Source organism: Astyanax mexicanus, chromosome 3 (assembly GCF_023375975.1).
Source record: "Astyanax mexicanus isolate ESR-SI-001 chromosome 3, AstMex3_surface, whole genome shotgun sequence".
Classification (NCBI taxonomy): Eukaryota; Metazoa; Chordata; class Actinopteri; order Characiformes; family Acestrorhamphidae; genus Astyanax; species Astyanax mexicanus.
The window spans coordinates 2,164,912-2,309,090 of NC_064410.1; the positions used below are offsets into that span (position 1 = coordinate 2,164,912).

At 38.7% G+C, this 144,179-nt stretch overlaps 3 protein-coding genes across 5 annotated transcripts; 2 read left to right on the forward strand and 1 right to left on the reverse strand.

Annotated features, from left to right (window-relative positions):
- The first annotated feature begins 8,008 nt into the window (after nt 1-8,008).
- On the forward strand, nt 8,009-10,045 carry LOC103024905 (G-protein coupled receptor 20). The gene has a single exon (XM_007236606.3). It carries the CDS (start codon nt 8,009-8,011, stop codon nt 9,110-9,112), a length of 1,104 nt encoding a protein of 367 aa, XP_007236668.3. The 3' UTR covers nt 9,113-10,045.
- A 10,237-nt stretch (nt 10,046-20,282) lies between these two features.
- LOC111192073 (uncharacterized) lies at nt 20,283-24,216 on the reverse strand. The gene is made up of 7 exons (XM_022668552.2): nt 24,063-24,216; nt 23,034-23,147; nt 22,723-22,884; nt 22,392-22,457; nt 21,280-21,649; nt 20,643-20,820; nt 20,283-20,461 (listed from the first exon to the last, which is right to left on the reverse strand). The coding sequence occupies exons 1-7, from the start codon at nt 24,066-24,068 to the stop codon at nt 20,416-20,418; spliced, it is 942 nt and encodes a 313-aa protein (XP_022524273.2). The 5' UTR covers nt 24,069-24,216; the 3' UTR covers nt 20,283-20,415.
- Nucleotides 24,217-25,029: 813 nt separating this feature from the next.
- LOC103041321 (solute carrier family 45 member 4) lies at nt 25,030-99,785 on the forward strand. Of its 3 annotated transcripts, none has more exons than XM_022668554.2 (10): nt 25,030-25,202; nt 28,756-28,880; nt 54,188-55,227; nt 81,348-81,536; nt 88,017-88,196; nt 89,304-89,758; nt 90,438-91,100; nt 91,207-91,306; nt 91,896-92,107; nt 93,155-99,785. In XM_022668554.2, exons 3-10 carry the CDS (start codon nt 54,924-54,926, stop codon nt 93,524-93,526), a joined length of 2,475 nt encoding a protein of 824 aa, XP_022524275.2. In that variant the 5' UTR covers nt 25,030-25,202; nt 28,756-28,880; nt 54,188-54,923; the 3' UTR covers nt 93,527-99,785. The 3 variants fall into 3 exon arrangements, with proteins under 3 accessions (XP_022524275.2, XP_022524277.2, XP_049331677.1); XM_022668556.2 differs by lacking the exon at nt 25,030-25,202 and adding an exon at nt 28,070-28,597; XM_049475720.1 differs by lacking the exons at nt 25,030-25,202; nt 28,756-28,880 and adding exons at nt 32,637-33,818; nt 33,977-34,675.
- Nucleotides 99,786-144,179: the final 44,394 nt, after the last annotated feature.

Consider the following 144,179-nt stretch of genomic DNA (forward strand, 5'->3'; position numbering starts at 1 on the left):
AGCTTAAATTTGAAAAAGGTAAAAAACTGGGAGGGGCACTGAGTGATGTATGGGTTTAGGGGTGTGGCAGGTGACAGAGTTGATTGGACTAAGCAGTGTGCCTCTGATAGCAGTGAGATGCATATGGTTGGGGAGCTAATAATGAAAAAATATTGTTTAGAGTTTAGTGCCTCTTTAAGAGTATTTTGCAATGTTGCCATTCCTTCTCCCTTAAAAGACAATTTGGCAAGTGATTGATAGTTTCAGGTCTCTTTTTTTTATTATTCATCCAGGAAACACATCTTTCCATTGTCTTGTTGAAAAATGGATGGACGTCCCTGGAAAAGATTTTGAAGGCACCTCTTGAAGGTCTTATGATGCTTATTGGCCAAAACAACATGATGAGAGTGTATTTTTGACTTTTGTGAGTTTGTACTCTACGCTTTCACGCAGTCTGAATTAATAATAACACCATTTTTCAGCTTTAATTACACAAATTACACTTGCAGAGTTCCATAGATGCTTGAGAGCCATATTTTATTTCTAGACATATTAAATTATGCTTGTTTAAATAGAATGACTACATCTGAAATTCTCAATTTTTTCCAAAATGTAGAAAAATGGTTTTTCATTATTCTCCTAGTGGTGGCGTAAGACGTTCCTATATCCGGTTCCTACTCAGGATCTGGTGGATCTTTTATAGAACTAATTCTATAAAATTGAAAACGGTAAAGATGTTTTGTAATATTGCCATTCCTTCTCACAACGCTTACAAGAAAATTTGGCAAGTGTTCGCTAGTTTTAAGGTGTTATTTTGGTGCATTCGCTCTGGTAAAGGACCTGTTCCTCAGCCTTGAAGTTAGTCCTGTATCCCCGTCTTGAAGTTATAGCAACAGATCCTCTGCTCTATTCTCATAACCCGGGTCAGGTCCTTCAATAATGGACCACTGATGACCAGTGGTTCTGCAGAGAAGAGGAGCTATCTTGAGGACGGTCTTCATCCAGACACACCTGCCCTGTCCTGCTGTTAGTTTCTCTGTATATGCAGGAGAGTGGATGTTATAATACAGCTATTTTATAGGGGGTTTAAAAGGCCAGAGCTGAAGTATAGTGGTCCTCTGGTCTCCGTCTCGGTGACACATGTTTAAAACAGGAAGCCAGTGGGGTCCAGCTTAACACCAACCTATGCTACACACACAGCAACAGGGCTGGAAGTGAGAGAATTACAGTGTTTGAGAAACCCTGGCGGCGTTCTGGTAGCATTGGGTTTATTTTAAAACCTGTGAACAGAACGTTTGAATGTAGAAAAGCTACAGCTGCTATATGTTGTTATATAACATTGGTGAAGTGGGTGAGTGCTGGTGTTTCAGGGAGCCTCCGTGTCTATGTTACCCCTCTGTCTCTCTCCCTTTAGTTAGGCTGTTTTATTCAGATCTGCCGGAGTCATTAGATCAGGGGTGTCCAAACTACGATGGGGTATTTTAGAAATAGAATGAAAGTTGGCCCGCTGTTAAGCAGGTTTTTATAATGTGAGATTCAAAGTTTGAACGCTAGGTGTCAGAAACGGGCCAAAGAGTCTAAAAGCGGAGAGAGTGCGCATTTCTAGCGCAGTAAAACGGGCCAAAGAGTCTAAAAGCGGAGAGGGTGCGCATTTCTAGCGCAGTAAAACGGGCCAAAGAGTCTAAAAGCGGAGAGGATGTGCATTTCTAGCGCAGAAAAACGGGCCAAAGAGTCTAAAAGCGGCGAGAGTGCGCATTTCTAGTGCAGAAAAACGGGCCAAAGAGTCTAAAAGTTGCCGTAATTAAGGAGTTTAATATTAAGAGACATCATTAAATGAAACATCAACTTAGTTTACACAACACTGTCAAAGATAAAGATAGTAAGTCAAGTAAAATGGTGTGTAAATGAAATAATCAGGAAAATGTATTATTTAAAGTGGTATATTTCATTATTTGTTTTATTGTAGAGTCTTCTTCAAATATGACTTCAAATATATTTCTCCTTCTGGCCCCCAACAAAAAAGTTTGGACACCCCTGCATTAGATAGATAATCACACTCTGATAATGTTTTATACTCTCTGTTTTACATAAATCCAAAATTAAAAATTAATTCCATCTCTCTGCCTTACTGTTCAACAACTTATGTTGTAAAAAAGTGCTATATAAATAAAATTCAATTGAATTGAATTCAATTCAATTTAAATGGGGGTAGTAATTGTTGTTTGGGTCAGTATTGTGTGGCCTACACATCCTTAAAATCCTTTAATTTTTTTTTTCAATTTCTCTAATTCTGGTTGTGCTTACTGACCTAGAGCTGATTTTATTCCTGCTAGAACTAGTGTGGAAGCTTATAGTGAAAAATTGTGTAATTGGTGACCATGTGTCGCCAATCATTTACCAGTCGTGTGGTGTGAACCTGGCATTAGAGAAGTATATGAGCTTTACATAGTGTCTTTATTTTACACAAATCATAAAAAAATCATAGATACTTGCCTTGAAATGTATTACAACATAATAATTTAGCATTAGAACAGTGCTTATATTGAACCTAAGGACTAACACCACATATTATCACAAAAGTCCTTCCATTCCTCCAATCACCAACACAGATTCTAATACTGTATAGTATTTTTGATGTGAAAACTCCAGCTCACCTCGTATAACTATACCAACACCCAGGAACATCTGAAATCAGACAGTGACAAACTAGGTGGTACAGAAAAGAGTCCTTTAAATATTTACTGATGTTAAACCAGAGTACGCTGGCAGACCACCCTGATCCTGCCCCCACGGGTCCATCTATCCCTCCCCTTTCCCCCCAAGCGAGAAGCATCAGAGCCGTGAAACACGACCTTTCAAAACATCGGCCGGTGCTTAAGCCCCCTAACAGAAACACAGGAGAGCTGGAGTTACGCTGCAGAATGATGGCTGTATTAGTTCTTATAGTGCACAATAAGCAGTTATGTTACATCAGAGAATAAAACTGCTCGGATTCAGTAGAGAATAAATGTGCTAAAAAACAAATTGCATTTATAGTATTCAACTTCTTTACATGGTAATCAAACACACAGTTCTTTTTAGTCTCTAATTAGTGATGAACAGAACCTAACTTGGGAATATGGTACAGTTCTTGGTGTATTAGTGAATTATTAAGCTCTTATTAGCCAAATTTTGATGGAGAATGACTTAATACATGTTTATTTTGTGCTTTTTAGTCTCTAATTAGTGTTTAACAGACGCTCACTTTAGGTTATGGTGCACATCTTGGTCTATTAGTGACTTATTAACCCCTTATTAACTCAATAAGCAATCAGCAAAGTCCAGCAAAGTCCACATCTATCCACCCTCTTTCCCCCCAAGCGAGAAGCATCAGAGCCGTGAAACACGACCTTTCAAAACATCGGCCGGCGCTAAAGCCCCCTAACAGAAACACAGGAGAGCTGGAGTTACGCTGGAGAACCTTCCCTCCTCGCTCTCTTCAGAGCTTCGTCTGAGAGGTGGTGGAATGTAGGAAACCCACTCTGTTGACAAGCCCACCATTAATTACACCTCTGCAGTTATTCTCAAACGTTATTTGTTATTTGCAAAGTCCACGTGAATCAATCATCCCCAATAGAGGCGTATTTCGGGGGATTAAGCCATCAGGAGTTCAGACTTTGCGAGTTCTGAAGAGTAAACTGTGTAGAATAACGGCAAAGGTGGAAAGATTGGGCCTGCATGCTCCATCTTAAAAAAAAGAAGCTGAAAGTTCTGCAGTTCTGCATTTATCATGCATTATGGATTCCTCGATGAAAGCCTCTGTGTTCTGTTCTCTGTACGCTGGAAGATCGCAGCAGTTCACTGTGTTTTAAAAGTCACTCTTTAGACATTTGTCATATTAAACTTGTTGGAGATGCTTTTTAGAAAAGCATCCTCTTTAAATTTCCACTCGGTTGTACTTTATCTGTCAAATCGAGTAAAGTAATTTATAATCCCAAAGTCATCCCAACCTCTAAATTTACTTTTAAGTCAACACTGTTTATCACCCATGAATGCAAAAAAAATCAGCCTCGAAAAACGTATTGTATATTAATCACAGGGTAAATCTGCGTTAATGTAACATTAAATTAGATTTAACACTGGCAAATAAACTGTTGAGAGAAACACTGTTGAGTGTAATTTACAGTGTTTCTTGGTTTCCAATGAAATGCTCAATTTACTGATGATCAGTGATGGTTTGTTTGGAGAGACATGTCTGTCATCTGCTGCTGTTGATCCACTGTGTTTTATTATCAAGTCTAAACTCATTGCAGTTTTGTTTTCCTGCAAAATCTTACTGCACTTCATGCTTCCTTCTGCTGATAATAACTTTTATGAAGATGCAGATTTTATTTTCCAGCAGGACTTCTTGGCACACTGCCCACACTGCCAAAAGTACCGTTTGGTCTTATACTGTTTAATATTCAAATTTTTTGAGAGGAGAGGATTTTTTGGAGGGGTTTCATTGGCTGTAAGCCATAATCATTAACAAAAAAAAAAATAAGATCACTCTGTGTGTAATACATCTATATAATATCTGAGTTTTATGAGTTTTACATTTTTTAATTACTAAAATAAAGTAACTTTTCAATGATATTTTAATTTTTCTTTTTTTTAGATGCAACTGTTGCATAAGTTGTTATATCTTGTCCGATTTTGCAGTTGTGTAGTAAACACTGTTTGGCCTCTGTCTATTATAAATCCTGTTTCTGAGATTCTCAGTAGGATAAAATACTAACCAGAGTATTAACCAGAAACAATAATCAACAGTAGCGAATAAATCATTTACAAATGTCTAATTAAGGCTTTATTAAGCAAGTAATAACACATTAATAAGCGCCTAATTTGTGTTTCTTAAAATAAAGTGTTACAGAAACCTTATATAGTTAATTCCTTAATATTTTAGTACAGTATCAGTGGAGCCTGTACTACAGTTTAAGAACCACTGAGCTAAAAAATCCAAAAATTCTCTCACTAACTGATCTGTTCTTCTTCATCAGCTCTGTATATGGGTTTTATCTGGAGATGATGTGATCTTTCTCCACCTCTCCCGATCTGAATGAAGAACATAAAGCTTTGATTTACATTAGTCACTTTGGAGATGGACTCCTGCCAGGTGACTTACTGAGGATGTTCCCTCAGCGGAGCGGGATGAATTAAAAAGGTCTGTTTACAGAGAGGACGGGGGGAGTTAAGCACACTGCCTGCTGTCCTATCTATCTGTCCTATCTCTTACTGGAACTACAGCACTGCAGTGCAGGGTATTCATGTGAGATACAGGAAAGTGATGTCTCATATATTCAGTTTATACGTTCATACATTTCTGTGAGTGAGTCACCATGTGCATTTTTTCTGTATGTCTTTCTAAATGTCTGTTTGGATTAGTGGTTAGCACGTTCTCCATGAACATTGGGTTCAAGTCCTTATCTGGGTGGAGTTTCCATGTTCTAGTTCTAGTTTCTTCCCACAATTGGATACTCTAAGAGTAAATAGATATGGTGTGTATGTGTGTGTATGGTATTTATTTAAGTTTGTGTGTGTTGTGTGTAAATGGTTAAAATGCTGTAGTGCCTGATGCAGTATACCAGGTGGACGGTTGTTTCTGGTTGAGAGTATGCTGTGCGCTATTGGCTGCCGTTTTTCACTAGTGTGTTTATGAGTGGTGAGTAAAAATAAAGCATTCTTGGGTTCCTATTCCTAGAAAGGTGTTATATAAGTATAACTTCATTGATTTATTCCTAGATATCATGTGTGCCACCAAATGCAGGTATTCAGGTCTGACTGGTAGAATATATGGACAAAGTATTGGGACACCTTCTCAATTATAGTTTTTTTTTCAGATATCAGGAATGTTAAAAAGTGTTTATCATGCTTTGGTTGGAGTAAAAGCAGTAAGTTGTGACAGAGGAAGGCTTTCTACGAAATGACTGAATAATTACTGTGAGGATTTGATTGTATTCAGTGATGAGAGCATTAGTGAAGTCTTGTGGTGGAGGCATTGGGTGTTGAGGAGTCTGACTGCCTGGTGGAAGAAGCTGTTGCAGAGTTTGTTGTTGGAGGCGTTGGGTGTTGAGGAGTCTGATTGCCTGGTGGAAGAAGCTGTTGCAGAGTCTGGTAGTAGAGGCTCTGTGTGTTGAGGAGTCTGACTGCCTGGTGGAAGAAGCTGGTGCATTGCTACTCTACTACACCTCAATGCTGTTGGTGTAGATGTCGATGATGGAGGAAGATAAGCTCTGATGATCTTCTCGACTGTCCTCAGGAGCCATTTAATGTGCATGTTTGACTTGATCAAATTGGGTCAAATCATTTTTATTTTCGTTAAATATCACCGTCTTTGCCGTATAAGGCTTTATCACACTCTTAATCGGGGGATGAGGTTTGAGCCCTTGATTCACAGCCAGTGACGTCAGAGCAGGAGCGAACTTGGGCAGGTTTCTCCTCCCTGTCCGAGCTTCAGGGAAAGAGGGATTTGGAAAGTAAGAAAGAGCGAGAGAGGCCTCAGAGTGCACACACTCACACTCCAGCTCACACACTCACACTCCAGCACACACTCAGACATGCTAAAGGACCCAAAAGCTAAAATAAGGACTTGCAGACCGGAGAACGTCAAGAGACCCAGGCATCCAGAACTGAGAGGCCAAAACAAACCAAAAAATTGGAATATTTTTGTACTTTTACATTTAATTTTATGTGAGTAAATTATCCGGATGGTCCGGATATATAACACTTCCAGACCTGGACACTTTTACCACTTTTGAAAGATGGGATGTTTTAATTTGCCTGGATGAATGAAGTGTGCTGTCTGTTCAACGTTAGAGTTCAGAATTTTAAGAAAAATCTTCTCCAGAAACTCTTCAGAGATCCTCCAGACTATTTAATCTTAAAGGTAAGGTTCTGTTTTAAGTAAGATATTTTTGTATTTGTATTTTGTAGTTTCTAAATATAATCTTTCATTTGATGATATTTCAGCATGCTTCAGAAAAATGTATACGCTAATGTGAATGCTATATATTAACTGGTTTGTATTAATTGGTTTAGCCATACTCATGAAATATTCAATTATCAATTTGCATCTCACAGTTTAGAGTTAAAAATGGGAAAATATTAGATAGAAAAATTACATTGAACCAACATCAACCATTTTTCCATTTTTTGCTAATTTATTAAACCAAAGTTGATTTCCAACATCAGATTTGATTTATTTGCACACATCAATTTTGCGTTGATTCAACATAATGATTTTATATGTTTATATGGTTTATATGTTTATGTGGTTTAGCAGTTTTGAAAAGGACATTTAAATAATAATTATTAATAATAATATTATTATTTGTGGGAAGTATCTTTCACCTAAAACAATTGTGATTAATAGTTAGCATCACAAATGCTAATGTCAGTGGGTCACATGCTTGATACAGTTATTGCTACCATTAGATTTGCAACTTATTCACTTTAATCTACTTTAAGTTTATCCGTTCCGATACTTTTACTCACAAGAAAAATGGGTGGGTTCAGACCCAAGGTGCTATCTTCTGAATGTAAAGATGTAAATACCTGGAAATAAAAGCTGGAACTTTGGTCTTTTGTCTCATATTCATCTCTGAATGTCAGTCACAAATATAGCATATAGCATAGACCTATTCTCTGAAAAATTAAAACACAAACAATGTGAATAATGATCCACAGGCCTAAACATTGGTAAATTAGGCTACAAGAATGATGGTCTAAGAATATAAAATATTCCAAACAAACCAACTTTTTTATATTGAGCTTATAGCTTAAGTGCAAAAACACAAAAACAGTACATCACAGATCATTTTCTTGAGCCCGCCGGGATCGGGCTTGGGCAGAAAATCTCTAAAAAACTCTAAAATCTAAATTGCTGCTCCTTTCACACCTGCTATTTTGCTATTCGGCCCAAACATAAGCAAAGCACTAGTGCAACCAAGATTAAAGCGTCAGTAAATGGTCGATCCCAAGCCTTATTTCTTTGTTTCTTCTCTTGACAGTCATGGAGACGCTCCTCCGAGAGTTCTTCAACATCACCGCTGACCCTCTGGTCAACTCTTCTCACCGCCTCTGGGGAGTGCCCTACCTGAAGCGACTGGCTCACCTGGACGAGGCCCTGTACCAGGATTTCCACAGCCTGTGGGTGGCTCTTATGGTGGTCAACACCCTCATGTTTGTCGTGGGGCTGTCGCTCAACAGTCTGGCCCTGTATGTCTTCTGCACCGGCACCAGGACTCGCACAGCGCCTGTCATCTACACCATCAACCTGGCTGTTGCTGACCTGCTGGTGGCGCTGTCGCTGCCGGCTCGAGTGGCGCTTTACTACAGTGGCGGCAACTGCCTGGCCTGCTCCTATGTGCACACCTTTAGCTACTTCGTCAACATGTACTGCAGCATCCTCTTCCTCACTAGTATCTGCGTGGACCGGTACTTAGCGGTGGTGTGGGTGGCTGCTAGTCGCTGGAGGAGCCCGGGCATGGCTCGAGGGGTCAGTGCTGCTGTTTGGCTCTTCGCTGTGGTGGTCACCTACTCTTTCCAGACCACGGCTCTGGAGTTCAATGGATCTTCTTGCTGTCAGCTGACCGCACTCTTCGCCCTCACCGTTCTGGAGTTCGTGCTGCCCTTGCTGGTCATCATTGCCTTCACTGCGCGAGCGGCCTGTGCTTTAACCGCCGGCCGAAGCCTCATGCCACAGAGCTGGGGGCGGCGGGCGAGGGCCGTGCGCCTCCTGGTGGCCGTGCTGTTGGTCTTCGCAATCTGCTTCACACCTTTCCACGTACGCGAGGCCGTGGTGTACTTCCGCCTAGGGGGCAGCAGAGAGCAGCACGTGGTGGCCTACCACACGACGGTCACCCTCAGCAGCCTCAACAGCTGCTTGGATCCGGTGGTCTACTGCTTTGTGCCGGATAACTTCCGCTCGGCACTAAGGAGGGCGTTCCACCAGAGGGATCCTCAAAGAGGTGAAGCTGGGGAAGGAGCCGGAGCTGGAGTCGGCCCCAGAAGAAGCTCCAAAGGCTCGGGGGCCACTGTGGCTCTCATGTATAGTGTAGCAGCTCTCACGCTTACCCCCTGCCCTCAGATATCAAGTTCAGAACTGCCTGCATAAAAGTGTTTTAAGGAGAAGAATAAAAAAAACTCGCCTTTCTCGGTCACATGACATCATGGCGTTCAGTAGCTCCTCCATTTTCACTCACTTGTTTTTGTGTGTTTATACATGGATTTCCGTGGAAAATGTGGAGCATCCAAAGTGTACAGTAATTACGGGGCGCAGCAGTGGACAAATAGCTATTTTAATAAACGTTATTAAAAAGTTTTATCAAACAAAACTCAGAGATGTGCATCCGGACGGGACTAAAATTAATGGAGGACCACGAATTTAGCCTGTAATTTTTTCCTCAGAGGACGTCTGAGAAAAACATGTACAAGGTTGTTCCGTACAGGAATAAAATCGCAGAGGAAATATCCCTATAAAATAGAGAATTAATCCAGAACACCCTGAGAAACTAATCCCACCTGAATAGGGCTAAAGACGTTCTGAGGAAGAACAGGATGAGAATGTTTTGACATGCAGTTACAGAAGCCATATTCCACATTTTTCCCATTCTCTCGTTTTTCTATCTGCCTGTAGTCTCTTTTATACACCAGAAACCAGTCGTTATTCATTTTTACATAATTTTTCACCCTCTCTTAATCCTTCAGAATTCAGATTTAAAGAGGCTTTTCTTTTCGACTGTTATGTGCTGTATAAATTAACTCTGTACTGTTCTTCATTGGTTGTCCTCTATGGTGCTTCATTCATAAAACAGTCCAGGCTAAAATATACAGAATACTGGTTATACAGCTCTGGATATCTTAAAAAAATGAAGAGAGCACTTCAGTTTCTGAATCAGTTTCTCTGATTTAGCTATTTATAGGTTTATGTTTGAGTAAAATTAACATTGTTGTTTTATTCTATAAACTACAGACAACATTTCTCCCAAATTACAAATAAAAATAATTTAATTTCGAGCATTTATTTGCAGAACATGATAAATGTCTGAAAAAGCAATAAAAAAAAAAGATGCAGAGCCTTTAAGAGTTTTAAGAGTTCAGAAATCAATATTTGCTGGAATAACCCTGGTTTTTAATCACAGTTTTTTTTATGCATCTTGGCATCATGTTCTCCTCCACCAGTCTTACACACTGCTTTTGGATAACTTTATGCTACTCACTCCTGGTGCAAAAATTCAAGCAGTTCAACTTGGTGGCTTGATGGCTTGTGATCATCCATCTTTCTTATGATTGTATTCCAATGGTCTCTTATTATTTTTTCCAGAGCTGTATAGAGTATGTAGATATCCTGTATAGGAATCCTCAGGGACCTTGGAACAGTTGTCTTTCTCTTCTTTAACCAATTCATGCAGTGAACACACACTTGTGAACATACACACACACACACAGTGGATGCATGTGCCCAGCGTGGTGGGCACCTTTCCCTGTGGTACCCATCTATCTATCCACCAACCCAACCAACCCACACACCCACCCATCCATCAAACATCCACCCATCCACCCATCCATCCACCCATCCATCCACCCACCCACCCACCCACCCACCCATCCATCCATCCATCCATCCATCCATCCATCTATCTATCTATCTATCTATCCACCCACCAACCCAACCAACCCACCCACCCACCCACCCACCCATCCATCCATCATCCATCCATCATCCATCCACCCACCAATCTATCTATCTATCTATCTATCTATCTATCTATCTATCTATCTATCTATCTATCTATCTATCTATCTATCTATCTATCTATCTATCTATCTATCTATCTATCTATCTATCATCTGCTCCAACATCTGCATGAACATCATTCTGCATCAGTAAAATGTGAACATGCATGAACTGCTGTAAACTAAGCTAAATCAGTGATCAAATGTCTGTAAAATAATTGCAAAAAATGACAAACGAGAGTTATTTAATGCATTACATATTTTGAAATTGTATGTTTATTTTTTTTTTACACAATATGTTTTTTTTTTATAAAGCAATGAAAGTCTCTTTTATATGATATGGGTAATGGACAGGGACCTATCAAAGAGAAAACTCTGTTTTCATAGCACATCCCCATAACACGGCCCATTACCAATGTGTATGTGATGACATGACAGTAACAATACAGTATGTTTACTGATAAACAGTGATGAGTGATGTCTGAATGATGAAGTGATGAAACATTCATCTACATTCACAGAGGAGGAGGGATTCTGTATTATAATGTTCCCACTAATTGATGCAAAAAATAAATTAAAATAAAAATGAAGCATTTCAGGCATAAATAACTTCTTTTTGTACACCTACTTAAAAGGAGAAGTTCACTTAAAGTACAATGTATCATATCATGCTACCAGAAGTAAAAAGCAGTGTGTAAGACTGGTGGAGGAGAACATGACACCAAGATGCATTAAAAAAAAACTGTGATTAAAAACCAACAGGGTTATTCCACCAAATATTGATTGTTTCTGAACACTTAAAACGTTTTCTTTGCATTATTTGAGGTCTTTATTTGTTATTTCAATTTCTGCAAATGCTCTAAATGACAATATTTTTATTTGGAATTTGGGAGAAATGTTGTCTGTAGTTTATAGAATAAAACAACAATGTTCATTTTACTCAAACATAAACCTATAAATAGCAAAATCAGAGAAACTGAACTGAACTGAACACAGTCAATAGCAAACAAATTCAAAATATACCTAGCCACAATGTGTTAGACTCATCTTGACCTCTGCTTTCTATTATCTCGACAAATCTCTCCACAATTTCTCTACAAATGTAAGAAAAGTGTTGAATTTTCCTTTAGGTTTTATATAGAACTCATTACTGCCCACCTGTGGTGAACAAATATAACACCTACAGTATTACCCACAACAGCTTCTCATTTTTTTCTTGTTTAAACGCAGATGGTTCACATCCATCACAGGAAAAAGCTTCATGGTAAATGTGTACTGACTGAATCCCTAAACTGAATTTTGCCGCTAATCGCTTATTTTCTTCCACACTTGATTTAATGGATGAATTAGCTCATGTGTTTATGTCTGGAAGAGCTGCAGAGTTAAGCCCCTCCACTCAGAAACCGGGTCTGGCATTAGTGAGATAAAACCACTGCGTATGATTTGTTTTAGCGCGTTGTTTCAGTGTGGAGAGTGAAACGCAGGAGTCTGCCACCCACCCAGATGTTTAGACTGTCTATTACATTATTCTGCAGCACCAAGCACTACTATTTCAGTATTTCAGTTTAAAATGTGAAACTTATATATTATATAGACGTCTTAAACACACAGAGTGATCTATATTAAGCGTTTATTTATTTTATTGTTGATGATTATTATGGCTTACAGCCAATAAAAAAAAAAACAGAAATCAGTGTCTCAGAAAAGTTTAATATTATATACAGTAAGATCAATTGGTACTTTTGGCAGTGTGTGCAGTGTGGGCCAAGTACTGCTGGAAAATGAAACCCGCATCTCCATAAACGTTGCAAGCCTCAAGTCACGTGCAGTCAATATTCAGGTGATTGGCATCCGGATTGTGCCGTGTGCAGTGTCATGTGGTCAGGAACGGGAGTGATGTGTTTGTGTGGTGCATTCTTGGCATTGTATTCTGGAGACTAGAGATCGCAGGTAGACCTTGTTGCAGGAATGACAGCAGTGCTTTCAGCCCCAGGCGTGACACATGATGTTTTAGGAATTACCTCCTAAACCATGACTCGATTAACTAGTATGATTACCCCAAAAAGTGCTCAGGCACGGCACGCTAAACCGTGAATGGTTTACTTCAGGGGTGTCCAAACTTTTTTAGTTGGGGGCCAGAAGGAGAAATATATTTGAAGTCACGGGCCACAGACTCTGTAATAAAGCAAATAATTAAATATACTACTTTAAATAATACATTTTCTTGATTATTTCATTTACACACCATTTTACTTGACTTACTATCTTTATCTATCTTTGACAGTGTTGTGTAAACTAAGATTTTTCAAACTGATGTTTCATTTCATGATGTCTCTTAATATTAAACTCCTTAATTACGGCAACTTTTAGACTCTTTGGCCCGTTTTTCTGTGCTAGAAATACACACTCTCTCCGCTTTTAGACTCTTTGGCCCGTTTTTCTGTGCTAGAACTGCGCACTCTCTCCGCTTTTAGACTCTTTGGCCCGTTTTTCTGCGCTAGAAATGCGCACCCTCTCCACTTTTAGACTCTTTGGCCCGTTTTTCTGAGCTAGAAATGCGCACTCTCTCCGCTTTTAGACTCTTTGGCCCGTTTTTCTGTGCTAGAAATGCGCACTCTCTACGCTTTTAGACTCTTTGGCCCGTTTTTCTGAGCTAGAAATAAGTGATCAATGAAGTGACCTAAGCATGCTCAGGCACGGATTGTTTAAACTGCTAAACTGTCTAAACTGTGCCTTAAAGTGCCTTTTTTCAATTCCCATGAATTGAAAATGTATAAAATTTGATTGGTGGATGTAAAGTTTAAAGGGAATCTGAGGATCACGCAGAAATTCAGAGGATCGTCCAGAAATAACATAAAATATACAGTGTATTGTGAACGAAAAACGCGGCACTCCACATTGATGTTCTTCCTCCTCATTCAGTCCTCAGTCTTCACAGGAATTTTAATCAGCTGTTTCCTCTTTCTGATGCACCTGCTGTTGTTTTATTTCCTGAGCCGGATGGATCAGGTTGGACTGTGTGTGAGAGGGCAGATGTGTGTGAGTCACTGAACACACCTTAGCTGAAGTTCAGTGAGAACATGCCTTCAGGCTGACTCGGCTCTGTCTGGAGTTCAGTTGTGAATAAATCATTGCTGATTAAATTTGTGTCTGAAAGACTAAACTGAAAAACTTAATTGGAAAAGTGAATTTACTTAATTACTTTGGTTTAGTGACTTTCCTTTCCAGTTGTAGATCCTCCGATAAGAGACACTAAAGCTAACCTTAGCGACAAGCTAAATTACACATTAATGTTACCAGGAAGAGAACTAAAGCTAGCAACGAGTGAGCTAGCTAACCTTAGCGACAAGCTAAATTACACACGAATGTTACCAGGAAGAGAACTAAAGCTAGCAACAAGCTAGCTAACCTTAGCAATGAGCTAGCTAACCTTATAGCGACAAGCAAAATTACACACTAATGTTACCAGGGAGAGAACTAAAGCTAGCAATGAGCTAGCTAACCTTACTGATAAGCAAGCTAACCTTATAGCGACAAGCTAAATTACACACTAATGTTACCAGGGAGAGAAATGACTAGAGGTGGTGAAGCCCCCCTTTTTTTTTTACTTTTTTTCCTCTGGGTCAGGCTGTTCTGCTGTATTTTCAGCCCGTTTAATGAGCTTCCAGTAATACCAGAGACTTAGCATACAATTTGAAAATACACTTAGTGACTTTAAAGGCGATAACGCGGACAGGAACGCCTTTCTTGTGATTTTTTTGGCCTAGAAACAAAACCTGTTATTATCGCTTATTAAACTGAGTATGTGGCCGGGATAAGCTAATGCACTGGCCCTAATTAAAGAGGCAAAATAAGTTGGGCCCAACTGCAATAAAGCCAGAATATCCATAGAGGATTACGACTCACAGATTGGTCAGTTCTACAGTTACTATGGGCTTGATCTTCACTCATTCAGAATGTAAACTACATGTCCAAATACTGTATTTGTGGACACGCCTTCTAACACATGGTCACCCACTCTTTTGTGTCACCTCTTCTGCACAGTTAAATACTGTAATCGTGCATCTCCACAAGTGGCACCAGAAGTTATGGTGTTGTAGGCTTTGTATGTAGTAATACATATATATAAAAAAAAAGATAAAAAAGGTATTTTAGAAAGTTGGCCCGCTGTTAAGCAGGTTTTTGTAATGTGAGATTCAAAGTTTGAAAGCCAGGTGTCAGAAACGGGCCAAAGAGTCTAAAAGCGGAGAGAGTGCGCATTTCTAGCTCAGAAAAAGGGGGCAAAGAGTCTAAAAGCGGAGAGAGTGCGCATTTCTAGCGCAGAAAAACGGACCAAAGAGTCTAAAAGCGGAGAGGGTGCGCATTTCTAGCGCAGCAAAAACGGGCCAAAGAGTCTAAAAGTTGCCGTAATTAAGGAGTTTAATATTAAGAGACATCATGAAATGAAACATCAGTTTGAAAAATCTTAGTTTACACAACACTGTCAAAGATAAAGATACGTAGTAAGTCAAGTAAAATGGTGTGTAAATGAAATAATCAGGAAAATGTATTATTTAAAGTGGTATATTTCATTATTTGTTTTATTACAGAGTCTGTGGCCCGTGACTTCAAATATATTTCTCCTTCTGTCCCCCAACAAAAAAAGTTTGGACATCTGGTTTAAGGTATTTTTTTACATCTAAAAAAGGTAGAGACAAGACAACAGCAGTTTTGGAAACGCAGATCATAATTCACATATCATAGTGTTATTTCCTACCGCTTTACTTTTCCTGCACACGCCTGGGACTCTTGGTCACCCCCTAGTGGCTGGACCCCTAACAGCATTCCACTATTCCACTCTCTCATTCCACTCTCCTCCTGGGCCGGTTCTGCCGGAGGTGAAAGTAAATGGGGGTGAAACCGGTGAATCGGACCCTCCAGATAATGGGGCACTTCACACGCAGGAACAATAGTGCTCGGGCGCAGTGCCAGGGCAGAGGCCACCCGCAGCGCTCTGCGTCTCACACTCTACACTTTATCAACACAATGGCTTCCTGACCGGCCTCTCTGTAGCCTGTAGCCGGGATAAGATCCCAGCACCCCTCAGCTCAGCCGGCCGTAACCCAGCTTCCTCTGCAGCCCCTCATCACTCTTTACTCTGAAAGATTCCTGGATGCAAACGACTCTCCCTCGAGTCTTTATTAGAAAGCAGACATCTGTGACTAGCCAACAAATACATGAAATAAAATTAAAACATTTACTTATAGGATTTTCACATTACAAAATTTCCCCACAGTATTAACACTGATAATGATATTGCAAAAAAAAACAAACAAAACAGAAAATACAGCTCTGGAAAAAATGAAGAGATCACTTCAGTTTCTGAATCAGTTTCTCTATTTTTGCTATTTATAGGTTTATGCTTGAGTTAAATGAACATTGTTGTTTCATTCTTTAAACTGCGAACAACATTTCTCCCAAATTACAAATAAAAACATTTTTACACTTTCAGACCTAAAATAATGCAGAAAAAACAAGTTCATATTAATCTCAGTCATGTTTTTGATCACAGTGTTCTCCTCCACCAGTCTTACACACTGCTTTTGGATAACTTTATACTACTCACTCCTGGTGCATAAATTCAAGCAGTTCAGGGGTCATGTATATAGTCAGGTATTCCAAAAAGTGGCTCCATGTTTAAAAAAAAAAAAAAACTTAATCAAATTACCAGAAAATATATACCAGAGCCTCTTAATATGCAGCATATTTGCAACTCGTGTAACCCACATTTTAAATGTTGGTGGGGTATCCAATTTCCATAGTCTTAAAATGATCTTTTTGGCAATTATCACCCCATCCCAGTAGAAAAATTTAATGATAAAAATAATAAGAGGAGAAATAGTGAGGAGAATATAAATTTTTGCAATGTGCAAACATTTATATAAATGTAATTCAATAAATAAATGTATGAGAATAAAATTAAGATTTCTGCATAGTTCTAGCTAAATATAATAAATATCAATAACATTTAAATCAATTCAAGCAAAACAAATAAACTTTCAATTCAATTTTGCAGCTCAGCAGCCCAATATGAAAATACTGTAGATAATGTTGTTATGCAAAATCCTTGAATCTCACCTCACGTTTTGACTGAATGATGAATAGATCAAAAGAAGTGCTCTAAAATTATTTGAAATATAGAAACTCTTTACACTTAAAATATTATTTTTGTCATCTTGTAGTGTTTTAGAGTTAGTGTTTTGTAGAGTTCTTTACATGACAGCAACATTATACACAGTCAATAGTGTGTTTGGGTCATTTTGACCGAGGTCCGGCCTTCTTCAGGGGTCGTAGGTCAGCACGCACTCAGGAGTGTAGCAGCGTATTCTGACGCAGTCCTCTTGACACACCGACGCCCCTGAGAAGCCGGAGATTGCGTGATAGCGTCCAGCTCAGTGATACCACGCAGCAGGAAGCCCACTGTGAGATTTCCCACTGTTTGTTATTCTTACGTGTGTATTATACCAGGAAACCCGTACCCGGCGCCTTTGACTCATTTTGTGTGTTAGTTTCCCCCCCGGCCACGGCTGCATTACACCAATCACCCCGTTCCCAGAGCCCGTACACACAGGTCAGCGCTGTGGCAAACACACATATCCAATAATCCCACCGACTGTGTATTGTCTTTACATTGTTTCTGTGGTGTTGACAATTCATTTTACAAAAAGAGAAAAAAACAGCAACCCACATCCTTCCCCCCACCATCAGCCTCCAATCACGTTTCTCCCGTAACTAAAGCCATATCTATCCTGCTCCATTTCCTCCAATACTTCTTATACTTCTTCTTTTTTCTTTAGCTCTTTTTAGCTCTTTTTCTCTTCATGGTTTATTGTTGTATGTACCTGAATATTCTCCTATGGGTACAGTATTTATTTTACCATTTAAAAATCCAGAAAGTTTGGTCCCAATTGGGTCCTTCTGAACCCAAATGGCAAAGATAATGTTTAAATTATCTAACAAACTTATTTTCTAACAAACTAACCTAATACTACTTCTAACCTCATTTCCTTCTTCCCCTCCTTTCCTTCTCTATCCCACTATTTCCCTTTGACCTTCTTTTTGGGCCTGTCTAAAAAAAAATCACCTTTAACTTCTACATCACTATTGTGAGAAGCTTTGGACAAATGTAATGTAATTTGAGTTCAGAAGGACCCAATAAATCCAAAAACTAAATTTGAGCTCTCTACAGAAAGTAAACTAGTCTTAAAAACTAACTTTTAAAATTGGAGGAGAAGTTTTTTTTACCTGTTCCATGTTCCTTTCTGGACTGGCTGTAGAAACCCTTGTCTGGGATTCCCCTGGCTGGGATTTAAATTACATCAATTGAGTGTAATATTATCATGTGACCACTAGATGGTTCTGACAGTGTCTTTTAGCTCTTTTTCTTGCCATGATTTATTACATTTGTTGTCTGTGGTTTCTGGCCTGTAGTTTCCGAGAAGTTGTCTAAAGGAACTCTACTGATCCTACTGCTGATTGATTTCCACTTGTTTGATCCAGAATGGAAGGTCATTCCGAGATTTGAACTATTACTCTTGATTTTGAGAATCTTCTTCTCTTAGATCTCTTACAACTCTGGAAAAATTAGAGACCACCAACAAAGTATGAGTTTCCTTGATTTTACCTAATTGTAAATCTCTGGAATATAATCAAGAGGAAGATGGATGACCAAAAGCAGTGTGTAAGACTGGTGGAGGAGAACATGATGCCAAGATGCATGAAAAAAAAATGTGATTAAAAGCCAGTCAATCCACTGAATATTGATTTCTGAGCTCTACAATTTTCCAAATGGAAATAAATCAGCTATTTACTCTGTTGAATGTGTAGCATAAGAGAATTCGAAAAATTGTATAACTTAGAACTTATCTGCTGCAGAGTTGGTATTATTGTGTGTGTGTGTGTGGTTTAGTATCTGGGTGTGAGACATGCTCTCTGGGGATGTGAACTCAGTCTGGGTTTGTCTTGTTCTTGGGTGCGTGCTCTTATTTGCCTGCATGCAGTCGCGAGTCCTCCTAACTTCCCCTATTTTTTGCAGTGTTAGACGCTGATGTGAGCAGACGCTGAGTGGGGTCATTCACAATGCTGGTTGCTTTGCGGATGCTGCGGGTGGTGTAGATGTCTGTGATGGAGGGGAGAGAGACGCCGATGATCCTCTCAGCTGTCCTCGCAATACGCTGGAGCTCTGTGTTCACATGCTGCCTCTAAAAATCCCTGCCTGAGCACTTTCTGCTTCTCTCTCTTTTAGTTTAGTTTCAGTTCAGTTTGCTTTTTTAACATAACAAAATTACACTTTTATTATCAAAGATTTTGAACAAACAGTACAGAAATGAAAAGTAAAAGAGCACTTCAGTTTCTGAATCAGTTTCTCTGATTTAGCTATTTATAGGTTTATGTTTGAGTAAAATGAACATTGTTGTTTTATTCTATAAACTACAGACAACATTTCTCCCAAATTACAAATAAAAAAATATTATCATTTAGAGCATTAATTTGCAGAAAATGAGAAATAGCTGAAATAACAAAAAAGATGCAGATGCAATATAAGACAAAAATATGTCTTATATCTACAATTGCTTAAAAAAATGTATTATATGATGTCATATATATATAACAGTGTAAACAGTGTAAAAATAATCACAGAATTGACATTTTCTTATTTACAATATTTATTGGGAGATTATATGACTGATTAGGAAACTTTAGATAATGAAATGATTTGGTCAAGGTTTAGCTCGCTGTTACGTGGTTTCTTTAAAGTCGCGTCACATCACGTTTATTAGTCTAGTGATTTTTTACAAGAACCATAACCCCGAGTGAGCGAGCAACAAGAGGCGACGGCGGCGAGGAAAAACTCCCTTAAACCTGTGGGAAGAAACCTCGAGAGGAACCAGGCTGCACACGGGGGACCCATCCTCCTCTGGTCTAAACCACATGTGACTAATATGTGATATGACGCCACTTTAAGACCACATATACAGTGTTTTATATATATTTAGAGGCCCCCTGAGGCCTGCAAACCATATATAATCCCTATACAATATATAATGGATAAAGCCGTGCACAAATATCCCCTTTAATCTTACTTTAATATTAGTTTTAAATATCTGCTGCCTCCCCCCAACTATCTGCTGCCTCCCCCCAACTATCTGCTGCCTCCCCCCAACTATCTGCTGCCTCCCCCCTCCACTATCTGCTGCCTCCCCCAACTATCTGCTGCCTCCCCCCAACTATCTGCTGCCTCCCTCCCTCCACTATCTGCTGCCTCCCCCCTCCACTATCTGCTGCCTCCCCCCTCTATCTGCTGCCTCCCCCCTCCACTATCTGCTGCCTCCCCCAACTATATGCTGCCTCCCCCCCAACTATCTGCTGCCTCCCCCCTCCACTATCTGCTGCCTCCCCCCCTCCACTATCTGCTGCCTCCCCCCCTCCACTATCTGCTGCCTCCCCCCAACTATCTGCTGCCTCCCCCCCTCCACTATCTGCTGCCTCCCCCCCTCCACTATCTGCTGCCTCCCCCCCTCTATCTGCTGCCTTTTTCAAGCCAATTTAATAATACGGATTATATTGACGAAATCATATCATTAAGAAGATAGAAAGAAAATAAGTAAAAGAAATGGAAAAAAAGGGTGACGGGTAGGAGTTTTAGTCCACGGAAGAAGTCCTGCGGTCATATATGTTGGTTAAGAGCCTGTAGAGAAAAGAAGACAATATTTAATTATAAATGTATTAAATCAAAAATAAACATGCAGCACATTAACCCATTAGAGTGCAGACACAGTTATAAATATTTATTCAAAATAACAAAATCAATTCAATGAATGGAGCAGCTCATTCGCTCAGTACTGATTACGCTTTTTTAAGCTACTTACTCCCGAAAAAAGTCATGTTCTGAAGATTCCTCACTGGAGCTGGATAACTTATAGGAACTTGACCCACTCAAGCTGGACTCCTCCTCCTTCTCCTGCTTATCGTCCTGCTCCTCATCATCATCGCCCTCCAGCTCCTCCTCAGTTATTGGTGAAGGGCGTGGCCGTGATGTTAGGATATCTGTCAGGGTAGTTCATCACATTAAATAGTTAAATACAGAAGACTTGTTTTTAGAAAAATGCAGTCCTGTGGGTTCAGGACTTCCCTAATGGCAGGAGGAAATGTGTGTCTCTCTGTAACCATAATTTAGACCTGACTGACTGACTGGCTAATTGACTGACTGACTAACTGACTGACTGACTGACTGACTGACTGACTGACTGACTGACTGACTGACTGACTGACTAATTGACTAATTGACTAATTGACTGATTGACTAACGGATTGACTGACTAACTGACTGACTGATTGACTAACTGAGTGACTGACTGATTGACTGATTAACTGATTGACTGAAGGATTGATTGATTGATTCATTGATTCATTGATCAGATTACAGAATCAAATCTCAGATCAGATTGATTATTATTATGTATTATTATTATTAATGTGTATTTTTGAGCCTTTTCTGTTTCTTACCATATAGGATGTCCTCTTCTGAAGATGTGTTCCAGGAGCTGGTGCTGGATGAATCTAGGAAACTTGACCCACTCAAGCTGGACCACTCCTCTTCAGATGATGAGAGAGGCAGTGATGTTGTTTGGGTGTCCGGCTCACTGGATGCCAGAGAGCGCTGCAATTCAATGATGCTTAAAAGAATATCAACATCATCAGGCTGTACTGTACGTGTGCAGTAGTCTGAAGTCTTTGCTTTCTTATCCTGATCAGTTAAGCCTTTTCTAACGAGCTGCTCCTTCTTCTTCTTCTTGTTCTTCTCCTGAGCACCGAAGCGCTTCCTCGGGTCGGGCAGGTATGCACTGGTGGTTCTCTGGTCCAGTCTTGGTGTTTGCTGAATAAGATATCAGAAGAATTCTCATGTTAATTAAACTTTGCAGAAATATGCACTAGTCCAGACCATAGTCCAGACAGACCCTCTTCCTGTATTTTCTTTTTTCACTTCTACGCCAGTTTAGGTCAAATTTCTGACACGAATCCTGTGTTATATATATATATATACACTTGTAAAAATGTAGTTAGTACACTTAAGAGAAATAAAAGTCTGTTCAATTAGGTAAATAGTACTATTTTTTTCTATACTTTCTCTGTATTTCCATAAAATGTATAATATGATAATACACACCTCTGGTAAAAAAAAAAATAAGAGACCACTTAAAAATGAGGAGTTACTTTGATTTTACCAAATTAAAAACCAGCTTGAACTACTGAACTGCTTGAATTTTTGCACCAGGAGTGAAGCAGCATAAAGTTATCCAAAAGCAGTGTGTAAGACTGGTGGAGGAGAACATGATGCCAAGATGCATGAAAAAAACTGTGATTAAAAACCAACCAGAAAACCAGGGAAACTGATTAAAAAACTGAAGTGGTCTCTTACTTTTTTTGCCAGAGCTGTATGTAGTGGCATTACTGAAGTTATTATTTTAAAATAGTACATTTAGTGTTTAAGTACATATTAATTTTAATGCTAAAAGTATGTACTTGTTAAGTATACTTTTAAAAAATATACACGTAAAATTCACTTTATTATAAAAGCACTGATTTGCAAATATACAGAACACAAAAAAAGCTGACACCTTTTTCGGAGGAAAAGCCCTCTGGTAATCCATGTACATGTTAAACTCCTTTAGGGAGCACGGCACCTAAAATAAAAGGAGAGTTATATTATGGGGTGTGTTATATTATATTATATAAAACTGATCCGTCCTCACACTATGCATTAAACACTGTTTAATTAATTTAAAAACAGATATTTTTATTTTTTGTTCTAAACATATTTACATAAATCACATAAATGCTAGAAGTAGGCCTAAGGACCCTATTAAAGTATACTAAGCATTATTATGGTGCTATAGTGCACTAACTTTGCACTAACTGTGTGTAAATAGAATATAAAGGTACACATACTTTCTCATCCCAGGTTATTAAGCCCAGTTTGATGAGCTGCTTCTTCTTTCTGGGCTGGTTGAAGAAAGATTTTAGATGTTCATCGTGGAGGTTGTTGTATTCCAGTGGACTATGGATAAATTTAGGGTCTCTCAGGTCGAAGTCCTGTCTTTTCAGAAAGAGCTGTGAGAAGAAATTAAATGGTACATTTATGATCTGGTTGAGTTTCTAACAGTGTTTTCACACCTGCACTTTTTTAGTCAGATTTTACACACTCCTTATAAAATAAAATAAAAGAACAGAATACTTTAAATATATTCGGGAATACTTACACCATGTCCCAGTTTGCCTCGGGAGCACTGCGGGGTGACTCCGCTAGGAACGAACACTTTTGTGCCAATGGGTTTCTGCAGTAGAGCAGAAACGTCCATTTTCTTCTTCAAATTCTGGAAAAAGGAGAAGAAAACACAATCCGGTTAAAAACAGTACACTGATAATTAAACGATCCCTCTCTTATTTAACCTGCCTGAAATATTGCATTATTATGTTCAGTACTGATCGAGTTTAAATCACAGTCCTTTGCTCTGTTTTTTTTGTGCAGGAGCCACAACTTTAAGACCCTTTTAGCTATTTTTTAAGCTGCATGGTTAGCTTGATGATAAAACCTATAATTAAAGTTTTATAGAAGCACTAATGGCAACTCGATTGCAGTTGTTGCAGAAACAGTGAGTTTGAGTGCGGTGCCAAACTTTTAGGTGGTTGCTAAGGTGTTGCTATGGTGTCCGTGGTGGTTTCTATGGTGTTGCTAGGGTATATGGTCTATGGCAGTTCCAGCAACCAGAGAGCATTTCTTACCAATGTTCTCTGAATGCAGAGATATGCAGAGAATTGAAATATAATAATATTGTAATTTTGTGGCCTTATTTATGTTGTGCTACATTTACTGTATATAATATTTACTTTTATTGTAGTAACTTTTATACATGTAGCTGTCATGTTCCTTATCAGTTTCTTAAAAAATGCTCTTAAATCCACTTTGAAGAATTTGCATTTAAATGAGTTTTTGAAGGCTATTTCTCATAAATAGATATATTTCTCCATAGATATACAGTACTGGAGAGCTGGCTGCTGTGTGGGGTGGAGCAGCCACTACTTTATGACCAGCTTTTAATAGTTCATAGAGGTGGAATTAGCATTTTTAGCAGTATAGTGATCATTTGGTGAAGGTTTTTCCATAAGCTGAATGTCTCTATTTACAATCTACTCACTACTTGTGCACACTGTCCACACTGAGCTCTAACTCTAATCTATCATTCAGTTCTTCACACAGTTTCTGTCCAAATCAACTTCTCTCAACTTACATTCATCCGCCTCTTATTTACTCTGCTACTGTGATCTTCTGCTCAGGTAAGTCTTCTGCGCGTCGCTCGAAGAATCTCCAGTAGAATGATCAGCTGTGGGGAGGAGCGTCATATATGCATACATGCAACGACGTCATCATCGACGTCATCAACGCTTAGCGTTCCAAACGTTCCAAGCAGCAGCATTATCAGTTCTAATAATAAACGTAACAAATGCAATGTAATATAATGCAATGTAGTATATGATATAATGTAGTATAATGCAGTATAGCGCAATATAGTGTATAATGTAATATAATATAATATATAATGCAGTATAGTGTAATGTAATATAATGTAATTCTAAATAATGTGATATAACATGATAAAATCGAACAAATAACACTATGTAATTTCATGTAATATAATATAATGTAATATCATGTAATATATAATATAATATTATGTAATGGAATGTAACATAATATAATATATAATGTAACATAATATAATAAAATAAAATATAATGTAACGTTAATATAATATATAGTGTAATACAATATTATTACATTTAATATAATATAATATAATAAAAAGCAATATAATGTATATACTACAATGTAATTTAATGTAATATAATATTTAAAAAAGAAAACGATAGATAAGAGCACCTCCATGCTTTATATTTAGGAGTATTTTGTTTTGTTTAACACTTTACTACAAGGTACTACATAATTCCTTGACATATGTTCCTTTATATTCTGATAGATAACTTCACTATTAATTTACAATATGTATGAAATAAATAAATTCAGAAAAACGTTAAGTGAGGACGCGTGTCTAAATGTAAATGTAAATATAAAAAAATATATATAATACATATATATACAGTGGGTTATTTATGCAGCCTCGAGACCCCGCCCCTTATGCAAATCTCCACCCCTTATGCAAAATCTCCGCGCTTCGTCGGCGGAAGCGGCTCCGTTTGTTTCCGACAGCTCTTCCCTTTAAAGGCGTATTAGAGCGGCTGAAGCGCAGGACGCTGGAGGATCCGGCAGAGCAGCGAGACGAGCGCGGCGCACTGCGGGACAGGGGCACACTGCAGGCGGACACACTCCCACCGAGTCCCGGGGATAACACGCACACGCAGCGCGGAGCAGGGTGAGCGAGTGTCCGGGCGGAGCGCGGTGTTTGTGGGGCGGGCGGAGCTGCAGGTTACCGCGGAGCAGCATCTCCGGCTCGCGGTGCTCTTCGCCTCGGTCCTCGCTGCTGTCAACACTGCAGTAGATACAGCAGCGGAGCCGCAGCGCCTGCCTGTTTTTTAATGCTTTTAATGACCTCTGGACTGTTATTCTGCATTATTATACATTTTTCTGCGTTTTTCTGCATCTTCTGTCGGCTGTCACTGCATCTGTATCGCTGCATATGTTCCTGGAGAGGCGGTTTTGCTGAAAATATCGGAGATATCGACGCACCGCGGTCTAACGTTACCTAGCGTTAGTTAGCTACGGTGCACTTGTTGTTGTTGGTGGGGGTGATGATATGGGATTTGTAGTTTAGCTTAGCTTAGCTTAGCTTCGCTTAGATTAGCTTAACTAGTTATCAATTTGAACTAGAAGCTTCAAATGTGATTGCAATGCTGATTTGTAGCTGGTTGCTATGGTGTTTGTGATGGTTGCTAAGGTGTTTTGCTATGATATCTGTGGAGGTTGTGTTGTGGTGGTCTATGTTGTTTCTAATTTGTTGCTAGGTGGTTGCTTAAGTGTTGCTATGCCGTACATGGTGGTTGCTTAGGTGTTCAGGAGTATCAAAATCGTAATCTTTATTCGCCAGGTATGAACATTTAAATAGAACATATTAATAAATGGATTTAAAAAATCTGAAATATATAAGCTCAAAATAAACTTAAAAACATAGAATAAAAAAATTAAGTGATGCGATCCAAGTCAATGAGACAAAAAAAGTGTGGAATAATAGAAATAATAAGAAGAATAAGACTTAAGCCTACTGCAATCATACTAACTGATGTAGTATAATTGATGCATTATTGCTGGATTATTATTTATGTTAAAACCCTGACCCTGACTTAACTCATTTCATTGCGTTAAGCTTTAAAATGAACTTAAGCTAACTTACTTTCCTTAGATAGCTAGCTAATTAAGCTAAATAAATTAAGATATCTAGGATTTTCTTTAGCTAAGAGTCTATTGCTTTTCATTATAGTTAAAAGGCACTAAACCTCCTGATTTTTGCTGACTCCACCCTCAGCTCATATTTGAAAAAGGCTTAAAAATATGAAAAGAGTACTTTGGTTGGGTCATTGTGTGATGTATGGGTTTAAGGGGGAGCTGATGTAAATGGAAACCACAATACCACACCAAGAAAATTTTAATAACATTTTTTAAGCAGGGCTGATATGTTTTATTACTTTAAAAGCAACACGTTTCAGTTATTAATAAACAAATATATGATAATGTGGTTAGTCTAGCTACGTTAACCTATCCACCTGTACACTGGAGGCGGTGAGGAGGAAATCCTCTGCAGTGGAGGAAAAATAAAACATTATGTATACTGCAGCAAACACTGAGTACACTGAATATACTGAGTTAATTAGGTAGCTAGGGACACTTGTGACCCGTCCTGCTCAGCCTGTTCAATGACTAGTCTGTCAAAAACCCTCGCTAACCTAACAATTATGAATCACAGCTGTGCTCCTTTCACATTTAAGCCGCTATGAGTCAGTCAGTTTGTGTCTAATAGTTGGTATTTTTGGTGGCTATGTTGGGTATATTGTTTTTATATTGTGTTTATATTATTTTAGCACTATTATTTTATCCCCTCCCCAAAAATACAGTTCATTACCAGCATTTAAAAAAATATAATCATGATTTTATCCATAATTTAGTCACAGAATATTGTTTTTTAAGTGCTTGCCATTAATAATTCCAATCTAAGTGTGACATCACTCAGTTTCTCTGATTTCGCTATTTAGGAAAATGAACATTGTTCATTGTTCAAAAAATATTCATTTAGTCATTTAGAGCATTTATTTGCAGAAATCGAGAAATGGCTGAAATCACAAAAAAGATGCAGAGATTTCAGACCTCAAATAATAATAAAAAATACAACTTCATATTCATATTTAAGATTTAAGAGTTCAGAAATCAATATTTGGTGGATTAATCCTGGTTTTTAATCACATTTTTTTAATGCATCTTGGCATCATGTTCTCCTCCACCAGTCTTACACACTGCTTTTGGATAACTTTATGCTGCTTTACTCCTGGTGCAAAAATTCAAGCAATACAGTTTGGTGGTTTGATGGCTTGTGATCATCCATCTTCCTCTTGATTATATTCCAGAGGTTTTCAATTTGGTAAAATCAAAGAAACTCATCATTTTTAAGTGCTCTCTTATTTTATATATAAAGGAAACTGTTATAGAAGTCACATTATTGCTAAAACCTTAACCTGCATAGCATTTGAATTGATTTTAATACAGTAGGAGCCAGTGGGTAGATGCTAAATCAGTGTACACGAGGTTATTATCTGTGGTAATCGACAGTGTGCTACAGATACAGCCTGGTTTAGAAAACACTGCAATATTCCTTTAAGTCTAGCGCAGGCCCATGCCCCAGAAAATAATCTGGATTTAGGTTGGGAACAGTGCAACCTGTCTGCCACTAGAATGTGGGGTATAAATGGGAGTTTTGGAGTCAGTTCAAAATCATTGAGTCTGATAAACAGGGCTGTTGATTGGTCAGAACCTGGCGATTCAATACGCATAATGATACAGGAGTTATAAGTTAATATATGGTCATCTGCAGCTCTAAAAATTATAAGTTTCTTTGATTTTACCACATTTTAAACCTCTGGAATATAATAATAATAATAATAATAATAATAATCAAGAGAAAGATGGATGATCACAAGCCATCAAACCACCAAACTGAACTACTTGTTGAATTTATTTGCACCAGGAGTAAAGCAGCATAAAGTTATCCAAAAGCAGTGTGTAAGACTGGTGGAGGAAGAGAACATGATGCCAAGATGCATGAAGAAAACTGTGATTAAAAACCAGACCAGGGTTATTCCACCAAATATTGATGATTATTTCTGAACTCTTAAAACTCTTAAAACAATCTAGTTTTCTGCAAATAAATGCTCTAAATGACAGTATTTCTATTTGGAATTTGAGATAGATTTTGTCTATAGTTTATAGAATAAAACAACAATGTTCATCAGAGAAATTGAGCTGTATGGTCATTCATATTTTTTTTGTTTGTTTGTTTTAATCAAATGTTATGGTAATGATACAGTATCACTAAACATAATATTGCAATACTTCAATATATCAACCTTTTCTCACCCGTCTCTCTGCTAAAAACCACTGAACACATCGAGAACTGAGGTCATAAGGTAGTTGGTAATGCTTTTTGTTCCTCAAAAGCAGATGTTTGCTGCAGCTGACTGCTCCCCACCACCACCAGTGCATCATGTGAGCAGGAAATATGCTGAGATGGACTTTCGCTGGCTTTGCCGCTCATTGAAATCAGATGTAAATAAGCTCTTGTCTGTGTGGGATGTAAAGCGGAGGAGGGAGGGGTTGTGTTTTTGCAGGCGAGAGCTCGGAGTGCCCGAGGTGGTGTGTATTGGCTGTTGGTTTTGCTGTTCAGTTCTGTGTGTTGACCGCCGTCATTCGTTTGACCTTCCCAGGTGCCAAGAGAGCTGCTGAGCTGGCGCGGGGCCGACGGCGCGGGGCCACGTCTGTAGGAGAGAGCTGCTGCTGCTGCCGCATGCACGCACGCACAGGAGATTTATGAAGCTTTCAAGGCCTTTTGGTGAGTCACACCTACCAGCTCTGCTCTGCACTTCAGATGTTGCGCTGAATCTGGCTCGGCTGCACTGCAGGTCAGGCGGTGAGATGCTGGAGTCAGAATGTCTGATTCAGTTCTGAATTCTCTGATTTTGATTTTTATATGTACATGTTTGAGTAAAATGAACATTATTCTTTTATTCTATATAAACTACGGACAACATTTCTCCCAAATTCCAAAATAAAAAAAAAAAAATGTTTTTAGCTAATTTATTTGCAGAAAATGAGAAATGGCTGAAATAACAAAAAAAAGATGCAGAGCTTCCAGACCTCAAATAATGCAAAGAAAACAAGTTCATATTCATTAAGTTTTAAGAGTTCAGAAATCTGGTTGGTTTTTAATCACAGTTTTTTTTTCATGCATCTTAGCATCATGTTCTCCTCCACCAGTCTTACACACTGCTTTTGGATAACTTTATGCTACTGACTTGTGATCTTACATCAAGGCATTCCTGCCTTGAATAGCCTCTTTGAGGAACTAATATGGTGTAACTCACTCCTGCTAAATTACCTGTTAGAGGTTAGATAATTTGAAAAACACTGTAGTGTTTCAAAAACAAGATCTCACAACCGATATAATCGGATGTACCACTGTCCCAATTATAATTTACAATAATATAAATTACAATAATAATTGTTAGCGATTATATTGACTAATCGTTGCATCCTTAATACTTAAACACGCAATATACAAACCATATAGAATATACAATACATATACATATTCCACGTCCCAACAAGATGACATAAACGTGTGCGTGTGTGTGTGTGTGCTTGTGCTGATAAGAAACCATTAGCTCATGTTTCTCATCTCCTCTTTATTGATTGCTCAAGTCTTAAGTCGCTGAATCAGCAGAGCAGAGCTGTGCACATGACTGCTGAGAGAGACAAAGCAACAGGGAACCAAAACCTCTTCAGTCGACCCCGTTTTTCTCCTTTATTTACTTGAAATGAATCAAAATAAATTATTTAATATTAAAATATTTCCTGTCTGGACCTTAGAACAAGCTTTTATTTCACTCGAGATACTGAATTACTCTTTAATAATTCAATAATGATCAATTTATAAAGAAAGAGGACTTTTTTCTAGAGTATTCAAGCGTATTTTTTATCTTTTTATCTATTTAGTTTGCTATTTGTGCTGCTCAAACTTTAGAAATGACTAATCACTGCAGCACAATGGCCCTGTACAGATTTGCCCTAGTGAATAACCTGAACGGGATATATTCCTGATTAATTCCATCACAGGGTCACTCGTGCAGTGGATTAAGATGTGCATTAACCTCATAAACTGCTTATCTTTCAGCTGTTATGAGAAATTCCACTTTTTTTTTGCTCTCATAAACTTTCAGAATTATTCAGCTATATTAACATAAGATTATAAGGTAGATAAATTATACATGTGATCAGGTGGCCCAAGAGTTTTTGTATGAATACAGTCATTATTCCACTATGAATCCAAACTAGGGCTTTACAATATTTCAAAATATATACAAAATTCGCTATAAAAAATAGTGATGTTGCAGGATGTCCAAAGACAAGTAATGCAAATTATTAGAAATATTAAAATGATATGTCATGCTACACCTTGCTTAATACAAAATGCTCTGTTTTTGCTTTCATTTTCCTCAATATCTTCATTTTACCTCAATTAACATTGAGTGCATGTATAATATATTCTTACTAATTAATAATATTTAATATAATAATTAAAGTGCAACGCTCTTTTATGCTATGGCAATTTTCTAAGTGACATTAAATGGTCACAAATTGACACTGAAGTTTTTTACAATAATTTCTGTTTAGATGTATTGTCCAAAATTTGTTATAGTGACAGGCTTATAGGACCATACATGTCTGGTAAAATCTTTTCTATTTTTTTTTTTTTTAAGATTACAATATCATAATCCTTCAGTATGAATAAAATAGCAGTATGAATAAAATAGAAGAAGTCTGATAGAAAATAGCCAGATTGAACTGTTAAAACAAGCTACCTGTCACACAGCTAGTGGTGAGCCACTAATGCTAATGCTGCTGCACCCAGCCTTAGTTGTAATCTGGAAATCTAAGCGTACTGTAAATAAACTGAAGCGCTTTACTCACACAAATAATTAGTTTGTTAGTTTTGTTTACTTATCTTAGCTATCTCAGCGAGACCTGCTGAATTAGAAGTAAAACATGGCGACACCCCTGTTCCTTACTAGTGATGCATAATGTGCCTTATAATCTTGTGTGCCTTATGTATAAAAATAAGCCAGAAAATAGTTTATTGAAAAATACAGTACCTTTATTGTCTGCATTAACCCATTAAAGAAAACGGACAGAAAAACAAGTGTATCAGGTGCTGTATCATCTTATAATTACTATAACTGTGCATCTCCATCATCCGTCTGTAATTATTCTGTGCAGAAATGTTCCTCCAGTATGAATAAAATAATAGTTTTCTGATAAAAAAAACAGAAAAAAAGCCAAATTAAATTGAAGTGTAATGTAAGACTGTACAGCTCTGTATTCATTCGTGCTGGGCAGATGTGGCTGTTTTCTTGTGGTCATGTAATAGATACTGATGTGGCTCTGGGTTCATTTTTTGGGTTCATTAAACAGGCCTGTGGTGATGAAGCAAAAACACTAGTATTTGATTTGATTCTGATCTGTTTGATCCAGTAGAAGAACTAGACAGATCATCATCTGCAGGCTGTTAGACAATAAAAGAGCAAAAGGACAGACTGTCAGACAGACTGGTTTCCTAAATATATATTCGCCCAATATTTTGTTTTACAAGGTTTTTGTTTGTTATACCAACGTCTGGCAGACAAATCATAATGAATACAATAAAAACAATAAGACAGACAGACAAACAAACTGTTTGGGGGCTCTGCAGCAACAAGGAAAACAAAAACTAAAAGGACAAAATTGAAAAAACAAATAAAATGAATACAAAAAAATTAACTTAGATGATATGAAATACATAATAAATAAAGTAAAAGGTAAAAAGCTTGATTTTGCACCGCAGATTTTGCAGTGGGGTGGAATGTAGATAGCACGTCCAAAAGCAAACCAATCAAGATTCCCAGAAAATACAGCACTTCATGCTTCCCTCTGCTACTGACAACTTTTATGGAGATGCAGATTTCATTTTCCAGCAGGACTTGGCACACTGCCCACACTGCAGAAAGTACCAATTGGTCTTATAAAATATTCTTATTTTCTGAGATGCTCAGATAACTCTGTGTTTAATACATCTATATATAAAGTAACTTTTTTTTATGTTATTCTAATTTTTTGATATGCACTAGTATATTTTAGAACAACCAAACTTTGCAATGTCAGTTTCTTTGCAGTATTGTTTCAGTAGGCATTGGGCCTAGTGAATAGTGTTCTTATAACAACTGTTTTAAGACTGTTTTCGTTGGCTGATACTTCCAGGAACAATGCCTTTCGCTGGTCTCGTGTAAAAAAAAAAAAAAAAAAAAAAGGAAGTTAAGTTAATAGGCTTTTGTTTTACCCAAGATCTTCTATCCTTCTATCCTTCTATCCTTCTCTCATCCCTTCTTCTTTCCTATGCAGCGTCTGAGATCTGAAGTGGTAAAGCCTTTCTCAGTAATGCACAACGGGCCGCTAATAATAGTTCTCTGCAAAGAGCAAGTTCTTTCAGCAGGCTTACCACTCTCTCTCTCTTTCTGTCTCTCTCTCTCTCTCTCTCTCTCTCTCTCTCTCTCTCTCTCTCTGTCTCTCTCTCTCTCTCTCTCTCTCTCTCTCCATGTGGTCATAAGGTGCACAGAGGAAGACATAGAGATATTATGGAATCACAAGCTCAGGCCTCGCAGGTCTCAGAAAGCTTCCCGGGGCGATAACCTACTTCATCTGTACAGATTTACTGTGTGGTGGAACACCTCCGTCCCCTCTGTTCTCACCACCCGCGTTTCATCTTATTCGGGTCAGGATGTTCATGAGACTCTGACCCGCCTCGCTGTTAAACCTGTGCTATGTTTTAATCATCCTGTCAGATGTTTGGCTCAATGTAGAGCAATTGGATGTTATTTCATAATCTCTTCTGGCCTACCTGCTACCCTTTATACAGAGAGACAGAGGTGTGAGGAAGAGCCTGAATGGACGAGGCCTGATTGCATTGGTAGTGGTATATACAGGGGGCTGGACAATGAAACTGAAACACCTGGTTTTAGACCACAGTAAGTTTTATAATTAATAATTTTTTATAATTTCAATTAATTTGTCCTCTTTTGTACTCTGGTATGTCACCCATAATGTTACTACAATGATGACAGGTGTTTCAGTTTCATTGTCCAACCCCTGTATGTAGAAATCAATATTTGGTGGAATAACCCTGATGGTTTTTAAACACGTTTTTTTTTATTGCATCTTGGCATATTATCTCCTCCCCCAGTCTTACACACTGCTTTTGGATAACTTTATGCTTAACACTCCTAGTGCAAAGTTTCGAGCAGTTCAGTTTGTTGGTTTGATGGTTTGTGATCATCCATCTTCCTCTTGATTATACTCCAGAGGTTTTCAATTTGGTAAAAAAAAAAAAAAACAGAGCTGTATATCAGAAAATCAGCCATGCTATTCTAGTGACACTTGAAGCTAGCTAGCTACCTCAGCAGTGCAACTTCAGTCATACAATTTACTTAAGCAGTGCTGCTCAAGACTCATGTAGCAAGATGCCTTGCAATGTACACACATTTAACCATACATTAACCTTACCTTAGTAGTGCTATTCTAACCATACGTTTACCTCAGTAATGCTATTTGAATGGTAAATTTACTTAAGCAGTGCTACTCAAAACACATGTAGCTAGATAACTTGAAATGAAACAGATCAATTTTTAGATTTTCAGTTGGTGAGCAGTTGGTTCTGTAATTTTATGGGTAGTTTAGTGAGGTGCATTGATATTATGTTAAGGGAAACCATGCTATTCTAGTGCCATTCTTGCCATACATTTACCTCAGTAGTGCAATTTGAATGGTAAATTTACTTAAGCAGTGCTACTCAAAACACGTGAGCAGTTGGTTCTGTAATATTATGGGTAGTTTAGTGAGGTGCATTGATATATGTAAAGGGAAACCGTGCTATTTTAATCATAAATGCACCTCAGTAGTGCCATTCTAACCACACATTTACCTCAGTAATGCTATTCGAGTTGTAAATTTACCATTATGGAGATATGATTGAGTTGTTGTGTAGAAATTGCCAGCACTCTGAAGGAAAGTGTGGTGGCTGAAGCTTATCTTTTTCTCCCGTTCTCCGTCAACAGGAGGTTATTGTTTTACTCCACAATTTCATTTCAAGGCTCAGAAACAAAGCAGGTCATGAATGTTTCCTCAAATTGCTGCTTTATCCCCGTAGTGCTGTGTGGGATTTCGTTTGTTTTTGTCTTGGGGAGATTTTCTCCTCCCCCCTCGTGTTTTTGTGTTTTTGCAAAACTCTGGAGGACGAAGTGTTGTTCTTTTTACGCTCAGACCGGGGCACCAGGTAAGCGTCTCGTACTTAACCGGCGTGCACTCTTGAGGAAAGCTGGCAGAAGTTCAAAAATAACATTAGTGCAAGGGACACTCCCCAAACACACACACACACACACTTACTCACACACACACACAGTCACACACACACACGGGTAGCTATGGTCTCAGCGCTTCTCGCTCTGCGTCTGCGGGGGTATTTACTTTAGAAAGGTCTGGGCCGCTTCCATCTGTCTACCTGCCTTAACATGCTGATGTCATCGCCAGCTTTGTACAGAGGTGGGTTACGCTTGCTTGTTTGTCTATGTCGTTTTTTATTTTATTTTTTATTTATAATGCTGCTGGTGTTGGTTATTAAAGAGTGTTTTTTATATTCTAGAATAAATCGCAGCGCTAACATGGATAATGCATAGAAGCTACTGGCCACCAATTGGCATGATTTTATTGGTGTTATTTAGTATTCACAACTTTGGTAGTTAGTTTTGAATGAATCGTTAAATGACGTCATTTTATTCATAAATTTACCTCAGCAGTGCCATTCTTGCCATACATTTACTTCATATGTGCTATTCAAATCAATCAATTCAAAATTTTGTAATTCTGTAATTTTTTGGGGTAGTTTAGTGAGGTGCGTTGATATTATGTGATATTAATGGAAACCGTGCTATTTTAATCATGAATGTACCTCAGCAGTGCTACCTCAGCAGCATGGCTAATGAATAGAAGCTACTGGGCACCAATTGGCATGGTATTATTGGTGTTATTAGTAATGTTAGTATTCCCAACTTTGGTAGTTAGTTTTGTTGGTACTCATTCTGTAAATGAATAAATAGTTCAGTGAGGTCATTTTATTCATGAATTTATCTCAGCAGTGCCATTATTGCCATGCATTTACATGCATTTACAAACGTGCTGTTCAAATCATAAATTTACTTAAGCAGTGCTACTCAAGACACATGTAGCTTGTCAACTTGAAACATTTTTTTTAGATGGTGAGCAGTTGGTTCTGTAATTTTTTTTGGGTAGTTTATTGAGGTGCGTTAATATTATGTGATATTAAGGGAAACCGTGCTATTTTAATCATGAATGTACCTCAGCAGTGCTACCTCAGCAGCATGGCTAATGAATAGAAGCTACTTGGCACCAATTGGCATGCTATTATTGGTGTTATTCAGTATTCACAACTTTTGGTTGTTGGTATTGTTGGTACTCGTTTTTGCATTATCTTATAATCAGCTGTAGAGTTAATTGAGCTCTGATTGAGGGAACGTGAAAGAAATCAGGTGATTCTCTGGTGAAAGATCCGAGAGATCATAGTAGAGCATCCCACCAGTTTTGACATTGATTGTATGCACACATGAGGCGATCAAGCCTCGTTAAAAGGCGATTAACAAATTAAATATGGATGGCTTCGCGTCGCTAATCTTGCTTACTCTCCACATGTTGCCTGGGCTTAGCCAGATGTCTTCTTCTGCCTGATGATGATGATGATGATGATGATGATGATGATGATGATGATGATGATGATGATGATCTCATATCAAACTGGTTGGCACAAATCTGTGACACTTATACCTAATATTCAGAGAGAAAAATGAACGCGAATTGTCAAGGAATGTATTTCTGAGTAGAAATTTTCCAAAGTTGTCCAATATTTAGTCCAATTATGAGCAATCCTTCTTGCTTCCTGGTGTTTTGAGCCTTAGTATTCTATGGAATTCAATTTATTTGTTTTATTAAGGTCTGAATGGACTACCAAATTAATTTTCAATAGGGTAAAATTCAGAGGTGGAAAGTAACCAATTACATTTACTCAAATTACTGTAATTGAGTAGATTTTATAAGTAATTTGTCATTTTTAAAGTAGCTTTTAAAATAGGTAATTTTACTTTTACTAAAGTACATTTTGACACAAGTAATTTACTTTGCTACACTGGAAAACTGTGTGTAAAAATAAAATGCTGGGAAAAAAAATTGTCTGCATAAAAAAAAAAAAAATAAGAAAGTTTTGTTCTCCATGGCAGCGAAGCTGAACATTTCCCAGTAATGTTTATTACGGTTAGCGGGAGAGACGCAGTACTTTTTCCACCTTTGGTAAAATTATCAGAGGATGTAGAAGTATCTTATATTTGTCTAATCTTTGCTCCAATGCTGCTTGTTCTGCATGTTTCTGATTCACAATTCCCACAAAAATGCAATTTCTTTCATTTTAATCAAGATCTAATGTGTAGTCAATCATAAAATGAAGTTAAATTGGCTCAAAATGGATTAAAATGGAAGTAGAATGTTCTAATTTAGTTAAATTTGAGAAGTATCTCATGGGGCAGCAATTTCTCAGACTCAGGATTAAAGCCTAGTCTTGTGCTACAAAGCATTTGGGGTTTTGAATGGAGATTTCTCAATTTTTTAATCGCCATTAAAAAAAATGTAGTCTAGATCTAGACCTAAAATAAGCTTTTTTTTTTGTCCACTATTTGCTCCAGTTAAGCTCAATCTTCTTGAATCTCTTTATTTCGAATGTCATTGCTCTCTGAAATTCACTTTCATTTTTTTCAATACTTTTATCATGGATTGAATATCATGGACTACTGACTGAGTGCATGCTTTTTAATAGGAAATTTAGGCAGATTGTCAGGAAATTGTCAAGGTTTTTAAATCGACGTCTCTCATATTTCTCTCTCTTTCTATTTGGTCCAGTTAGGAGCTTTCTTCCTCAGTTCCTGGTAGTCTGAATCTCAGTAACCTTAGAAATGTACTTTTCTTAACTCTAATGATGATCAAAATGTATCCACTGACTATTTCTCTTCACTTTTCTATTGAGCATTCATTTAAAGGCCCATTTTTAAGTAGAATTATTTAATATCACATGTATTTATCCAACGTTTGATCCTTTGAAAAGCTCTTGATCTCGCTTTGTGGCATTCTGAACCTCAGCACCTGCAGAAAGTCACTATATTATTATATTATATGCTTTCCTTATCATTTTAAATGGATTATCAAATGTACTACCAAATCCACTTTGAAAAATGAAGGTTCTGAGTATGTGAGTGTGTGTTGTGTTTGGCATGCTGAAGCAGATGTGAATAGTTAACCAGCTAAGCAGAGAAAACCTAAGCCTGCTACCCTGCCTGCGCTGTACTCGCACAGGGCTGAGACTCATAAAGGATGCATTGTGTGCCTGCAGTGCAGTGTACAGGGTGAGATGTTTTTTTTTTTTTTTTTTTCCCTGGACAAAACTCACTTGAGTCTGAAACTCCCACGACTATATGCACATGTGTGTGTTTGTGTGTGTGTGTTTGTAGAAGGAAAAGCTTTGCATATAAGAGAATGAGACGTTCGGAGATAAAGAAAGGCCTCTTTTGTGTCTTTTATTTTGTGCATTAGATAAAAGGTAAAAAAAAAACAGCTCAAACTTTTTAAACTCCAGTTTGTTAAAAATGTCCTGTGAAAAAACCACTTTTTCTTGTTCTTTGTGAAATACAGTAGGTCACTCTGAGATGTTTATGATGCTGCACATGAACATGCTTCACTCTCCCTCATCTTTCATTGTCTGCAGTAGCTAGTAAAAGAAAATATTCAGGAAAACAAAAGTCGATCAGGAAAAGCACCGTGTCTACATCAACCCGTGAATTAGTATTCATGGCCCCGCCCTCCTCGGCTCGGGATCGCTCCCACAGGCGGAGCTAAAGCCGGGCATTGACGCAGTCTCGTCAGATAGGAGATAACTAACAGCGCTAGGAACAGCATGGCAGTTAATTCCTGTGTTATTTGTGCGAATAACACATTAGTGTTTATATATATATATATGCTTTACCCAGTAATTCAGAGCTAAGAAACAAATGGTTAGAATTAGTCTATGGAGGAAAAACACCACCAGCCAAGTACAATTGAGATAGGTAGGTGTATGTTGAAAACAGTTCTGTTTACACTAGTTAAAAGTCATTTTTTACTTTCTGGACCTGGACTCTACCCACCTCTGTGTGTAAGTAACTAAATGTTTAACTAGGATCTCCGGTGGATTTTGTGTTTTACAGAGACTCTAAAACTAGGTCAGTGGCTGAGTGACATGTACTTAGCAGGGCTTTATTACACATGTTGTAAAGTAACATATAAGACATTGCAAAGACTGTTATTAGTGTAAAAATGTCTTTATTTTAAAACGTTTCTAACTGTTGTTCGTCTCGCTGCCTCTCAGAAATGTACAGTACGTCATACAGTTTAATTCAGTGTAGTTGTGCTGGTTCTCTTTTAGGTATACTACGAGTTCTGTTGGGAAAGCATTTAAGCTTTGGTCCTACAGACGAGTGTTCCCTCAGTCTGCTTAGGTGGGCAGCAGTATTTTGCTGGCTGGTCTTTGGTTGTTTTGCTTGCAGGTGAAGCTGCAGGTCATGCTGTGCTGCGTCAGCCCCAGTCTCTCAGCAGGAGCTGGAGGTCAGCATGGTCAGCGGCAGCTTCTGGCTGAGTAATCCTGGTCAGTGTGATTGAGCTTTGTGCTTTTTAACACCTGAAATGAGCTTAGGCTGCTTATTGTTTGTTGATGTTGTGTGCTACAGTTTCATTGGAGATGTGCAAAAAGTGTTTCCACCATGCTGTGCATAGTTCTCTCTCTCTGGCTGTGTTCACATTGCAAGCCGTAATATATGGAAAAGTCACCTAAATACGATTTAAAAAGGTTGCATTTGACTCTTTAACATAACCCTGAAGTCACAGCATTCAGCATTGTAACGTGAACCTAGCCTCAGTGTTAGGGACAGTTCAAGTTCAAAGTTTATTTGTCACATACCTACTTATACACTGTGCCACAAGCACAAAAATGTGAAATGCTTCTATGTCTGCCTCACAAAATAAACAAATAAGTAAATAAAATATATAAAACAAAATGAATGTGGATATACAAATGGTAAACAAAAAAATTAGGCCTATTCAGAAGTAATCGCTCAAAAAAAATCAAACTATCATCTACGATGTGCCTTATAATCTGGTGCGCCTTATGTATTAATTTTACCAGTCAGGTATTAAGGAGCACTAAAGCCACTCAGCTAAAGTACAGTGTAATAAGGGTAAGGTTTTTTTTTAGTGAAGTTTCTCCAGCACTAAGGCTGGGTGCAGCAGCATTAGCATTAGCTGCTAACTGTCCTGGCTTACAAGAACACTCAGGGTTCCTCAGTCTAGCTCTATCGTGTGGCATTTACGTCCCCCTAGCGCTGCAGTTAGCGGCTAATGCTAATGCTGCTGCACCCAGCCATAGTGCTGGAGAAACTTCACTGAAAAATCACTCTTAGACATATAATATTGTAAATCTAAGCTTACTGTAAATAAACGGAAGTGCTTTACTCACCCAAATAAACAGTTTTCAAGAGGAAAATCTGTGTGGATTAACATCCAGCACTCAATTGACTTTGAAAGCTTCTCCATTAGAAGGGAAACATGGCGACACCCTTGCTCACTTCGATGTAGCATCTTTACTAGTCTCGCTTAATGTGCCTTATAATCTGGTGCGTGTTATAGTCTGAAAAAGGCCAACAGCTATAGAATCCATAAAGTGAATCATCCAATGCATGGTACATTCATTTCTACTCTAAACTAGAAAAATAACCGTATTTATTTTAGAATTTAAACACATTTTTTCCAGTTAATTATTATTATTATTATTATTATTATTTTTTACATAACTGTAGTGGCTTCTAGTACTAAAAAACAAAAAACAGGGGCACATGATCCGCACCCTCCCACCCTCCCAGCCTCCGCCAGAATGGAGCTAGATGTAACCCAACACCCCCGCCACCACACAAGGCTTGGGCCACCATCAACACCCCCTCTACGCCTCAGCCAGCCTTCACCTGCCTTCTCATGTGACCAGAGAACCGCAGCTCCTCGGCCATCGATTGACGCTGGCTGGCAGGGTTACTGCTGTCAGCTTCACCTCTGATGATCCAGTGTAAAATTCCACCCCCAGTATTATATGACCAATCGGCATTGAGAGCACGTGTGTTCCTGTATGAGAACAAGTAGTAGAAGGGAGAGAAGAATGAGGATGGTTTGTCTGGCTGTGCCAGTCTACAGTCTACAAAAATCCACTCCAGGGTTTTGTTCCAACTGCCTGGGAGGCTCTGCTGCGGCTCAGCCTAAAGAAAAAAAAAAAAACCCGGGGTGGATTTTTACTGTCTGGACCTGGACTTAACCCACCTCTGTGTGTGAGTAACTATAGGTTTAAATAGGATCTCCGGTGGATTTTGTCTTTTACAGAGACTCTAAGACTAGGTCAGTGGCTAAACTGCACTAAGCAGGGCATTACATATAAAATATGACATTGCAAAGACTGTTATTAATGTAAAAACTCTTTATTTTAAAATGTTTCTAAATGTTGGCCGTCTCACTGTATGAATATTCATGAGCAAGCGCTTAAATCCTATCGTTTCTCCCTATCGTCACTCCTCCACCGGACTAAAGCAGTGTTATACCGGATCACCGGAGCACTTTTTTTTTTTTCTTTACTAAAAACAGCTTACATATCATTCATTCATACTAGAGACACAACTAGAGATTTTAAAATAAATTAAAAAAAAAAACAATGGAATGAGACATTTTTAATGTAAAAATAAAATTTTATCCCACTTGTATAATAAATAGATGTGTAAATAGATCTGAAATGGCAGCATTTCTTTGACTTTGGGATGCATGATGCATGCAAATGCAGACTAAGCATTGCCTGAAATTTGCTTTTCATCAATATTTTAGGCTTTTTGACCTTTTGGCTCAAGCATTTTTAATGCTTTTACTCTTTGTGGAAAAGTACTGCATCACTCCAGGTACAGGAGACGTGAGGACTGTTTTTAAACGCTGCTAGTCTGGAATTAGGACGGTCATACTCATGCAGTCCAGGGATGACGGACCTATTTTAGCTCAGTAAGCTGGCTTTCACCTTCCCAGGGAGATAAACAGAGAAGCACAGGTCACTGTCACCCACTACCAACGTCCTACAGTTCTGCAGTTCTGCAGTGAGCTGTTCGGATAAGCCAGAATGGCGTGGCCTTCACTGACCTTTTTATTTTCTCTTTAACATCAATACAGGCAACAGACTGCCCTATTTTGTCCTCTGTTATTTGGATGTTCTCAGTTGACCTGCTTCAAATTTTCTGACACATTTGTGCTTTTTATTTATTTTTTGCTCTTTTGCATTTCCCTGCAGTGGCCAACCACGATTTTAATGATACAGGAAATGCAGCACAGGGTGGCTTTACTGTGCTGTACCTTATTCACTTTAGTAAACAAGCCACCTGTATCCATTCAAAAAATCAATTCAGTCCTATCTCCTATTTTTCTATTAAATATTTTATATGAATAAAAGTAATAAGTATCAAAACTCCCAACAATATTTGTGTAAATGTTAAAATATTCTCTGATTGGGGACATCAGGGAAGCCGATGTTCTGGAATGAATGGCATATAAATTTAGATTAAAAAATGTGCCAAAATACTTTTTATACCTTTAAACGAAACATAATCTGAATTTGGTTTTTACTAAAAAAGAGTCGTTACCACTTTAAAATAAGGCTCCCTTATAAGGGGTTTATAAATAGTTTATAGAGAAGTTAAATAATGTTTTATTAATTATTTAATAGATTGTAAACAGTTTAAAAACCTTAATAAGCACTTTATAAACACGTAAATAGAAAGAACGGTGGCTTTTTTAACACATATAAAAAAAAAGTCAGTTTAGTCCTTTAATATGTGTTTATACAGAATTAACAGTATAAATTAATGTGGAATCACTATTTGGTACAGGACAGGCCAGGCCACTGTAAACCCTTTTTTATTTATGTGTTGTAACTGTTTATTTAGGGTTTATAACCTAATAAGTAACATTAATCAATTACTTTATAAATTAACTATAACCCCTTTATAAAGGAGCCTTATTTTAAAGTGGTGCCAAAGAGTTTTTTGCCGCAAAAAGTCTGAGCTTCTGTCCAGCAGAAGATCCATCCCAATTCTAACACACCCCATTCAACTGACCTAACAATCCTATAGAAGTATTGATTATGTGGATCAGGTGGTATTGATTAGTGGGTGGAGCTAAACCCTGTGTCTGACTTGATGTATTGCTGCAGTGTAGTAATGAAGCTCTTGAGAGAAGTTTCTAACAATCTGTCTATTAATTGTTTTTTTTAAAACACCTAAATGTTTGTAACCATGCACTTATAATGATATATAATACAGATCTGGAAAAAAAATACTAGAGCACTTTAAATTGATTGGTTTCTTTCATATTCTTGTAATTGCTCAAATATATATATATTTTTTTCAGTTTTCTGAATCATAGCTCTGCTGTCTTTAATAGTACGTCCTGTCACCTAGAAAAGCCGACAGCTGCAGTTGGCAGGGACAGACTAGTCACGTTGCTGTGACACAATCGGGCTTGAATACAGCTTTGGAAGGATGCGGACCTAATTTGGGACTGTATATATATATACACATATATACAAATATATATATATATATATATATACACATATATATATATATATATATATATATATATATATATATATATATATATATATAGATATATATATATGTGTATATGTATGTATATATATGTATGTATATATGTGTGTATATGTGTATATATATATATATATATATATATATATATATATATATATATATATACACATATACACACATATATACATATATATATACGTATATATATTTGTATATATGTGTATATACATATATATATATATATATATATATATATATATATATATACATACATACATACATACATACATACATACACACACAATAGATAGAGTGTATGCTCTGTAATCATACTGTTTTGACTCTTCTGGACTTTTCTGCCTCCAGGTTGTCCAGCAGCTCTCTGGGAGTTTGTTCTAAAGGTCACTAAATGGTTTTGCCACATATTTTAGGAGCAGGGCTTTAATAAAAGTGCATTCATGGTCTGTGGAAAATGACATTTTTCAGTGGTCAGGAAAAAAAAAGCCGTTTCAAGAGCTGTAGTTTCTAAAATTGTGGGAGAGACAGATGCTTTGTGAGAAGCTGTCTGTCTCTAGAGAAAAAATAGTCTGTGTGTGTGTCTTTCTCTTTTTCTCTCTTGCTGTCTGTCTGTCTTTGTGTGTGTGTGTGTATGTCTCCCAGCTTGCTGTACACCACTCAATCAGAGCATCTATTATTAGATCATGGCTGCCCTTTGAATGATATAAGAGCGGGGGCCGAGCCAGTAGCGTGCCTGGGTCAGACTTTATTTTCTGACATAACTGCCAAGAACCTTCCCTGAACCTTGTGAAGAACAGCAGTGAAGAACTGAGGAGTAAAATGAGGGGGGGGGGGGGGGGGGATGATAACCTGTAATTAATGTGATAAGAGGTATTGCAGCATATAATCTTTAGCTCTATCCGAACAGAATTAGTTTCTAAGGGGGTTCTGGGGTAATTTATCTCTTTTTTTCATGGGGTGCTTTTATCCTAAGTGATTTTATTCCTGTCCAGAATGATCATCTACGTGTTTTTCTCAGACGTCCTCTGAAGGGAAAATTACAGACTGAATTATCTACTGTTTTCCTCTGAACTCTGAACTCTTTTCGTGGTCCTCCGGTAATTTTAGTCCCGTCTGGACGCACATCTCTGAGTTTCGTCTCCTCGCTTTAAATAAAATAGCTATTTGTTCACTGCCGCGCACCGTAATTACACTTTGGGCGCGCACAACAGCGAGTGGAAATGGAGGAGCTACTGAACGTCGCGATGTCATGTGACCGAGAAAGCCTCACAAAAAAAAAAAGAAAAAAAACTCTCTGGTCCTCCTGTTTTTTTCAATTGCAATTGAGAAATGGCTGACATAACACAAAAAGGTGCAGAACTTTCAGACCTCAAAAAATGCAAAGAAAACAAGTTCATATTCATAAAGTTAAGAGTTCAGAAATCAATATTTGGTGGAATAAACCTGGATTTTAATCACAGTTTTTTTTTTCATGCATCTTGGCATCATGTTCTCCTCCACCAGTCTTACACACTGCTTTTGGATAACTTTACGCTGCTTTACTCCTGGTGCAAAAAAAATTCAAGCAGTTCAGTTTGGTGGTTTGATGGTTTGTGATCATCCATCTTCCTCTTGATTATATTCCAGAGGTTTTCAATTTAGTAAAATTAAAGAAACTCATCATTTTTAGGTGGTCTCTTATTTTTTTTGTTCCAGAGCTGTATATATCTCTTTTATTGTGCACTTCTTTCTTTCAACAGGTTTTTTTTGTTCCTATTAATAGTCCTTTGGTTATGTTGGCTCACAACTGCATAACTGCTGGTGAACCGGTATTACCAGAAGTAGATGAGTAGTTGCCAAGAAGATTCAAAAGGTTAATTACATTCAAAACTAAATAACTAAACCAGAAATATTGATGCTAATAGTATAGAACTCTCTGGATCAGATAAACGTGTACCTATTTTCATAAGTTTCTTTACACAGAATTTAAAGAGATCGGAACCAACCAATGAATTGTCATGCTTAGGTTTAAATTTAAATCCTATTTTTCTTTCACACAGTTAGCTAAAACAAAGGAATTTCCATATTTAACTATGTGATTTACAGCATTTATTCAGTTTTGACACGAGAACAAAGACAACATCGTGCAGACAAACAATTTAATAGGCTAGAAGCTAACTTTTTTGTTTATGTCCAGAGGCAAAAACAAACAAAATATAAAAACATAAATTTCTTATCGCACTCTAGACATCACAGTCCACTGCAAAACTTTCTTCTATGGGACATTTCTAGAGTATTGGGACATGATACTAGTCCACTATCCCATGGCATGTGGCATTTTATTGTAAATCACAATATATTTACAATAAATATATTTGCACAGTTTTTTTGTTGTTTTTTTCCCCAATGCAAAGTTTTATTTTTTAAAGATGATCAGTGACAAATTTTGAAGAAAAAAGAAAAAGAAAAACATAACCAGGATTCCCCCCTTTTTTTTTTTTAAGCTATTACATTCCTTAAGCAAAAATACATATACATATACATACATATATACAAATACAATTACTATACAAAATCTCCTGTGTGTGCAGTGCCACAGAAGAGTCATTTTAGGTTGTTTTAGTTAAATAGAACAATTTTTGAAAAGGAGATATACATTATATGTGAAGTTTTAAACACCATTGTTTAGAAAGTTATTTAAATGTTCTTTTTATCCCTCTTCGGTTCCCCACAGAACCAGAAACAGGGTTCTGTGGCACCGGAGTGTACTGTAATACAGAGTACTGGGAGAACTGCCAGCTAATCGTTGAGAAGGTCAGTTTTAATCAGGGATTTCTTTTGCGCGGCACGAAAAACACACAGATTGGAGGGGTGACAGAATCCGGGGTGGGCTTGTTTTTCAGTTGGTTATCACACAGAGGGAGAGTGTGTGTGTGTGTGTGTTTTTCTGCTGTGTTTTCTCTAGACGTGAAACACAAGCGTGTTATTTTATTCCAGGGCAGCACTTTAACCTGCAATGCCCTTTCTTTCCATGCCATATAAGATCACTTCTCTTCGCTAACATCCCTCTCTCTCTCTCTCTCTCTCTCTCTCTCTCTCTCTCCTCCATCTCTCTCAACGCTCTTAAAGAACAATTGAGCTTGGTACCTGTTTTAGTAAAGAGCTCGCTATCTTTACTGTCAAAGCAAGGCTGAACCCAGGCGCCATGCTCTCTCTGGTGAGGTGCCACTACACGCCATAGCAGGAGACAGAAACTCCTGGTTAGGGGTGGGCAATATTATATCGTATACAATATATCGTGATGCAGAAATATCGTGATATTAAAAATCCATATTGTGATAATAGGGCTGTTCTGTTCCCCCCCAAGTTCCATGTTTTTAACCTGTTTAGCATGAGCGACATCATCTCTCACGTGTGTGTGTGTGTGTGTGTGTGTGTGTTAGACAGTGTCCTGCATGTTGACTTTGTAACACAAGTCAGCTGTAGTAATCGCAACCACTTTGTGGCGTCCAGTAGTTCAGGTTACTTTTTCTGTAGATAGATTGTAGGTCAGATCAGTTGAAAGGGGCTCAGGTCATGTGGAACACAGCGCGGTGAGTCCCCTACACTAATCCAGCCAAAGAGAGAAAGTTTTTTCTATTGTTAGAAAGAAAATATGGGCAGAAACGTATTCAAAATCCTTTTTTCCCAAAAATTGCAGTGCACTTGATAATCCGATGCACCTTTATGATGTATGAATTCTACCAGTCAGGTATTAAGGAGCAGTAAAGCCACTCTAAATACTGAAATACAGCATTATACAGAAGTTTCAGTTTAGTTCTCCAGCTAAATTAGCTTTAGCCGCTAAGCGCTAGCTAAGCTCTAGCTATTTCGCTAGTTCGGGGGGGTGAGTACAATATATCCGACTGTATTCTGCTTGTATACCATGTTAAAACAAGCTATGTTGGACGAAATGCTAGCTAATGCTAATGCTAGCTAATATCGCCCTGGCTTACCGGAACACTCAGTGTAGGGCTCTCAGGCAGCATTAGCTACTAGTGCTAATGCTGCTGCACCCAGCCTTAGTGGAATTCTGGAAATCTAGGCTTACTGTAAATAAACGTAAGTGCTTTGCTCACGCAAATAAAGTTTTCAGGAGAAAAAATTGTGTTTAACTTTTAGAGAAAAGGGGCGACACCCCTGTTCCTTACTAGTGTCGCATAATGTGCCTCAAAATCCATTGCACCTTATATATGAAAATAGGCCAGAAAATAGACGTGTGCTGATAGTGTCCCCTATAATTCGGTGTGCCTTATAGTGTGAAAAATCTTATAATCAAAAAATTATTCTGATAGTTGCTGCACCATTTTAAAGCATATAAACAAACCAGACTGTGCTTCTCTCAGCTGAGAACAGAAAGCTGAGGCTGCAGTCGCCACAGGCTCACTATAGATTGTAAAATCTGGACAGTTAGTTGAAGGCTGGAGAGGCGTAGACTGGTCTGACGGATCTCCACACAGATGGAAGGGTCAGAATTTGGCACCAACAGCATGAGCCCATGACCCCAACCTGCCTTGTGTCAACAGTTCAGACTAATGGAGGTGATGAAATGGTGTGAAGGATGTTTGTTTGTTTGTTTTTGGCTTTGTTTGGGCACATTTTGGGACTGTTATAGCCACCCATGTATGAATGAGAAAGGGCCCTATGAAATGTGTTTAATTTTTTTTTAGGCCCTTTGTTTTTGGGATTTATTAAAAAAAATAATGTCTTATTCTATTGGTTCCTGTAAAATAGATTAAAAAAAATTTAAACCTAAAAAATTAGTTTTTTCAAACAAAAATGTACATCTAAAAATCGATAGTTTCATTTAGCATTTTTTGACAAAAGAACAGGGCTGAAGGTGCGCGCCATTTTTAAAATTAAATGAAATACATCTGTAAAGAAACATGCTCGTGTTTACAAAATGTACGAATGTAAACCCAAATGTATATGTGCATGTTTGATAAATCTGTCATTACAGCGTATCATCCTAAAAGACACATATACAGCTTTGAAAAAAAAATGAATAGACCACTTCAGTTTCTGAATCAGTTTCTCCGATTTTGCTATTTATAGGTTTATGTTTGAGTAAAATGAACATTGTTGTTTTATTCTATAAACTACAGACAACATTTCTCCCAAATTCCAAATAAAAATATTCTCATTTAGAGCATTTATTTACAGAAAATGAGAAATGGCTGAAATAACAGTTTAGAAATCAATATCATGCTTCTTGGCATCATGTTCTCCTCCACGAGTCTTACACACTGCTTTTGGATAACTTTTGGAATAAATTCAAGCAGTTCAGTTTGGTGGTTTGATGGTTTGTGATCATCCATCTTCCTCTTGATTATATTCCAGAGGTTTTCAATTTGGTTAAATCAAAGAAACTCATCATTTTTAAGTTTCAGTCTCAACTGTAAAAGATTTATTACCATGTAGCAACAACAAGCAGCATAAAATTTCCTGTAAGGAAATTTGGGTTTGGTAGATTATTAGACTATTTTGAAGTTGTTCAGTGTTGTAAAAGTTCTGACAAAACCACAATGTATAGCGGAAATTGTGTTATGACATCAGTCATCAAAATAATAATGATATCACACCATCATATCATGAGCCCCTGATGTTATAATGTCATGCATTAGTGATAGCCCTGTGCATCTGCCTGAACTCCCAGCTAATGGAGGCTGTTGTTGCTGGTTTGATGGGTGTATTGTTGTCTGAAGGGCTTTTTCTACACAGAGAGCTCTCTCAACCCGCAGCGCTTCAGAGAACCTGGGGACGAGCTGTTCTTATCGCTGATGGATTAAGATCCCTTCAGCCCATTCACGTACTGAATGATTAAAAGGGCCAAGTGTGTGTGTGTGGTGTGTTTGTGTACATGTTTGTGTACGTGTGTGTGTGTGTACATGTGTGTGTGTGTGTGTGAGAACGGCTGACGCAGAAAGACAGCGTTGCACTCCTGACCCGTATCAGGTGCGGAGTACTATTTCAGATTGCAGGGGGGCATCAAAATCGGATCTCATTGTTCCAGAGAATAGACTGTTCCAGATAATAGAGGCGTTAATGAGACGCTATGATTGTGTGTGTGTGTGTGTGGTAGGGGTAGTGCTAGGCGATATGGGAAAAATCATGTATCACGATATGGATTTTTTTAATATCTCGATAATGATATACATCAGCTACTGGTAAAGGTTAAGAGACCTCTTCAGTTTCTGAATCAGTTTCTCTGATTTTGCTATTTAGGTTTATGTTTGAGTAAAATGAACATTGTTGTTTTATTCTATAAACTACAAACAACATTTCTCCCAAATTACAAATAAAAATATTGTCATTTAGAGCATTTATTTACAGAAAATGAGAAATGGCTGAAATAACAAAAAAAAAAAAAGATGCAGGGCATATAAATGTAGTTTGATTTTTATTGTAGGGGGTATATTTTATATTATTATATTAAGATTATAATCAAAAATCTGAAATTTTTTTTTCTTGTGAAAAAATCGAGTGCATCTTGGCATGTTCTCCTCCTCCACCAGTCTTACACACTGATTTTGGATGCCACAACTGTATGTCACATCTTCTACAAAATTTCAAGCAGTTCAGTTTGGTGGTTTGATGGCTTGTGATCATCCATCTTCCTCTTGATTATATTCTATATATTATTATTACTTGATTATATTATATATTATATTAGAGGTTTTTAATTTGGTAAAATTAAAGAAATTAAAAAAACTCATAATTTTAAAGTGCTCTCTTTTATTTTTATAAGATTTATAGTCAAGAAATAACAACGCAACAACAACAAAATAATCTAAAAATCAGACCAATTACCAAACACACATTTCCTTACTTATTGTTTTGTGTTTTAGCTCTAGATCTATAACTTTCATTAAACATTTTGTAATTTATTTTTTAGTCCATAATTGTCCAGGATTGAAATTTTACTGTGCCAAACTGATGCACCAATTCGTTTCACGCCAGTACTTCATATTGATACCTCGGCAGGGTAACCTTTCTGCCCTTGTCCAACCCCCACCAACCACCCTCCTGTGAGAATACCGGTATGCTTCTCCTCCTCTCCCATTGGTTCCAGGAAGACCTGTTAATGGCTTGTCGTTCTGTATTAAATCTGACCTGTACCAAGCATTTAACCCTGATGCACTCCCTGCAGTCAGTAAACAGTCAAGTACTGTTCAGAAAGACTATATTTAAGGTGCATGTGAACAGAGTACAACATTATTCCTCATGCTTTAACCTCTTGTGTGCATTAAAATTAAAAAGCCTGGTGGAAATCTCTGTTCTAGTCTGGATTATTAATCTGGATTCCTCCTGATGGCATAAATTTAGGGGTGTCAACAATGAAAGATTCACCAAAATTTGTAGATGAAGTACACTCATTCTTAGAGAAATAGTTGCAGGTGGAAGCATTGCAGAAGATGCAGATTGCTAGAAACAATTGTGTCATTATCAGACATCTGGATGTGGAGTTGTCAGTGTTGCTAATGGTGTCCTGCTATATTCCTTAATTTAATCCATTTTCATGCAGCTTTTCGCAGATTTTTGTGGAAGGTGTAGAGTGTTGATAGCATGTCCAATAGCATCCCACACAATTTCAGCTGAGGATATTGTTTTGCAGATTACTGTAAATAAACAGAAGTGCTTTAGCGCTTGTTTGACTTTAAAAGAAAATGTTTTTTCAGAATTACAGTTTTGTTTGCTTTACTTAGTAAATGCCTATTTCTTACTAGTGTTACATGATGCACCTTATAATTGGAAAAGGTAGGGCCTCAGGTTGCACTGATTATTTCGTTGTCTCCACCAAAACAAAAGTGGGACTCTTTGATAAAGATAACCCATGACTGTCTGACATGTATGTCCACCAAGCTTCATTCCTGACTGATGATTCTTTACAATGAGGGTATGTAGAAAGCTTGACCTGAGAAGACCCTTCTGAGAAGTAGAATATGTTCTTAATCAATCAGAGTCTCAAATCATCTGTAGAAAACTCAAAAATCTGCTTTAGCCATGCTCCCCTCATCAGCATGGAGGAGAATCCAGCTCATGCTCATGTCCATGCCCCCCGGAGAGTGGTGAAGCATTCATGTGAAAAGACATCACATCACATCACATCACAGCTGCAGAGAGGAAGCTCAGTGCTCAGTCCCGTGTTCCTCTGCTAGCTGATCTCTTCTAGACGCTGACTGAAAAGTGTGATCATCACCACGGAGCTACAGGATGGAAAAAGAAGCTTGTGGTCGCCAAAGTGAGAATTTAAGAGACTCGTGTTACAGGCAGGTAACAGGATGGTGCTGTTGTAGAGGAGTTGTTCGTCATCTGATACTTGTTGCTTGTTGCAACAGGTTGAACCATTGTGTTCTCCAGGAGCTTGCTTTAACCCTGACGCTGAAGGGGTCAGGTCATCTTATTCTACTGCTTTCAGGTTGTGAGAAGGTTGATTGAACGACTGGTTCTGCCATCGGCTGCCAGATTAGTCTGGTGTCTCATTGAGCTGAGTGTGAAAGCTTTCTGAAATCCTTCAATCCACAGAAGGTGCTATTCTGTCTTGGGTTGCAATCAAACTAACTGTTTCCTGCTGCAGACTGTAAAGTAAAGAGCACACGTTTAATGATATTGTGCTTTGTGGAGGGAGAAATATGCAAATTTCCAATAGTATTTCTTGTGTAAATCATATCTAGAAGTGATGTCAACTTCTTTTAAAAGTCTGATGTGTGTGGAATAGACCATCATACACTGTCTAAAAGCCAAAAAATGATTTGTTGGTTGGTTGATGCTGCAGTTGGTCTGCAGGTTTAGGTTCAGCAACAGTATGTGCTAAAAAAGAATGAGGTCAGCTGACTACCTGAATATACTGAATATAGACCAGGTTTTTTTTTTTCATATTCCAAGATGATGATGATAATGTCAGGATTCATGGAGCTGGAATTGTGAAAGAGTTCAGGATTCAGGAAGCATGAGATCATCAACATTTTCACACATGGATTGAGAGAAAGTTCACCACAGAATCCAGACCTTAACCTCATTGAGAATCTCCATAATATCACTGGATTGTATTTGTATTTTATATTGTTCACATTTGCAGATGGCTGTTGAGAATATGAGGCTTTAAGAATATAAGATGATGACCAAAACTGATCAACAGCAACTTCTTTTCCATGAAATAATAAAAACATAAGTTGTATTGATAATTATTTACTAATATTTTGTGTAAAGTAAAGTCATGTCGCATGTCCAGATACGTGGATCAGATACGTATCTAATTTAGAACCACATACGAAAGGCTATGTTCACATTACCAGGCTAAAGTGACTCTAATCTGATTTTTTGCTTAATGTGGCTCATTTATTTATTTATTTATTTTTTAATCAGATTTGAGTCACTTTCATAAGTGGTTCTCGAATCTAATGCATATCTGATACATGGACATGCGACATGAATATAAATGGTCAAATCTGAATTCATGCGCCTTTTTGCTTTGATGCGTTAGCATTAGCATTAGTGCTACGTGCTTCTCTCTCATACCCACACTGTATCTCTTGGTGCAGCTATTGCTGCAAAAAAAACAGCAAAAGCAAACCACCTGTTCTTTTTTTTTTTCACCTCCTCGACCTGAGCATGACCCTTTTTTTTTTTTTTTTTTGGTCGATTCAGATTTGTTCACATTACACACATTCAGATCTCTTATATTCGAGAATTTGGGAACCGTCAAGATGGCTAAATCCAGTCTGAGCCAAAAAAATCTGATTTAAGCAACGTAGCTTGTAATGTGAACGTAGCCAAAGTGACTACATGTGCATGCTCACACTGCCAGATCTAAACCGCATTAAGCAAAAAATCTGGTGAACGGTAATGTGAACGCAGATTTTAGATTATGTTTATGGATCAATAAAGAAAAACCATAAACCACAAAACTCATAAAATTTTAAAGTGTTATTATATGACTTTTATCAGTCTTCTGCACAAGAAGCACAATTCCAGCATCCAGAAAGCAGCTCATTAAATGATAATAGATCACTTCTCTGTAATGCGGTTTCTTAGTGCTTGCTTTTCCAGTGGAGGTTAATCCGTGCACTCAGCGCCGCCCGGCATAATCAGCACGTCTCTCCGTGCCACTCGATGACAATGCTAGCTCTGTGTTAGCCATTAGGAAAGAGGGAGCAGGAGAAACCTGAGCAAAGTCCTTTTTTCCGCGTGTGAGAGAGCAGTGTTCAGGTTTCAGCAGAATACTCGTGCACGCTCTGCTTTTTTCCTCTCGTTTTTTTAATCACGTTTAGAAGCTTAATAAGCTGCACCGCAGGGTGGGCTGGGTCTGCTTGTGTTCACGTGTCAGATCTTGGTTTGCTGGACTTCTAATTCTTCTGAGAAACGTGTTGTGGTGTTTCTTTTGGCAAAGAGCTTTAGTTAGTGGTGCTTAAATCTTTAAAAACACTCTAATTCCTCTGTTCGATTTGAGCTGGACTATATTAGCTTATTAACCCTTTCACTTCTAAGATGGAAAAATATAAAAATGCTTTTTTTTTTACTACATGTAATGCACGCAAAATTAGAAACTAATACCAAAATAATAAAATCCAAGTTAAATTGAATTAGCCAAAAATTTATTTTTAATTGTCCATTGTATTGGAAGCATGTTTTTATTTAAGCATTTTTATTTTATATTTAATATTGACCTTTTTTTAAGTCACAAACCATTCCTACACAGTAACCGTAGTAAAACATGATTAAAGTGTCAAAAATTAAGAGACCACTTAATTTAAAATGCTTTTTTAAAGTATATGTGTTGAGTAAAATGAACATTGTTTTTATTCTATAAACTTCGGACATTTCTCCCAAAATTTCCAAATATTTAGAGCATTTATCTGCAGAAAATTAGAAATGGCTAAAATAACACAAAAAAGATGCAGAACTTTCAGACCTCAAATAATGCAAATAAATAAAAAAGTTCATATTCATAAAGAGTTTCATAAATCAATATTTGGTGGAATAACCCTGGTTGGTTTTTAATCACAGTTTTTTTCATCCATCTCGGCATCATACATGTTCTCCTCCACCAGTCTTACACACTGCTTTTGGATAACTTTATGCTGCTTTACTCCTGGTGCAAAAATTCAAGCAGTTCAGTTTGGTGGTTTGATGGTTTTCAATTTGGTAAAATCGAAGAAACTGTGAATGTGAATGCTAATTAATGAAGTTTAGTTAGCTTTTTAACATTTTATCTCTCTTTTTTCTTTCTTTCTTTTTTGTTTTCTGACAGATTGATAAGCCACTCGATGGGGATTCACCGGCGAGCTCCGACCTGTGTCACCTGCCCACCGGCCTGCCACCTGCCCTCCCTCTACAACACCTCCTCCACAGAAATCATGAAACTTGTATTAACTGAATGGCAATTGATATGGATTTTTACTGTTTCTAGTAGACAGTAAACATACACATATACACACACATATACACATACACATACATTTACACACACACACTCACATATTTACATACATACATTCACCCACACATGCACTCATACAACACACAATCTCACTTTCACACTTTCACATACACACACATCCATTTGCACACACCAAAGGGAGTGACCTCACGACAAAGCCATATATCTCCCTCACGGTTGCATACCAAAAAAAAAAAGCAGCAAAAGCAACAACACAACAAGGCTCTTCTGAGAGCTCCACTACGCTACGCGTCCTTGAGAAGAAGAAACCCTACACGGAATGTATTATTTTATGCATTGAGTGATTGATTGATTTTTTCTTTTATTTATTTTTGGCTTTGTTCGTTCGTGGAGATTCGCCGGACGACAGGAGATCACTGACCCAAAGGAGCTGCTTGGATTTAACTAAACCTTCTCTGTTGCTTTGCGTGGTTTTGTTTAGTTTTGTTTCGTTTCAGTTCGTTTCCTGTTTCACGTTTTCACGTAAGTTCCACGTCGCGTGTCGTACGTGTGCGAAAGCCTGAAGTGTTCTTTGCTTGCTGGTTGAATGCCGACAGCGATGGCGCCCCAGAACACTGACGCGGATACTGTGCAAGTGCAGGAGGTGGTGGTGGTCCCTGCCAAGGCAACCACTCGAGGAGGAGGAGGAGGTGGAGGGGGCGGGGGCAAGACTAATGGAGTGGGCGGAGCCAGTGGGCGGGACCTGGAGAGTCAGGACGAATCAGCGAGCGAGGGTTCTATAGACCGCATCCCCCTGCATCAGTGGGTGATGCACGGAGCCGTCATGTTCGGACGGGAGTTCTGCTACGCAATGGAGACGGCCCTGGTGACGCCTGTGCTGCTGCAAATCGGTAAGACATTCTCTTCAAGCACAGGTTAAAAAATGAGAACGATGATTTGCAATATCCATATAATATCCATAAGTACACATTTCCATGATAAAACCATGTTGCTTTACTTATCTTTAGTAGTTACTGTATAATACATATTATAGGTACAGTAGTTAGTGTATAATAAGGAATACAGACGGTTAAATCTCCTAGCTAGGAATGCGAGAGACTGAGAGAATAAGAGACTGAGAGAATAAGAGACTGAGAGAATAAGAGACTGAGAGAATAAGAGACTGAGAGACTCTGAGACTGAGAGACTCTGAGACTGAGAGACTCTGAGACTGAGAGACTCTGAGACTGAGAGACTCTGAGACTGAGACTGAGAGACTCTGAGACTGAGAGACTCTGAGACTGAGAGACTCTGAGACTGAGAGACTCTGAGAGACTCTGAGACTGAGAGACTCTGAGAGACTCTGAGACTGAGAGACTCTGAGACTGAGAGACTCTGAGAGACTCTGAGACTGAGAGACTCTGAGACTGAGAGACTCTGAGACTGAGAGACTCTGAGAGACTCTGAGACTGAGACTGAGAGACTCTGAGACTGAGAGACTCTGAGACTGAGAGACTCTGAGACTGAGAGACTCTGAGAGACTCTGAGACTGAGAGACTCTGAGAGACTCTGAGACTGAGAGACTCTGAGAGACTCTGAGACTGAGAGACTCTGAGACTGAGAGACTCTGAGACTGAGAGACTGAGATAATAAGAGACTGAGATAAGGAGAGAGACTGAGACTGAGAGAGACAGATGAGAGAGAAAGACACTGAGAGAGGACACTCTGAGACCTAGAGAGAGAGAGACAGACAGACAGAAAAGACAGAGACACCCACAGTGCAAGTTTGTAGGCAAAGTCCACAGGCAGTAAATAAACGCTGGTAAAAAAATATAAAATAAAAATCCCAAGTTGCTTCAAATTACTGCTCACTCAGCCCCTTCCAAGCTCTGATATTACTTCTTGTATTTCCCTGAAAGTCTCATCTGATTGGCTGATGTGGTCCTGATGTCACATGATTACGCTGGGGAAATTAACATACAAGGGTTACATATAAGGGTTGATAAAACAAAACCTTGCATTTTTTGCATTTTTTTTAAACCTGTAACATGATCATATGATACTGATGCTGAAATAACATTTAAACACTAAACAATAAGCCTAAAGATTTAGGATTTGAACAGTCGGCCAAAAAATGAACTTGGGAACCACTGAACAGAGCTGTGTGCACTCTGGGCTGAAAATGCTTAGCCCACCTAATGACTCCAGTGCAGTCAGAGCTAGAGTCCAAGAAAAACAAGGACTAGCTGGAAGCTCTACAGAGGCAACCTTGAGAAGTTGCACTGTGGAAGTCAATAACCACATGAAAATCTGTCTTTCTTAGACCCACACATCAAGCTCACGTCCCCCCACATCAATAACTATATATATATATAGTCCCATACTGTCTGTCGGAGATGTGCTGATTGGTAGGAACCTCACGTAGCTGTAATTCTCAGACGAAGCGTTTCTTTTGCGAGTGATTTAACGCTTCCCCTGCAATCTCTCTAAAGCATTCTGAATAGCTGTGTGTCTGTATTTGTGAGGAGGATCAATCTTGCATTTTTGACAAAGCAGAAGATTAAAATAACCACAGGGGAATTATCGTCTGCGTCAGACCTGCCGGCTAATAACAGATTATGTACCTGGAAAATGGGAAACAACCGGAGATATTTTAGTTAGTATTTTGAGACTTGGAAACATCTTACGGTTTACCTGAATTCACAAGGTCACCCAGCGTTTATTTCTTACAGGTGTGTTTGAGGCTATTTGCATTGTTTTGAGTGTGGTTGTGTATCTGTGTAGCCAGTTAGCATGCTAGCAAGCTAACTATAGCTAGCTATCCACTACTTTAATCTAAGCTTAAGGGAAATGTTTTCAATTAATAATCAGTGCTTTGAAAATGAGTTTATTTAGGCCTTAAATATTGAATAACGCAAAGATTTAGATCTATCTGTCTTTTGCCTGTGTAAAACTAAAGCAATCAGAGGGAGAAACGCTCCAAATAAACTTATCAACTGATCCGTATCTGTCTATCTATCTATCTATCTATCTATCTATCTATCTATCTATCTATCTGGCTAGCTAGCTAGCTATCTGGCTAGCTAGCTAGCTAGCTATCTAGCTATGTATCAATATAGCTATCTAGCTAGCTATCTGGCTTGCTAGCTAGCTAGCTATCTAGCTATGTATCAATATAGCTATCTAGCTAGCTATGTATCTATATAACTATCTAGCTAGCTATGTATCTATCTGTCTATCCAGCTCTGTATCTATGTAGCTATCTATTTAGCTATGTATCTATATAGCTATCTAGCTATGTATCCATATAGCTATCTAGCTATGTATCAATATAGCTATCTAGCTAGCTAGCTAGCTAGCTATGTATCTATATAACTATCTAGCTAGCTATGTATCTATCTGTCTATCCAGCTCTGTATCTATGTAGCTATCTAGCTATCTATTTAGCTATGTATCTATATAGCTATCTAGCTATGTATCCATATAGCTATCTAGCTATGTATCAATATAGCTATCTAGCTAGCTATGTATCTATATAACTATCTATCTAGCTATGTATCAATATAGCTATCTAGTTAGCTAGCTAGCTAGCTATGTATCTATATAACTATCTAGCTAGCTATGTATCTATCTGTCTATCCAGCTCTGTATCTATGTAGCTATCTAGCTATCTATCTAGCTATGTATCCATATAGCTATCTAGCTATGTATCCATATAGCTGTCTAGCTATGTATCCATATGGCTATCTAGCTAGCTATGTATCCAAATAGCTTTCTATCTAGCTATGTATCCATATGGCTATCTAGCTAGCTATGTATCTATATGGCTATCTAGCTAGCTATGTATCTGTATATCTGTCTATCTGTGTATTTTGTATCTGTTTAAATGCAGAAAACAAGACTTTAACACACAGGAACCGCAGTTATGGTTCTTTTTCATGTTGTTAAAACACGTGGGCTGGAGACCTAATGTTCCTGTGGTTGAACTGGTCTTCTCATTGCTGTGTGTGTTTTTGCGTGGGTGCCAGCAGGCTGAACAGATTCGCTCGGCCACATACACACACACACACACACACACACACACACACACGGCTGCCATCACACACCGAGCGATTAGCACATAACACTTAGAGCCTGCAGAGAGGCCAGCAAGCACAACATGAGGTGTAATTTATTTATTTTTTTATTTTTTTATTTTTTTCCCTTTTGCATAAAAAAGTGCTTTTTATCTGAATACGAATTAGAGTTTGTGACTGAAGCTAAAGATATTTTCTGCTTGTTTTATGGTGATTTGATCGATTTGATCTGGAGAATTGATTGATTATTGAGGTGGCATGTTGATTTGTATCTGTGGGCCAGAGTCAGCAGATAATTTATGATGAGAAATCACAGGGACGTCCCTGAGGCTTAACCCTGGCTGTGTGTGGGGTTTTGAGATGGATTGGCACCATGTTCAGGGTGTGTTTTTACCTTGTACCAGCAGGCTTCAGAACCTCGTAGGACACAGATGTGCCAAAAGTCATGGGAAAGCTGTATGTACTGTATTTTTCGCACTGTAATTCGCACTTAATTTACTTTAATTTTCCCAGAAAAGGTCAGTGCGCCTTATAATAATCCGGAGCAATTTATGTTGTACAAGAGTTTCAGTTTAGTTCTCCAGCGCTGGAGCAGTATTTGCATTAGCATCAGCCGCTAACTTGTGCTAAGCATTCTCTCTTTTGCCGTCCAGAGGTGAGTATATCAGACTGCAACCTGCTTGTGTTAAAATAAAATAAGCTACCTGGGACAAACCGCTAACTAATATCACCCTGGTTTTCCAGAACATTGGAACACTCATTGTTCTTTAGTGTAGCGCTGTCGAACAGCATTTGCTAGCACTATTGATTAGCCGCTAATGCTAATGCTGCTGCACCCAGCCTTAGTGGAAATCTGGAAATTTATGCTTACGGTAATTAAACAGAAGCGCTTTACTCTCTCAAAAAATAAACAGTTTTCAGGAGAGAAATCTGTGTAGATTAACTGTCAGTGCTTGTTTGACTTTAAAATAATTTTACTTAAGAATTACAGTTTTGTTTACTCAGCTTAGTTTTATTTTTACTTAGCTTTCCAGTGTATAGTCAGTGTGAGTTTTTAGCCGCAGTATTTCCTATGATAATAGCAGTGAATCTTTGAATCTAAAAACATAGCTCACAGGCAGCACATTTATAACAATTTTGAGTAATGTTTTAATAACAAGTAGCATTTAGAGGCATTAAACACTTCTGTAGAAACAATTCTGACTCGAAATGTCTCTAGAACTAAATATATTTTCAACCAGCAATCAGTAATGCTGAGAAAAGAGTTTATTTAGGGCTTAGATATTGAATTATGCAAAAATAAAATAAGATATCTGAAATGGTTTTGTCAGAAATGTAGTTTTATGAGAAGCGACTAATTTTGCAGATCACAAACCAACATATTGACTTGTTTGCAGCTGTAATTGAATGTCTGAATGTCTGACATACTGTAGGTGTGATCAGTACAGAGGGCAGATGGTAAGCTAAGCTCCTGTAAATATAGCAGTCGCAGACTGGCACCCTCCGATGCTGTCCGCAGCAGCATGCATGGATACGGTTACACTGATGCAAAATGAGGCCTTTGCCAACCAGACATTCAGATTGCAGTGTGTGAGCTGGGACTTTCTCAGTTATAGTCTGTAGTGTGTGTATAGCGTGTGCTGAACAGTGGCAGTGTTTATGGCATTTTGCGAGGGCATTAAAATGAAACTGAAACACCTGTCATTTTAGTGTGTGAGGTTCATGTCTAAATTGGAGCAGCCTGGTGGCCAATCTATATTAATTGCACATTGCACCAGTAAGAGCAGAGTGTGAAGGTTCAATTACATGGTGACATACCAGAGTTCAAAAGAGGACAAATTGCCGGTGCACGTCTTGCTGGAGCATCTGTGACCAAGACAGCAAGTCTTTGTGATGCATCAAGAGCCACGGTATCCAGGGTAATGTCAGCATACCACCAAGAAGAACCAACCACATCCAACAGGATTAACTGTGGACGCTGTAAGAGGAAGCTGTCTGAAAGGGATGTAAAATAAAACCACAGAATTCAATGTGCACCTCAACTCTCCTGTTTCCACCAGAACTGTCCGTCACCACAATTAATTATTGTGCTCTAAAACCAGGTGTTTCAGTTTCATTGTCCAACCCCTGTACATGAGAAATTATTTGAATTTTTTTCATTAATAGTATTTACTGTCCCCTGAGAACTTTTAATTGCTGTATTAACAGAATGTAGCCTTCTTTTTCCTCACCCCCTTCCTCCTCTTCAGTGTTCAGGAACTGTGTCCGAGTCATGAACGTGGGAACGGCTTCAGGAGGCCATTGCCTGATGCCCTCTTTCCCTCTTTCCCTCTTTCCCTACTTTGTTTGACGTTTTTGTTTGTCTTGTTTGACTTTTTTCGCCAGGGGCAACTGCCAAGTACCACGCTTTATTCAAGACGAATGGCCTGTGGCATTGTCTGAAAGCATAATTGAGGGAATATGTAGTAATCTTTAGAGTGGGAGTTAGACCTTTTTTTGTTTGAGGGACATTGTGGTAGAATGGATCATTCTTCTGAGCCACACTGTCTTTTTTTTCTATTTAATATTGTTTAAAGTGTTATAATTATTGATAATTCTTTAAAAAATATTTTCTTTCAAACGAATTTTCTTTTTTCCAGATTTCCCATAAGGCTGGGTGCAGCAGCATTAGCATTAGCGGCGAACTAGTGCTACACTAAGGAACGAAGCTTATTTTAACATGGTAAAAACGAAGGCTACAGTCCAATATACTTGCCTCTGAACGTTGAAAGAGCTAATGCTTAGTGCAATTAGCAGCTAATGCTAATACCTTTTATAATGCTGTACTTTAGCAGAGTGGCTTTACTGTCAATTTTTTTGGGGAAAAAAAAAAAGTAAAAGTATTTGACGTGTTCTTTATTGGCCGAAAATAATCCTGTTACGTTACAGGTCACATTGGCCCGTTTTAAAATTGGAATTTTTCAGTATGAATCTCCTTCTGCTTGCCTTAATGAGTGTAATCAACATATAATATGAAAATGGTACATATGTACAAATCTTACATATTTGTAACCACCCCCTGCAAAATTTGAGTGGTATACTTGAAAGGTATACCAAATACTTGAAAGAGTAAGTTTTTTTTATATTTGGGGCATTTTTTGTTTGAGGTACACTTTGGTGTAAAAGTTTTTCTTTTGAGCCATTGTGTCATTTATTATTGCTAGTGGCCTTTCTAGTAATGATAGTATATGTATTTCTCTCTTTAATCATATATTAGTCCCTTTGAAATACATATATTTAGTGAATAATTAGAAATAGTTGTGTTTATTTGAACTATTTTAACCAGGTCCTCAGTAGGAGACACTCATTAGCTTGTTGTTGCTAATGTGCTCGCTAACAGTGATGAAAACCTTTTTCTTTTTAATCTTGGTTTAGTCTCTAACAAATTCTCCACTCTGAGTAAGATGAATTATCAGTGATATTTCAGAATGAATAATTGAGGCAGTTTTTATTTTGAGCTATTTTTATGAGTTACATTATGAAACTGCTCTCTGCTCTTTTCTGTAGTTGTGTGTTTGTGTAGGTGGATTGTCTGGAGTCAGTTGTAGCTCCGCTGGCGTCTTCCTCTTTCTTTAATCCTCATTCTCTCCCCTGTGTTCCGGTGCTGTTATATAAACTAATGGTGAAGGTGTGGGATTTTGTATCCTCTAATCTCGCTAAAGCCAGACTTGAGTGACGCTATATGTTGTTTTCGCAGAACGTGGGCACTGATCTCTGAGCGTAGTGACGTAGAGTCTTCATGTGAGGATTATGTAAAGAAGAGTTTTTATTTCTATTAGAAATATTGGGCTGCTATTAATAAGGGCTTTCTCTAAAGTACACAGTCCATATATTGTTTTTTTTTATTGGGTGTAGATAAATGTTTAAAAGTAGACTCAGACTTTAGAGCACTTTGGCATGTTTATACAGCTCTGGATACAATTAAGAAACCTGATTTTGCTATTTATAGGTTTATGTTTGAGTAAAATGAACATTTTTGTTTTATTCTATAAACTACAGACAACATTTCTCCCAAATTACAAATAAAAATATCGTCATTTAGAGCATTTATTTATTTGCAGAAAATGAGAAATGTCTGAAATAACAACAAAAAATTCAGAGCTTTCAGACCTCAGAAAATGCAAAGAAAACAAGTTCATATTCATAAAGTTTTAAGAGTTCAGAAATAATCAATATTTGGTGAAATAACCCTGGTGGTTTTTAATCACAGTTTTTTTTCATGCATCTTGGCATCATGTTTTCCTCCACCAGTCTTACACACTGCTTTTGGATAACTTTAAGCTGCTTTACTCCTGGTGCAAAAATTCAAGCAGTTCAGCTTGGTTTGATGGCTTGTAATCATTCGTCTCTAGACTCTTTGTTTGGTGAGTTTATCACAATTTACCTGATTTGCAGACACCAAATTACTGAAGTGTTCTTACCTGTGTCTTGTGTGCACACCTGTGTGTGAACAGGAAGTGTGATTTGTCTGTGGCTCTGATAGCAATGTCAAACAGAAGGCACTTTGGAGTGATCAGAGTGACGTGTGGCGGGGCTAATCGGCTGGCACGGAGCTTTAGGGAATTGCATAAAGCCTCTGACCGGATTAGTGCTGATGACTAGATGTCAACATCTGATATCTATCACAGTATTAGTTTGTTCATGATAAGCAGAAAGTAGGCGCAGCCAATCAGACGGAGTGATGCGGGCAGTTTGCTCTGACCTTGTTGACCTTAGTTTGGGAAAAGCACAGCCAAGATCATTCCTACTTTTCCTTATTTTCTCTCATACACTGTCTAAATGATCTCATAATGCAATGGGATTATACACAGATCAGATACGTTTCTAATATGTGCTCTATTACTACAAAAATATTAATCGAAACAAGCATTGAGAGATGGTGGATTTGACCTCCTGGCAAGTTAATAAGTTATTGACTATAGCCCTATCTGGACGCATTAGTTTCTCAGGGGGTTCTGGGGTAATTTTCTCTTTTATGGGGGTTTTTATCCTCTGTGATTTTATTCCCGTCCAGAACGACCATGTACGTGTTTTTCTCAGTTGTCCTCTGAGGGGAAAATTACTCTTTTTCGTGGTCTTCCGGTAATTTTAGTCTCGCCCGGACGCACGGCTCTGAGTTTCGTCTCCTCGTGTTTAATAAAATAGCTATTTGTCCACTGCCGCGCACCGTAAATTAAACACTTTGGGCGTGCCACAGTTTCCATGGAGATCCACGTACTGTAAACACAACAGCGAGTGGAAATGGAGGAGCTACTGAACACGATGATGTCATGTGACCGAGAAAACTTGCCCAAATAAAGACTCACTGGTCCTCCTCTTTTTTCAGTTGCAGTCCGGATGCAGGAGTTTTATCACTGAGTAGTTCAGTAGCTCCTCCATTTCCACTCCCTGTTGTGTTTTTTTATTTATTTTTTTTACGTGGATCTCCGTGAAAATAGTGGCGCACCCAAAGTGTAATTACGGTGAGCGGCAGTGGAAAAATAGCTATTTTATTAAACGTGAGGAGACAAAACTCAGATGTGCGTCCCGACAGGACTAAAATTACCAGAGGAGCACGGAAAACAGAGTTCAGTCAAAAACAGTAGATAATTCAGCCTGTAATTTTTTTCCTCAAAGGGCATCTGAGAAAAACACGTACATGATCGTTCTGGACGGGAATAAAATCACAGAGGATAAAACCCCCTGAGAAACTAGTCCAGTCCAGATAGGACTTTAGTAGTGTTTGATATCTCATTGGCAGAATAACTGATTCATGATCGAGGAGAGCAGAAGGGATGCTCTTGCTTTTCCCATGTGAACTTCCAGAAAACAGTGGCAGCTGTTTTCAGCTGTAGAGAGAAGTTTTCTGTGACCCTGAGGTGTTTATCAGTGATAAACACAATAAAAGGGAGGAATCTTACACAGCCAGAGATAACGTCTGCTCTGTGAGCCGTGGTGGGAATAGAAGCAGAGAGCAGCGAATTCTGCTTCATTCTTAACTGAAGGGAGGCAGTGCCGCCTCCCACAGCCGTGCTGATGAGGACACAAGGGAATGGTGTGTTTTTCCGACGAGTCACGTTTGTTCTGAGCGAGGAATGTGTGGCGTTCACTGTATTTTTTGTAGTCTGCTGATTTCAGGCGTAGCGCAATAGGAAAAACTCTCCAAAATGCATTATTATTCCAGATTTCTAGGGAATTTCTCCGTTCAAAACTGTTTATTGCAGGGGTCGGCAATTAAGTTTGGCCGTGGGTCAGATATTTTCCAAGCCAGTATGTGGCAGGCTACAAAAAAAATGGACGGAGTGCTACAGACTAGTAGCTCTCCAGCCCAGAGGGTTGTTGAACCCAATTGCAGAACAGTTTAATTCAAAGCAGGTAAACACAAGAAGAAAGAAAAGAAAAAATAAATAAAAACGCCGCTCCTCACATGGGATCGAACCCGTGTCGTCAGGGTTGCGGTCCAATACACTACCACTGCCTTGGCTAGTAAATTGGGACACGACTGTGAAAAAAACGCCCTTATAAGAACAAGCGAAAAAAAACGAAAACTGGCAGAAACTAAAATCACGCCGAGCACAACAAAGGGGCGGGGGAGGTGTGTAAACAAAAGCTCACCAGAGAAGCATTTGATTATTTTTTATTTTTTTTTTCATTAATAATCAGTTAAAATGCATTTGTAGAAAAGGCAACAATGTAGATGGCTGTGGGTTCACTATTTGGCAAACAACAGGTTAGTGTTGCCCTTTTTTATGTATGTGTTATAACTGCTTATTAATGATTTTTAAGGCATTTACAACCTAATTAGTAACCATTAATAAACTAATTGTAAAGCACTTATAAACCCTTTATAAATGTAGTCTTATTTTAAAGTAGTAAAATAAATTTTTTATGGCATCCCTCAATAAACCATTGGAAAGCATTTTGTTTTTAATAGCGCAAGAGACAGAAAGGTCTGAGCTTCACCACTTCTTAGTGTTTTTTTTGCAGCGAGGCACACGCCTACATGCACATGTGGTTCACCACCAGTGATGAACGGATAAGGGTTCAGTCTCCTGCAGACGCCGTTCACAGCCCTGTGCAATCCCCCACCTATCACTCACTGCTGCAATGCCTCATGGGTACGTCACATCTCGCATACAGATCGCGAGAATGCGGTGGTGGCTTTGACCTGGCTGGTGGTGATTTGTTGCCTCAGGCTGACTGAGATGCACAGGATTAACAAAAGCTCTGCTTCTTCTGTCCTGATTTTGTCTCGGTTTCTGCACAGTATTACAACATGCGTCCCGTACATTTAACCCCTGACCCTGAAATACATGCTGGATAATCTGATCATAAGCACACAGCAGTAGTAAGTACACAATCTGGTCACTTCAAACACTTGAGTATGTGGTCGGAGCCTGTGACCACGTAAAAAAATAGATTTTAGTGTTTTTAATGTGTTTTTAATGAAAAATGTCTTAAAAAATGAGTTGTTTTAAATGCATCTATATCACAAAAAAATTTATTCTCATTGAAAAGTTGCTTTATGTCAGTAATTCAGTCAAAAAAAAACTTGTGTGAAACTCGTATATTGTATAGATGTATTACACACAGAGTGATCTATTTTAAGAGTTTATGGAAAAAAATCAACAATCAGTTCTAATTTGGCAGTGTGGGCAGTGTCGCAAGTCCTGCTGGAAAATGAAATCTGCATCTCCCATGAAAGTTGTCAGCAGAGGGAAGCATGAAGTGCTGTAAGATTTTTTTTTTTATTATTATAGACTTGACATGGCTTCCCTCTGCTGACAACTTTATATGAGATGCTGGATTTCATTGTCCAGCAGGACTTGGCACACTGCCCACACTGTGTACCAAAAGTACCAATTGGTCTTTAATATAATATTCTAAATTTCTAAGACATTAATTTTCAGGTATTCCTTCAGCATTAGCTTTTTTTTTTAAATCATTATGTTCACTCTTATGGTATTCTAAATGGTAAATCCTCTTATAGTCTCAGTTTATATTGAACAAACCCCACCAGCTTAAAAAAAACTGCAATGTTAAATCACTATACTAAATCAAATGAAAGCTGTATATATTTAGCCAGAAAAACAATGTTTGCATCATTTTAATTTATAACCTTTCTAGTAATAGATTGTTGTATATTTAGAGCAAAAAACAGCACTAACATAATTTAGATTTTTTTAGTTAGTTTTTTTGCTATAAAAAAATATATATATTTTCCTCTGAATAAAATAGCAGTGGATTGTATTAGCGAAACAGCTAATATTGGAATGCTTAGGAACACAACTCTGCTAAGTCTCTAAGTATGTATTACAAAACATTTCCCCATATTTCCAAGTTTTAGATTGTTTGTATTGTAAATTAGCATCAAACTATGTGTGTTAGCTTGGAGCTAAAATAATATTGAATAAGACACTAATGCTAAAGTTTGGTTGTGATGCTCCTTGTTTAGTTGTCTTTTTGAGTTGACCATATCGTTTTTGTAATTATATTTATGTATTTATTTATTTTTTTGCAATTATTTAGATTTTAGAGGCATTTTAGCACAATGCTAATTTCTCTCAGTACTAGCGTCCTTAGCCTCGTAGCTCCAGTCTCGTACTAAAGAGGCAGACCTGACAGGATTTGTTTGTCTGAGTACTGAGTACATTTAGGGTAAGAGGAAATTGTGTGAGTTATACTGTATTTTTGGTGCTATTCTTATACAGTAGGAATCCGTGAGACTTTCAGAAATGGAGAAATGTCACTGCGTTGAGCATTTCTCACCCTGTTTTTTTGTGTATTATTTTTCCGCTTGTTCTCTGGTGTATTGCTGTTCTTTTGACATAAACGCTTAATTGCAGGATTTTCATCAGTTTTCGCTCGAACAATGGCTCCGTCCTGCCTTCAACATATTCATTAAACTTTTTTGATTTCAAATACAGTGGTTGCCCCCCGTCACCTTCAGCCATCTGGAACCACAAAGGCAGGAAGTTGAGAACTGTGTGAGAATCCACAGGGTTTCAGGAGGGCTGCCCGACATGAACAGAATGGCATATTGCAATTACAGCTCTGGAAAAGATTGAGGTCACTCACCATTATGGATTTGTCTAGTTTTACATTATATTACGCCTTTTTGTTTGCATTTTATTGTTGTTAATATGCAGTATGTGTGTGTGTGTGTGTGTGTGTGTGTGTGTGTGTGTGTGTATTTGTAAGGGAACACGATTACTTGCAGATTCTGGATAAATAGCTTTACGCAGATGATGTTCTCTGATGTGTAAGACTACCTGTTTCATGGCTAAGCTGTGTATAAGGAAGGCTAAGGGTCGCTAATGCTAAAGGATTACAGATCCTAGATCTGCAGTGGCCCAGCTGCTGTGAATGGAGCCCCTGCACTGCGCTATATGTTTCATAATGAGAAATCCCATTGCACTGCGGCTCTGTGTGTGTGTAGTGTGTGTGTGTAGTGTGTGTGTGTAGTGTGTGTGTGTAGTGTGTGTGTGTAGTGTGTGTGTGGGAAAAAAGGGATTCTCTGGTTGTCCTCTGCTGTTCTGCCACAGCAAGCGGTGCCTAATGTAGTGGTGCAGTGTTACGTAACGGAGCTGACTCAGTGTGACGGAAGAAACGCGTGTGTGTGCGTGTGCGCATGTGTCCAACCCATGCAGTTTAATTTTGTCCTCAGGGGTGTAGAAGATGAGGCAGCCTGCCACATTCAGAAGGAGAACACACACTGCATCACCATGTGTACTCTCTCTGCTTATGAACACACTGTCTCTGAACCTGTAGTGTGTATTAAACCAGTGTGTGTGTGTATATGTGTAGGTGTGTATATATGTGTGTGTGGAAGAGGGCTCAAGGCTCAGTATACTGCAATTTTGTTAATGTACTACTAGAATTTTAGGTTCAACAAGTACTGTATTATTTGCACTATAAGGAGCACTTAAAATTCTTAAATTTTTCCAAAAATCAACAGAACGTCTTATAATCCAGTGCTCCTTATGTATAAATTCTACCAGTCAGGTATTAAGAAGCAGTAAAGCCACTCTGAATACTGAAGTACAGAGTTATAAAGAAGCTATTTTTTTGCTATTCAGAGGTGAGTATTATCAGCCTGTAGCCTGCGGCTAACCCCGGCTAGCACTGCTGGAGCAGCATTAGCATTACACAATAACTTTGCGAGTATTATTAGACTGCAGCCTGTGCGTTTACATGGTACAAAATCTGGAAATCTAAGCTTACTGTAAATAAACAGTTTTCATGAAAGAAATCTGTGAAGATTAACATCCAGCACTCGTTTGACTTTAAAATATATTTTTTTTAGTAATTACAGTTTTGTTTACTTAGCTTAGCTTTGCTTAACTTTTAGTAAAGTTACCTGCCCACCACCCAGCGGCGAGACCTGCTGAATTAGAGGAGAGCATGGCGACACCGCTGTTTCTTACTAGTGTTGCATAGTGCGCCGTATAATTTTACTATAGTGCTGGAGGAGAACGCAATGCAACACATCGCTAGGCATCGAGTGTGACACTAAAATTGCACATAAATCGTTAAAAAAATAAGCATTTATCTGGCTACCATTATAAAGGAGTTTAAGTTTAGTTCTCCAGCGGCGAGGCTGGAGCAGTATTAGCAGTAACCGCTAACCATGCTAGGAGCTAGCACTTTCGTTGTTCAGAGGTGAGTATTAATCGGCCTGTAGCCTGCTGTTAACCCTGGCTAGCACTGCTGGAGCAGCATTAGCATTAGCTGCTAACCGCTATAACAGCTAGCTTTTTCACAGTTTGGATGTGAGCATCTTCCATTCCATGTTTAAGACCGACACACACACACACACACACACACACACACACATTGCAGGTGTGTGAGGAGTGTTATGTAATGGTCCTTTTTCTGTTGTTCTTCAAAACCTCATTTGCTCTCTCTCTCGCTCTCTCTCTCTCTCTCTCCCTCTGTCATTTTGCATCCTTTCCTATTTTCCCCTCTTTCCATTTTTAACTTTGTGTTTTCAGAGCGCTTTGATGAATAATTCATAACCAGCAACATCTGGGGCATTAAGCTCAGGCTCCTGCGAATAAGAAGCCCTATATTGAGCACACAAACTCTCTCTCAATTCAATTCAATTCAATTCAATTCAACAGTGCTTTATTGGCATGAATGTAAAAGTCAACACTATTGCCAAAGCATAAAACAGAAAACAAACAATAATAATAATAATTAATAATAAATAATTAAAAGAAAGATTACATATATACAATTACACCAACAGAAATGATTATTTACAGGATTAACACTTATAATTATTATAAATGATCATTCAAATAGAAGGAAATAAGAGTGTGGAGACTTTATAAATGTGTAATAATATCAATGAATCAGTAATATTAGAAATGAGTTATAATAATTTATATTGTGTGGTTTTGTCCACACTGGTTGTCCCTCAGGTTGTGACAGTCTGTAACATATCGAGCTGCCTGAGTGATCAGCTCTCTCTTCTCTCCCAGTATTTACTGGAGCTTCTCAGAGTCTGTGCAGAGCTGGAACTCAGGGCAGACTCTGCTCGTTCTCTGGTAGAACCGGGTTCTCACAGACTCATATCTAGAACATTCTGTGAGGAAATGCAGCTCTGTCTCCACCACTGCGAGATCACAGTGAGAGCACAGCCTGGCCTCTCTGGGAGCCCAGCTCTGTCTGTGACGCCCAGTTTCTACAGCCAGACTGTGCTCACTGAGTCTGTACCTGGTGAGGATCTTCCTCAGTGACCTCTCTCTGAGAACTGTGAGGTATGGGGCCAGTGTGTAATCACGATTGAGGGCTGTGTAGCATTGCAGTTTGGATTGTTGTTGTATAGTGTGGGTCCAGTGTGTGAGGTAGTGTTCTTGGGTTGTGATTTGGTTGGGTCTGATGGTCTGAGTGAGTGTGTGGTGAGGATATCTGTTATCAGTAATGTTGTTGGGTTTTAGGTCACTAAGGTTGAGGACCAGCTGGCTGAGGGGACTCCGCTCAATGTTGAGCTCCTGTTCGGACAGTGCTTGGTAGTGCAGTGACGGGGGGTCACTGGATTTTATGTGCTTCCAGAATTTTAGAGCTCGTTTCTGTATGGTGATGAGGAGGGGGTACTGACCTAGCTCAGCCCTGCAGCCGTTATTGGGGGTCTTTCTCTGCACGTGCAGGATGCTCTTACAAAATTCTGTGTGCAGGATTTCAACCGGATGTTTGTCCCAACTGGTGAAGTCGTTTTGTGTCAGGGGTCCCCACACCTCACCGCCATACAGGGCTATTGGTTCTATAACAGATTTAAAAAGTTTGATCCATATTGTAATGGGTATTTCAAAGTTTATTGATTTTCTGATTGCAAACAGAGCTCTCCTCGCCTTCTCTCTGAGTTCCTTCACAGCCAAGCCAAAACTTCCTGTGGAGCTGATGGTTATCCCCAGATAGGTGTATGATTTAGTGTGTTGGATGTTGGTGTTGTTAATTGTAAAAGTGTGATTCCGTTGGTTTTTAGATCTTCTCTGAAAGGTCATTATTTTCGTTTTTTGATGATTGACTTCTAGAGCCCAATTTTGACTGAAATTCTCCAGAACTTTTAAGCTTTCTTGCAGACCCTCTCTGGTGGGTGACAGCAAGACGAGGTCATCTGTATATAGAAGGCACTTGATTTTGGCATTCCCCAAAGTGAGGCTGGGTATTGAGTCACACTGCTCCAATGTTTCAGCCAGTTCATTAATGTAAATATTAAAGAGCGTGGGGCTGAGGCTGCAGCCCTGTCGTACTCCTCTTGACTGTGGAAAAAACTCTGTCCTTTGTGTTCCAATTTTCACTGCACAATTACTGTGAGAATACATTGATTTAATAACGTCATACACTTTCCCTCCCACACCACTTTCTATAAGTTGAAAGAATAACCCTGTGTGCCAAATGGAATCAAATCACTCTCTCTCTCTCACACACACACACTCTCACATGGACTGAGTGAACATGACGCAGGGTCTAGATGTTAATATTTTATTCCTCCATCTGGTTTATCAGAGCTCTGTTCCTGGAGACGGCGGATTGTAGCTGCTGGACATCCTGACCCCCTCTAGCAGTGCCGTGTGCACCCTGACTATACCAGCTAAACCCTCCTACCAGCACCCGTTACTGACTTCACTGACTGCATGGCTTCTTCTACCTTTACTGTATAGTGTGCTTTAGGTCCTGCAGGACACATAAAGATTATAAATGACAGGACTGACCCTCGTTTACTCGGACTCTAACTTCTAAATGAGCTTCAGCACAGCTAGCATGCAGAGAGCAGGAGGAAAAGAGAAATCACCTGTTTCCTGCCTCTGCTGAGACTTTCAGCCCCTTACACTCTCCATTTCTCAGTCTGTGACTCACACACACTTTCTCACACACACACACACACACACACTCACACACACTTTCTCACACACACACACACACACACACACTCACACACACTTTCTCACACACATATACACAGTTTTTCTGTTTGGCTGTGTTTCAGTTTCTCATGAAGTACGTGTGAATGGCCGGTGCTCTGGATGAAATGCAGAGTGTTGTCCATTTCCCATCTTCTAATCAGACTGGCGTTCCCTCTTCTCTTCTCTTCTCTTTCTGTCTTTCTTTCTTTCTTTCTTTCTTTCTTTCTTTCTTTCTTATTTCTTACAGTTTCTCTGTTTCTTTTTCTGTCTTACTTTCACTATGTTTATTTTTCTAACCTCGCTTTTTTGTCCATTCTTTCTTCCTCTGTATCTCACCTGTCACTCTTCTTTTGCCTCTGTTTCTTTCTTCCCTGCCTGTCTCTCACTCCCCCTTCTTCTCCTCCTTCTCCTCCTTCTTCTGCTTCTTCTGCTTCTTCTTCTGCTTCTTCTCCTTCTCCATCTCGTTTCTTGCTCCCCTAACTGTCTCTCTCTCTTTCTCTTTTTCTCTCTTGCTCTTTATCTCTCTTATTCTCTCTCTTTTTCTCTCCCTCTCTGTCTCACATTGTTCCTCTCTTTATTTTTGTCTTTCTGTGTTGCACTGTCGCACTCTTCATTCCTCTCCTTATCCCTGTCACTCTATTTTTATTTATATTTCACCTGTTTTTTTCTGCTTTGTCTGTTTTGGCTTTTTCGTTTCTACTTGTCTGTCAAACTCCATGTCTCTCTCTCAAACCTGTATCTCATTCTCCCACCTGTCTCTTTCTCACAGTCTCTCTCTCTCTTGTTCTCTCAACTGTGTCGCTTATCTGTCTTTCTCTCTTATTTCCACCTACCTGTCTCTCTCCTTTTTTCTCTTTCTTACACCTGTCTCTCTTATGCTGTCTATTTCTCTCTCTTTATTTTTGTCTGTCTTTCTGTGTCTCTGTATCCCTCTCTTTATCTCTCTCCTTATCCCTCTGTGTTTTTTGCTCTTTCTTCTCCACTTTTTGTCTGTCAAACTCCATGTCTCTCTCTCTCTCTCTCTCTCTCAGACCTGTCTCTCTCTCTCCCACCTGTCTCTTTCTCACAGTCTCTCTCTTGTTCTCTCAACTATCTCTCTTACGCTGTGTATTTCTCTCTCTGTCTCTCTCTCTCCCACCTGTCTCTCTCTCACAGTCTTTGGCGCTCGCTCTGTTCCTGGAGTCCTCTAGATCAGTTAGCTCTCAGTATTGTTAGTCTTTTTTTGTTAGGCTGTCATTATTTACTGTGATGTAACTTCCTGTTTGGGTGTTTACTCACTGCCGTTTTCGAGGGAAATACAGCTCTGTCTCACCGGCTGATCACAATCTCTGCTGTTCGTTCACAAGCTCCAGCAGAACACACAAACACACACCAACAAAGAGCGAGCGCGAACCAAAACACGCTTTTTTCTGTCTCTCGCCTGAAACCAGCAGTCAGGAGAGGAAGTGAGCCGGTGATCTGTGGTCATTTTTAGAGACTGAGGGCAGGAAGTCGTCGGCTGCCGGTGAAGCGAACCCTGCGTCTCCTCTGCAGCACAGATTTATATATATATATATATATATATATATATATATATATATATACCATATAAAATTATGAGTTTATTTGATTTTACCAAGTATAAATTCCCCTGGAATATAATCAAGAGGAAGATGGATGATCACAAGCCATCAAACCACCAAACTGAACTGCTTGAATTTTTGCACCAGGAGTAAAGCAGCATAAAGTTGTCCAAAAGCAGTGTGTAAGACTGGTGGAGGAGAACATTAGGCTGTTAGTTCTTTGCTGGCCTCGAAAGCTCTGAGGGTTCCCACTGTTATGACAACATTTACTTAGTGGTGCACCACCATCAGCTGCAGCTCAGCTGTTACAGTAACTAGAAAAGGTCAGCAAAATCCTGTGATGTGTCTAAGAAAATCCTGTGTTGTGTCTAAATGTCAGTGTTTTTTCCTCTCTGATTACGACCGCTGCAGTGAAGCAGACTGGCGGTGTTATGTGGTGGCTGTTAACCCTTATTATATTACACTGGTTGATGCTGCAGTTGGTCTGCAGGTTTAGGTTCAGCAACAGTATGTGCTGAAAGAATGAGGTCAGCTGACTACCTGAATATACTGAATATAGACCAGGTTATTCTTCCATCAATGGATTTATTTCTTCATATTCCAAGATGACGAGAATGTCAGAATTCATGGTGCTGGAACTGTGAAAGAGTGCAGGGTTCAGGGAGCATGAGATTTTCATCATTTTCACACATGGATTGAGAGAGAGTTCACCACAGAGTCCAGACCTTAACCTCATTGAGAATCTTTGGGATGTGCTTCTGCAAGATCTTGGTGAAAAATGTATGAATTTAAACACTGGATTGAAATAAATAAATGTTACGACATTGTAGAAGCTTATTGAAACAATGCAAAGCTGCAATCAAAGCTAAAAGCGATTTAACCAAAACACCTAATATTAGGTTAAATATTGTGTATCAAATTTCCTGCTCACTTGTATTTGGTAGCTATTATTTGTTGGGAAAGGCATTTTAAAAGCTTTACTCAGTTTCACAGAGAATGATGCTCCCACCACCATGCTTAATAGGTGGTGCAGTGTTCTTGAGATTGCAATGCTACAATGAATGCGTGCTTCAATCAAAGCTAAAGGCGCTCAAACCTATATACACATATATAAATATATATATATACATATAGTTTTTTTTAGGCCGGCCAGTGTATATATATAAGCAGGTCAGCAGGACTACACTTGATTCGGTTCCTGTTTTTTATTGCTCTCTGTGAAATACTCTGGGTTTTGTTTCCATTCTGTTCTGTGGCGTTTGTAATCTCTGCTCTGCTCCCTCCCTGACCTCTCCGAGTGCATCCAGAAGGTTCTTCTCACGGTTGCTTGTCTCCGGCTTTGTGCTGAGAGGCTTCAGGCTCTCCGCTATTGTAGGATAAGTATTTTTGTGGCTCTGTAAAGTGGAGCGTCACATTGCGCGGCAGGTGCGGTGGCATTTTTCCAGCGGACTTTGGGAACAGAGCGCCGAGCGTGAGACCTGACCTTTAGTCTGACCTGCAGTTTCCCCTGGTCTGCTCACTGCCTGCGGTCAGCGCTCAATTATAATGTGCGCACAAAACAATAAAACAATACACTGCTGATATTGTCCTGCAGATTTACAGTACTGAAGGAAGCATTAAAAAAAGTTATATTTTGATGGTTTTAATTTACAAAAAAATAGATTTAACCTCAAAAACAGGATGGAATTTAATTAGCTTGGATTGCATTGCTGTTTGCTTATACTTTTATACTCAAAATTTTAACTTTTTCGTTATTTAATTTAATTTCATTTTTTGGCAGTTCTGCTGACCATGCTAAAGGTCTTTAGTCTTTTGTTAAAGATTGTTGGTTTTATTAGCGCTTTAGATATTTGTTAATATTAATAATGATGATTTTTTTTTTGCCCTTTTATCTGTATCAAAATAGGTGGGTTCAGACATACCTAAAAATATAAAAACTGAAACGTTAATCTTTTGTCTCATATTCGTCTTTTAATGTCAAAGACAATTTTTTTTTCATTTACAGCAGAAATAAACAGATCGGCCTGACTGTTCCAATACTTGAAGTGGGCTGTATATACCATATTTTTTTTTAACATATATTCAATTTTTCCAAAAATCATTAGTTTACCTTTATGTATGGGATTTTACCAGGAGCAGTAAAGCCACTCCGCTGAAATACAGCTTTATACAGGAGTTTCAGTAAAGTTTCTCCAGCACTGAGGCTGGAGCAGTATTAGCATTAGCCGCAGCTGCTTACTGTGCTAAGCACTAGCTCATTAGCCAGTCAGAAGTGAGTATTATCAGCCTACAGCCTGCTGCTAACCCCTGGCTAGCACTGCTGAAGCAGCATTAGCATTAGCCGCTAACCATGCTAAACGCAAGCTCTTTTGCCGTTCAGACACGAGTATATTGGACTGTAGTCTGATTACAGTTTACCATGTTAAAACAAGTTATGTGGGACAAACCGCTAGCTAATATCGCCCTGGCTTACCGGAACACTCAGGGTTCCTCAGTGTAGCGTTGTTGGGTGGCATTATTCGCTAATCGCGGCTATCGCTATCGGTTAGCTGCTAATGCTAATGCTGCTGCACCCAGCCTTAGTGGAAATCTGGAAATCTAAGCCTACTGAAGCTCTTTACTTACCCAGAAAACTTTGATTTTTTTGTTTACTTAGCTTAGCTTTGCTAAATTAGAAGGAAAACATGGCGACACCTATGTTCCTTACTAGTGTTGCATAAAATGTGCCTTATACTGCAAAAAATTGCCTAATATTTTAAAAACAGTTTCTCTGTACTTTTTACACTCCAGACCAATACACAGTGTTATTTGGCCTCTAATTTAAATAACTTTTTGTTGTTTCTGGATATTTAATTGGTCCTGAAGCCTGAAGTCCTGTATGTTTGTGTAATGAGTCTGTAGTTTTTTATTTGTACTGGTGCAGAGTCAGCCTAATGAATAACCTACTGTAGAACTGTCACGGTATGTTCTCTGCAGTGTAAGCAGTGCAGTCAGTGTTCTGCTGACACTCTTTACTGTCTACACACACACACACACACACACACACAGCAGAAAGCTTTTACTGCCCAATCGACAGACATTAATGAAGCTGTGTGTTTGTTTTGCTCTGAATCTGTCCTCTCAGTATAAGGCGCGTGTCTCGTTACATTCCTGAGTCAGGTGCTCTGATTGGCCGGCTCGCGTGTACGTACATTAGTTTGTGCTAATCCTGCACTTGTAATTTTCCATCCTCTTCAGTGGTGTGACATCCCTGACATCCCAGTGCTTGTGAGAATGTATCACATTGCCTACAGTGCGCCTGCAGTGTAGTAATGAGAAATGAGTTACAGAGGTGATTCTAGGATCAGAGGTTTAGAGTTTAAAAACCTCAACCACGTCACTTTTCCTTAAAACTCTCATTCCATTGTTTTTTCATTAATTTTTTTAAGTGTCTAGTTGTGTCTCTAGTATAATTGTGAAACAGCCAGTGAGCTGTTTTTTGTGAAAAAAGTAAAAAATGCTCCGGTGATCCGGTATAACCCTGGTTTAGTCTGGTGGAGGAGTGGCAGGGAAGAACGATAGGATTTTGGCTCTTGCTCATGAATATTCATACATGCAAACATATCGCCTCTGATTGGCTAACAGCACTGCGACACCAAGGAGGCAGCGAGATATTTTTAAATAAAGACATTTTTACACTAATAACAGTCTTTGCAATGTCATATGTTACTTTACAACATGCGTAATAATGCCCTGATAAGTACATGTCGTTCAGCCTATACTGACCTAGTCTTAGAGTCTCTGTAAAACTCTTTAAAAATCCACCAGGGATCCTATGTAAACCTATAGTTACTTACACACAGAGGTGGGTAGAGTCCAGGTCCAGAATGTAAAAAAATCCACCCGAGACACTTAACTAGTGTAAACAGAACTGTTTTTACCATACACCTACCTTCGTTTCCTAGCTCTTTGCTGAATTACTGGGTAAAGCATATAGACACTGATGTGTTATTCGCACAAATAACACAGGAATGAACTGCATGCTGTTAACTCCTAGCGCTGTTGGTTATCTCCTATCTGACGAGACGGCATCGCTGCCTGACTTCAGCTCTGCCTATGTGGCCGGTCCCGAGCCAAGGTGGGCGGGGCCATGAATACTAATGATTCACGTGTTGATGTAGACATGGTGCTTTTCCTGATCGACTCGTTTTTTGTATTTTTCTTAATGTTTTATTTTACTAGCTGCTGCAGAAAATGAGAAAGAGGTTGAGGAAGAGTTTATTTTACAAAGAACAAGAATAAGAGGATTTTATATTTTAGCTTTAGTTACATTGTGTCAAAATTACATTACAAATGGACAGATAGAAATGCTCAGAATTTTTGATCAGTGTTTTCTACAGTGCTGTTACTGTACTGCTCAGACATGGTGAAGCTGAGCACCAGCAGTTTAATTCACACAGCAGGACCAGACTGGGTGTAAATTGAGGTTATGGTTGTTTAGCGCTCTGTGCGCTCAGGCTCTTGCTCCTCCCCCCGGGTGGTTTATCAGTCAGTGGGGGTGCGCTGGGTGTTATTATCATGTTGCTACACTCTCTGGAACGCTCTGTGTGTGTTTGAGGCTGCAGATATGAAAGTCAACTTTGGCTCTGCTATTGGTGCCACCAGCCAACACACACACCCACTTACAGCAACAGATGCTTCACGTAACAGCCCTGGCAGCTGTGTGTGTGTGTGTGTGTGTGTGTGTGTGTGTGTGTCTGTGTGTGTGCTCTCTGAAGTACTTATCAATCATATTATGATGCTGGATGTCAGGCTTTTTCACTTTACCTGGTGTGTTGGTGGCTTTTATTTGTGCAGCACATGTACACACACACACACACACACACGCACGCACACACACACACACACAGAGCTCAGCTGAATCACTGTTGTTGTGCTGCTATTCCCACAGACAGAGTGCTGGCTAGATTGACTGGTCGAGGTTACGCAGGGGTCATAAACACCTTTCTTCTTCCTCTTCTTCCTCTTTATTTTTTCTTCTCCTTCCTTTTCCTCTTCTCCTTTCTGTTCCTCTTCTCATTCCTTTTCTTATTCCTCTTCTTCCGCTTTCTCTATTTCTCCTTCTTCTGCTTCCGCTTCTCCTTCTTCTCCTTCTTTTTCTTCTTCTCCTTTGTCTCCTTCCGCTTCTTCTTTCGCTTCTTCTTCTCCTGCTTTGTCTTCTGCTTTTTATTCCTCTTCTCCTTCTTCTTGCTTTACTCCTTTTTTCTTCTTCTTCTTCTTCTTCTACTCCTTTTTCGTCTTCTTTTTCTTCTACTCTTTTTTTTCCTGTTTTTCCTTCTACTCTTGCTTTTCCTTTTTTTCTTCTACCATTTCTTTTCCTTTTTTTCCTTCTACTCATTCCTCTTCCTCCTCTCCTTCTTGCTAAACACCCTATATTATACTGCAATTTTCCTTTTTAATACTAACTATAAACATAATTTATAGCTTGCTATATTTATTGTATTATATATGCATTCATTGTATTATTGTTATCTTTTTTATCATTTGTCTCGGAGCTTATTGTGGTGCGTTATTGTATGTACAATAAAAAAAAAAAATAAACAGAACAGCTTTAGTGGACATAACTATTAGAAAGAGATGTTCTTCACGTGTGTGTGTGTGTGAGTGTGCTATGATTTGTATAGTAGTTGAGTGATAAGTGTCTCTTAAGTCAGTCACTCAGAGGATCAGAGTTAAATTAGGCATCATGGAAAACAGCGCGCAGTCAGTAATCCTATAAAAGGCTGCCAAACGGCCCAGTGGTCAGTTCATTAAAAATACATGCCTGTTTGTTACTGGATCAGGTCCTGGAGAGTGTGTGTTATGTGTGTGTATTGTGTGTGTTGTGTGTATTGTGTGTATTGTGTGTGTGTGTGTGTGTGTGTTTGGCAGGGTCAGAGGAAGGTTGAGGGCAAATACATCGATTTTTGACCTACTGTGCACGATCAGATCTAGCCTGGTCTGTGTTTGAATGATTGTTAATAGCGTCGGGTGCAGATCTGCTCAGGTTCCATAAACTAACCAGCAAACCAAACCACTGAAAACTGTATCTTGCAACTGTTACAATCTATTTTATGTGAACTAACGCTGAGCGATTATCAATAATATCAAATAAGTTAATGTATGAATTTCAAATTTTAGTTTAAAAATGATTATTTTATCGAGTAACAGACTCTTTTACATTTAAAGAGTTTGTTGTCATCTGCACAGTAAGGAAACAAGTTTTCTTGTAGAGTGAAATTCTTCGAAAAACGAAAATGAAAAATACAATAAAGCAAGAAATAATCAACTAACTAAATGTACAGCTCTGGAAAAAAATATGAGACCACTTTGATTTTCTTTGATTTTACCAAATTGAAAACCTCTGGAATATAATCAAGAGGAAGATGGATGATCACAAGCCATCAAACCACCAAACTGAACTGCTTGAATTTTTACACCAGGAGTAAAGCAGCATAAAGTTATCCAAAAGCAGTGTGTAAGACTGGTGGAGGAGAACATTTCAAGATGCATGAAAACTGTGATTAAAAACCAAACCAAAACTTAAACATGTACCTATAAATAGCAAAATAATAAAAAATGTTTAGCTTTTTTACACTGGCTGATCACAGCATTGATTTCTCGAGTTGGCTATTGTCCTTTCTCTGGTTGGCTTTTAGCTTTTTTTAGCTCGCTTAAATAACTTATTCTGCTAAAGTAGCTGTTGTATGTTTAGCCCTAAAAGATATAAACTTAAAAAGATATAAAAAAGGTTAAGACTGTTACATCACAGTTTGGGGGTTTTGGAATCAGTTTGAGTCAATGTTGCATTAGCAGCACCTTAAAAAAAGAGGTTGGCTAGTTTAGTATAGCTAAACTAAGCACATGCTAGACATGATTAACTGGTAGCATCGTGTGACGGGAAGCTTATAGTGAATATAAACTGAAAGGAACTAAATATGATGCATATATATATATATTATATACTGATCTTACTGATCTATAGTAGCTTTTTTGGAAGTGTTTCAAGGCATCGATTCCTTTAGTTTGATGGATAAGCGTAACTAAATGACTCTTCGTAAGCTGTTTTTACCAGCTGGGCTGTTTGGCAGCCCTTCATAGGATTACTGGCTGTGTTTTCCATGACGCTTTATTTAACTCTGATCCTGTGATTGATGGAGTGGGCTGAGGAGTGAGGACGTTTAGATGATGTACTTCCCAAAACAATCACCCAATTTAGACACCATTGAGAATTTGTGGGAGTGTGTTGGGTAATGTGTTGAGAAGGAAATCCAAGCGCTATAGAAAGCGTCTAGACAGCAGTAAAGAATGTGTGAAAGAAAAATGTAAATTTTAGTACATTTGAATCATTTTTTTGACGGCTCGTATTGTATATATCTATATTTTTTCCTCATTTACTTAACAAAATAGTTTGATATAATATGCAAACATTTATTAAATGTGTCCAAATATGCTCCGAGTGGTCTCCATTATGGGAGATCTCTGGTTCCAATCCCGGTCATGCAGCTTGCCATCAGCTGCCGGAGCCCTGAGAGAGAGTACAATTGGTCTTGCTCTCTCTGGGTGGATACAGTAGATGGCGCTCTTTCCTCTCATCACTCCTAGGGTGATGTGGATCAGCACAAGGCTGCATCTGTGAGCTGATGTATTGGATGTATTTCGGCTATTCGTGGAAAAAATATAGTTTAGGGTTTAGTGGCTCTTTTAAGTAATATATGAATGAATAATATGTCTGCAGTTTAATTAATACATTTCCATATCTGCATCCTTTAATTCCAACAGTCTGACATAAACCTGGGATTTTTCTTTAGTTATACAGATAATTTTAGCCAGAATTATAGCCAAACCTGACTTTATCTTGATTATCTTATAAATAGGTTTTTTGTTGTGTTTTATGGTGATCTGAGCCTCATATTAACCTCCACGTTTGTCCTCTTCTCTGTAGGTCTTCCAGAACAATACTACAGCTTGGTGTGGTTCCTGAGCCCCATCCTGGGTCTGATGTTCACCCCTCTGATTGGCTCGGCCAGTGACCGCTGTACGCTACGCTGGGGTCGCCGCCGCCCCTTTATTCTGGCACTGTGTGTGGGTGTGCTGCTCGGGGTCGCACTCTTTCTTAATGGATCACTAATAGGTGAGTTCAATACGCAAATATACAGTGTACATTTACATACATTTATAATGGTATGAACTGGGATGAACTAATGTTGAACATGCAAAATATATATATATATATATTTTAATCAAGTTCACATTTTTGACAGTTTTCTAAAATCAAAGCAGGCTCAGAAATGTGCATAAAGCATATAGAACCCATAATATTTAACCTGGCTTGGCTTTGGTAGCATCATATATGGCAGAAATATTGTTGATCCAACATTAATATGTATTATTGACACTCATCTGGGCAGAATAATAGAATAAGTAGTCTCCTTGCACGGACCCAACTGTTTTAAGCACCTAACGCATGATGCTCCCACCACCATGTTTAACAGTTGGTGTAGTGTTCTTAGGGATGAATGCCCCACCATTACTCCTGAAAATTGCAGGACCTGATTGAATGTATTTTCTGACATTTTGTTCTGGTCCCTACTTGCTTTGGTGAAATGCAGTATTTATAATATACGGGAGGGGCTAAATAACGGAAGGGGCACTGGGTGATGTATGGGTTTAGGAGTGGGGCAGGAAGGAGAGCTAATTGGCTGAGCTGCAGCAGCAGTGTGCCTCTGATAGCGGTGAGACTCACTGGAGGGGGTTATTATTGATTGATTGACTGATTTGCATATTGTGCAAAAAAAAAAAACTCTTGCCTATAGCACAGTTGAACCTGAGAGGGCGCTGCAGTGGTGGAAATTAATAAAAAACACAATAAAAGCGAGAGAAAGAGAAACACATTCCAGCTATTAATAGAAAAAATATGGTTTAGGGTTTAGTGACTCTTTTAAGGGAACATTTTTAATCCCAAAAAGTCATTGTGTCTTTTAGCTTTTAATGTATTTTGCACAGTTTTTAGAAGAACCTTTTTTTCTAATATTAAAATTAGAATCTCTTTATTTTCTTTCTTAATGCTACTTGGCTTTTACCTTCATTATATAAGTGATCATTAGAACAAAAGCCAGGAAAGTGAATTTTGAAAGTGAAGTTTGATTTATTATTTTAATTTCAACAGCAAATTACAAAATTAAATGCTGTTTTTTTTTTTTTTGCAGTCATCTTACATACTTATATGATACATATTTGACAGTATTCACACTTTTAGATGCTTTTGGCTTTTATTACTCCTTTTAAAACATCAACCTGCGTCAGAAATAAGGCAGTGTTTCATTCAGAAAGTTTTTTATCCGCAGTCGTGGCACGAAAGCGTAAGAAACCCTCCAGAGTTACAGTCCTCCACGGTGAGATCACTTTTCTGCCAGCATTAATTTCTCATAAAACTCCTCCGACGCTACGCTTGACTGGAGCTGCAGCCCGGGGGCTTTGGGAAAGCTTGGAGCCGGTGTGATTTTTCACAGGAACGCCGTAGCTCTTGGCACGGCGTAACAGAACGCCGCGAGCAGCACCGGTCAGCTGCTTCTTTTTCTATTTCAGACAGGAATTCTTGCTCTGTGAAGTGCACCACACCTCTCTCTCAGAGCAATAGCTCTACTGGCAGCCAACACAACACCTGAGACCTCAACTTCTCCATTCTTCTTTTATTCGCTGTATAATTATCGCAGGTTAATTAAAATGGATTCCCACCTTGCAAAGCTCCAGAGCTTTATATATATATATATATATATATATATATATATATATATATATATATGCACCACAGCAGATGACATGTCTCTCCAAACCAGTTGGACTGTGTGTTTGGACTGTGTGTCTCTCCACTCTTCCTCCAGACTCTGATCCCTTGATTTACATTAAATGAAATGTAAAATTTAGTGATGGTTTGAAGAGACATGTCTGTCATCTGCTGGTGTTGATCCACTGTGTTTTATTATCAAGTCTAAAGTCAGTGCAGTTTTGTTTTCCCACAAAATCTTGCAGCACTTCATTGCGGATTTCATTTTCCAGCAGGAATTGTATAAAAACTCAATAATTAAAGTGCTTCTTCAAAGTTTTTTTCAAAGTAACTTTCTATAGCTCATTTATGGCTTTATTTTTCAGTTTTTAGTCACTTAATTGCTCTTTAACCAAGCAATAGCTCTTTAATTGGATATTTTATCCAATTACTCGAATAATCAAAGGAATTTTCAGTAGAATATTTCATACTTGATCAGAAAAAAATTTGATAGTTGCATCCCTACTTAGCTGTGGTCACATGCTATCTAAAGTTAGCAGTAATGTTAGCATTTTATTCTGTTATAAGCTGCATTTCAATGTAATGTGTTCTAAAAGCTGTGCTCCTTCCATAAGGAGACCAATAAATGCTAATGTTGTGTCCATGCTTAATTTTTCACAGGAGACACTGAAACTTCTGATGCTTCTGATACTTTAAACTATGTATTTCTATGTATTAAAATATGATGTATGGATGAATTAAAGTAAAAATTACCATAAAAAATGAACTGCTAGACTGTTTATGAACGGTCTTTGTATACATTTTAGCCTTTTATAATGTAAAATGCCAAAAAGTATTTTGCAATGATTTATTCTACTGTAAAGTTTTCATTTTGGAGCGATAAAGTTTTAGCATGACTGTGAAAACATGCTAGCCTGTAAATTGGCTCTTAGTTCAGATACGCTAAACACTTTGCTGTGTGTTATCTGTATTATCATTAGATAGAATTATACAGTATACATATAGGATAATTACTGCAGGATGATTCATCCTGAATTCCACTGGAAAGTTTGAAGCATTTATAAGAAACCACATTTGCATCCGATTGCATTAGAAAACACTTACATTACAGATAAAACTATTCCACCTCCATTAGAGCCAGAGTTAGGAAATTCTTTACAGTATAAATGATATTAGGACTCTGTGTCTCAGAGCTGAATGGCTAATGGGGATTTAGAGAGTGGAAGGCAATCGAGTGCTTGGAAAATCAATGAACGGCCGCTGCTGATCTCCATTAGCTGCTGATTGGCTGAAGTGAGACAGCATTGAACGGGTTTCAGGTGTTGTTGGGGTGAGCTCAGATTGCTTCCCGCTCTCAGTTTACCTGCGTTCCTGTAGAATCGTGATCAATAAGACTTTGGGTGTTTTTAAGTCAGAAAATGAATTTTGGTTTCAGTTTTGATCTGAATGTTAATATAATTATTATTAATACAAAGTGAAATAATTTAGACACTGTAGTTAAGCGATAATATAATATGGTTATTCACAATAACACATGACGTTACATGTGTGTTCTGTAGTACTGTAATACAGTCCGTATCTTCCGTCAAATAGTAGTTTACAATAAAGGAGTTATTGCAATGCAATTGTAATAAAACAGAGAGAGAGAGATGGTAGGTGAAAAAAGAGAAAGAGAGAGAGAAAGAGAGTGATAGTGGGTGGGAGAGAGAGACAGTTTGTGAGGGAGAGAAAGAGAGAGATAATGGTAGAGAGAGAGAGACAGAGAGAGATATGATGGTTGAAAGAGAGATGGAGGGTGAGGGAGAGAGAGTGATGGAGGGTGAGAGAGAGAAAGAGATGGAGAAGAGAGAGAAAGAGAGTGATGGAGGGTGAGAGAGAGAAAGAGATGGAGAAGTGAGAGAAAGAGAGTGATGGTGGGTAAGAGAGAAAGAGATGGAGAAGAGGGAGAGGGAGAGAGAGAGACATGATGGTTGTGAGAGAGAGGGAGAGAGAGAGACAGAGGGTGAGAGAAAAAGAGAGAGAGATGGCTGAGGGAGAGAGAGACAGAGGGAAAGAGAGAGAAAAAGAGAGTGATTGTGGGTAAGAGAGAAAGAGATGGAGTTCAGGGAGAGAGAGAGAGACATGATGGTAGAGAGAGAGAGAGAAAGAGTTAATGGGTGAGAGCTTCAAAATAATCTAATCTAATATCTATAATCTAATATAATCCAAACAGTAAATTACAATGGTAATTAATGTCTAATTAACCATATTAATGTGTTTATAAATATGTGAATTGTTTATGTATGCATTGATATTAACTGATCAATTGTTGTTTTTCAATAAATCAATTAATTAATAAAGCTTTTTTTGAATTAAATTGAATTGAATTGAATTGAGAGAGGAGATGAGTGCCTGTAGTAAGCGCTGTTTGTTTGTGACCGTGAACCCTGTCTGTCTTGGTGACATGGGAAAGGACTAGGAACCAGTTCACAGGGAAATATTTCCTGTTGTGCCCCTTTTTTACCTTCATTGGCTATCTGGAACAACTTCCTGTCTCCTGTCTGCAGCGTTAGTGCGCTGTGCTCCGGCTCCATTGTCAGGAAGAAAGCCTTTGCTTACTACTCACCCCAGCTCTCGCTCCATCTCTCTCTCTCTCTCTCTCTCTCTCTCTCTCTCTCTCTCTCTCTCTGTCTCTCTCTCGCTTTCTTTATTTGTGTTTTATTTGTCATTTCTTCCGTGCATTTTTTTTTTTTTACGGCACTGACAATAAAAATGGTAACAAATATAGATTATACATACAAACAACAGAATGCTCACAGAACTGCTACCTAAAGGCCTTATCAGTGTATATATCGTTGCTGGAAACTTTATATCTTTGCTGGTAACTTTACAGAAACAGAAGAAAAAAAAAAATATTTCAAGTCATTTAGAATTTTATTTCTGAAAAGTCCATCCATCATGTAAAAGAACAACTGTCAGACTCAGTGAAAAATAGCTCATTTCTTTATTTAATTTTTTTCTACATTGTAGATTAATATTAAATACATTAAAACAATTAAGGGACACATATGGACTTAAGTTGTAAACTGTAAAAAAAAAAAAAATGTCCAGTATAAAAAGCTTAAATATCAACTTTTTTTTGATGCCTAAGAATTTCATACATTTGTAATTTAACAAATGTTTGTTTAAATTCAGTATTGTTACCTTCAGCTTATGTTTTCTGCTGATATCATACTAATATCTCCACCTATTAAAAGTAATATGCTTATAATTATGTTTAACTAACTGAAATATGACAAAAATGATGCAAATAGGATGTTTTTCAGGCCACAGCCTTAATTAATAGAATAGAAAAGAAATCCAGATTGAAATCCAACTCACACACACACATGCACACACGCACGCACACACATACACACACATACACACACATACACACACACACATGCGTTGCTACATTTATAAAGCTGAGCAGCACAACACAATCTAGCATGTGTCTGGACCAAGGTCACAGCAGAGAGATACATAATGAGATGTGTGTATTTCCCCAGGGTGTGTGTCCCATTTCTGTGTGTGTGTGTGCCATGCATGTACACATGGACAGGCTCGTATGTTGTAATCCATACCGGATCTGGACATGCAGTCACACACACACACAAACACACAGAAAAAACACATGGTGGATATTCACACACAGTTACTGATGAATTGATGGTTGGGGGCTGATTGTAATTAGAGTTCAGGTCAGTGTAGATGTAATGAGGTTGTATCTCTCTGAATCTGTCCTGCTTTAGTTTAAGAGATGTGAGGGGGTAAGTAGGACAAATGAGTGAATTCAAATCAGAGAATCAGTAATGTTTACCAAGAGGACTGTTCCATCAATCAATCAATCAATCAATCAATCAACCTTTATTTTTAGTCTGTGAAACATTGAGGGTGACCCTTATTTACTATGCAGCTTACAGTTTAAAATGGACTGAAAACGTTTAATAAGAAACTGGAAATAATAGGGAATAAAATAGTAAAAATATTTTTTTAATACAAATTTTAAATGAATATATATATATATATATGAAGAATAAAATATATATGTAAAATAGAAAATTCTAAAAGACAAATTGACACTTAAAAAGTAAAGAATTTATAAAATATAAAATAAACAAAAAGATACTAAAAAGAGTAAAGTAAAATGTTAAGAATGCAAAGAAATGATAAAATTAATAAAAATTATATAAGATTAAGAATGTAAAAATAATAAATTAATACAAATAAATAAAATATAATAAGAAAAAGATGCTAATAAAAATACTAATAAAAAAAATAATAAAAAAAATAAATTATAATAATAATACTAATAAAACTTGGTTTATTTGATAAGAAATTAAGATCAAAAGAAGATAAGATTAATACAACAAAAAACAGTTATAATTAAGCTAAAACAAATGTATTACAATAATTATACAATAAATTAAAATAAATACCAAAATAAATAAAATAATTAATAAAAGTAATAAAATTATAGTAAGAAGAAGAAGAAGAAACTAATCAAAACGTTAAAAAGTTAAATACCAATAATACAAAAATATTTTAAAAATAAATAAATAAATAGAATAAAAGTTAATAAATAAGATTTAAGGAAAACATGTACAGGCTGTAGGAAGGAGGTTCGATATTAAAAATTTGAGTAAACATTATTGTGTTAATGATTGTTTTTCCTGTAGTAAATTTCAGTGTTTCAGTGTAATTATAATAATTAATTATATAAAAATAAATATAATTATATTCTCTCTCTCTCTCTCTCTGTTTGCTCTGATTCTCATGTTGTCCGGTGTGTTTGTTATCTGACAGGTTTGGCTATAGGAGACGAGCCGAACAGGCAGCCTATAGGCATCGTGCTGACTGTGCTGGGGGTGGTGGTGCTGGACTTCTGTGCCGATGCGGCTGAAGGGCCAATCAGAGCTTACCTGCTGGATGTGGCCGACACAGAGGAGCAGGACATGGCCCTCAACATCCACGCCTTCTCAGCAGGTACATATACACACATATACACATATACTGTAGGGATGGGCCTAAAGGTACATTATAATAAGCTCTGTAATGAAGCATTGATGATGCAGCTGCCCATAAATGTAAGTTTAGAGGTATAATAGCTGCATTTGCTGGAGGGATGTAGAGCCATCAAATATGCTTGTGATATTGGTGAGCCACAGTGAATTATCCAGCATCATTACCGCCTGCACTAATGCTGTTGTCTCTAAATGCAATCGAAGAAGAGCTTTAAATGTCTTAAATGTTTTTTCCTTCACTTATTAGAAGCTTTTACTGCAGCAAATGGAAACTCATTAATGCTCTTTAATAATACCCCTGGTTTCAAAACCACAGTTACAAAGCAGTCGTCATCTCAAGCTGGTTTCATCTGACGCTATAGCAAAAGGATTGTGATTTTAAATCTCTGGTCACACTACTTTGACATCAGCAGCCGAAGCCTGAGAGAGCACAATTGGGCGTGCTCTGTCTGGAGGCGAGATATATATAGTATATTTTACACTATAAGGTGCACTTAAAATCCTTTAATTTTCTGAAAAATCATCAGTGTGCCTTGTCAGCCTATAGCCTGCTGCTAACCCTGACTAGCACTGCTGGAGCAGCATTAGCATTAAGCACTGAATCTGTTGCTGTTCAGAGGGGAGTATATTGGACAGTAGTCTTTGTGTTCACTGTGTTAAAAAAGCTACATGAAACAAACTGCTAGATAATATGGCCCTGGCTTACTGAAACACTCAGGGCTCCTCAGTCTAGCGCTAGCGATTAGCTTCTAATGCTAATGCTGCTGCACCCAGCCTTAGTGGAAATTCAAAGCTTACTGTAAGTAAACGAAAGCGCTTTACTCACCCAAATAAACAGTTTTCAGGAGAGAATTCTGTGTAGATTAACATTTGGTTTTGTTTACTTAACTTTGCTTACACTTACAGTAGAATTAAAAGGAAAACATGGTGACACCCCTGTTCCTTACTAGTGTTGCATAATAATTATAATCAGATATGCCTTATGTATGAAAATAGAACAGAAAATAGACATTTATTGATAGTGCGCCTCATACAATACTGAAATTGTACTCTAATTCTTTATTTCCAGGACTGGGAGGTGCTGTTGGATATGCTCTCGGTGGCCTCGACTGGACACACACCTTCCTCGGCCAGGCCTTCAAATCTCAAGAGCAGATCCTGTTCGTCTTCGCCGCCATCCTGTTCATCATCTCCGTAACGCTGCACCTTTTCAGCATAGAGGAGGAGCAGTACAGCCCTCAGCAGGACCGTCTTGACGACGACGCCGCCTCCTCTTCCGTCAAGATGAACGGCCTGCTCGGCCCACCGTTCGATCTGATCCAGGAAGATGAACCCTATGACCCGTACTACCGCTCTGCTCCCTCAGCTGACGGCCGCTCCGACCACGAGCTGGATCTGGACTATCTGGAAGTGGAGCTGGTGCGCAGCAAGAGCGACTCTGTGCTCGCCATGGCCGATGCCACTTTGGATCACCTGGACCATGAGGTGCTGTTCCTGCGTCAGATTGAGCCGTCCATCTTCCAGGTATGATAATCGCTTTATTTCTTAATATCAACTAACTCTCATTTACAAACCATGCTGCTGAAGTTGCTCGATCCTGCCGCTTTGCACTTTACAACATCAGAAAAGTTGTATTGGGGGAGTAGCTAACTAAGTTAAGTAAAGCTAAGTTGAGGAAACAAAACTGTAATAAGAAAAAAAGACTTTCATTTAAAATCAAACGAGCGCTGGATGTTAATCTACACAGATTTCTCTCCTGAAAGCTGTTTATTTGGGTGAGTAAAGTGCTTCCGTATATTTACAGTAAGCTTAGATTCCCAAATTTCTCCAGCACTAAGGCTGGAGCATTAGCATAAGTGGCTAACCTCTAGCGGTTTGACAGCGCTACACTGGGGACCCTGAGTGTTCCGGTAAGCCAGGGCGATATTATTTAGTGGTTCGATTTACTCACCTCTGAAGGGCGAAAGAGCTAGTGCTAATGCTGCTCCAGCAGTGCTAGCTGGAGTTAGCAGCAGGCTACAGTCCGATGTGCACCTCAACTCTCCTGTTTCCACCAAAACTGTCCGTCAGGACAATAAATTATTGTGCTCTAAAACCAGGTGTTTCATTGTCATTGTCCAACCCCTGTATAACAAACTTAAACGAAGAAAAAGAATAATCATACGCCTTCAGTTTCTCTTAAATTCCCATTCTCTGCTTTCAGGAGCGTCTTTCGTCCTACCACGGTTCCCCTCCGCGCCGCAGTAGCAGCGTGAGTGCCGGCAGCCAGGAGCTTCTGCATGGCCGATTCAGTCGTCTTTCAGCTTTTCTACCCGAGCCGGATCCAGAAGGTGAGGAGGCTCCACTCCACTCTAGTGAGTTCAAGGCTCCCAACGGACATCCGGCTGGGCTCGGCGGATCTAACGGTCATTCCCGACCGCTCCCGTCCAACGGCACCAAAGCTCCCGGCACCAATGCTTCCATCCGGCGACGTCGCCATACCTTCTACAGGCAGTCGTCCTGCACCTTCTCCTACTACGGGCGCCTGGGCTCGCATCGCTACCGCTACCGCCGAGCCAACGCCGCTGTGCTCATCAAGCCGTCGCGCAGCATGAACGACATTTATGAGATGCAGCAGCGGCAGAGGAGGGGACAGCGGCAGAGAGCTCGTCACCAGAGCGGCAACACCACGTCCAGCGGGGACACGGAGAGCGAGGAGGGCGAGGTCGAGACTACAGTGCGACTCCTGTGGATGTCCATGCTTAAGATGCCCAAAGAGCTGCTGCGGCTCTGCGCCTGCCACCTGCTTACCTGGTTCTCCATCATCGCTGAGGCCGTGTTCTACACAGACTTCATGGGACAGGTCATCTATGAAGGAGATCCTACGGTAAGACGCTAAGATGGACACTTTCCAATCAATTTAACTTCTCCATCGACAGGATCATTATCTAACTTGAGTTTAAAAAAAACTCTCTACGTTTGTGTTTTTTCAGGCTCCCACCAACTCCACATTACTGTATAACTACAACAAAGGTGTGCAGATGGGCTGCTGGGGGCTGGTCATCTACGCTGCCACTGCTGCTGTCTGCTCAGGTGATTTTACACCAACAGAACATGACACACATACAGCTCTGTAAAAAATAAGAGACCAGTTAAAAACGATGAGTTTCTTTAATCTTACCAAATTAAAAACCTCTGGAATATAATCAAGAAAAAGACGGATGATCACAAACCATCAAACCACCAAACTGAACTGCTTGAATTTTTGCATCAGGAGTAAAGCAGCATAAAGTTATCCAAAAGCAGTGTGTAAGACTGGTGGAGGAGAACATGATGCATAAAAAAAGAAAATTGTGATTAAAAACCAGACCAGGGTTATTCCACCAAATATTGATTTCTGAACTCATAAAACTTTATGAATATGAACTTGTTTTCTTTGCATTAGAAATGAGAATTGAGGTCTGAAAGCTCTGCATCTTTTGTTTTTGTTATTTCAGCCATTGTCTGTAGTTTATAAAATAAAACAATGTTCATTTTACTTAAACATAAACCTGTAAACAGCAAAAGCTGTATTTCAGTTGAGTGCTGTGGTTGCTATAATGTAATTATTAGTCACCGTACGCATTTAACAGGAAACTTTGTCAGAAATCACTTCACCCATAACTTGTTTCTGTTTCTTTAGCTTTACTCCAAAAGTACCTGGACAACTTTGACCTCAGCATAAAGGTCATCTACATCTTGGGCACGCTGGGTTTCTCCATCGGTACTGCGGTCATGGCTCTCTTCCCCAACGTCTATGTGTCCATGGTGATGATCAGCAGCATGGGCGTCATCTCCATGAGCATCTCCTACTGCCCCTACGCTCTGCTGGGACAGTACCACGACATCAAAGAGGTGAGACCCCCACAGGATGACTCTGCTTATGATTAGGCTTTATTTTAGAGTACCGACTTTTTTGCACTATAAGCTGCACTTAAAATCCTTTAATTTTCCCTAAAATCATCAGTCCACCTAATAATCCAGTGCTCCTTATGTATGAATTCTACCAGTCAGGTAGTAGCAGTAGCATTAGCCACTAACCACAGCGCTAGTTTTTTTGCCGCTCAGAGTATTATAGGCCTGTAGCCTGCTGTTAAGCCCAGCTAGCACTGCTGGAGCAGCATTAGCATTAGCTGCTAACCTCGCTAAGGGCTAACTTTTGACATTTAGAGATGAGTATATCTGACTGTAGCTGTACTGTGTTGAAACGAGCTACGTGTGATGAACCTCTAGTTAATCATCAGTGTAGCGCTATTGAATGGCGTTTACTAGCGGTTAGCCGTTAAAGCTAATGCTGCTGCACCCAGCCTTAGTGGAAAACTGTAAATCTAAGCTTACTGTAAATAAACAGAAGCGCTTTACTCACTCAAAGAAGAGAAATCTGGAATCAGGAGAGAAATATGCATAGATTAACATCCAGCACTCGTTTAACTTTAAAAGAAAATTGATTTTTAAAGAATTACAGTTTTGTTTACTTAGCTTAGCTTTACATAACTTAGTTACTCCCCACCATCACCCAGCGGAGAGACATGCTGAATTAAAAGGAAAACATGGCAACACCCATGTTCCTTACTAGCATCACTTAATGCGCCTTATAATACGGTGTGCTTTATAACACAGTGGGAAAAATACAGTATACATCACATATCTCATAATGATAATATGATACTGAATGGTTTTAAAATTCAAAGATTCAAAGAGTTTATTGTTATTTGCTCAGTAAGAAACAAGAGAGAGCCATGTCATCTGCTGGGGTGCAGTGCAGCGTTTTTCCAGAATGTTTTAAAATCTGACAACTTTTATGGACATGCAGATTTCATTTTCCAGCAGGACTTCTGGACTTAAAAGCTAATATATATATATAAACTAAACAAGCCTTCTATTTATTCTATGTTTTCGCAGTATATCCACCACAGCCCTGGGAACTCCAAGCGTGGCTTTGGCATCGACTGCGCCATCCTGTCATGCCAGGTTTACATCTCTCAGATCTTGGTGGCGTCAGCACTGGGGGCGGTGGTAGACGCGGTGGGCAGCGTGAGGGTCATCCCCATTGTGGCGTCCGGCGGCTCCTTCCTGGGCTTCCTGACCGCCTGCTTCCTGGTCATCTACCCCGGAGAGGGCAAGGGGTCGAAGGGCGAACAGTCCAAAGCTTTAACCTCGTCCAGCAACGGCCACGGCGAGCTCAGCGTGACCGAGAAACCCAGCGTCCTCAAGCTGACGAAAAAGGGCGCGGCCACCACCACCTGCGCGGTGGAGTGCGAGTCCACGCTGTGACGCGTTTCACCACCATCGTCTTCATCACCTTCGGCCGGCAGCTAAGAGCAGCTTAGCGAAGTTCAGCTTCTGTTTCACTCTGTTTTGTTTCACGTTGTTTCGGGCCGTTCGTTTGTGGTTTGTGGTTTATATGGCCTCGTGTTGCGGATCTCAGGGCTGCGGCAGGCAGGGACGGGCGTTCTTCCCTCTCAGGGCCTCCAGAGGGCAGCTCTGGGCAGGACTCTTAAAAAAAAAAATTCAACTTCTTTCTCTCTCTCTCTCTCTTTCTCTTTCTATCTTTCTCTCTCTCTCTCTCTCTCTCTTTCAACATGCACTTCGTCCAAGCAAAATTCCAGCTTCCACTCCAAGCTCAAGACGGACGAAAAGAAAAAAGAAAAAATCTGATGTAAAGAGAAATTCTTTGTTTAACTTAATCGCTTGGAATCTTTTTTTTTGTTTGTTTGTTTCCTCGTTAATTATGTTAAAATATAGTTTTATTCGTTTGTTTGTTTGTCTGTTTTTGTTTGTTTAGGAGAGGACAATGTTAAAATGTAAAAAAAAAAAAAAAAGTTGCCCAGTACAATGACAAGCTACTTAATCAGTACTTTATTATTGTTCTGTTTTGTTTTGTTTTGTTTTTTGTAGTTTAAAAATAAGGTCAGAAACATATTTCACGCAAGAATGCAAACGCAGACGTTTCAACATTTCGACGACGGCCAGGTTTTGTGCTCAGAAATTGTTCAGCATTACACGATGCGAGAACAAGCTAATGCTAATTCTTAGCATTTTAGCATTAGCGCAGGTGGCTTCGTAATTCAGCTTCATAACTCAGTCATGGCTTTATAATTTGTCTCCTCAGAATACTGGATGTTTTAACCATAAATGTTTGATCGTTTCCATATTTATATATATATATTTTTTTAATAGAATTTTTGTATTTACTAGCTATAACTGCCGCTAGCAGTTAGCAGCTAATGCTAATGCTAATGCTGATTTTGCTGCACCCAGCCTTAGTGGAAATCTGGAAATCAGGAGAGAAATCTGTGTAGATTAACATCCAGCACTCGTTTGAATTAAAGAAAAATACTTTCTGAATTAGAAGGAAAACATGGCGACACCCCTGTTCCTTACTAGTGTCACTTACACCATTTTGGCACTAGGTCAGGGGGATTTGTAAGTCAGCTGTCATGCCGATATATTTTGTCTCCTCTATCGCCCCCGTGAGTACTGGATGTTTTAACCACAAACGTTTGCGTTCTTGCGTGTGTTTTGAGTGTGTTTCTGGTCTAAGCCTCTTCAGCTTTATTTGAAAGGGTAGTGTGGAGTTAATCCTGACGATCGACGGTCAGGAAAACGCCCAAAGGTTTAAAAGCAGAGACACGAATCCTCGTCTCTTCATTTCAGTTTTATTGTTGGTTTTCTGTGTAACTGAAGTGTTTGTGTTGGTGCAGGACTGCTGAGGTCAGTGCTGGGAGAAGGAATCCCTGAATTTCTTCTCCCTCAAAGATTCCTATATTTCCCAGGGTTCCCAGCTCCACAGTGAGTCTGTGTTTGTCTAGAGGTGTGACTGAAGATCACACTCTGCGTCGTCTACAGTCCCTTTCTCCTTTCTCCTGAAGCGATGGTGTTAGTGCGAGCGCTTTACGACTACACGTCAAAACCTGATGCTGCAAGTGAACTTTCAAAGAGAGAAATTAATAACTGAAGAATGGAGGAGGAGAGGAGGAGGAGGAGGAGGAACTTTGAGGAGAGCGCTGTGAAGTGGCCGATCTCGGCGTCTCTCCTCGTTTGCTCGTTTCTGAATTGCACATTTTGAAGTTTGTGTTTTTGAAACTGTGCCATTGTGTTGAGACTGCGTCGTCTGAGTGCCTGTGCTCGATGGTGGAGGCGACCAGGCGGACGGTGCTTTGAGAAGTATTTTGACGCACGGCCTTTTTGAATAACCTGTTGGCACTTTTGTGTTTTGGCAGAACTTGAACTGTGAGGCGAATCCAGATGATGAATGTTGATTTTTTTAGTTTTTGTTTTTTTCTCTCTCTCTCTCTCTCTTCAATCATCTCTCTGTTTTGTTCTTTCTCTTTTGAGAAGCTGTGGAGCACCTTAGTTTTACTGGTAGTGTTTTTTTTACATTTTGACCTAGTACCTTTAGGCCCCTCCCCTCAACCACGTCCATTTCTTCTCCAGCACCACAACCTTCTCAACCCCCTCAAAAACCATCCCAACCCCTTTAATCACCATCCCAACCCCCTGAACCCTCTCAACCATTATCACGACCCCCTAAACCACTACAACAACCCCCTAAACCCTCTCAACCCCCTCAAAAACAATCACAACCACTATAATCCATGACTACGACCCCCTCAACCATTACCAAGACCTCCTAAACCATGTCCAAGACCCCCTAAACCATGACCAAGACCCCTAAACCATGACCATGACCCCCTAAACTACCATTACAACCCCCTAAACCACGACCAAGACCCCCTCAACCACCATTACAACCCCCAAACTACGACCAAGACCCCCTAAACCACCATTACAACCCCCTAAACCACGACCATGACCCTCTAAACCATTACTACAACCCCCTAACCTACGACCATGATCCTCTAAACCACCAATACAACCCCCTAAACCACGACCAAGATCCCCTAAACCATGACCAAGACCCCTAAACCATGACCAAGACCCACTAAACCATGACCAAGACCCACTAAACCATGACCAAGACCCATTAAACCATGACCAAGACCCCCCAAACCATGACCAAGACCCCCTAAAACCATAACTACGACCCCCTGAACCACGACCAAGACCCCCTAAACCACCATTGCAAACCCCTAAACCACCACTACATACCCCCTCAACCCCCTTTACCCCCGTTTTTTGAGCTCCACAGCCCGCAGCACATCATCATCAGCGTCTCCAGCTGGTCTGTTTTTCAGCTGTTTTTGTTTTTGTTGGTTTTTTGGGACTCCTATACGAGACTCTGGGTGGTGTGCAATAACGCAGCCCTGATCTGGCTACGGTCCACGAACTACTGACCTTCACTGACCTCAGATCAGGACGCCGTCGTAATACTTACTGAGACACGACGCTGCTTCCTGTTTTGTGTTGCTGTCCAGCACGTCGAGTACATTCACGCATGTCCAGCACATTATGAAGATACTCCACCGTTTTCCACTGAGGCAGATTTTTACCGATTATGTATCTTTCTATAGTATTAAACCCAAAACATAAGCTGCAACCTGTTCTTTTAGAATGTTCATATAAAAAGATGATAAAACCAAACTTGAAAACAGAAACACACACACACACACGTGACACGACACGACACACACCGCATTTCTGACAAATCAGCTGCAATAATGATGTTACCTGCCTCACAGCGTGTTAAAGGGGAATTACACTCGTTTTTCTAAAAAATCTGCATAATTCAGTTACTGAAGTTTAAACATGCAGAGACAATTGTTGAGGAGAAACTTAATTTTTAATTATTTTTATTTTTATTATCAGGGGTCATGTTGTTTAAATGTTAACATAGTCGTTTTATATTTACTATCCCACAGTGGAGTAATGGTAATTATCTAAATTTTTCGACTACAAATTTCACTAATCGTTAATCTGTAACAGCATCGCATTACAAAAACCATTAAAAACCTTTTCAGACCTTAATTTCATCTACAGTGATGAAAAAATTCAAGAATGCTGCTTTCTGTCTGTTATGCACGGGAGAAAAAAAAACTCTAATATATTCTACTATAAAATATTATAAAATCTTTTATAGTTTATTTTTTATTTCCCTTGCATTGAAAGCATCTGTGTAATTATTTATATTTTATATTGGCCTTTTTATTTCTTAAACCATCCCTAAACAGTAAAAAAAAGTGTTCTGTGCAATTTAACATTTAAAAATAAAGAAAATAGATTGTATCCACTGCAATGGATGCAGAGTCTGAAAGGGTTAAAGTGCCCAAACACAACGGATGACATATTTAATCAGTAAATATCAGCACTTTCCACATTTAAACAACATCTATACGTTTTGAATGGCTTTAAATCTTATGTTCAGCTCTGTCTATCATTTTAAAAATGAACAACATGGCAAAAATCGTCAACTAATCGACTAATCCAAAAAATAATCATTAAAAAAAAAAAATTAGTCGACTACCAAAATATTCATTAATTGCGGTCAGCCCTATTTTAATTGAATTCTTTCAGACCTAAATTTTGTTCCAGTGAAAAAATCTATATGTAAAATTAATCCAATTCTTTAAACTCAAACTCAATTTTTTTATTTCTGATAAAATGATAAAAAGTGTTCTTAATCACAAAGAATTAGTAAAAAGAAGCTTGTATTTTTACTTTTTTTTTTCCAGTGCAGTGGGCGGGGCTAAACTATGTTTATGATCTATTCTGACACGCAACAGTTGGTCTCAATTAGTGTTCTGTGCAACAAAACATTTGAAAAAAAAAATGGGTAAAAAAGGGTTAAAACTGGCAAATATGCTGTAAACCCTCCTCCCCATCCTGCAGTACCACCAGGTACCTGTAGAGGTCGACAAACCCCAGGTTAAGAGTCTACTGTGCACTGTAAGAGAGTGTGTAATTATTATTACTATTATTATTAGACTCAGTCAGTGTATTAATAATCAACATAAACATATTATTAAATTTTATCTTTTATCTTTATGTTTTTCTCTCTTTATGTTTTTTAAAACTTCACCAAAGTTGGTATTTTCTCAGTGATAAATATTTATATTTAATTATTTGGAAATATATATATAAAAAAAATGTGTGTAATTCCCCTTTAACATCAGGGTGGTGATTGTTTAGTTATTTTTGGGGGGGGTTATTTTTTATCTATATATATAAATATATTAATAGATATAAATATTATATATTGGCTAGTGCATGAGAGGCTGTTTTTGGCGTATTCTATCTACTTAAGAAATGTATTCATTGCTTAAGAGTGGGCGATACTTTGGCTTGGAAAGAATGAAAAGAGTTTCTCTTTTTGAAATACTTGAAGAAATGCACCGTGCTTATTTTATTTTAGTTTTTTTTTTTTTAGTGTTTTAAATCAGAAGATGCAAGGAGGTGATGATGATGTATGACGATGCTCCCAGAGATACGGACTGCTGGGAACGATGGCATGCTGGGAGTTGTAGTTTTCCTAAAGTGGGAACGTCCAGCGATGAATGAATGTATCCGTTGTTGTATTGTTTTAATACGAGCAGAAGACCTGACATTGCAAACGACTTGCACATAGAGGACGCACTCGAGCGACGCAGACTTAAGACCACCAGTATCCATCCGGACTGTGAAGGACCTTCAGTAGCTTCTATAGTGGCTTAAGTCTCTGTCCGGAGTGCCGCCCCTCCCACCACAGAGTTTAAAGAAAAGAATCATCTTGTTTAAGAGAAAAAAAAAGCTGTGGATATTTATTTTTTTGAGATCTTTATTGTGAAACAAAATGCTTTGACTTTATTTAAAGAAAATCTAAGTGAAGAGAGAGATATTTGCAGATTTACTGAATGCAAAAGGTGTGAAGAAGTGTGCTTTTAAAAGGTTGAAGGTTTAACGAGCGTGCATTTGTGTTTATGAGAATGTCTGTCTACAGATCCTGGTTTACAGCACGTGTTTCACGTTTCACAAGTTCAAGCGTAAGTTTGAGTTTGAGTGAGTTTAAGTAGACGTCACTTTTTATTTTATTTTATTTTTTTAATGGATGTACTGGTGATGACAAAAAAAATAAAATTATGATCAATAACAGCTAAATAATCATTCACGTTAAAAAGAATGTTAAAAAAAATACAATTCACCACCTCACTTTTGTTTAATGATTTTTAATGATTTTTTTTATTTTAATTAATTATTATTTCATTCGCCCTTATTAAGTCAACCGTCCCACGTTTTATGATGGTTTTAAAGTTTAAAAAACAAACGTTGGTGGATGTTTAACATGGTTGAAAAGAACAGAAAAGAAAAGAAAAGTGTGTTGAGGAAGAAATACCTGAACATTTGCAGTGTACTATATAATATATATATATGCCTTGTTATTTGAAAGTTGTATATATTTCTTTTAAATAGTTTCTTTTGCTGCTATAAGAAGCTGATTATTTTTTATTAGTTTTTTTTTCTATAAGAACTGTACATAAATATATATATAAATATAAAAAAAAAGACGTATGTAAATATGCTCGAGCCTTCAAATGTAGAACTCTTCAGGAACACTGTATTGAATGCACCTTTAAAGAGAATCATTGAAAAAGAAAAACTCCTGATTCCTGTCCTTTTTTCTGCTGACCTTTTTATTTTCTCAGGGCTGGATGCAATTTGACACCTATGTCAGATTAAATCACTAATTAGAAGAATTATCAGTGTATTTTTAGTACTTAATAATAATAATTGATGTCTCTTCATATCTTTGGACATATAGAACAGTATATTATTATTAAGACTATGACCTTAGGAATGCTGAACCGAATAAAACTGAATAGGTATTATTAAGTTCACTTTGGTAATATACAACTCTTAGACCACTTTAAAAAAAAAGTATCTGTTTCTTTGATTTTATCAAATTAAGAACCTCTGGAATGTAATAATCAAGAGGAAGATGGATGATCACAAACCATCAAACCACCAAACTGAACTGCTTGAATTTTTGCACCAGGAGTAAAGCAGCATAAAGTTATCCAAAAGCAGTGTGTAAGACTGGTGGAGGAGAACATGATGCCAAGATGCATACAAAAAAACTTGGTTACCTTGCTATAATACATTTTTTTGAAGTTGCGAAACACAGTTGTGCCACCAGGTGGTGCTGCCAGACTATTTTATACCAGATGTGGTGGGTGCCGCATATCTTTTAAACACATAGGACAGGGTTTTATGCTAGATAATCATTTATATACAGAATATCAAAAATTATTATGAATATTTAATAGCATGCACCATTCTGACAGATTAAGAATTAAGTTGTTAACTGTTTAAACACTGCTATCATTTGGAAATTACCGATTTTAAACATCTTATCTTCTTTTTTTCTTAAAATATATATATATATATATATATATATGTATGTATATATATATATATATATATATAATGTGTGTATATATATATATATTTATATATATTTATATATATCTATATATCTATATATATATATCTATATATATATATATATATATATATATATATATATATATATATATATATATATATATATATATATATAAGTCCAAAGTCATATTTTCCTATATCTGACCTGTGTGATGTAGGAACACTACATACACTAAAAGCAGCCACTGGTCATAAAGGTAATTTGCTTTTTCTCACTGGACGCCCCTCAGGCATTAATACAATTGTGGCTGTAGTGTCAGGATCAATTAAATGCCCCATATTTATGTAGGAGCTCTAAAGCCAGGAAGGTAGTTTGATTAGGTTTTAATTCAATTTATCAATAAGATTCTGTTTGTTTGTCGCTGGAGGAAACGTGCAGCAAGCAGAGAGAAATAAGGGAGGAACGAAATATCAATATATACATTGTGATATTAGAAATAGCATTGAAAAGTTACTTTATTTCAGTTTTTAGTTCAGTTTAAAATGTGAAACTCCTATATTATATATTATATAGATGTATTACACACAGAGTAATCTAATTTAAGTGTTTATTTATTTTATTGTTGATGATTATGAAAATCAGAAAATTAGAATATTATATAAAAAAGACCTATGGGTACTTTTGTCAGTGTGGGCAGTGTGCCAAGTCCTGCTGGAAAATGAAATCACCATCTCCATAAAAGTTGTTGTCAGCAGAGGTAAGCAAGTAGTGCTTGTCCAGTCCATCTAATGGTCTAGGTGTAATGTAGTAGTGGAACGATTTGATAGGGATTTAAAAGTTTAATGTTCCTGCGGAAAAATCCAAAAGTGCTGCCACTATTATCAGGAGATCATCTGGTCGAATCCCGGTCATCAGCTGCCGGAGCCCTGAGAGAGCACAATTGTCCTTACTCTCTCTGGGTGGGTACAGTAGATGGCGCTCTTTCATCCCCTCATCACCCTCATCACTCCTAGGGTGATGTGGATCAGCACAAGGCTGCATCTGTGAGCTGATGTATCAGAACCAAGTTGCTGCGCTTTTCTCCGAGCGTTAGCGCTGTGATGTTACTCTAAAATGTTCAAAAAGAGGCGGAGTCTGAGTTCACATGTGTCGGAGGAGGCATGCGCTAGTCTTCGTCCTCTTAACCCTCCTGGTGTTACTGGGGCATCACTAGTAGGGCCTTGTAAATTGGGGAGAAAATGGGCTACAAATAAGTAATAAAAATATTTTTTTAATAATACGTTTTAATCAAGTATATTAAATGCAATATAATATTGTTGGCCTTCATATCGTGTGTGTAAACTGAGTGTAAAGGGTGTGTGAGCTGGGCGTGGTGGATGATAATTGGAGAGGGAGATCCTGAGTCTTGCGGGATGGACAGATGGAGGAGAAAGGTTAAGTGAGGTCAACGACTTCGATCCCAGGAGTGAAACAGAGGTAATTGGAAATAGGAATCCTGGAGGGATGAAACTGTCTCTCTCTCCCTCTCTCGCTTTTTCTCTCTCTCTTTCTCTCTCTCTCTTTCTGGCAGTGTCACCCTGGATATGTTTGTTCTCTGCCCATCTATCCCCTTGTGGTGTTGTTCCCAGAGAGCATTCTCATTGGCAGACACAAAGACACTGAGCATGTCCTCATACGCCCCACCCTACACCCAGTCTTCTAAAGATAGAGACGGCACTCTATAACTGAAAACACTCTGCAACTGTTACTTTTCTTTTCTGATTCTGTGGGTGTTTTTATATATTTACACTATGACCATTCCAAGTATACAGCACAGCAGGAATAGTCTGCAGACTTCTTCTGAGGGAGGGATCTGTACCTGCTGTCCGTGGCAAGTGCTTCTATCACAGTTCTATCACTATTAAGACTAGATAAACTATAATAAACCGGCTTGTCTGTGCTTTGCCATTTACTGTAGTTAACACAAGCTAACATTAATGTGTGGTAAACACTAAGTGTAAACATGGGGCGTGGCCAACAACAGCTTATTTGCATAAAATAAGTGACAGAGCCCTTAACAGCTCATTCTGTAAGGGACTGAAGCTGGCAAAAATCTTTATGTGAGAGCGATTTTGTGTTTCACAAGAACTATAACTTAGTGTTATTTAATTATTTAATTCAATCAGTGGTTTTAATGGTATAGTTGATTACTGTTTTTACTGATATACATAAGGCGCACCAGATTATAAGGCGCATTTTAAGCGACACTAGTAAGGAACAAGGGTTTCACTATGTTTCCCCTTTCTTTCAAAGCCAATCAATGTTAATCTACACAGATTTTTCTCCTAAAAACTGTTCATTCAGGTGAGTAAAGTGCTTCTGGTTATTTACAGCAAGATTAGGTTTCCAATATTTTCAACAGCACGGTTAGCAGGAGCGCTAGCCATGGTTAGCAGTGGTTAGTGCTAGTAAATGTCACCCGATAGTGCTACACTGAGGAACCCTGAGTGTTCTGATAAGCCAGGGTGCTATCAGCTAGCGGTTCATCCTATGTAGCTAGTTTTAATACAGTAAATACGCAGACTACAGTCCAATATACTCACCTCTGAGCATCAAAAGAGCTAGCGCTATAAGCTGGTTCGTAGCTAATGCTAATGCTGCTGCTCCAGCCTTAGTGCTGGAGAAACTTCGCTGAAAACTCACCCTTATAAGGCTGTACTTTAGCAGAGTGGCTTTACTGCTCATTTTAATTCCTGAATGGTAGAATTCATACATAAGTCGGTTTTTGGGAAAATTTTAAAGGATTTAAAGATTTTAAAAATGGATTATAGTGAAAATAATTGATTACAATACAAACAATTGCTCATGCATCCTGCTTTTTAGACTTCTTCGATGCTACACTACCTTTATCTTGGCATTTCTATTTCTACGTCTATATGGAAACATAAATATACAGATAACTATGAAGCACACAGTGTTGCTCTATTTGACATGGCTTATGAAAAACTGGCATCATCTGAATGTAAAAACACTGACAGGTAAGTATTTTTAAATCTTATTGAAATTATCCATAGAAAACACAAGCAAAACAGTGTCTAACTCAAAGACTACTGACCATGAGTCCCTCAGGGTTCCATCCAAGGACCTTTTCCATTTAAACTTAATGACTGGGTCCATCTGTTCTTGGCCGTTTTGTTAATACGCCGAGACTCTTTGGTTTTCAGATCAAAGAAATGAAGCGACCTCGAGAGTAATGAGCTCTCTGGGGTGAGCAACAAATCAGCCAGTAACAAAACTATCATTACACAAACATGTCTCAATATATTTCATATATTTCCAAGCTCAGAGCCGAGATGTGCATCATATAACGGATTAGATATACAATGAAAAACAGGAAAATGGGAGGTCATGCATTGATCAGAGGAATTAAAGAGGACACACTGTGCACAATGTGTACTATAGCAGTCATCAAATACATATCTGAATATTAAGGAGTGTTTCCAAATATATTTAGGACAATATAAGGCACCAACAACAACAAAAAAAACAATAAAACTTCTTACTATCATTAAAAATAATTTCAAGCCTTTATCCATTTTACTGATTGTGCCAACCTGTCAGACACATACTGTACAAAACCACGTCACAACAGCGACTGGCCGATTTTAGAATGCTTTGTTTCAGAAAGCTGCCGGGAAAAAAGCATTTCTCCGAGCTCGCATATGAAACAGATCAAAATCAAATCCATCCTTATTCCCCAGAGCTTCAGGGGACAGCTGCAAAACTGAGCGCTGTACAACAGGAAAGTGCTTTTCCTGAACACATATTTATAAAGCTTAACACTAATTAGTGTGATTGCAGTAATGCAATCACAGTATTGTTCTTCTTAAGTCTTATTAGTGTGATTGCAGTAATGCAATCACAGTATTGTTCTTCTTAAGTCTTATTCTTCTTCTTCTTATTATTATTATTCCACCTGTTTTTTGTCCGGTTAACTAGTGCCGCAGTTTTCGAAATATCGACTTCGTTCAAAAGAGAAAACGTGCGTCCATATCGGGAATGGTGGGCTTGTATACAGCTTTCCGATCGGACTTACGCTTTTCGTAAAAACTTCGTAAGTACGCGTTTTTTTGCCCATTGAAAATGAATGGGCAGAACTTTGCACGCCCGTGGACGTCGCAATTTTTGAAATACGAAGATGAAACCAATTGAGGACCTGTAGAACTTATTGAGCTCTTTCCGAAAATATGCGTTACGAAAAGTTACGACGTACGGATTTCGTACGAATGTCGTACGAAGTGGCCCCATTGGAATGAATGGGGCCAATCGGAGGACGGCAGCTAGATCGAAGGACAGGTAGCTAGAACTCCAGTACTGTGAGTGTATGGAGCAGCTATGGGATAAATCAGCGTTAGGTCAAAAGTTTGGACACCCCGGCCCCCCCCAGTACTGTGTGTAATGGAGCCACGGGTCAAAAGTTTGGACACCCCGGCCCCCCAGTACTGTGTGTAATGGAGCCACGGGTCAAAAGTTTGGACACCCCCGAACGGCCAGAGCAACCTAGCGTGCATAGCTGATTGATGTATTTGCACGTTGCGTAGCAACGTGCAAACACCATTTAATCTAATTTATGCATATAAATCACCTAGCAACCACCTAGAAACACCATAGCAACCACCACAGATACCATAGCAACACCTTAGCAACCGCCTAGCAACACCTTAGCAACCACCTAGCAACACCTTAGCAACCTCCCCGGATACCATAGCAACACCTTAGCAACCGCCTAGCAACACCTTAGCAACCGCATAGCAACCACTTAGCAACACCTTAGCAACCACCCCGGATACCATAGCAACACCTTAGCAACCGCCTAGCAACCGCCTAGCAACACCTAAGCAACCGCATAGCAACCACTTAGCAACACCTTAGCAACCACCCCGGATACCATAGCAACACCTTAGCAACCGCCTAGCAACACCTTAGCAACCACCTAGCAACACCTTAGCAACCACCCCGGATACCATAGCAACACCTTAGCAACCGCCTAGCAACACCCTAGCAACCACCTAGCAACCACCTAGCAACACCTTAGCAACCACCCCGGATACCATAGCAACACCTTAGCAACCGCCTAGCAACACCCTAGCAACAACCTAGCAACCACCTAGCAACACCTTAGCAACCACCCCGGATACCATAGCAACACCTTAGCAACCGCCTAGCAACACCTTAGCAACCACCTAGCAACCACCTAGCAACACCTTAGCAACCACCCTGGATACCATAGCAACACCTTAGCAACCGCCTAGCAACACCTTAGCCAATACCTAGCAACCACCTAGCAACACCTTAGCAACCACCCCGGATACCATAGCAACACCTTAGCAACCGCCTAGCAACACCCTAGCAACCACCTAGCAACACCTTAGCAACCACCCCGGATACCATAGCAACACCTTAGCAACCGCCTAGCAACACCTTAGCAACCACACCAGATACCATAGCAACACCTTAGCAACCGCCTAGCAACCACCTAGCAACCACCTAGCAGCACCTTAGCAACCATCCCGGATACCATAGCAACACCTTAGCAACCACCTAGCAACACCTTAGCAACCACCCCAGATACCATAGCAACACCTTAGCAACCGCCTAGCAACACCTTAGCAACCACCTAGCAACCACCTAGCAACACCTTAGCAACCACCACGGATACCATAGCAACACCTTAGCAACCGCCTAGCAACACCCTAGCAACCACCTAGCAACCACCTAGCAACACCTTAGCAACCACCCCGGATACCATAGCAACACCTTAGCAACCGCCTAGCAACACCTTAGCAACCACCTAGCAACCACCTAGCAACACCTTAGCAACCACCCCAGATACCATAGCAACACCTTAGCAACCGGCTAGCAACACCTTAGCAACCACCTAGCAACCACCTAGCAACACCTTAGCAACCACCCCGGATACCATAGCAACACCTTAGCAACCGCCTAGCAACACCCTAGCAACCACCTAGCAACCACCTAGCAACACCTTAGCAACCACCCCGGATACCATAGCAACACCTTAGCAACCGCCTAGCAACACCCTAGCAACCACCTAGCAACCACCTAGCAACACCTTAGCAACCACCCCGGATACCATAGCAACACCTTAGCAACCGCCTAGCAACACCCTAGCAACCACCTAGCAACACCTTAGCAACCACCCCGGATACCATAGCAACACCTTAGCAACCGCCTAGCAACACCCTAGCAACCACCTAGCAACCACCTAGCAACACCTTAGCAACCACCCCGGATACCATAGCAACACCTTAGCAACCGCCTAGCAACACCCTAGCAACCACCTAGCAACACCTTAGCAACCACCCCGGATACCATAGCAACATCTTAGCAACCGCCTAGCAACACCCTAGCAACCACCTAGCAACCACCTAGCAACACCTTAGCAACCACCCCGGATACCATAGCAACACCTTAGCAACCGCCTAGCAACACCCTAGCAACCACCTAGCAACACCTTAGCAACCACCCCGGATACCATAGCAACACCTTAGCAACCGCCTAGCAACACCCTAGCAACCACCTAGCAACCACCTAGCAACACCTTAGCAACCACCCCGGATACCATAGCAACACCTTAGCAACCGCCTAGCAACACCCTAGCAACCACCTAGCAACACCTTAGCAACCACCCCGGATACCATAGCAACACCTTAGCAACCGCCTAGCAACACCCTAGCAACCACCTAGCAACACCTTAGCAACCACCCCGGATACCATAGCAACACCTTAGCAACTGCCTAGCAACACCTTAGCAACCACCTAGCAACACCTTAGCAACCACCCCGGATACCATAGCAACACCTTAGCAACACCATAGCAGATACCAGCCAGCACTGCAATCACACTCGCAGTTTCTGTAGGAACTGCAATCTAGTTCTTATTATTATTATTCCACCTGTTTTTTGTCCGGTTAACTAGTGCCGCAGTTTTCGAAATATCGACTTCGTTCAAAAGAGAAAACGTGCGTCCATATCGGGAATGGTGGGCTTGTATACAGCTTTCCGATCGGACTTACGTTTTTCGTAAAAACTTCGTAAGTACGCGTTTTTTTGCCCATTGAAAATGAATGGGCAGAACTTTGCACGCCCGTGGACGTCGCAATTTTTGAAATACTAAGATGAAACCAATTGAGGACCTGTAGAACTTATTGAGCTCTTTCCGAAAATATGCGTTACGAAAAGTTACGACGTACGGATTTCGTACGAATGTCGTACGAAGTGGCCCCATTGGAATGAATGGGGCCAATCGGAGGACGGCAGCTAGATCGAAGGACAGGTAGCTAGAACTCCAGTACTGTGTGTAATGGAGCAGCTATGGGATAAATCAGCGTTAGGTCAAAAGTTTGGACACCCCGGCCCCCCAGTACTGTGTGTAATGGAGCCACGGGTCAAAAGTTTGGACACCCCGGCCCCCCAGTACTGTGTGTAATGGAGCCACGGGTCAAAAGTTTGGACACCCCCGAACGGCCAGAGCAACCTAGCGTGCATAGCTGATTGATGTATTTGCACGTTGCGTAGCAACGTGCAAACACCATTTAATCAAATTTATGCATATACATCACCTAGCAACCACCTAGAAACACCATAGCAACCACCCCGGATACCATAGCAACACCTTAGCAACCGCCTAGCAACACCATAGCAACCACCTAGCAACCATCTAGCAACACCTTAGCAACCACCCCAGATACCATAGCAACACCTTAGCAACCCCGTAGCAACACCCTAGCAACCACCTAGCAACCACCTAGCAACACCTTAGCAACCACCCCGGATACCATAGCAACACCTTAGCAACCGCCTAGCAACACCCTAGCAACCACCTAGCAACCACCTAGCAACACCTTAGCAAACACCCCGGATACCATAGCAACACCTTAGCAACCGCCTAGCAACACCCTAGCAACCACCTAGCAACCACCTAGCAACACCTTAGCAACCACCCCGGATACCATAGCAACACCTTAGCAACCGCCTAGCAACACCCTAGCAACCACCTAGCAACCACCTAGCAACACCTTAGCAACCACCCCGGATACCATAGCAACACCTTAGCAACCGCCTAGCAACACCCTAGCAACCACCTAGCAACCACCTAGCAACACCTTAGCAACCACCCCGGATACCATAGCAACACCTTAGCAACCGCCTAGCAACACCCTAGCAACCACCTAGCAACCACCTAGCAACACCTTAGCAACCACCCCGGATACCATAGCAACACCTTAGCAACCGCCTAGCAACACCCTAGCAACCACCTAGCAACACCTTAGCAACCACCCCGGATACCATAGCAACACCTTAGCAACCGCCTAGCAACACCCTAGCAACCACCTAGCAACACCTTAGCAACCACCCCGGATACCATAGCAACACCTTAGCAACCGCCTAGCAACACCTTAGCAACCACCCAGCAACACCTTAGCAACCACCCCGGATACCATAGCAACACCTTAGCAACCGCCTAGCAACACCTTAGCAACCACCTAGCAACACCTTAGCAACCACCCCGGATACCATAGCAACACCTTAGCAACCGCCTAGCAACACCCTAGCAACCACCTAGCAACCACCTAGCAACACCTTAGCAACCACCCCGGATACCATAGCAACACCCTAGCAACCACCTAGCAACACCTTAGCAACCACCCCGGATACCATAGCAACACCTTAGCAACCGCCTAGCAACACCTTAGCAACCACCTAGCAACCACCTAGCAACACCTTAGCAACCACCCCGGATACCATAGCAACACCTTAGCAACCGCCTAGCAACACCCTAGCAACCACCTAGCAACCACCTAGCAACACCTTAGCAACCACCCCGGATACCATAGCAACACCTTAGCAACCGCCTAGCAACACCCTAGCAACCACCTAGCAACACCTTAGCAACCACCCCGGATACCATAGCAACACCTTAGCAACCGCCTAGCAACACCCTAGCAACCACCTAGCAACACCTTAGCAACCACCCCGGATACCATAGCAACACCTTAGCAACTGCCTAGCAACACCTTAGCAACCACCTAGCAACACCTTAGCAACCACCCCGGATACCATAGCAACACCTTAGCAACACCTTAGCAGATACCAGCCAGCACTGCAATCACACTCGCAGTTTCTGCAGGAACTGCAATCTAGTTCTTCTTCTTCTTCTTCTTATTATTATTATTATTCCACCTGTTTTTTGTCCGGTTAACTAGTGCCGCAGTTTTCGAAATATCGACTTCGTTCAAAAGAGAAAACGTGCGTCCATATCGGGAATGGTGGGCTTGTATACAGCTTTCCGATCGGACTTACGTTTTTCGTAAAAACTTCGTAAGTACGCGTTTTTTTGCCCATAGAAAATGAATGGGCAGAACTTTGCACGTCCGTGGACGTCGCAATTTTTGAAATACTAAGATGAAACCAATTGAGGACCTGTAGAACTTATTGAGCTCTTTCCGAAAATATGCGTTACGAAAAGTTACGACGTACGGATTTCGTACGAATGTCGTACGAAGTGGCCCCATTGGAATGAATGGGGCCAATCGGAGGACGGCAGCTAGATCGAAGGACAGGTAGCTAGAACTCCAGTACTGTGAGTGTATGGAGCAGCTATGGGATAAAACAGCATTAGGTCAAAAGTTTGGACACCCCGGCCCCCCAGTACTGTGTGTAATGGAGCCACGGGTCAAAAGTTTGGACACCCCGGCCCCCCAGTACTGTGTGTAATGGAGCCACGGGTCAAAAGTTTGGACACCCCCGAACGGCCAGAGCAACCTAGCGTGCATAGCTGATTGATGTATTTGCACGTTGCGTAGCAACGTGCAAACACCATTTAATCAAATTTATGCATATACATCACCTAGCAACCACCTAGAAACACCATAGCAACCAACCTGGATACCATAGCAACACCTTAGCAACCGCCTAGCAACACCATAGCAACCACCTAGCAACCATCTAGCAACACCTTAGCAACCACCCCAGATACCATAGCAACACCTTAGCAACCGCCTAGCAACACCCTAGCAACCACCTAGCAACCACCTAGCAACACCTTAGCAACCACCCCGGATACCATAGCAACACCTTAGCAACCGCCTAGCAACACCCTAGCAACCACCTAGCAACCACCTAGCAACACCTTAGCAACCACCCCGGATACCATAGCAACACCTTAGCAACCGCCTAGCAACACCCTAGCAACCACCTAGCAACACCTTAGCAACCACCCCGGATACCATAGCAACACCTTAGCAACCGCCTAGCAACACCCTAGCAACCACCTAGCAACCACCTAGCAACACCTTAGCAACCACCCCGGATACCATAGCAACACCTTAGCAACCGCCTAGCAACACCCTAGCAACCACCTAGCAACCACCTAGCAACACCTTAGCAACCACCCCGGATACCATAGCAACACCTTAGCAACCGCCTAGCAACACCCTAGCAACCACCTAGCAACCACCTAGCAACACCTTAGCAACCACCCCGGATACCATAGCAACACCTTAGCAACCGCCTAGCAACACCCTAGCAACCACCTAGCAACCACCTAGCAACACCTTAGCAACCACCCCGGATACCATAGCAACACCTTAGCAACCGCCTAGCAACACCCTAGCAACCACCTAGCAACCACCTAGCAACACCTTAGCAACCACCCCGGATACCATAGCAACACCTTAGCAACCGCCTAGCAACACCCTAGCAACCACCTAGCAACCACCTAGCAACACCTTAGCAACCACCCCGGATACCATAGCAACACCTTAGCAACCGCCTAGCAACACCCTAGCAACCACCTAGCAACCACCTAGCAACACCTTAGCAACCACCCCGGATACCATAGCAACACCTTAGCAACCGCCTAGCAACACCCTAGCAACCACCTAGCAACACCTTAGCAACCACCCCGGATACCATAGCAACACCTTAGCAACCGCCTAGCAACAACTTAGCAACCACCTAGCAACCACCTAGCAACACCTTAGCAACCACCCCGGATACCATAGCAACACCTTAGCAACCGCCTAGCAACACCTTAGCAACCACCTAGCAACCAGCTAGCAACACCTTAGCAACCACCCCGGATACCATAGCAACACCTTAGCAACCGCCTAGCAACACCTTAGCAACCACCTAGCAACACCTTAGCAACCACCCCAGATACCATAGCAACACCTTAGCAACCGCCTAGCAACACCTTAGCAACCACCTAGCAACACCTTAGCAACCACCCCGGATACCATAGCCACACCTTAGCAACCACTTAGCAACACCTTAGCAACACCACAGCAGATACCAGCCAGCACTGCAATCACACTCGCAGTTTCTGTAGGAACTGCAATCTAATTAATCTCTGCACTTCATCAGCATGTTTAACATTATTATAAAAACTATCCTGATTTACGTTTGCATGCATGTGCAGACTTAAAAAAACAGGATGAAATTAGAGCAATAAAACTGAAAAAATATCAAGCTCTTTGTTGAATTTCGGTCAAAATTAAAGAAACACTGAGAGGAACCAAGACTTGAAAGAAACAAAGACTCAAAAGTAATGAATGAAGATGCACCCCCAAGAGAACTCATAATACGACTCATCATTTACAAAAACCTTAAGAGCCAAAGGAACAACACCTCAAAAGCTTAAGGAAGAACCACTTAAAGTAACCAAGACTCAACTGGAGCGACCCCTTAAAAGCAAAACGAATAACCATTCTTGAAAGGATCCAAGACTCAAATGGTACAACTCCTCAAACAAATAAGGAAGAACCACTAAGAGCAACCAAGACTTAAACGGAACAACTTCTCAAAAGAATAGAAATGGAACACTAAGAGTAAACAAGACTCAAAAAGAACAACTCCACAAGATTGTAGTATTAAACCTATGATAAACCAGAATAAGAGGAACCAAGACTCAAAAGGAACGACTTCTCAAAAGAATAGAAATGGAACACTAAGAATAACCAAGACTCAAAAAGAACAACTCCACAAGAGAGAAAGATTGAACCACTAAGAGAAACCAGAACTAAAGGAACCAAGACTCAATCATTAAAAGCATAAGGAAGAACCATGCAGAGGATCCAAGACCCAAACGGTACAACTCCTCAAACGAATAAGAAGGAACTACTAAAAGGAACCAAGACTCAATATATAACAACTCCTCGAAAGCATAAGGAAGAACCACTGAGAGTAAAATATTAAATGGAACAATTCCTCAAAAAACTAAGAATGAACCACTGAGAGGAACCAAGACTCAAAAGAAAACTCATCAAAAGAATAGGAATGAACCACTTTGAGGAACCAAGACTAAAAAGGAACAACTCCTCTCAATCATAAGGAAGAACCACTAAGAGTAGCCAAGACTTGAAAGGAACAACTCCACAAGATTGTAAGATTGAACCACTAAGAGAAACCAGAACTAAAGGAACCAAGACACAAAAATAACAACTCCTCGAAAACAGAAGGAGGAACTATTAAGAGTAACCAAGACTCAAACAGAATAACTCTTAAAAGCAATAAAAGCAATAAACACCTAAAGTAACCAAGACTCAAAAGAAAGGAAACCTTCTTGAGGAAACTCCTCAAAAGCAAAAGGAACAACTCCTCAAGAGTTTAAGGATGAAGCACTGATAGGAACCAAGACTCAAATGCAAAAAAAACACCCTACATATAAAATAACCTCTGATTTTTGGTGATGAGTAGAGAACTGTGAGACAGGAGAATGATAACGCTGCATAGGGGAGGAATACCTAATTGGTCCTTAGGAGGGACAGAATGTACCGGCGGAAAACCATTAGCAGGAAGACACGATAAATCACAGGGGAGATTCACTTCATCTCAAGGCCATTTTTAGAAACTCTCTAAAAACATGGAGTAGAATCACTCAGAGAAACCAAAATACAACATAAAAACTGTCTAAAAGTATGAATAAGAAACTCTTAAAGGAATAAATATAAAAAATAAAAAAAGATGTAGAAGTAAAATCACTCTTGTTGTTCTAAGAGTGTTTTTATGTATTTTGGACCTAGGTGTCACGTTATGTTACAAACCAATCACACAAGCTCCCACAGCCTAATTGAAAGAAGAGAACAAAACGAAAAATTTAAAATAAAAAACAAGGCTCAAAAGAAATAACTTTTAAAGTATAAAAAACAAAAAACAACTCTCTTAAACACGAAAAAACTCTCAGAGAAGCCAAAACACATAAAAGACACACTTAAAAAGGCTCTTAAAAGATAAATACTCCCTAAAAACAGGCAAATAACAAGAAAACCTAAAGAGAAAAACACAAACTCTCAGAGAAACCATGACTCTAATAAAAATGATAAATTGGTCTCCAATTTGGTTTTAGTTTGTATAAGTTAAGAGCAAAAAGAAAAGGAAAAAGTAAAATACTCGAACACTCACTAAGACTAAGGGAGCCCCATCAAGGCCAATTGTGCTCTCTCAGACTCCGGCTGCTGATGGCAAGCAGCACGAACCAAAAATCAAACCGGCAATGCTATGATTAAGTCTTTAATCAACTTTTAATAAAATTAAGGCTTGTCAGGGCTATGGCAATTTTTCTTTCACCATTAGAAATGGCAGGTAATCCAACAATCAGCTTTCTAGCACTCTAGACTCTCCCTATAATAAAAAATAATCTTAAACAACGAGAAAAACACAGATAAACCTAGCAACAAAAAATAAATATCATAATAATCCTTTACAGGAACCAAATCCAAGAAAAAAAACTTTAAAACAAGAAGAAACTCTCATTTCTTTTAAAAACATGGAGTTTGAAAGGATGTTGAAGCCCAAAATGAAGTTTTATTTTAATGCTGATGTTTCTTTGAAGGAGATGGATGGCTTAATCCCCTCTAGTCCGTTTATACCAGCTGTCCCTGCCTCTCTTGTTCACAGATTTCTTGTAATGTTGAATAAAACATCTGATAGTGTAATCTCTGCTTTTCAAAACGTTCTGTGAAATGTTCCTACAATACAACGGACAGCTGGCATTTTCAGATGGTGTAGATAATAATGAAGGAAAACAGGAAAAAGCCTCATTATATCATTAGGAGCTTTTCTTCACAGTGTCACGAAAACCAGGGAAACACACTGGTTAATTTTGATCTATAAGACACTCTCCAATCATTTGCCAGAATACATCACAGTAAAATAGTACTAGTAAAGTAAGTAAGTTTATTTCTTATTTTACCTGTTTTACTTAATCTTATTTATTCTTGACTTTTATTTCTTATTTTAGTTCTTCTCTTATTTGTTTTTCTTTTTATTTATTATTTTTTACTTTTTTAACCTTTTTAAATTTGTTTCTTTTATATTACTATTATTGTTATTATTATTTTATTTTAATATTATTTTTTATTTTAATTGTACTGTGTAAAAGTTGGTTTTAGCTTAAACTGCTTTAAGCTTTTAACTGTTTTTTTATTTTATTGATCTCTTATCTTGTTTTGATGTTAATTTCTTTTCAATTAAACTTCAAGTTTTATTTTATATTATTTATATTATTATTGTTATTATTTTTATCTATTTTTCTTTTATTCACTTTTATTTTTAATTTTCTTTTAATTTAAATTGATTAAATGTATTTATTAACTGTCATGTCAATCCCTGTTTTTGTAAATGCTCGACTTCACTAAAATTAGGGTTTCCCTCAACGTACTTCCGAGTCAAAATTGATTGATTGAGTTAGTCTTATAGTCGGACCATCAGACTGTGCTGAAACTGGTATCAGACTGTGCTGGAACTGGTATCAGACTGTGCTGGAACAGGTATCAGACTGTGTTGAAACTATTATCAGACTGTGCTGGAACTGGTATCAGACTGTGCTGGAACTGGTATCAGACTGTGCTGAAACTGGTATCAGACTGTGCTGGAACTGGTATCAGACTGTGTTGAAACTGGTATCAGACTGTGTTGAAACTGGTATCAGACTGTGCTGAAACTGGTATCAGACTGTGTTGAAACTGGTATCAGACTGTGTTGAAACTATTATCAGACTGTGCTGGAACTGGTATCAGACTGTGTTGAAACTGGTATCAGACTGTGTTGAAACTATTATCAGACTGTGCTGGAACTGGTACCAGACTGTGTTGAAACTGGTATCAGACTGTGTTGACGCAGGCACATCCCGATCCACCCCCCCCATGATGAAGCCATATGGGCGGAGGTCCTGAATCAGCACCTGATATGAATCACTGGCTGTTTAGGTGTGAGTTATAGTTCTGCTGAATCTGACAGGATGCTGAATTGCGGTATCTCACGCGTGCGCTGGTTTCGGGCGTTCGGGGGACGGTGAGGCGGTGGAATGGTAATGCCGTGAAGGGGAGGAATACCTAATGGGTCCTGAGGGGGTGACAGAGTGTACCGGCGGAGAAGCATCAGCAGGAAGACGTGATGAATCGCAGGGGAGATTCACTTTTTCTCAAGGCCGTTTTTAGAAACGCTACAGCTTTATTAATGTCATAAAGCTCCGTGCGGATGTCACATTCCTCTAATGAATAAATCAATTATTCATTCATTCTTTCCTCTTTTTTTAAAACCGACAGATTGTTATGCTTTGATGAGAATCCGGCTGCTGTTTTGTGGCTCGCGTCAGCCGGGAAAGGAATGATCCCCCTGCCGATATATTTCTGGAAAACCCTTTTTTATGACATGTATGTTCAAAAGGCGTAAAAGAGAGCGCTTTCAGACGACAGGTTGTACTTCTCTTATCTTTATGTTAATCTCTCCTTCTCTTCGACTCGAATTGGCCCATCCCCAAACCAGCTATACATCTTCATCCTGAGCAGTGATTTTCCTCAAGTCATAATATTATAATATTTAGCTCCAACCAGCTTATTTTAGTTCATTATTTTAGGGTTTATTCATGTTTAGGATGAATGCATCCATTACTGGTAAATAAAAAGTGAAAATAAAAAGTGATTAAAATAGAAAAATATGATTTCTAGCTAGTCAAAATGTGGACACACCTTCTCATACAGTGTTTTTATTGTTTTATTTTGTTTTCTACATTCTCCATTTCCTGATGAGTGCCAGTTCCATCATAACATTTTTGATGGTCTTTGCGATTGCACTTGAGGATACTTTCAAAGTTCTAGAAATGGATTAGAGCATTACTCAAATAGAGCTATTCACTTCAAACCTTTATTAAGAGGCAAGAAATTAACTCTTGATGAGTTCAGCACAGCTGTTAACTAAAAAGCCTGATTTCCAGTTGATGCTACCTCATGAATGACAATAGGTGGTCCACGGACCAGATGTGGCCTGCAAGCATGAAACATCTGGTCCGTGAGGTTGTTTGAACTATAATGAATGATAATGAAAAAAAAATACAAAATAAAATGCTTCTCTGGTGAGCTTTTGTTTACATTCCTACCCTGTATGTTCTCGTTTTTCTGCCCATTTTTGGGCTTCCTATCTTCTTATAAGGGCTTTTTTTCACAGGCTCAATCCCGTGTCAATTTATTTATATTTTCCTTTCTTCTTGGATTTGCCTGCTTTGAATTCAACTGTTCTACAATTGGGTTCTACAACAATCTGGGCTGGAGAGCTACTAATCTGTAGCACTCCATCCCATTACATTACATTTTCCAAAACAGATTTCTTTTTTTATTTTGTCATACATATGTTTACACACACACTCAAACTTGCATACATTACAAATACATTACACTTACCAGATCATTGTCTGGGTACATTTAGATTATCCAATTTACCTGATCTTCTTGTTTTTGGGCTGTGGAAGGAAACTCATGCAGACACAGGGAGAACATGGAAACTCCACTCAGATAGGGACTTGAACCCAAGACCCCAGTGCTGGGAGGCAAACGTGCTAACCACTGCTAACCACCACTGTGGAGAAAATGACCCCATTATCTATTATCAGCAGATGCTGTGGAGAAGCAGTCAGGACTGCTTGTGTAGTGTTTCTAATAGAGGCAATAAAACCGAGAGGCAGTTCAGCCATGACAGCAGTGAAGCGGCAGAGCCGAGGCCGGCGGCGCTGCCGGTGTTATCAGCACCCGCTCACCAGCATCAGGACCACCGACTGCTTCATTTATCCAAACGTTTCCTTCTACAATCATCTGCAGCCGTCCATCACGCCCACCAGCTGCGTATCTGCTCTCCTCACAGCCATGAAAGACACAGCTGTTCAAAATCTGTTAATGAAGAGGAATCTGATTTATACGATTAGCCATAACATTAAAACCAGCTGCCTAAAGTTGTTCCACCAAAACAGCTTTAATCTGCAAAGGCTTTGAGTCCCATAGTGAAGAAAAAAGTAGATTAAAGTATACTAAGTATAAATATTATGCTATTGTGCACTGCATGTCATGGTATAGGGCAAACCCACCATAAATATATATACAGGGGTTGGACAATAAAACTGAAACACCTGTCATTTTAGTGTGGGAGGTTTTTTATGGCTAAATTGGAGCAGCCTGATGCATCACAAAGACAGCAAGTCTTTGTGATGCATCAAGAGCCACGGTATCCAGGGTAATGTCAGCATACCACCAAGAAGAACCAACCACATCCAACAGGACTAACTGTGGACGCTGTAAGAGGAAGCTGTCTGAAAGGGATGTTCGGGTGCTAACCCGGATTGTATCCAAAAAACATAAAACCACAAAATTCAATGTGCACCTCAACTCTCCTGTTTCAATAAATTATTGTGGTCTAAAACCAGGTGTTTCAGTTTCATTGTCCAAACCCTGTATATATATATATTTATGTGTGTGTGTGTGTGTGTATGTGTGTGTGAACATGGAAAGTTTATTTTCTTTAAAAGGGTGTAATTCCTTTCTTATAATACTATGTTATCATTATATTAATGTCATTTAATGGTCTTAAAATGCCAACAATACCGTTTATCGCAATAATTTCTGGGGCAAATCTCTAATAAGTTGTACAAAAATGTACAAAGGAATATTTGGAAATAAGTATATTTTTTTGTTGCTGCATGCAGGTGCATCATGACTCTGAGCACTATTTTATTCCACAATGCAACACAGTTAATATTTTGTTGACAGGACTACATTAAATTAAAGCTATCGAGAGCACATAAATTAACAGATGATCAGTGGATGGAACCAAGCTACTGTTTCATTGGTTATCAATGTGTCCATTGGCTGGTTCATTGTCTATTCTGATGGAAAATAGCTCTAAAAAAGGGTTAATAGTGTTCTGTGTAACCACACAATGTACTTTATAATAAAGAATCTGGTGTACATGGTTCTTTTAAGCATTTTTACAGATAAATCTATACAGCAAAAAGTCACTAAAGTCACTATATCTGAAGTAACAGCCTCCACTGTTCTCTGGAGTCTGTATGTCTTTACAATATATGTTGGAACATGCTGATGCTGTCAGGATCTGATTGCATTCAGCCACAGGAGCATTAGTAAGGTCAGATACTGATGTTGATGATGATTAGCTCTGGATGGAAAGTGCCTCTCCTGCCCATCCCAAAGGTATTTAATGCTGCTATGGAGATTACATTAGCCTGTGTGTGTGTGTGTGTGTGTGTGTGTGGATCTGAACACCTGTGTCAGCTACGAATGCACCACTGATAAAATACACTATATAGATGGACAAAAGTATTGGGACACTTTTTAAATAAAAAATAAGAGAGCACTTAAAAATGATGAGTTTCTTTGATTTTACCAAATTGAAAACCTCTGGAATATAATCAAGAGGAAGATGGATGATCACAAACCATCAAACCACCAAACTGAACTGCTTGAAATTTGACATTTTTGCACCAGGAGTAAAGCAGCATAAAGTTATCCAAAAGCGGTGTGTAAGACTGATGGAGGAGGAGAACATGATGCCAAGATGCATAAAAAAAAAAGTGTGATTAAAAAACAACAATGTTCATTTTACTCAAACATAAACCTATAAATAGCAAAATCAGACAAACTGATATAATATATATATATATATATATATATATATATTATGTCGTGCAATTTTAAAGAGTTTCTATTGGTCCATTAGTTAGGACAATTTGACACAAACTAACAATCGACAAAAATGGAGGTACTTGTTTTTCATTGGACAGCGATGAGACAATATATTTGTTCATTCATTATACATACACATATATAATGCATTCAATTCATCTACTTCAAGCACCATCCAATATAATACTTTTGCTATGAGTTTTGCTATGAAGGAAATAAAGTGGGATATAACGTATATTGTATATATATATATATATATATATATATATATATATATATATATATATATATATATATATATATATATATATATATATATTGCATTATACACCTATATGTATGTATATATATATATGCACATAAATATTCCTCGTTTCCAATTAGGAGACATCCAAGCTAAATTATGCTCACCATGGCAACACAGCCAGCATGTATTCCCTTTGATATCACCACCCTGTCCCATTGGGTAGCAGGGTTTATCACTCTGTGCTAAAATTAGTCTTTCTCTCTCACACTTATTCTCTCTCTCTCTCTCTCTCTCTCTCTCTGTATCTCTCTCGCTTTCTGTCCTTTCGTTCACTCACCCGTAACCTGACTGCTATGCCGGAAACCAAGTGTCATTAAGCAGGGTGTGAGTGTGAACACACCCATCACAGCAGGGCTTACTGTAAACCTCTCAGAGTCTGTATAACACAGCAGCAGCAGTAATGTGCCTCTGAGTAACTGAGGAGTGTTACGCATTACAGTATCGACCGTGTGAGATGGATGTTAGCTATGATCTGTGGGTAATTATAGGCCTCCTTTCAGAAGAGAAAATGTGTATATGTGTCTTTTTAGGCCTGGACAGCTGGAGAGAATGTGAGTGTTGTGTGGTTTCACACTGAAAATCAAAGCTAGTAGCTTGTATAGAGTGATTTACAGTTTATTTCTCATTTTTATCACATTTTCTATCAAATTTACAAGGCCAATTACCCAACTCACTATCACCAGTAATGCCACAAGACTAGCATATGCCTCATCCAACACATGTAAAGTCAGACTCCGCCTCTTGCAGAGTAGCATCACAGTGCCAACGCTCGGATGAAAGCGATTAAAAGTGATTCGGTTCTGATACATCAGCTCACAGATGCAGCCTTGTGCTGATCCACATCACCCTAGGAGGAGTGATGAGGGGAAAGAAAGAGCGCCATCTACTGTACTGTACCCACCCAGAGAGAGCAAGACCAATTGCGCTCTTTCAGGGCTCTGGCAGCTGATAGCAAGCTGCATGACAGGGATTCGAACCAGCAATCTCCAGATCATAGTGGCAGCACTTTAAACTGCTGGATTGAGTCGTTTATATTGAGTCGTTTATTGAGTCGTTTAATTAATGTTTACACATGTACAATTTATATATAGTTTAATTGCAAAGAGAGAAGTGAGAGAAATCATATGATGTTTGGTGTTAGGTTTAATGTTAGGTATACTGTGACTACCATACCATGAATGGTTACAGATGAGTGCCAATTCCATCAGTTTCTACACCCCAAATAGTAAATGTGATTGAGTTTGTCTTTGATTTGAACTGGGTTACAAACACAGACACACTTCAAGTGTGTGCACCACTTCTGAGATTTGATAAAATGTGATCAAATCAGATTTAAACAGATTTAATCAGATTTAATCTGAACCAGATTTTACTGTAAATAATCACCAGCTGGATGCTGGCCTCCAGTCAGCACTCACACAAAATAAAAATAGCGTCTTAGCATTTAATGCTTACATTAGCCTAATAGCATCATGTGCATATTTCATATGTTTTATGAGATGCAAATTACTCCCTGTGTCATGCATCAGCGTTTAGCATAATTGACTTTAAAATGCCAGTAAGCAGTACTTAGTGGGATGCACTAATCAGTGTTATCTTAATTGATGTATTATGGACTTCCACCATGGAAAAATAGACTGTGATTAGGACTGTAAGCTATTAATATTTACCAAGAACAGTAATAACAAGCCATTAATAACATAACGATGATAAACTCTATAAAAGAGCCCACAGTTACATGATTCTGGATCAGATTCAGACTGATTACTGTGGGTTATGTTCATATTTCAATGAAACTGAACTTTTGTCTAAATAGCAACACCATAGCAACCCTGTTGAATACCAAGGCAAACAGGTAATAACACCATAGCAACCACATCCCAGACAATATTTTTTTGGCACATTGCATGGGTTACATTTACAAGTGCTGGGAATCGATTTAGCGATTTTAACTCAGTTCCATTATCACTGATTATTGAAAGATTTTGAGTTAAAGAGGAGGAGGAAATAGGATCTGTTTGGTTACAAAAACTCCGCCAGTTAAAATAGTTCCATAGCTGCTCTGTTTGTAGCTGCGCTGTTTGGCTTGTAAGCGCTGCATCGTTGCTAGGTTACCTTTATGTGGCGGAGTAATGCATGTAGGGCTTCGGTTACGGTGCATTACCGTCTGATAACGGCACTCATAGAACGCCTACCTCTCAGCTAACTAATAACCACTTACTACGAACTAACTGATGTATAATAATATATAATTTAATTGGAAAATGTTGTTAGCCTTTTGTTAGCCTGTATGCTGCTCACTAGGCAGTGTTATACAAGTTTTATAAGTTTACATTTATATTTATTCATTTATAGGAAATAAAAAGCTTGTATAAAACCATTTCTCCATTTATTTAAGCAATTGAATTGGGCGACGCAGTTACGCCTTTGTAATGCACACGTTTGACCAGTTGAAGGGGAACAGTGGTTTATGTGCATTGATGCAATGGAAGAGTGTAAATGCAGCGTAATTGCTCTCTCTCTCTCTATCTCTCTCTCTCTGTCTCTCTCTCTCTGAAGGCCGTAGTGGTAGATGCTCTCGGTCAGCTGACGTGCAGCTCTCACGCTCTTGACCTTTCCTCCGTGTGAACGTACAGTCGTCTCATTAGAGGCCTCAGATGAAAAGCTATCGACCTCCAGGAGACCTGAAAGTCCTTTGTGAAGTCCCCAACAACATAAACACCACCCAATTACCTCCGAGCATTAATCTCCATCAGACAGAGTCCAGATCCCCAGCGTCTGTGATAAAGTCAGGGCAGACCTGACCGGACGCTGAGGCGGCGGCGCTTTGTTGTGCGTCTTCTGAGGCGCTGCCACGTGTGCTGAAGGCTGCCGCTTGGATTGGCCTGTTATTTGTGGCAGTCCTGCGCTGTGTGTGTCACAGCTGTTCTTGTCAGCGTAGAGGGAGATGATACATCAATAGAGTGATAATGAGGGCGTCGCTAGTTGAGCACTGTTCACTTCTCCTTGCTTTTTTGTTTCTTTTTTCATTTTTTCTGAGCGCCACTGTCATTTTTAAATGTCATTTACATTGTGGGAAGGCTCAGGCTGAGGCTTTACTCATCTCAACCTCCTCAAACTCTCAAAGGAGTTCTCTTTAAAGGAGAACTCCAGTGTAAATTTGACTGTTGGTGTGGAGTAATAAAGAGTAAAACATGAGTAATAAAGAGTAATAACCTTTGTTGAATAGCCCCCCTCCGCTCTCCCGCAGCTTTCCAAGATACAGTATTTTTTTTTACACTTCATCCAAACATGCTTCAGAATGGAATATATGGGGCATATTTTATATTTTGTCCCTGCAGATAAATCAATTTTTACACCATTATTCAGGCTCAAAGTAGCTCCACACCTCATTGGTTAGTACTCTTTACTACACCGAAGATATAAAGTTCTACTTTATAAAATATGTCAGATTTTTGATGTGGTATTAAAACTATTTATTAAACTTTATAAAGGAGACTTATTTTATATATAAAGTAAGACTCTGGAATAATTACAATGATTAAAACCTATTACAGTGTTCTTTTTTTGCACTTCTAAAAAACTAACCATGCTATGGTAGCTTATGCTAAGCTATGCTTTGCTATGCTTCACGGCAGAAAAGCAGACCTGGGTTTTTGTCCCCACAAGCTATCTGTTAAAGAGAAAAAATGGCTTGGTAAATGTTATTTACGAGTGTAAAACAGTATCTGAGCATTTCTTAACCAAAAGTAAAGTTCTTTTTATTTATATATCAAACAGCAGTGTTAAATACTCAATAAATGCATTCTCTGCCACCTTTAATGAGAACACTGGAGTTGCTGTGGAAAATGCTTATCTCAGCCTAGTTACTGATTAATAATGTAGTAATCAGCACAGCGTTAATTAGTCCTTAATGGCTTTTGGACATTGTGGTCAATTTCCTTTGGGATCAATAAGGAACTTCTATGCTATTCGGTTCTATTTATAGGTTAGTTAGTCGTTATTTGCTTTGTAAGGCTTATTATAGGCATACTAATAGACACATCACATGTTTTCCCTGAGCACCAGCTAATATGGAATAGTCAAACACATGAAACCAGCCTAAGCAGAGTTCCTAATTTGTGATCATCGATGGTTAAAAAACATTTTATTCCCACAAATTCAAGGAATGCATACAAATGGCCCAAAGACCCCAAAAAATATGAAAAAAGTAGACAAAATTTGTAAAGTGGAAAAGGGATTCCGCGCTCTCTGGTAACGGTAGTGTTTACTTCACTGCTGAAGATTAATTAACATAACTGTGGGATGTGGAAAGCCGGTGTTGTGCCAAATTCAGCAACCCCGCTAAGAAAAGCACCTCCTCTTGGGTTATTGTGTGGTGAAATGAGACGTATTCAAATTTATTTGGCCAAAATAAATAAAACTAATGTCAGCGGATTGTCTCATTTTTTGATTTAAGTGACATAGCATGTGCTCCCAAGGGTGCTTACTTATTTTTGTTTATTTGAGAAATATCTTTAGAATCTGAAGAATCAAGATTCAGAATCTGGAAAATTCTGCTGTAATTAATGGTGTTTGACAGCAGCGCTATTTACTGTTTTCCAACAGTGACGTCAGTCAGCATCTTACTGGAATTTTCTCTAGCGACTCGGGTTTTTCAGTCAATTAAGTTGAATGCATCAATTTTAAAGTAAATTAAATATTTGATTGTCATTTTTAATTCATGTTTACATTTTTAGAAGCTAAAAATATTTTTAAAAAATCTTCAAGGAAGTCTTTTAGGTGATGCTTAGCCTGTAAAACTGTGCTGCTGGGTTGATTTTCCTTCACTTTTGAGTCCTCACGTCACCCAGCCCCAGTGTCCGTATGGTCTAATATCGTTCATATTGATGTTTCTTATATACAGTACCTGATTCATCTGACCTACATCCTCACGGCAAAAAGGCTGACATATTTTCACAGCTCTAGAACACTCTGAACTGTCCGCGCTGAGAACATTAATTGGCCGTTTTCAATCTTCTCCACACTGACGAGCAATAACACAAAACTGCAGTCATGACTGCCAGCCGGGCGAGGGTCATCTCATTCAGCGCTGTATTGTATGGATCAAGTTCAAGCCTGCTTTTGAGCATTAGAAGCAATTTCCTCTGAAGCACCGGCATATCGTCATCACAATAGCCCTGCCTGCACTGCGCCCTGAGCCTGCTCAGCTTTTCAGATCATTCAAGGCTGTGCTTCACACTTCCTTTACGTTTATTCAAGCTGTAAAACTGTATTTGGGTTTTCGCTGCTTTCAGGATTTATTAGGAATCACAGTAAAAAAAATACACATATTATTCTGTTCTTAATAAAACATCACGAGTATCACACAGCAGCTTTTACAGGTCATTTGCTTGTATTAAATGATTAAATGCAAAGAATTGATATGTCAAGGCCTGGGTCATTATTAATATCTATTAGACTCACTCTCATAACTTTCAATAAATTTCTTTATTTAGGCTCCTTTATAAAGGGTTTATAAATAATAGTTTACAAAGCAGGTCATTAATGGTTATAAATAGTGATTCTACATTTATTTATACTGTTTAAACCTCAGTTTAACTAAACATCATTCAGCATTAACATTCATTTTTGTTAATAACTTCATTTATTCATTTATCTGTAATGTTAAATTAAATTGTACAAAGAGACTATAATATTAAATGACTGAAGTGACATTCAGTATTATTTTATTAATTAAATATTATTTTATTAATTCAATATTATTTTATAATAACTATAATATTAAATTAAATTAAATTTTATCAAGAGGAAGATGGATGATCACAAACCATCAAACCACCAAACTGAACTGCACCAGGAGTAAAGCAGCATAAAGTTATCCAAAAGCAGTGTGTAAGACTGGTGGAGGAGAAGAACATGATGCCAAGATGCATGAAAAAAACTGTGATTAAAAAACAGGGTTTTTTTTTTCTTTTTTGTTATTTCATTTCTCATTTAAATGTAATGACAAATGTAATTTGGGAGAAGTGTTGTCTGTAGTTTATAGAATAAAACAACAATGTTCATTTTACTTAAACATAAACCTATAAATAGCAAAATCAGAGAAACTGATTCAGAAACTAAAGTGCTCTCATAATGTTTTAAACTATATATATATTAGTTTATCTAAGCTTTCATAATTAAAACTACATCACAGTTTGCATTGCATTTTATTGAACTGGCTTCAAATAGCTCATAAACCCTGAACCATACTAAATAACCATAGCTAAATAAGTGAAATGTGTTCCTTTAAAGTAATGAAACATACCAGTCCTGCTTTAAAAATGTATAAACATTTCCTAACATTAAAAAAAAACACTTTTATTGTGGTAATTGTCAACTCTGCAGTGCCTTTTTTTCAGGTTCAACTGTGCTATATGATGATGGCCAATCAGCTCTCCCTTGTGCTCTCCCACCTCTAAACCCATACATCACCCAGTGCCCCTCCTAAACTACTCCTCCCATTTTTTTTTACCTTTTTTAAATTTAATCTCATTTAAAATTGCTTAGTTCTTTGAAACAATTGATAGATAGATTTTATTATTCTCTCTTCCAGTTCTTAGCCTCACCCAACGTGTCTCAGATTCAGTTTCAGGTACCATTTCTATTTACCTCTACTTTTTGAAAGTGCTGTTGGGAAAATGTAGCGTTTAGGCTCGATCCACACAAACTGAGACAACCACCTCCACACCTGCGAGTGCCAGGCTTTGTTCTAGCGCGGATGGCGGGCCACCTCAGTCCGAGCCTGAGAGACTTGTGAGAGGTTGTTATGAACATGAAAGGACTCCTGCTGTGGAGAGGTGTGTGTGTGAGTGTGTGTGAGTGTGTGTGTGTGAGTGTGTGTGTGTGTTTTGTGGTGTTATTTTAACTGTGCCTGGAGGAGTTAAAATAACTCTTGGATTTCTCCTCGAGAAGACAATGATCTGCTTCTGCATTTTCCTCCTTTACCATCAAACTCGCTTTGTTTTTTGTTTTTTAATGCAGGCAAATTCATGAGCAACTAATGAAGGACCCCACTAACTTCCATCTTGCAATGTTGAGTATATGTTCAAAAGTGGATGAGGAACCTATATGACTCCAATGTACCAACATTTCAAACACAGTCCTGTCTCACAATGATGTGCTTTGTAAATCTAAGTTAGCTAATTGGCAAAGTTTACTAAAGTACTTTGAGCACTTTGAGTTCGCCTGTGGTGCATAATCTCCAGTAAACAGACAAGCACAAGCTAATGATGTATGAAAGTAAGCAGTAATGGGGTAGTTTGTTATTATCCGCTGACTGATAGCTGAAGGAATTTGGTTTGTAAAGAGTTGAGCTAGCAGGTGCTACATTTATAGCTATAAATTGGCTCTCTATAGACCGGCAGTCATTAAATCATTAAACTGGATACAAAGGGAAAAATATTATATGCTGACATTGTAAATATGACATCATATTTCTTTTTGCAATTCATCATTTCAGAAGCGCTACCTCTGCTGATATACTGCTCTGGAAAAAAATAAGAGATCACTTGTCTTAGTTTGTAGTTAGTATGTTATTTTAGTTGGTTTTGGGGCCTTATATTAACCTTAAGTGCTTTGAAATAACTCAGACACAGCATCGGTTTGTGGTTAGATAGTGTTAAGCTTGAGCCTTAGCTTAACTCAGTGTCCTTGGTTCTTTGTTACCTAAGTCAGGGTTAGGGCTTTGACTCAGTTAGATTGAGGTTAGAGCTTTGACTCAAAGTTAGCTTAGGGCTATGGCTTTAACTTGGTTAGATCAGGGTTAGGGCTTTGACTCATGGTTAGCTTACTGTTAGGGCCTTGGGCTTTTTGGCTTTTTTTGGCTTTAACTCATGGTTGACTTGGGGTTAAGTCTTTGACTCATAGTAAGATCAAGATTAGAGCTTTGACTCATAGTTAGCTTAGGGTTATGGCTTTCATTAGGGCTTTGACTCATGGTTGGCTTGGGGTTAGTGCTTTGACTCATAGTTAGCTTAGGGTTATGGCTTTGATTAGGGCTTTGACTCATGGTTGGCTTGGAGTTAGGGCTTTGACTCATGGTAAGATCAAGGTTAGGGCTTTGATTCGTAGTTAGCTCAGGGTTAGGGCTTTGACTCATAGTTAGATCAGGGTTAGGGCTTTAACTCATGTTTAGCTCAGGGTTAGAGCTTTAACTCATAGTTAGATCAGGGTTAGGGCTTTGACTCATAGTTCGCTTAGGGTTATGGCTTTGATTAGGGCTTTGACTCATAGTTAGGTTAGGGTAAGAGCTTTGACTCATGGTTAAATTAAGATTAGAGCTTTAACTCATAGTTCGCTTAGGGTTATGGCTTTGATTAGGGCTTTGACTCATAGTTAGGTTAGGGTTAGGGCTTTGACTCATGGTTAGATTAGGGTTATGGCTTTGATTAGGGCTTTGACTCATGGTTGGCTTGGAGTTAGGGCTTTGACTCATAGTTAGGTTAGGGTTAGGGCATTGACTCTCTTCCTGGTCCAGATGACTAGTGGACAGGTATTAGAACTTCTACAGGCTTCTACATGTAGACAGAGCTAAAAATAAGATATGGGAATGTACATTTCTTTTTCTCAAAAATGTCTCTCAGCTACTAACGGCTATAAAGAGCAGGAGGAGTTGCTCTTCTTCCCTGTAATTCCCATCTTTAATCAGATGAACAGACTCACTGCCTGTGTAGGAGGCCTTGCTGGATGCTGGGCAGCTTCCAAGAGTCTCTCTTAATACCTCGCCTTAATAGAATTGCGAGATAATTACCTTATTTGGCAATTAGGTTAAATACTGTTGGGGCTTTGACAGATGTAACGCTGAGAGAAACAGCCATTTCAAGGGAAATTCCATCTCCTGGCCGCTGATGGTGATGGAAATGAGGTTTTCACAGTTCATCTGAAAGACGGCTCAGGCAGAGGAAGCTCTGCTGCCAGTGCGCAGCTCCGTTAACAGCCTTTTCATGCCTGGTGAATAGCATATAATCCAAATAAGGAGCAGACTGTAATGAGGCCAGCATGGAAACTCTAAGGTATAGCATATAACGGGGTAAGAAGATTTTTTTTTTTGTTATATAACAGAAAATGTATTTTAAAGAAAGGAAATTGTCTCTGTGGGGAAGCAATATGCCAACCTTGTGTTCAATCGTGTGCATCTTCACATCGCCTCATGATCTCCACAGCATGGACTACCAGCAAAGAACAAAGCACAAACTACTCCAATCAGATCCTGAGATCTGAGATGTTCAGTGTTTAGTCTTCTGTATTTGTATTTTATTTTTTGCAGATTAATATTAAAGACAGGAAAACTACTAAGGGACACGTATAGAATTATGTATTAAACAGTAAAAAAACCTAAACCTGATGAACTGAGATGGTGATTTTTTTAAGGTGATTTAATTGGGATGAGCTGGAGCTTCACAGCAAAGTGAAGGAAAAGCAGCAAGTATTGTTCAGCACCTTCAGGAACTCCTTCCTTATAGACACTGAGAAAACTATTCCACTATTCCAATAATTCTGCATGTGTTCCTTTATAGCTTTAATGTATTTAAAATGCATAAAGTTATCCAAAAGCAGTGTGTAAGACTGGTGGAGGAGAACATGATGCCCAGATGCATAAAAAAAAAACTGATTAAAAACCACCAGGGTTATTCCACCACATATTGATTTCTGAACTCTTAAAACTTTATGAATATGAACTTGTTTTCTTTGCATTATTTGGGTTCTGAAAGCTCTGCATCTTTTTATTTAAATCTGCACTAGAAGCTTATTAAAAGCCATTTTTTACATTCTATAGTGTAGGTAAATTTCTGGGCGTCGCTATCTTAAATTTAAGTCAACCTTGAGCTTGAGAATGAATAGGTAGGATAGTTTTGAGCAGAATGCAAAATAAATTAATTCCTTGGAAATGCATGAATTTCAGCTGTTGCTAAAAAAAATATCTGGTTGCTGTCGATATTAGTATGCAAAGAACCAACAACAAATTTTACATTATGCATAAACATTACTCAAAAAGTTTTACTATTCGTTCTCATGCTCAACAGTTGACTTTTTGTGAATTTAACATGGCATCGCCCTGAGATTTATTGTACCTTTGCTATGAGATGTTAACAGTGGCTTTTAATAAACGTTTAATACAGTTTTAAAATTCTAAATGCCTTGTTTTATATGTCAGGGATTTTTGGATTCAACCAATGAAGTGTGGAGCTATTTGAGCCTAATTAACAGTGTAAAAAGTGATTTATCTGCTGGGGAAAATATGCCCCCATATATCTCACTCATTATAAAAGCCTTTTTGGGGGAAATACACCAATTACTTGATCTCAGAAAGCTGCAGGTGAGCGGGGGAGAGCTATTTAACAAGCTAAGTACTTTATTTAATCACGTTTTGACAAATACACCAAACTTTCATTTCACACCAGAGTTCTCCTTTAAGTCAATTATTCAAAATGACACATAGGTAGGTACATATACTGTGTCTAAATGATGCTCTCATGATGATAACTATCATATATTAAGTATAATCAGTTTGTTAACATACAGATTGTTCTTCTATAATATAGAATAACTTAATAACAGTAAAAGTTTGTAGCTGATTAAAGCTGGTAGCTGGTGGAGGATCATTAACCACCTTTTTATGAACATTTTCTCCACTAATTCTTCACAAAATCCTGTTCCAGACTGAATCAAACCTTCCATTTTGGGGAAGACACCGCGCCCATCCCTCCTTCCATCACTCATCCGGGTTTCAGAAGTTATCTGATCGGATTTTGGCTCCAGGATTGGATTAGATTCCTGAAATAGCCGTTGAGATAGCCCCGATTTTAGGATTTAATCCAATCTAGGAGCTAAATTGTATGGAATAGATTTTTTTTAAAGGATCCCTGCAGCCATTCGCTATTCTCAGCTCTTCCACAAACCCCCTGACCATGAAAGAGTCGTACCACGCTCAGGCCGCTTCTTCTGGAAAATTCATCTCAGGACCCGGATTGTTATTCATTTTATTCAGTTTAATATTAGAACCACAAAGGAGAACAACTGCAGAAAATTGTTTCGTCTCACTTGGTTTTACATGTTCATCCCACTACAACTTCTCACGCTGTGATACATAAATCAGCGCTTTCATTTTGTCTTTGTTAAAGTAAAAAGTGTGACTCTGAATATTAAAGCCTTTAGATCTTTTTTATCTTCCAAGCCTCGGTTATAACAGCTGTAGCAGTGATTACCAAGAACAGCCGTTTACAGAAAACAGTGATAATAATAATCATAATAATACAGCTCTGGAAACAAAATAAGAGATCACAATTGAAAACCTCTGGAATATAATCAAGAAAAAGATGGATGATCACAAGCCATCAAACCACCAAACTGAACTGAAAGTTATCCAAAAGCAGTGTGTAAGACTGGTGGAGGAGGAGAACATGATGCCAAGATCCATGAAAAAAAACTGTGATTGAAAACCATCAGGGTTATTCCACCAAATATTGATTATTTCTGAACTCTTAAAAACTCTTTATGAATATTAATTTGTTTTCTTTGCATTATTTGAGGTTTGAAAGCTCTGCATCGTTTTTATTTTTTTTTTTTCTGTAAATAAATGCTCTAAATAACCAAATTTTTATTAGGAATTTGGGAGAAATGTTGTCTGTAGTTTATAGAATAAAACAACAATGTTCATTTTACTCAAACATAAACCTATAAATAGCAAAATCAGAGAAACTGATTCAGAAACTTAAGTGTATATGTAAATACTCAAAAGTTGAATAAGTTGTATAAATACTTGGATAGTAAACTCTCTAAATTCTTGTGATTTTTACTTATATACACCAAAAGTGTAGATTTTTAGCTTTAATTCAAGACTGTTTAAGAGTCACCATTTTTTAAAACATTTTTTTATAGTTTAATAATTGGACAAACTAACATAAGAACATATATAAAAATATAATCAGTACTAATAAATAAGTTTGCACCCACCTTCTCAATCAATGTTTTTATTTAATGTTTTTTATTTAGTGTATTTTTTTCCTACATAGTAAATGAACAGTGAAGTGATCAACAATGTCACACCCAACTTAGCCTGAGTCTCCAAAAGTGCCCAAACACAACAGATTACATATTTACTCACTAAATATCAGTACTCTCCACATTTTAAAAGCGTCCAGACATTCAAATGCCTAAAAATATTATGCCTTAACTATTATGTTCAGCTGTTTCTATCGTTTTTGAGGTGGCAGAAATAGTCGTTGACTAATCGACTAATCGACTAATCGACTAATCGGAAAAATAATCATCAGATTAGTTGACTACCAAAATCATCATTAGTTGCAGCCGTAGTAATAATACTTTAACTAGTGTTTATTAATGAATAGTTGAGGCATTATTTAACAATTTAACTAATTTAACAATGTTTATTACTGTTTTTTGTGACCCTTATTATAAATGTTATCAAACTTCCCAGTGTATTCCAACATGTGATGAAGAAACATCCTTCTTACACACTAAGAAAAGTAAGTACAGATTTGTACTTAAAAGAGTACAAAGCTTGTCGCTGGGGCTGTACCTTATATTGAAGTACAAAAAAGTACCTTTCAGTGAAAGTACTTTTTTGTACCCATGGTTTTTATGCCAGTATAGATTATAAAGATTATAAACAATATCATCAACTAAATATAGCTCAAAAACTTGATAATCCAAAATTGTCTGGCTTTCAAATAAAAAAATGTGCAATTAAAATATATATTGTTTATCAGTACAGTGATTCAGAATACTGAATGTACCCTTTGGCTCGTTAAATGGTACAAATTTGTACTTATTGCTGTTAGAAATGACTTTGTACTTCAAAGGGAACAAATCTGACCCCGTAAAGACCAATATTGTACCGTTGAGGGTACAATTATGAAGAGTGTACCTTTGAGTGCAAAAAAGTACTCATATCGTACCTCTGTTTTTTAGAGTGTATGTGAACTTTACTGCTAGAGATTGTGTTTTATGCTCCTCTTACTGAACCCTCACCCTGCAAGAACAACCAACACCAACTTCCTTTATGTTTAGATTTATTTAATTTTTTCATCTCAGAAATCCGTGTATAATATATTCTTTTACACTTTTCCAAAAGCAAGAACTCCCAACTCAAAGTATTCCTCCAACTCGGCAGATCTTCACATCCCATATGTCCTCTGTTCTTTACTCTCTTCTGTTGTGTTCTGCTTTTTTTTCTCTCTTTTCACAGAAACTGCTGTAGCTCTTTTCTACCGCTGCTGCTCGCTGCTGTTCTGCGTGGTTGAGGGGTTGCTGTGCCGTTTCGCCTCTGTTTAAGTAGTTTCAGCGCTGCCATGACCCATGATCCTCACAGAGAATCAAAGCCTCGTGCTCTCTCTCTCTCTCTCTCTCTCTCTCTCTCTCTCTCTCTCTTTCTCTCTTTCCGTGCAAAAAGGCCTGGATCCAGAAGCTCCTGCTCCTCACGAGGACGTCAGATTTAATAAAAAGCGGCATCGCGGATGAAAGCTGTGGCCCAGCTGCAACCGGCGGCAGAGGCAAGGACGACGATACACCCGATGCACGATCATTACAAAATCCTATCAAAGCGAGAGAGAGAGAGGGGTCTGGGTTACATCAGTGAGAAATTGCACGCCTTGACCCCCCCCCAGGTCCAACAGATAAGAGCCCACTTGTGGCTGCAGGTCATTGATTCTGGAAGTCTGGTAGAGTGGGTCATCTAAAGCACTCGCCCGCACTGAGGACGGCTGTAACAGGGCGATTTTAACCGACGCTACAAAACACAACGTGGTAATTACTTGATGAGACTCTCAATTCACTTGGACAGTGAATTAGTAGAGCAGTGCGGCCGCTAATGGCTATTCAACTGAGATACTGTATCGTGCAGATGCTCTGCCTACAAAAAAAGAGCATTCTCCACTAGCAATTGTTGCAGAGTTGGAACAGATAAAGACAATGGTCGCAAAAAATCACTGGTTACACTGCAAAATATCCATTGGCAAAAACGAGACAAAATATATGCAAATTAAGACAAATATATGCATATTAAGCAAAAAAATCTGCCAATGGGGAGTCTCAAAATAATTGAAGTAACCCCTAAATCAAGCAAAAAAAGTCACTGTTTTTGGACACAGGAATCAGAATTGTGCTTATTTTGAGTTTAAATTACTTACAATAAGGTACAAATTTTAAGTACATTAAATTACATTACAGTACATTACATTTGGCAGACACTTTTGTCCAAAGTGACTTACAATAGTCAAGTACAAAAGTAAAGGAGGTCGAAGGGAAATAATAGGATAGAGGAGTGAAGGAGGGGAAGAAGGAAATGAGGTTAGAAGTAGTTAGTGTGTTAGAGGTGTTAGGAGAGTAAGTGTTCTTTGAAGAGCTCTGTCTTCAGGAGTTTCTGAAGACAGAACTCTTCAAAGAGCACTTACTCTCCTAACACCTCTAACACACTAACTACTTCTAACCTCATTTCCTTCTAAGTAAGAATGATTAAGATAATTATCCCTAAAATAAGCAAAATAACACTTACACAATGCTTAGTTGCTTAGTAAGACAAAAAGTCTTTTCAGAGAAGAAAATAAGATTTATTGCCTTAAATTTAGAAAATTTCACTTGCGAATCTACACGAATCCCGTTCGTGTAGTTTGCCATCAGCTGCCAGAGCCCTGAGAGAGCACAACTGGCCTTGCTCTCTCTGGGTGGGTAGATAGCACTCTCTTCCAACATCCATGGCTGGATTACTGACCAGGCCAGCGGGGCCAGCGACAAGGGGCCCTTGCGATGCCTATTAACATTTACGGTACAGTATATTTTTATTTCTGAGGGCCCTCCATTTTAAGGATCCTCTGACCCCAGGTCTCTTGGGGAATATTTTTAGAGGGCTCTGGTTATGAGAGCCTACAAGGTGGCTCTAGAGAAGAGAAAGGCATACCATTTGAGGGCCCTTGATCACGAGGGCCCTTGATCACGAGGGCCCTTGCTACAGCTCCCTTGACTTCCATAGAAGTCGTTCACCATGGCTCCTTGACTTTCTAAGGACCTACAAATTGCCAGGCAAGCTACCATATTTCATATTTCAACAGACGTTTTGTTGCAAATATGCGATTCAGACCTTTACTTAGTTGTTCTGTATTTTTACAGTTTCAAAATTAAGTTAAATTTCTCTTAAGCGCAGAGAGAGAGAGATAATTTACCAGACTATCCTTAATCCATCCTTGCCCACATCTCTCCAAAGGGTGATGTGGATCAGCAACAAGGCTGCGTCTGTGAGCTGATCTATCTAAATTGTGTCGCTGCGCTTTCCTCCGATTGTTAGCGCTGTGATGCTACCTGACTTTACATGTGTCGGAGGAGGCATGTGCTAGTCTTAACACTCCTGGTTGTGGAGCATCACAAGTGATGGAGGGGAAGTCCTAATGAGTGGGCTGCTTGATTTTTTTTTGCTCCAGGAGTAGCATAACTGTACAGTTATCCAAAAGCAGTGTGTAAGACTGGTTTAGGAGAAAACTCCAAGATGCATGAAAACTGTGGTTAAAAACCAGGGTTATTTGGACTTGATAATAAAACACAGTGGATCAACACCAGCAGATGTTTCACATGTCTCTCCAAACAAACCATCACTGATCATCAGTAAATTTTACATTTCATTTGGAAATCAAGGAAGCAGATTTGAGTCATTTGAGTCATTTGAGTACTTTACTCATATGTGATCAGTCTTGTGGTTTATAGTCGTGGTCCTGCATTACTCCTGGGCTGCACTTTTTCATGCTTCCTCTGCAGTAACACCCCTAATCCATCTAATCAGCTAATAAAAAAGCCCTTCTGGAGTTTAAGCCTTTAGCAGACTGACATCAGAGGGACGTTTTAAGCTTTCTGATGGAGCTGCCTGATGGATGCTGCTAAAGACAGTCCTCATATTCAAGGCAAAACTGCTCCGTCAGTTTGTCACATTTAAAATTTAAATGAACTCAATGAAGATGAATCATCTTTGAACACACAAAATATGATTCATGTTCATGGAGTTAACAAGATTAGCAGAGTTCAGAGGAGACACGAGATGTTTAAGGAGTTATTGTAGTTTATGCAGGAGTTCACATTTATTATATGGATCTAATATTCATAATAACATCATTATTCATATTATCATTAACTGGTAGGTCATGTCTGAACAGCTTATTTTAAGTTTTGGTCTGAAATTTTAAATCTGATAGAAATTGCATTTTAAACAACATCCAATAAAATGTGGTGTGAATATAATTTGACCATTAAAGACCATTAAAACACTATTAATGAGAGAGAGAAAGAGAAAGAGAGAGAGAGAGAGAGAGAGAGAGAGAGAATCCTTAATTAAATCACCAAATGAATCAACTCTAATCTACTCTAAAGGTATTCAAGTAATTATTTTGAGATGCTAAGTCATCTTTTTGAGATGCTAACACTTTATTTTGAGATAACTGGTTATTTATTTATTTATTTTTGCTGAGACAGTATCTCAAAACATTGAAATAGCTTCTCAAAATAATGACTTAGTATCTCAAAATAACGACTTAGTATTTCAAAATAATGACTTTGTAGCTCAAAATAATGACTTATCTCACACTATGAAATAGCATCTCAAAATAATGACTAAGTATCTAAAAACAATGAAACAGCAACTGAAAATAATGACTAGTAGTATCACAAAATAATCAGTATCTAAAAATTACTTATTAAAATAAACAATTATATCTTAGTATCTCATATTAGTGACTTAGTATCTGAAGATTATTCATTAAAAATAAAAATAAAAATCTTAGTATCTCAAAATAATGGCATGTCAATAATGACTTAGTTAATAAAATGGTTACTTAGTCTCAAAATAATGACTTAGTATCTCAGAATAATGACATGTCAATAATTATTTAGTCAATAAATTCATTAATTAGTCTCAAAATAATGACTTAGTATCTCAAAATAATGACATGTCAATAATAAAACAGTTACTCAAAATAATGACTTAGTATCTGGAAATTAAAAAGTATAAATATAAAAATATATATTACTTATTAAAAATAAAAAAGTAATATCTTAGTATATTTCAAATAATGACATTGGTATCAAAAAATTATTAGAAAGCATCTAAAAAAATAATTAGTATTACAAAATAATGACTATAGACGATTTTGGGCTTTTATATATCATGTTTTAATGTATTTTTTCACTCATATATATCTACTCCTCAGTTCTATAGGAAGCTCAGTACTCCAGAACGTTTATTATTACTTCACTTATCATTTTTATATACTGAATAATAATATTTTTTACATGTATTTACTGTAGACATTTCTATTACAGTTCCAGCATCTGAAAGTGTGCAGGATGGGGGATGGGAGTCGCTGCATTAGAGGGATCTGCATCCGTCTAAAAGCTCTTCTAACAGGTTTTAAACTCAGAGGCAGCAGGAGGTGTTTTGTCAGTGTTTCCAGGCTGTCAGGGAGACAGCAGTTGAGATGGATTTTTGTCTCACAGCTGCACCGTATCGACTGTGTATTGTTATGATACCGAACCAGAGCCGCCGGGGTGATCAATAACCATCTCATCAACTGCTGAGGCCGTCTAAGTGCGAGCTGTGTAATCCCAGTGTCAGTTTACCAACCAGATCCAGGCAGTTCAGGAGAATAACTGTGAAAAAATAGAATAATGTGAGGAATCCACTTACAGCATCATCATGCAGCTTCAGATTCACCAGAGAAGAGAGTTTTATTTCATTATTTCAAAAAACTAAGTCATTATTTCGAGGGACTAAGCAATACTTTTGAGATGCTATCTCTTTATGTTAAGATAAGTGGTTTATTTGAAGATGTTTTTTTTTTTTGTTGGCAGCATCTCAAAAAGTGACTTAGTAGCTCAAAATAATAACTTAGCACCTCAAAATAATGAGGAAGCCTCTCAAAATAGTTAATTAGTATCATAAAACAATGACTTAGTATCTGAAAATAACATATTTAAAAAATAAGAAAAAATATTCTAGTATCTCAAATGAATGACTTAGTATCTCTTTAACAACTTAGTATCTCAAAATAACTAAGAAGTTACTTAGTATCACAAAATAATGACTTGAAATGACTCTGAAAATAACTTTTTATAAATGAAAATAATGGAAAAAAAGGGGAATTTCTCAGTATCTTAAAAAATCACTTAGTATTTCATAAAAATGACTATTGTTGATTTTGGGCTTTCATATAAATGCACCAGAAATCGTGTTTTAATGTATTTTTCTGTAATATCAGTGCATTTACACTTTTTATGTTTTGGAGGAACTGATGAAGAGAAAAAGGGAGAGATAAAGCTTGAGGCCGAACAGCTAGACATCTTGAGTAGTTTTAGCACACTTGTTTGCAAGATAATGGACTTTTAAGGTGATTTTAGATATTTACTTTTTAGGTTTTAGACTTAATCATTGGGGTTTTATTTTAAAAAAGTAAAACACATTGGTTAATTTCTTATCACGCAGCTGGATTTAGGGCATTTTGGTGTATCTTTGGTATCGTGAGAGTGCAAAAAATACACCTTGTATGGTTTGAAATGTGCAAAACACATGAACTAAATCATGTCAGCGTGTCAGTTTTCATTCCCTTTAAGAGTCAGGTGAGCTCTGACTTTGGCGCGTTCGTATCTTAACAGTACGGCGCTTTTCGCGTCTCAGCAGAGACAGATACTGAGCTGCTCGTTCACACTGTCAAGATACTCCAGCAGCTCATTTAAGGGAACAGCAAATACAGGGGTGTATTTTAGCACTGGGCACACTTCTAGGAATGGACTCTGACTGTTGACTGTTGTCAGGGTTTTAATCAGTCAGTAGCGCACCTCTATTTTCCACAGACAAGATGGAAATTTACCTGAACACACCTCACTTCCAGACCACCACACCAGACCATAAGTGTAGATTTATTCCTAAACTCTAAAATGCTAATTTTAGATTTAAGTTTTTCACTTCAGATTCTTCCACTTCTGTGAATCATTAGTGTGTTGCTAGCTTACTTTCTCTGGTGTAGCCTCTCTGTCAAATAGGCAGCAGCATTTTTACACACAGTAATTACTGTAGCTTCGTTAGCTTGCCTCAGCTATTGATCCTAGTGTTGACTCACCTGCTGACAAATAAAATCAGGAAATTGGCATATTTTAAATGTTAATCAATTAAAAAACAACCTTCATGTTTTTAACTTAGAAGCACCAACACTTTTAGGTCTGGGGTTAACTTAAGCTTTAACCATGGCCAGAATAACAGAAAAATATTTTTCTGCCATAATGAAATTTTCATTTATTCATGTCCACATCAGGATGGAGAAATTGTTCTAGAGGTTCAGAAGGTTTTTCCATCTCAGGCAGAAGCACTAAATGTTCCACACAGTCCTGAGATTACATAGATTCAATCTGGAAATGAAACGCAGTTCTCTTATCCATCAGGCAGCATGTCTGCGTCTACTTTTTATATCCTGCATAAAGGGACGTTCTTACCTCCTGAACACAAAAAAAATGTGTCAGGAAAAAAATAGAGTTATGGTTTCCGCCTGCATGCAGAGGAGAGTCGCAGTGTTGGCATTTTATGTAACGCAGGCGCAGTTTAATAATGCATGCGCTGGAGTATCATATATAACATCGGGCTGCTTCATTATTCTTTTGAAGTGTAATGATTTGGTTGGCATTTGGTTGAAAACTCTGTTCTACGTCAAGAGTGAACCACGTGCAGAGACGCGCTGGCCTGCCCGGCGTAACGCCGGCTTTCTCTGGAGGCCAAACGACATTGAGAGATATTTTAAAGTATAAAGATTGCATTAAGGCTCCTGCTAAACCCTTCTGATGAATTGCTCGTGTCAAATTGTGGCAGTTTGATGAAATACTGTGACTTTAATGAGCTCTGCTTCTGATGTGGGGTGTTGTAATGTCGCATGTTGTAGAATGTTGCGTTGGTGCCCCACGGCTATTTAGTTTAGCCGATAGTGTGTGTGCTGTTTAGTATGTGTGTGTGTGTGTGTATGCAGCACGTTTTAAGGAGATATACAAATACAGATTGGAAACAACTGAACACTGAAGACGACCAGTCTGTCTGATAAGGATAGAAAACCCAGCTGGCACACAACCGACCTTCAACGTTAAAATGTGGTTGAAATATGAGTAAAGTAATGTCTGTTGTTGTTTCAACGTTAAAACAACGTTGAATCAACATTTAAACATGTTAAATAGTTGTGCTAACGTTGCATTTTTAGCGTTAAATCAACATAATATCCTCAACCTTCTGCCTTTTGAATCAGCATTTAAATCATGTTTCATTTAAGCAATAGAACACTAGAGGGAGTGTGTTAACATCATATTAGTGATAACACACGACCTCGAGTGTTCTATTGCATTTATACAACAATTTAGTTTTTTGTTTTTTACAAAATGAAGAAAATAAATCAAAGAACTTAATAAGAAATTCAGTTATAATATGCTTTAATATGGACTGTGCCTTCCGCAAAAAGTAGTTCTACAACAACTGTAACAGAACTGAAACTTAACTACAAAACGGTGCATGGTTCACACAGACTAACACCACGAAAGTTAGCTTAAAATCAGAATTGGGAATAAGTGAAGATGGTAACTTAAATGTTAGGACCATGAAATAACACTGAAACTCTCCTCTTCTCCGTGGAGTTGTCTTCAGATGAAAGCTGCGCATTTTTTGAGCATTTCTGCCTATTTTTCTGAACTGTGGTTAGGTTAGCGTAGCTTGCTTTAGCTTAGCATTAACTTAGCTGAGCCTAGCCTGGCTGGTTAGAGTTCTGGCTGTCAGACTGCGGCCGAGGTGATTTTCCTTCCCTTTTTTCCACAAAAGACGACTCGTGTTTGAGCCATGGTTGAGCGCTAGCCTGTGCTAAGCTAACGCTGCTAAAAATTTGAGCAAATCAGCTGCCTTAAAAAAGTGAAGTAAACTCAACTTATATGGTCTTACAGTTAAACAAAAAAAAAGTTCAATCAACTTCCCCTTTATTTGTAATAATTTGATGTCCTATGTTATGCTAACTTAAGTTTTACCCATTTCCCATTACTTAACTTTTTTAAGGCAACTGGATTTCTCAATTTTATTAAGTAAATTCAACTTATCCTGGCTTACAGTGTGTAGTAGTACGTACATGAAATTAATACAGCAGGTTTTAGCTCTGCAGTTCCAGCCCAAATCCTGTGCTCTTCAAAACAGCACAGCCTCTTGTTAACACAGAGAATGACATCAAAATCAGCACAGCTGCTCACAGTGTTGAGCCACGGAGGAGCGCTAATAAGGTTAAGCCGAAGCGAAACGTACGTTATTTGTGTTATATATCATCACTGTCGAGAGCCGAGGCATTATCAAAGGAGGAGACGGTTCACCGGCTGAAGTATGAATGGAAACACTCAACATGGCAGCTGTATTATGGAAAGTCCCGCCCATAAGAGAAAGAGATAATTAGCTTGTTTGTGAAGTCAAGACTCAGTAAAAGTAAGACTAAGAACTCCCAAATTCAAGTGAAAGACGAATGAGATTTCAATTCTAGCTATTCAGCTATTAGCTAGCTGTCCTAACAGACTACAATGCTGTAAAAAAGGTTACAATTTGCCAGTTTTAATATCAAACAAAACATATGAAGATGACCTGAGTAAATATTAAAGGCATTTTTAAATAATTATCTTATTTATTAAGAGTATAAAAAAAATCTATCCAAACTAACCTAAAGAAACTGCACCCTAAATCTCTAACCTTTCAGTGTCAACGAATACTTTTTGCAATAACTGGCAACAACCGGGTTCTTTTGTGACCTCCTGGATGAGTTGTCCATGTCCTTTTGGAGTAATTTCAGTAAATTCTGGTCACTCCATGGAAGGTTTACCACTTTTTTCAGCATTACAATAAATACAAACAGCAATTTAACGAAAAGTAGAGCTTTTACAGCCCTGTTTTCCTTAAAACATCTCCTGATTTCACCTCTCATCTGAGTTTAATAGAGTTATTTCTAGTTCTCATCATATATAAACAACTGGTTTGGTAAATTTTTGGTAAATGTGGTAAATCAGGTGAGCTGCTGACGGAACTGAACATAATAATGTGCACATGCTGGCTGAGGAGCATCCAGGAGAAATCGTGAATCTCTACACTTTGTTCTTCAGCTCGGCTCACAGGATATAAAACATACTTATAGTTAAAAATTAGAACTCTTTGTTATGTTTTACTGTATGTATGTTTAATTGCACCTGTTTAAATCATAAGTGGTGCTTTTTTCAGGTAAAAACACTCATATCGCTGAGATAAATGGATTAGTGTAATTTACTTTGGTGCCTAAAACATTTGCACAGTACTGTATATATCACATAAATATATTCATAATATAAATCTTCCTATCTGATCCAACACGTACCCACCTGTAACACCAGCATTTAGCATTTTTCAGCAGGATAAAGCTCACCCACACACAGAGAGTGTTTCCCATTGAGTGTGCAGAATCTAAACAGGATTACTAAACATATTAGTGGTTAAAAATGGTTGTTTTAAAAAAATCCATACATCCACCTGCTGCATTCTTTGGTTTATTGGTCCAAAATCTGATCATGTGGAATATTTCACTCATTACGAGCAGCAAGTGTCCTGCAAACCAATTACAGCCCAGAGCAGGGCAGATCACAGTAACACGAATCAGGCAGAGAGCACAAACTACCGGGCCACGGAATCCCTCGGTACCTGTAAAATCAATCATATTGAAAATGTGATCAAAGCAGCTCCTCCTGTCAGGCTGTCAGATACGTTACTCATGTGAGGAGTGGTCCAAAATCAGGAATAACCTCCCCCCAGGCAGATCGGCAGGGCTGGAGATGAGCGGGATATAAAGCTGGAGGATTACACCATGAAACACGGATGAAGAATACATTATTACCTGCTGTAATGCAGTGATTTTTTACTCCTGATCCTTAAATACCACAGACTTGAAGAGTTTATTGTTTTTCCAGCTCCTAAATCTTTAGATTTGGCTGCAAATATGTTGTTAAAGCTGCTGATGAAGGACTGAATACACTCTGCGATGCTTGTTGCTATCTTACACCCCGTCGACACTCTTTTCTATTTTCACGCCTTGTGCACACGGGTCTTTAAAATAGCGTCTGGAAGTGAGGTCAGGTAAAGCTCAGGTAAATTTCTGCCGTGTTTCTGCTTCTATCTTGGCAGCAGGAAACACACTACTGCGCTACTGATTGACTAAAACCCTGACAACAGTCAACAGTCAGACGTGCAGCCATGACTGGATCACCAATCACTACGAGCACTGTGCTCCCCAAACACAATACCACATACCATCACTTCTTTATCATAGCAAAAGAAAATTAAAAAACACCTCATCAAAAGCATTCAGCAGTCAACTATAATACACAATATACTTCAATATGTGCACAGTAATGATAAGTTATTATTAGTTATATATTTTTTTCTGACATTTATAATGATATATATTTAATTGTAGCTTAATAAATGCCTGTAGTAGATAGAATTTGTCAGGAGCTCATTCTCACTAATTACGGAATAAAAAATAATCTTTAATCTTCAATATCTGAATATTTTTTTAAACTTGTAAACTTTTAAGTATATTTTAAGCTAATAATTTGAATTAAGTAATGTTTTGGACATAAAGCTCTGGATTTTACCAAATTGAAAACCTCTGGAATATAATCAAGAGGAAGATGGATGATCACAAACCATCAAACCACCAAACTGAACTGCTTGAATTTTTACACCAGGAGTAAAGCAGCATAAAGTTTTCCAAAAGCAGTGTGTAAGACTGGTGGAGGAGAACATGATGCCAAGATGCATGAAAAAAACTGTGACTAAAAACCACCAGGGTTATTCCACCAAATATTGATTTCTGAGCTCTTTATGAAAACTTTATAAATATGAACTTGCTTTCTTTGCATTATTTGCATCTTTTTTGTAATTTCAGCCATTTCTCAAAATTCTCTTTTCAGCAAATAAATGCTCTAAATGACAATATTTGTTTTTCAGAGCTGTATATTTACAGAAAGTAGATTTATATCTAAATTTATTGTCTGTTAGTGACATTCGCCCATAACTATGATTCCAAATAATTCATAGAGCAGCTCTGAATCAGAGAGAGAACGTATCCATAATTCATTATACAGTAATTTGACCCCTTCCATGCTACAGCTCCATGCATAAAGCACACCATATACACCATATACACACTGACGGAAA

Bases quoted from the DNA above. Each gene is read 5' to 3' on its own strand.
- LOC103024905 (XM_007236606.3), top strand. From the start codon at position 8,009: ATGGAGACGCTCCTCCGAGAGTTCTTCAACATCACCGCTGACCCTCTG.
- LOC111192073 (XM_022668552.2), bottom strand. The intron at 22,458-22,722 runs GTATGTGTACCT...CTTTTATTTTAG, and splicing joins TAATAACCTGGGATGAGAAA to GTGCCGTGCTCCCTAAAGGA. The intron at 21,650-22,391 runs GTGTCAGCTTTT...TATCTTATTCAG, and splicing joins GGGCTTTTCCTCCGAAAAAG to CAAACACCAAGACTGGACCA.
- LOC103041321 (XM_022668554.2), top strand. From the start codon at position 54,924: ATGCCGACAGCGATGGCGCCCCAGAACACTGACGCGGATACTGTGCAA. The intron at 91,101-91,206 runs GTAAGACGCTAA...GTGTTTTTTCAG, and splicing joins TCTATGAAGGAGATCCTACG to GCTCCCACCAACTCCACATT. The intron at 92,108-93,154 runs GTGAGACCCCCA...ATGTTTTCGCAG, and splicing joins AGTACCACGACATCAAAGAG to TATATCCACCACAGCCCTGG.